The sequence below is a fragment of the Salvelinus sp. IW2-2015 genome, linkage group LG20, assembly GCF_002910315.2.
Source record: "Salvelinus sp. IW2-2015 linkage group LG20, ASM291031v2, whole genome shotgun sequence".
Taxonomy (NCBI): domain Eukaryota; kingdom Metazoa; phylum Chordata; class Actinopteri; order Salmoniformes; family Salmonidae; genus Salvelinus; species Salvelinus sp. IW2-2015.
The window spans coordinates 38,821,626-38,942,593 of record NC_036860.1 but is presented as its reverse complement, the minus strand read 5'-3'; the positions used below and the strand labels follow the sequence as shown (position 1 = coordinate 38,942,593).

The following is a 120,968-nucleotide window of genomic DNA, read 5'->3' as shown; positions in this document are numbered from 1 at the left end:
CAGGTAAAAAAATCGTATATTATTATACTTTAAAAAATGTTAAAAAGTTTATAAAGGATGATAWGAATAAAGGATCAGGTGACTGAGTTTATGTGTGAGGCCATATAAAGGACATTTAGGGGTCACAGTGAGAGAAGATTTGGCCTATCTTATTCTAGACTAAGTACAAATGTTAACATAAATGTCATTGGGACAACTATATAAGCAGAAAATATTGTATTCTAACATTTTTAACATAGAGGTTTGATTTTCAACATCTTATCAACTCTCTTTTTGTGCCTGATCGATGTGAAAACACCCAAAGCTAAACTCTCTACTGTTCATTCAGAGGCATCACTGTCCACGGTGCAGAACTGGAGCAAATTTTTCTGGCATAGCTCCTCGTCGTGCTTTGTGCTCTGGTTCTGGTTGTTTTGACTGGACTAGCACCATGCGGGCCAGCACCGGCACTCTCTCTGGGATCCTGAGAAGCAGGGTCCTGGGGGAACAACGTCTCCAGATACAGGCCCGACCATGCAGCCGTCAGCTGCCCAGTGGGGTTTGTTTGTGATCGGTACGAGTCGGCCGACAGCAAAGCTCCGGCACAATGTCCAGCCTGCTGGTTCGGGGGGCCAGCTGTAGGGGCCTCTCAGTTAGGGGCCCCCAGGGCCAGCACTGGGCACTCACCATCACAACGCAGGCAGCTGCAGTATCAAGCACTCTCATCTCAGCCTGCTTATTCTTTTAATTAGACACTCAGAGAATTAGCTCCCCCCCCGCCAGCCCCCCCATCCCCCCGCACCCCTGCCCTATGTAGGCTCCTTCAGCGAGGTGGCAGGCTGTGGCCCTATGAGACACAGCTCATATGCATAATCCAGCAGGCCCCCAGCTCTCTGAATGAGCTGTTCAAAAGGAGCCCGCACCTCCCGGTATTGGGGAGCCGTGGGCGCAGTGAGAAAATGAAGACCTCTGCTCCCCTCTAAATCCCCAGGAATTTCTCATTAAGCGCAGGTCTCGGGCTCCTGAAGACCCCGGCCCCCCCTTGAGGAGACTCAACCCGGGCAGAGAGAATGGCTACTCCAGTCCACTTTGTGTTAGCTGCTGTTTCCCAATGCTTGTTATTCACATCTTCCCTTTCTCCCGGCACAAGAGGCTTCTCCCAATCGTGCTTTTCAAAGCCCCTCAAGACTTCCTCTTCTTTTCACTTTATTTTCATGTGTGAGTGTATGTGTATGGGTGTGTGGAAGGGCCCAAGCTTTGGGTTAGAGAGAAAAGACTAATTGAAGTGACATTTTTTAATGGTCTCCTGAGATATTTGGTGTGGAAGCAGCGAGGGCGGATTCATCCGGACACTCACATCAAACAATGTGTTTTTTGGCGCCTTGACTCAAGTTAGCGATAGGCTCAATGCATGTGTATGGAAGAGAGTGAAGAGCTCTGAGAAGGGCAGAGAGGATGGCAGACTTTAAAATCATTTCTGGCTAGTTATTCAGCCGAGGGTGTTGTTACTGCTTCTAACTTTTTGCTGATATTTAAACATAAGAATGCAAAATCCAAAAGACGCTGATTTATATATTTCATTTAACGATTCTGAGAAAATAACAATGGAATATCAACACCCTTCTTGTTCTAATGCTTCATTACATAAGTGGGTTGATGTGCCCTGCCCATCCCAGTCTGTTGCCAATGTTTAAAATGCACATACAAAAAAGACGCTATGCTTTATGCATCTGCATTTTGAATATACAGTACTAATGGAATTTGATGGAGTGCTCAGATTCCCCTCTGTCATCCCCATAAATAGTGCTTGTCATTTTGTAAACACAGCTACTGTATGAGAGATGCCCTTACCTCCCCTTCATGGTGAATTCACGTACCTACAGGAGAAAGCTAAAAGCAATCTTGATAACATTAATTGATTGATCAGCATAACTCTTGAAGAATTCCAGCATGGCCTATCCGCATGTCTATTACAAATACAGACAGAGCTTACCCTAATTGGCTCACAAAGTTGGCCTATTGTAGAGAAGAGATTGGCACAACAAGCTGTCGTTCCACACATGACAGTTTATTTATCAGCTGTGCGTGCGTACTACTCTGCCTATTGGGATATGTTGGAATGAACGGAGCGGAGGTTCATTACTTGAGTCCTGTCAACAGATTTGATGGGAGAGGGTCCAGGGTTCCTTTCATTCACCATGTTCTCTATGAGTTCAACATGATGCACTCAAAACAGTCCCCAGGTCCAGAACAAATGCAAGGAAATCTACCGTTTTATACAGAGCCATGAGTGCATGGAACTCCCTTCAATCTTACATAGCACAAGTGAACAGCTAACCTGCTTTCAAAAAACTAATAAATCAACACCTCACAGCACAATGCCTCTCCCCATGTGACCTACGTGTTGTGTGTATGTACTGGAAGTCTGTGTAACTGATAGATGCACACACACACACACACACACACACACAACACACACACACACAACACACACACACACACACACACACACACACACCACACACAACACACACACACACAACACCACACACACACCACTACATGTTAATGTTTTTAAATGAATGTAAATTGTAAAGTATTTTGTCTGTAATGTATATTTCGTTATGTGTCGAACCCCAGGAAGACTAGCTGTCGCCATTGGCGTCGGGTAACGGGGTTCCTAATTACAGTTTTTATCAATTGCTAAAACACTAAAACCCATTGGCTGAACAAAGTTCCCAGCTGCCTGGACTCATTTAGCTAATTATGCAGTCTGTTGTCAATACCTTAAACCATTTCACATGGTAAAACACAATTTGCAGATCTCACTTAGACTTTTCAGCAAAACTTAAAACATTCTCATTCTCAAAACACATTCTGCACTCGAATGCACATGTCATCCATACTGGTAAACACAAGTGGCAACAATCAAATACAAATAGAGAACACATGTCATTGATTGAACACAACCAGTCAAAATTGATTTAACCTGTTTAAATGATGCGACACAACCAATATAAGCCAGTTCAGAGAGCAAACAGGTTGTTGAAGGTGGGAAGGAGAAAGTTGAGAATGGATATAAGAAACAATGTGAGAGGACGAGGACGAGTGCGTATGCGAGGTGGGCGACGAGGAGGAGGGCAAGAAAGAGGAAGAAGAGGACGAAGAGGAAGACAAAGATGGAAATATCTGATGAAATTCGAGCAACAGTTATAGACCATGTTCTTGTCCATGGACTGACAATGAGGGAAGCAGGACTTAGAGTGCAACCCAATTTGAGACGATTTTCTGTGTCCACCATAGTAAGTTCTTTCAGAGAAGAGAACAGGTACAGTATACTACTGTATTTTTGTAATTGCAAATTTACTGTACTACACTATATGCAGCTGTTTCAATAGACATTTGTAAAGTTAATCACTGTATGTATTGTACTGCATAATATGTTTTGTAACTGCAAACTACTTTTTGTAGAATTGCAAGGCTGCCACATGCAGGTGGAAGGACAGCTATATTCACTCAGGAGCAAGAGGCCGTTATAGTTGGCATGGTCCTTCAAATAATGCAATACGATCAGAGAAATCCTAGGAACGAGTGATACAACACAAACACACCACTTCCAGCGGAATCGACAGTACTGTGACTATTTCCACAATTTGACACGTGTCCGTCCATCGGTAACAGTGATGCGAAGAAACAAGTATACAGAGACTTTGAGCGCAACTCACAAGGGTGAAAGACTGCGAGCTAGTATGTGCGCAAGTAAGTGTACATTCAGAAACATTTACTGTAATCCAGATTGTCTACAGTACTAACACATACTATGTGAATGACATTACTCTTCAGTACATACAATGTATGTTGAATCAGAAGCCTTAATTGTACTCTACAGTATAGCACTGGTCTCTGTACGACTTAAAATCCTACATACAGTTATATTGTATTCTACACAGACAATATTTGACTTGGAATCCTTGGACAGACCCCATGAGTTCATCTTTGTCGATGAAGCAGGCTTCAATCTAACAAAGAGGAGAAGGAGAGGCCAAAACATGATTGGACAGCGGGCCATTGTTGAAGTCCCTGGTCAACGAGGTGGCAATGTCACAATCTGTGCTGCTATCAGCAACCATGGTGTTCTACATCACCATGTTACACTCGGGCCATATAACACCCAGCACCTTCTAAGATTTATTGCCAATCTAAGAGATATTTTATTTGAGCAGCAGGTTCAAGAGCAGCAGGGTCAAGAGCTAAATGAGAATCCCATTCCCACCTATATGATGGTGTGGTACAATGTCAGTTTCCACCGAGCTGCTCAGGTAAGGGAATGGTTTAACATCAATGGGCAGTTTATGAACTTGTACCTCCCTCCATACTCACCTTTCCTGAATCCGATTGAGGAGTTTTTCTCCTCTTGGAGATGGAAAGTTTATGATAGACAACCCTACACCAGAGTAAATCTGCTGCAAGCCATGGATTTAGCCTGTGGTGATATAGGTGAGGAATCATGTCAGGGCTGGATACGGCACACAAGAGGCTTCTTCCCCCGTTGCCTCAGGAGGGACAATATTGCTTGTGATGTCGACGAAGTGCTCTGGCCTGACCCAGCCCAAAGACAAGAAGAAGCACATTGATCACATGTTTACTCCTTTGATTTTTGTCCCTTTTAGTGTTGTATACTGTAGTACAGTGCATTGTAGGCTGTATACTGTACAATGGACAAATTGTATGGCCCTGAACATTGTGCTTTCCATTTATTAACAGTACTGACTGCTCAATAGATTTTGACTGGTTGCAGGTTCATATCAACAAAGAACAAGAATTACAATATCACAGAGGACAAGTTTGTGAGATGCAGGGTACAGTACTGTAAAAATAGGGGTACAAGGAGGAGGAAGAACAAAAAACAAAATTGCAAAGAGCAAAGCAGAGTAGTAATTTCTGATAAATTGAGCTACTATGATAGAACATGTTTTCGTTCATCAAAAGACAATGACGGAAAAATATGAATATTTTTTTAGATTTAAAAATGTACTTCTCCCTGAGAATTGTATGTTTTGAACAATGTGTTTTCTATTTTTCGGTGTATTGTTTACTGACTGCTTGAGAGTGTATATCATTTTGATCACTTTGTTTATGATTTGAGAGCAGTGTTTGAATTTGAAGACAGGTAAAACTGTTTTGAGGCGAATGTTTCATTTTGCGAGAGGCGTCAGAGGTTATGTAAATAGTGCTTGAAGATGAGGTTTTGTGTTTAATGTTTTCAGGAAATGGAGCAAGGTTTCAGAAATTGTTTTGGCAATTGAGAAAAACTGTAATCAAATCCAATCCCAGTTTACATGAAACTACCTTTGTAAATCAAGGTTCTCTATGTGGAGAGATGTGAAGGGTGAGAGAGGGAGGAAGAGAGAGAGAGAGAGAGATAGTTGGGTAGAAAGAGGAGAAGAGAGCTGTCAAAAGCACGGACAGCTGACAGCTGGGATTGGGGATGTGAATCATCGGGGTTGGAAGCAGTGGGGGAGTGGAGCGGAATTTAAAACAACAGGAAGAGTCTTCCACACAGTGGGTTCCGGGAGGGAGAGGAGGACAGCGTTGGCCTCCAGAAACGTTCCTTTGTGATATAGTGACAGAGAGACGCCTAAAACTTCATTCACGAGCGACCTCACCCCCCACACACACTCACTCACATGCACACATGCATGGATGCTTGCACACACATATGCACGCCTACACACCCAATCATCATCCCATTAGTGATTCAATGCTAAGCTTAATGCTATAGTTGCTATTCAGTGCTTAATGAAAGTTTAAACTCAGATGTTGTCGTGTTGGAAATAACGTTTCTGTTGTTTGTGAACTGATGTAGTCATTGGGGCCCTATTCAAATCATTCCTGGTATGAGATCAATAATTTATTTTTCTAATCAATCTACATGGCAAATACACAAGCGTTATTATTTTTTCCCATTTTTGTTACAATGGTATATATTGCATTAGTACACATTAGTACACCAACTACTTCTCTGATAGAGTGTCAAATCGGAGGGCCTGTTGTCCGGACCTCTGGTAGTCTCTATGGGGGTGCCACAGGGTTCAATCCTCGGGCCGACTCTCTTCTCTGTATACATCAATGATGTTGCTCTTGCTGCTGGTGATTCTCTGATACACCTCTACGCAGACGACACCATTCTGTATACTTCTGGCACCTCTATGGACACTGTGTTAACTAACCTCCAGACGAGCTTCAATGCCATACAACTCTCCTTCCGTGGCCTCCAACTGCTCTTAAACGCAAGTAAAACTAAATGCATGCTATTCAACCGATCACTGCCCGCACCTGCTCGCCCGTCCAGCATCACTACTCTGGACGGCTCTGACTTAGAATACGTGGACAACTACAAATACCTAGGTGTCTGGTTAGACTGTAAACTCTCCTTCCAGACTCACATTAAGCATCTCCAATCCAAAATTAAATGTCATCTATAAAATAGCGTCCAACACTCTACTCAACAAACTGGATGCAGTCTATCACAGTGCCATCCGTTTTGTCACCAAAGCTCCATACACTACCCACCATTGCGACCTGTACACTCTCGTTGGTTGGCCCTCGCTTCATACTCGTTGCCAAACCCACTGGCTACAGGTTATCTACAAGTCTCTGCTAGGTAAATCCCCGCCTTATCTCAGCTCATTGGTCACCATAGCAGCACCCACTCGTAGCACGCTCTCCAGCAGGTATATCTCACTGGTCACCCCCAAAGCCAATTCCTCCTTTGGCCGTCTTTCCTTCCAGTTCTCTGCTGCCAATTACTGGAACGAACTGCAAAAATCTCTGAAGCTGGAAACACTTATCTCCCTCACTAGCTTTAAGCACCAGCTGTCAGAGCAGCTCACAGATTACTGCACCTGTACATAGCCTGTCTATAATTTAGCCCAAACAACTACCGCTTCCCCTACTGTATTTATTTATTTATTTAGCTCCTTTGCTCCTTAGCACCCCATTATTTCTATTTCTACTTTGCACATTCTTCCACTGCAAATCTACCATTCCAGTGTTTTACTTGCTATATTGTATTTACCTCGCCACCATGGCCTTTTTTTTGCCTTTACCTCCCTTATCTCACCTCATTTGCTCACATTGTATATAGACTTATTTCTCTACTGTGTGTATGTTTTGTTTATTCCATGTGTAACTCTGTGTTGTTGTATGTGTCGAATTGCTATGCTTTATCTTGGCCAGGTCGCAGTTGCAAATGAGAACTTGTTCTCAACTAGCCTACCTGGTTAAATAAAGGTGAAATAAAATAAAAAATAAAACATAATACACGACACAGGTATTACACATATCTGATTTCAATATGGGGCCTTCAAATGAAAGGAATTTAAAATATGTATTTATTTAACCAGGTCAGTCATTGAGAACACATTCTGTTTTACAATATTGACCTGACATATATTTGTTAAACCAACTTCTGTGTTGTTACATGAGTAAACATATGGATTTATTGTTTTTCAGAATCAGAATCAGAATCACTTTATTTGCCAAGTACATTTACACATACCTGGAATTTGACTCAGTGAATTGGTGATGCCAGAAATAGACAATGTACAGACAGAATACAGGCATAAAGTCAACATAGTCAACATACAGAATACAATATGAATACAGTAAACATAAAACTCTGGAGTATAATGTGATTTACAGCAAGGATATAGAATTTACAGAGGGGATATCTAACCTGGCGGGTAGGAGCGTTGAGATTGAATCCACGAGCTGACAAGGTTAAAATGTGTCATTCTGCTCCTGAGCAAGGCAGTTAACCCACTGTTCCCCGGGCGCCGATAACGTGGATGTCGATTAAGGCAGCCCCCCGCACCTCTCTGATTCAGAGGGGTTGGGTTAAATGTGGAAGACACATTTCAGTTGAATGCTTTCAGTTTTACAACTGACTAGGTATCCCCCTTTCGCTTTCCCTATAGATGCAGAGGGAGGGAGGCTGCCATGATGAATATATACATGCATATGCTGTATACAGATGTTTTTATAGCAAAAGGGTCTAAAGGTTCAAGTATATATTATGTATATTTGCCAATGAGATCAATTCCAAGTGTAGATAGTTGAGGTTTGAAATAACTTGTGTTTATTTCATTCATGTTTCATCATAATGTCTTGTCCTTCATATCACTGGACTGGTATGAGCAAAACGCAGCAGATGGGACATTGTCCTCCACCTTTACCATGTGTTGTGCTGCCCCTTGGTGGTAGAATTATGCCACTACAGGTTGAATTAAAAGTTTTATTTGTACAATAGGCATATGTATGTATTGTATTCCTTTTTTATTAACATTGTTCAGCGAGGACCCAATATTCAAAATACTTCTGCTGTAGATCGACGATGTTGGAAATAACATTTTTAAATGTGTAAACATTTACTATTACCTCTAATTATCTTTACATTCCATATACTTATGTGATAATATCATATTGAATGTTTTTGTTTTTAGAGAACAAAGCCATATCTATTCATCCCTTATAGGGCATAATAGGGCCTACTGAAACAATAACGGTCGCTTTTGAGCTTTGGGTGGCAGAGGTCAAGCTTATATTTGACCACTAGGTGGAGTAAGGAGGGAGTAGTGCAGTGGAGCCTGTTGGCCGCAGGCCCAGTAGGCCTCATTAGATCAGATCTGAATGTCTTGGACATTTGGCCTCCAAACTTGAATTAAATACATTTTTAGTGACCTGATAGGCCATACAAACGCCATACAAGTACAGTATGTCCGCTCTTCTACTTCTTCTACTTCTAGTGTCTACTTCTTCTTTGAGGTGCATGAGAGAGGTTGTATTTTGTCAATATAGTAGAAATCTCACTATAATAGTGTCATTAAATAGATATATGTTATACAGAAAAGGTATAGTGCTTTCTATGTAACCAAACAACTTATGATTAAAGTGCAAAAACGTATTTAAAGGATCTTATCTAAAATGTATTCTATTGCGCTGGATGTTTAAATAATTAAGACTAGGAGTTATAGGGCCTTCGTGATTCTAATGTTTATAAGTACTGAAGTTCATAAGTACAGCTGCATGTCCTCTGAGCCAACGGGCTCATGTCTCATACATAATGCTGCAGGTGGAAGGGGGAAGAAATGGCGCGCCACTAACTAAGCGGCGGCCTAGTTCCTGTACCCAAGGCCGCAGGAAACAACCTCCATACGTCCTCCCTTCTTCCCTTTCTCTCTGGCTTCCACAGGAACGACGGAGCCTGGCACGAGCCTGTGAGTAAACCAATCAGGGCTGTAACAAACTGCTGCATCCACCGCACAAATAGACAACAATAATAACGCAATGCATGCACAGTTGTTTACACACAACAACATGTTACGGTACAGGTGGTTCTGCCCTCTTCCTTCCCCACCTGAATAAAAGTCTGCTTAAAGAACATTTTATTGTGTTACTCTCCAATGGCTCAGATGAAGCACTGATTCTTATGGAGGAGAAGGAGAGATTGTTTTGTTCAAAAACACTGGTAGCAATGTGACAGATGACAGAAATAGAAACTGTTACTCCTCTGAGGCATGTCATTTACTTGTAATAAGAACAGTTTCTGTTTTTTTGCCAGATGAGTCATAACTCATAAGCAGGTTGGGAAGGTGATGGAGAGCAGGGAGGAGTGTGGCATCATCATTAAGGTGACAGTGTCACAGCGGATTTTAAGAGGTGACTGTCACCATCCTCAGAGCACAAAACCTAAATTAACCAGTAACTGCTGTAAAAAGCTCTAATTTGCAGTTACACTATTACACTCACGCAATCATGAGGTCGTATTATGTATAATCAATGCATCATGACTTAGTTGTTTACTTTTCAGGGTTTTGTATTCACCACCACCAATAGCTGTGGGATTAGATGACATGTAGGGTTAGATCTGATTGACCCACTGACCTCGAATTATCAATGGGCCAATTACAGTTTTCAATACGTTTAGTAGTGTATTGAACAAAGAGTTACACTTTATACTACATATAACACTGTTATAAAAATGACATTACATATGTCATTAACAGTCATGACTGTTGGTGTGCGCTTGTGACAGCAGACTTTGCACTGTCATCATGACACTGTTAATTCAATCAAATGTATTTATAAAGCCCTTCTTACATCAGCTGATGTCACAAAGTGCTGTACAGAAACCCAGCCTAAAACCCCAATCAAAAAGCAATGTAGGTGTAGAAGCACGGTGGCTAGGAAAAACTCCCTAGAAAGGCCAGAACCTAGGAAGAAACCTAGAGAGGAACCAGGCTATGAGGGGTGGCCAGTCCTTTTCTGGCTGTGTCTGGCTGCTATTTTAAACCTAGCCAATTACTTCATTGTGGCATATGTCATCATAAGTCATACAAGCTAAACTAATGTAGCAGGCGTAGAAATACGCCGGAGCGGAGTCCCCACTTCCCTTTTTCAGGGGAAACGGTGGTTAGGTTTGTAATACTGTATCCCTGAAAACCGGTAACTTCCGCTTTCTTACAACACTGCTAAGGGTGGTTATAAACTGACTTCAAAAGCTTACTGTTAATAACATACGGCAGTGTTAAAAGTTTTATAGGCCTAACAGTGTTATGTAGCCCTTATGACAGAGAGTTTTAGTAAAGGGTTACCAAATAAAGCATGAGTATGAAGACTGACATATGACTGAATTACATTATAGTCGTGTCATGGACTCAAAGAGGACAGTTCATTAACATAAGTGACAACTTCGAGCTGTGAGTAAGTAGGCTAATGGGCAGTGACAGACTTTAGAATAGGCCTGTCAATCACTCTCCCACAAAAAGGCATGATGGACTCGTTTACAGATAAGATACTTGTAAGAGTCCACATTGTACAGGTGAAGAGTGAAAACAGCTTGGGTAGAGGTGGAGGAGCACAGGTGTATAAATCAGTTATGGCAGCATGTGGTGTAAAATAAGATAAGAATAGAGTGGTACATAAAAAGGCTTACTTAAACCTGACTAACTTCATCAGAAACTCATGTGCTCCTGTCTCAAACCACCATTGTCTTCTGCTATGACTGACTTTGCCGACATTACGAACTGCACAGACACAGAGACAGAGACAGCACGGCACAGAGGAACACACGGCTCACAACGAGATGATGATGTAAGAGTTTACTTTAAGTCGATTTCTTGACGGATATGTAAATAGATAGGCTTTACATCATGTTATATATTTTTATCTCGTTACAGTGCAGTCTAAAAAGGAAAGAAAGACGCGTTTAGTAGGGCTTGTAGACGCATGAACGTGTTTGATCTGTCGGGGCGCTATTTTGACTGTGTGTGTGCCCATCGCCGTACACTGCAGGCCCTCTCTCCCACCAGGCTCATGCGAGCGAGGCTGAGCAGACAGCGCAGTTCTTCCGTAGGCTTTAGATTTTCCCCTCGATCAAAAATACCGCATATTAATTTTATGGAGAGTGTGAAGACATAGCTTGCCTTCTCGAAATACAGAACTGTTATTTGATTAACATCTTTGCATATTTAATGGTTGTGCATTTATCTAGGACGACTCCACTCCACCCCCTATCCACGGTCTCTACCAATATAATTTCCTTTGCAACAATCCACACAAATAAGACAATACGAGATTCAAACTCTCTTTTGATGTTCAGGGCATGATGTAGTCTATGGAAATGCCTGCGAATTATGCCACACTGTCCCCCTACTACACACACCAGTTACATTTTCCCGTCGTGAACCTTTCTTCTGTAACCTGACATGTGATATACACTAAATATTATTGTGAAAGTGGTTTATTCAATGGTGTTTAATGAATGAATGCAGCTTTGCATTGGGGCTTTGGAATGTTTTGGATGGATTGGAAATGTGTGCGTAATTGCGGTTCAATCTTTTTCGCTTTGATGTGAACTTCATATCGAGCATATTAACACTTTGTGGCCTGTTTTTTGTGAACCGACTCCATTTTGAAGGACCGGGTGAGCAGAGAAAAGGTTTTGCAACTCGTCCAAAGACAAGGAAGCCATCTGTTTTCTGGGTAGCCTATATTAGAATGAAAACATGAAAACAGTCATGAAAACATTCTAATCCCATAATTTAAAAGCGCATGGGATGTCCATATGGGGTATGATATGATGCCATTGTTGGTACAGATTGAGCAAATGACAGACATGTCATAGTGATTAATGTGAATGACAGTCATTGAAAATGTATGTAATAATTAAAAACCAGTAGAGCGGAATATGCCCGTATTTTTTCAACCCTACATATTTTTTGATTTTTGGTGGAACTCAAAGCCTCAGCAATACTCCAAACTGGGGGTTGGGAGGCAGTGCCGATTGGTCCGCTCTCACACAGACACGGGCAGGCAGGGGCTGCAAGGGGCAGGTCGACAGCTAGGAATTAGTCATAATTTAATAATGCATTGAATATGAGGTAACAAGGAATTAGAAACTTATAGCATATGTCGCTGTAAATGGGTGGTTCTCTCAGTAAGTGAAATGCATGCATATATTTATCGTTTGAAGGGGCCGCTGGTGGTGTAAGAGCTATCGCAAGTAGACTATATGTCCACAGGATCCTGGCCTAGTATTGCTGCTGCTGGGATTCTCCTCATCCGCTTTCACAAAATTCGAAAATAGCATATTTAATGATAGAAATGAAAGGGTTGACAGTTGTTTTTGCGGTGACCGACATTTAAATGGTAAGATTCTTGCGGCATATCATTGTCATACGCGTTTTTATTTGTTTAAACATTCCGTCATTGTGTACAGTATACATCTGTCGGTGGAAGTCTGTACGTATGTGTGGCAGTGTGAACTTGTGTGTCGATACTGTATGTTCGCGTGCCAGCTATGCACTGAACCTATATCTCTGTGGTGCCTCGTGAGCCATGGCACACAGAGTTGATGCACAGGCGCTGTCAAGAGCTGTCCATTTTATTCTTGGTTTCGCGATTTCTTCATCAGCCTTTTGAAATCAACTTAACCCTTCGTTGTCGCTGGGCAGGACAGCGTGTCATTACAGGTACTCTGGTCTAATTTTAACATGACCAGCGGCCTGCCAAACGCGCAATAGGTTGCCACAATTCACGTTCTTGGCGGTGTAGCGAGGAGTGGAATGATGATGACACTGTTGCTTAATACTTTATTTTCAATTTTTTTTTAGGTGGAGCAAGATAACCATCTCACACTTTTATATATAACGAAACTCAGTAATTTAAAACTTTCCTAATTTTACAACACTATTGTTTTTTTAATAACTTTTTTAATAACTTTTCAATAATATACCATTACCATCCCCATTTTTGCCACTTTCTATAATAGCTAACAACGAACAGTAAAACAAATTGTATGTGATCAATAATTGCAAATCCATGCAATTAAAGTTGTTATCACTTTTTTTTTTAATATTGTTTTTTGCCAATTTCTGTTATTTATGTTTAGGATGGAGCCTTGCCAGGATGAGTCGGCCCTATGAACTGCCTATCAGCAATGCTCAGGCCTGTCACACTGACCCAACATTGACCTCTGCCCCCAATGACCCCTTCTCTCCCTCCTCAAAGCACAATAACCCCAATTCTAGACTAGACCCTCCACGTGCCATGCAGATGTCCACCGCCCCTGCCCTCAAACCTCCATCCACCTATGGGTTCATGCCCAAGGACCTATCCTCTTCCTACAGTCCTCTGAGAAGGCTACAGCACCTGACCACCATGGTCAGCCACCCGGACCTGGTACAGCTTGGAGAGGGGGAGAGGGAGGTCTCGCACACCCGGAATGCTGTTGGGAAAACTGACTTTGGGAATTCCTTGGCCCTCACAGCTCCCCAGCCAGGCAGGAGAGACACAGACACCAGTAAGACTAATCCTAGTGTGGAGAAGAAGAGTGACTGTTGCATCTCTGACCCACCTAGTCCAGACTTTTCACTGGATAGCAATAGCCCTTTTGCGAATGGCTGCCTGCACTTTGAGTCCACTTTGTTTGATGATGATGATGAAGAGGATGATGAGGATACAGCTTTACCTCTGACAGACAGACAGAGAAAAGTTGGAAAGTCACCTGAACCACTTCCTGAATTTTTAAACTTGAAGGTAAAGCAATTACTGAAGCCAGGGCTATCTGTGGGTAAAGGCTTGCAGTCCCCTAGTGTCCCCCCATTAACGGCACATGAAGGTTCAGACAAGGACTGGGGGAGTAACTGTGAGCCGCTCTCTCTTGGGAATAGCCCCTCTGGGCCTTCAATGGCAAGTCCTACTACTGTTATGAACCTTTTACATAACATGGCTATTGACAGCAACATCATGCAGTACCCAACAGCCCTCATATTTAATCCTGTAATATGTCACAGTTCTGGCCTGGGTACTTCCTTTTCAGTCCAGATCACCTGTTTTACTGTGCAACATAAATTGTCAAGCTTATTGGTTTTGATTATATGTGAAATGTCAATGAAAAGTAGTGAGAGGCCTAAATCCTAACTAATTAGCAAGAAAGGTCAAGGGAGGTCACTTCCTCTATAATAGATAAGATCCTCTTAGCTGGAGATGATCCATGTAATTACAGCATATCATATGGTGAATTACAATCAATAGTTGTACCGTTTGAAATTAATAAAACACCTGCACAGAGAAAAGTCATTAGTCAGGCCATATCCAGAGCTTTGTTTAGTGGCTGGGATGTTATGCATGATCCGTTGATACAAGTTTAGTAAGGTTGACTGACATCTAGGCCAGAGAGTGTGCACAGAGCTGATATATTAATTTTAGTGTTTAAAAGATAGTTGGTAATATAATGTGGATTTGCACTATCTTGCATCTGGTGAAAATTAGAATAGAGTTGCAGGGATTTAACTTTACCTAACCTAATTTACCAGGACCTTGGTCCTGGCAACTCAGCAACCGTATAGTCTTGGAAAATATTGGAATGCTTGTATATGTTTACATTTGCGTATTTAAATTGGCATGTAAATTCTGATATAATACTTTTTTTTAGTTCCATTACCAGTCAAAAGTTTAGACACGCCTACTCATTCAAGGGTTTTTCTGTATTTTTTAAAACTATTTTCTACATTGTAGAATAATAGTGAAGACATGAAAAATATGAAATAACACAAATGGAATAATGTAGTAACAAAAAAAGTGTTAAACAAATCAAAATATACTTTATATTTTAGATTCCTCAAAGTAGCCATCTTTTGCCTTGATGACAGCCTTGCATGCTCTTGGCATTTTCTCAACCAGCTTCATGAGGTAGTCACCTGGAATACTTTTCCAACAGTCTTGAAGGAGTTCCCACATATGCTGAGCACTTGCTTTTCCTTCACTCTGTAGTCCAACTCATCCCAAACCATCTCAATTGGGTTGAAGTCGGGTGATTGTGGAGGCCAGGTCATCTGATGCAGCACTCCATCAATCTCCTTCTTGGTCAAATAGCCCTTACACAGCCTGGAGGTGTGTTGGGTCATTGTCCTGTTGAAAAACAAATGATAGTCCCACTAAGCTCAAACCAGATGGGATGGCATATCGCTGCAGAATGCTGTGGTAGCCATGCTGGTTAAGTGTGCCTTGAATTCTAAATATATCACTGACAGTGTCACCAGAAATGCACCCCCACACCATGCTTCACGGTTGGAACCACACATGCAGAGATCATCCGTTCACCTACTCTGCATCTCACAAAGACAGAGCGGTTGGAAACAAAAATCTGAAATTTAGACGTTGGACAGATATCCAACGGTCTAATGTCCATTGCTCGTGTTTCTTGGCCCAAGCAAGTCTCTTCTTCTAATTGGTGTCCTTTAGTAGTGGTTTCTTTGCAGCAATTCAACCACGAAGGCCTGATTCACGTAGTCTCCTCTGAACAGTTGATGTTGAGATGTGTCTGTTACTTGAACTCTGTAAAGCATTTATTTGGGCTGCTATTTCTGAGGCTGGTAACTATAATTAACTTATCCTCTGCAGCAGAGGTAACTCTGGGTCTTCCTTTCCTGTGGCGGTGTTCATGAGAGCCAGTTTCATCATAGCGCTTGATGGTTTTTGCGACTGCACTTGAAGGAACTTTCAAAGTTCTTGAAATGTTCCGTATTGACTGACCTTCATGTCTTAAAGTAATGTTGGACTGTTGTTTCTCTTTGCTTATTTGAGCTGTTCTTGCCATAATATGGACTTGGTCTTTTACCAAATATGGCTATCTTCTGTATACCCCCTACCTTGTCACATCACAACTGATTGGCTCTAAAGCATTAAGATGGAAAGAAATTGCACAAATTAACGTTTAACAAGGCACACCTGTTAATTGAAATGCATTCAAGGTGACTATCTCATGAAGCTGGTTGAGAGAATGCCAAGAGTGTGCAAAGCTGTCATCAAGTCAAAGGGTGGCTACTTTGAAGAATCTTAAATATAAAATACATTTTCATTTGTTTAACACTTTTTTGTTTGCTACACGATTCCATATGTGTTATTTCATAATTTTGATGTCTTCACTATTCTAAAAAATAGTAAAATAAAGAAAAACCCTTGAATGAGTAGGTGTGTCCAAACATTTGACTGGTACTGCATATAACATGAATTTAAACCTATTTAAACATGTCTTGAAGTAATTTAAATATTGATTTATTTGGTGTCTATCAACAGATGGACAGCCCAAAGAAGAAGTCCCTTCCACCAGTAAAGTTTTTAGAGGGAGAAGTTATATGGGCAAAGTTCAACCGAAGACCGTGGTGGCCTTGTGAGATGACAGTTGACCCAGTACAGGGAACCTACCACAAAATGAAAGGTAGGCTCTGGTCCTGGGTATTATTTTAACAACTCATTGTTTTGTTTGAACTAATCTTGTAGAAAAGATTTGTACTAGCTTGGAAGTGTTATATTTCACAATCCACTTTACATTGAAATGGACACATCTCTCTTGCAAAATGTATTTTATACCTGTGATAAAGGTTAAATGAATATGAAACCTACGAACACTAATACCTAGTGGCCCGGATCCTTTGCTCCTGTGTGGTGATGTTTCAGAGCCCAGTGATAGGCCTTGTCGGCAGTACCACATCAGGACCTTTGGAGAGCCGGTGGAACTGGCCTGGGTCGCAGGAAAAGCTACACATACTTTTCATGGAGGCTTTGAGTTTGAACAGCTCCCCTTGATACGCAGGAGAGGAAGGCAAAGAGACAAAGACTACAAATACACTGTAATTATTAATGTGAATCAAACATGTGGCACAGCTTTTTTGTATGTTGGACAATAATCAATCATGTTTTACCTGAATGTATCTAAAATACAAATATTTGTGATTACAAAAACACTTTATTTTCCTCCATAGATACCCAAGCGTTTTAAAGCATCGTGGAAAAACAGTGTGACTGAGGCAGAAGCTGTCCTCCCAGAGCGGCCCAAAATGGTGGCCTCTATACCTGACTCCATAGATACAACCCTCCATGATGGGTCCACATCAGAGAATGAGGACCTTCCAATTCCCCCTTCCTCCATTCCATCTGCCTCTATATCCCCTGCACCAAGTCACATAACAAACGGAACTGTGTCGCCACAAAGTAAACCTTCCCCAATGAAAGGAAGCATTTTCAAGAAGCCTCAGAGGAAGAAGAATCCAACTAAAGCATCAAAAGCTAAAAATGAGTTCTTCAACACCGAAACATTTGGAAGCACTGACAAGCCAGAAGAATGTCCGTATTTGGACCTTGACTCTATCCCCAATATTTTGTGTCCTAAAGCACTTGAGCGTCATTCCAAGCCCTCTCAGACTCATTCCTCAGTTCCAGTAGTAGAAAAAGTGAAGAAGCAGCCGGAAGTCCAAACTGGCCTGTGGTTCAGCAAACCAGGAAAAGACAGGCGACTCATCACTGCCACCTCCATATCTAAACACAGTTCCTTTAGCAAGGGCCCCTGCAAGAAAAATACTCAAATTGCAGCTGCTGTCAACAGAAAGACACAAGTGTCCAGTGTGGCAATCAAGGAATGCTCTAGTCATCAGTTGAAGACTCCAGTGTCCAGTGTAATAGTCAAAGAACGCCCTGCTGATCAGTCGAAGACTCCAGTGTCCAATGCAACAGTCAAAGAAATGACTGCTGATCAGTTTAAGACCCCAGTCTTAAGTTTACCCAAGCTCTCGGATCAGTCGAAGGACCTGGGCAAGCAGCCTGCGCATCTGCCCGCTAGCAACCGCCTCATGACCAGAGCCCTTAAAGCTATGGAGGAAGCTGAGCGGAAGGTATCATCTTCCACAAACACGTCCTCTGATAAACCAGAGACCAAAACAAACTGTTATACAGAGGACAAACCTTCAAAGGTTGACAACGATAATCAGATCATAGCTTTGCCAAATTGCTCTTCATCAAAGTTCACTAGGTCGAAGGACTTTGTGGCAGAGGTTAAGACAGAAAATGAGAGCTTCTTTGTATGCCAGATGCCTGCAGACTTCATACCTCTAACTTCTGGGAAGGAAAAGAAAGAGAAGTGTGTGTCTCACATCTCCTCCTGTTCCTCTCCCTCGCCATGCTTCTCTCCCATGGATGTCTTCAAAGACATCAAAGAGTTATCCTTCAAGTCCCTGGAATCAAGTGATGGTGATGGAACACATGTGTCTTTTAAACCAGACACTAACTACAAATTCAGTACTTTCCTCATGCTGCTGAAGGACGAGCACGATACCAGGGAGAAACATGGTACACCCTTGGAGCTGGAAATCGGACCACCCAGTGCCCATGTAAAAGAGGAGCCTTCAGTGGTTCCACCCATACTGGGAGAAGAGTCACTCAGTCAAGGCCCTATTCTCAGTAAAAGTCAACAGTGCAAGGGCAAAACAAAGGCCAAACCCAAGCTCAAGTCAACTCTGAAAGTAGAAATCCCACAACTTGAAGGCAGCATAAACCAGGACTTGAAAAGGTCAGCCAAAAAGAGAGGCTTGTCTGGGACTAAAAATAAGCCTAATGGAAAAGAGCCTTGTGGTAAGAGGTCTTCTGGACCTGGCTACCTTGGGATGGAGGCCTCACACCATCTTTCGATCAATGCCTGGCAGAAGTTTGACCAGGATTCAGGGACATTGGGGGGTTTGGGGGAGGGCTGCAGTGGGCTAATGAATGAGAGACTACAGAACATGGTGCCTTTGGAGCAGGGTGGTGCAGACCCATCGGTGTCCTTTCAGACAAAGACAAGGTTGGACCAGCAGATTATCCCTGCCATCAATTCTGCAAACACTACACAAAGTACTGGGGAAGGCCAGGAGGCTTCCACAGGTAAGAAATCGTTTTTTTCCTTCTTGGTTTGACAGAAGGGTATCCCAAAGGAGATTATGACTGATCAATGCATTGACTTTGCTCCGGGAATTATACCATAATGAAAATATCAAAAGCTAAAATRTATAGCGTCCAATTCAGGGCCATGATGCCAAATTCTGTAGATCATAAAATGTTATGGTTTTTACATGTGTGGCATATTCATACTTTTTGCACACTTGTCCTTCATCAGCACATAAACGAATTAGAAAACCAAGCAAAAGACTCATAGAATGGACAGAAGAGTATGATCAGATATTCTCCACAAGGAAGAAACAGAAAAAGGCCCTCCAGTCTTTGAGAAAGGTAGCTCACTTAAACATACAGTATTACATCTCTTGGATTTTCAGGGTTTTGTATCATGATACCAGTTCTATACCCTCTTCATGTTTTTCCAGGTGGCACAATCCAACAGCAACAAACCAGATCCCCTACCATCAGAGAAAACCACACATGACCACGCCCCTCTGAACCCACTTCCTGAAATACAATCCCTGCCCCCAGGGGAACCATCCAAGACCCCAAATGGACAAGCCCCTCTCCGAATAGAGAACACTCCCCCTCAGGATGCGCCTATCCTGTCCATAGATACTCTAACCCTGCCTCCTGAAGCAGACCCTTCGCTGTTGTGTGACAGTCTTACAAAGAATGTTGGTGAGAAACCATTTACATATCAAATGTATACTTTGGTTTAATTGCAAAAAATTACAAAATGTTTTCGTAAGCAATATGCCCTGAAACCAAGGAATTACTGTTTTTATTACATTACTCCTCTGTAGTAGTGGTCTTAGATCCTAAACACCTCATTATCCCAGATTTGTGTAAAGATCCATAATAACACTGTCCTGTGGCAGGTGACGTTCCTTACTTGGAAACCATCCGTAAGAGACAGAGAAAACCCACTCTGAAGATTCTGGAATACTCAGAGGCTGCCACAATCCCAAAGAAAAAGGTATGGAGGGGTTAGGGAATGGTTGTGCTTTGTTCATTAACCTCTTGAGAATACAGGGGGTGCTATTTTCGCATTAGCATAATTTGCTCTACAGATTAAACTGCCTCTTATTCAATTATTGCTCTTACTATATGCATATGAATCATACCATTGGAAAGAAAACAATCCCTAGTTTCTAAATCCGTTTCAATTTTGTCTCTGAGTGATACAGAAGTCATTCAACAGCACTTTCCATGACCAAGAACATAAAATCAAGATGTTTATGCTGGCTTCAAAGCTCTGCCTATATATGGTCGTGCCTCCTATGACCCGAAACACAACTCACTGGCCTTCCTCTGGGTGTCTAGAGGAACGTCAGAGGAAAAATTTCTTGTCTTATCTGGGACTGACGTGAAATGAGAGCAAAATCTTTGGCATGACCGACAACTTCCGGTTCTTTGTTGCATGGAAATTGGAGCTACGTTTGTCTTCTGTTGTGCGGCCATTATTATCTCCGTGTCGAAGTTTGTTTGATACATGTGACCAGATCATCGTAATGTATGTTTTTTCAATATAGTTTAATCAGATTATTTGAATTTTTTAGGAGTTTTTCGGTGTTCCGTTGTTAGATTTTAGTATCGTTTGAGAAATCCGTGCCACTCGACCGGTACCTGTGCTTAATGGAGTGGGAAAGGAACGACTCTGAACGGAACAACAAACTCATCTTGACAAAGGACACTTTGATCAACATTCTGATGAAAGATCAGCCATAGTAAGACCCAATTTACGATGTTTATTCATATCTGTTGTGCATTGTGATCTTGCCGTGGGCGCCCAGCCGAATCTGCCTGGTATAGCTATGCTAATTTAGCGCTACATTTTGTTTTCGTTATAAAACATTTAAGAAATCTGAAATATTGTTTGGATTCACCAGCTGTTGGGCTTTCAATATCTGTACGCTGTGTATTTTTCTGAAATGTTTTAAAATGAGTAATTAGTTATATGACGTTGGTCTCTGTAATTGTTCTGGCTTGGTCGGCACCTTTTCAGATTGCAGCTGCAATGTAGAACTGTGATTTATACCTGAAAAATGCACATTTAAAAAAAAAAAACTATGGTATACCAAAATATGTTATCAGACTGTCATCTTATGAATTGTTTCTTGGTTAGTGGCTATATATATTTTTATTTAGTCGAATTAGTGATAGCTACTGACGCAGGGAAAAACTGTTGGGAGTGAAAAAATCCTCTCCTTTGCTAACGTGGTTAGCTAATAGATTTACATATTGTGTCTTCCCTGTAAAACATTTTAAAAATCTGAAATGGTGGCTTTATTCACAAGACCTGTATCTTTCATCTGGTGTCTTGGACTTGTGATTTAATGATATTTAGATGCTACAAGTTACTTGTGACGCTATGCTAGCTATTGCTATCACGTGGGGGGTGGGGGGGGGTGCTACCGGATCAGGGTTGGTGACTCGTGAGAAGTTAAACTTCTTATGGCTTGGGGGCAGTATTTCGACATCTGGATGAGAAGCGTGCCCAAAGTAAACTGCCTGTTACTCAGGCCCAGAAGCTAGGATATGCATATAATTGGTAGATGTGGATAGAAAACACTCTAAAGTTTCCAGAACTGTTAAGATAATGTCTGTGAGTATAACATAACTGATATGGTAGGTGAAAACCTGAGGAAAATCCATCCAGGAAATGGGATTCTTTTTATGTGGGTAGTTTTCAATTGAATGCCTATAGAGTATCTAATGTGTTAGGACCCAGATTGCAGTTCCTATGGCTTCCACTAGATGTCAACCGTCTTTAGACATTGTTTGAGGCTTGTTTTCTGAAAAAATGAAGAAGAATGAGACCTTTCTGTCAGTGGACTGTAGAATCATGCAGTGCTGGTTTGCGCGCGTGACCGAGTGCACGCCCTTCGTTGTTTTTCCTTTCTATTGAATACGCTTTTGTCCGGTTGAAATATTATCGATTATTTAGACAATTAACAACCTGAGGATTAATTATAAACATCGTTTGGCATGTTTCGACRAACTTTACCGGTACTATTAGGATGTATTCGTCTGCATGTTTTGACCGCCTTTGAGCCAGTGGATTACTGAACGAAACGCGCCAACAAAACTGAGTTTTTGGGATATAAAGAGGGACTTTATCGAACAAAACAAACATTTATTGTGTAGCTGGGACTGTTGTGACTGCAACCATATGAAGAACTTCAAAGGTAAGTGATTAATTTTAGCGCTATTTCTGACTTTTGTAATTCCTTTACTTGGCTGTAAAATGTTTGTATGCTTTTGTAAGCGGGGCGCTGTCCTCAGATAATCGCATGGTATGCTTTCGCCGTAAAGCCTTTTTGAAACCTGACAAAGTGGCTGGATTTACAAGAAGTTAATCTTTAAGCCGATGTATAACACTTGTATTTTTTATAAATGTTTATTATGAATATTTTTGTATTTTGAATTTGGCGCTCTGCAATTTCACCGGATGTTGTCGAGGTGGGTCGCTAGCGGAACGCCTGCGCCAGAAAGGTTAAAGGGACAATGTGCAGTTCAATCAATAACAAAGCATACACCCCACCACCTTTTTGGGTAAAGAGCTTAGGAATGGAGCTGGAGAAATGTAACCACCAAATTCATAGATGGGGCAATGGATGCAATGACTGATCATCTATGAGATCAAAATTATAGTTTTAACCATGTTTTTAAGCTATACAGTGTTTGTTTACAATGGCATTGTTTACAAACAGTGGAGGAAAAATATATATATTTTGGGTCTGATGGGGTTAGGCAGTTAAATTAAGCTCATGAGGCATTTATATGGTACATTCTTCAAGAAACAATTGCAATATATAATTAATTTTAAAGTAAAAAAAAAAATGTAACAATTACAGATTGCACCTTTAAAGATTTTTGTATCTTATGGGTCCATTGATTTTCACAGTAGTGAAGGCCTTACAGCAGGGGTTGACTGGTTAATTGTGTATTACAGGTCAAGTCCCTGAAGTCCAGCTCATCAAGCCATGCTGTTCATTCAGGTCAGTCTACACAGGAAGGACCTCCCTCAAACTGTCCGCATTACACAGTTCTTAAGCGTCTTTCCCACTGTTGTGTAAGATGAGTACGGGAAAAGCATTAAGAAATGTAAGGCTATACACTGTTTATCACAATGCTTTGTGATACTGCTTTCATTTAACTCATGATTGTCAATTCAGAGGGTTGATTGGTCTTGGGGTCAAAGTTGACTTGACTGTTTTTTTCCCCAGGCTCTGGACAACACTCCTTTAAATCAAAGATCAAGCAACCAATGACATCCACCACTGCATCCTCCACAATGTTGCCCTGCACCCCTGCACCCTGCCCCCAGACCCAGAGTTGCATGGAGAGGGGGTCAGACATCGACCTCACCACGCACCCCACTAAGGACACTAATCTCCATGACGATGGGAGGGACACCATAGACCCAGAGGTCAGACAAGAGGTTAAATCTGCAGCTTAATTTGATGGTCCATATGTTTTACCCGATAATAACATAGAAATTACATGGTAAAATTGTAATTACACAATAATGATCCAAAAAAGAAAAAAATAACACTAAAACATGCATCAATACATACCTGAATTTTTTTTTTCTGCATCGAATAGTGTTACGGCATGATTGCTTGCAATGTGGCTTTCGGTGCTTGAACTGTCCTGCTGATTTTCGTCTTCTTTGCTCCTCAGGGTTTTACATCCAGTTTCGATGACAGCTTTTCATCCATGAGGGAGGAGTCTTCACAGTGCGATGACACACTCTTCCCCAATAAGAAGATCATAGTGGACAGAGGGGGCGCGGCCTCATTGAAGGAGAATGTGTGTCAGGTGAGTAGGTCTAACATCACCAATATAAGAGTGGTAAGGGGTCTAAGGCACTGCATCGCAGTGCTAGCTGTGCCACTAGAGATCCTGGTTTGAGTCCAAGCTCTGTCGCAGCCGGCCGCGACCGGGAGACCATGGGGTGGCGCACAATTGGCCTAGCGTTGTCCGGGTTAAGGGAGGGCTTGGCCGGCAGGGATATTCCTGTTCCATCGTGCACTAGCGACTCCTGTGGCGGGCCGGGCGCAATGCACGCTGACACGTTAGTCAGGTGTATAGTGTTTCCTCCGACACATTGGTGCAGCTGGCTTCCGGGTTAAGCGGGCGTTGTGTCAAGAAGCAGTGCGGCTTGGCTGGGTTGTGTTTTGGAGGACGTATGGCTCGTGACCTTTGTCTCTCCCGAGTCCGTACGGGAGTTGCAGCGATGGGACAGGACTATAACTACCAATTGGATTCCACGAAATTGGGAAAAGAATCTATAAAAAGAGTGGTTACCTTATGTTTTTTAACCCTTTGACATGTACCAACAAACAGGTGTGATCATTCTACAGTGGTCCCTGCAGCATACGTTCAAACCGGTGTGATTAGAACGCTTATTTAGAACGTCCAGTTTCGATTGACGCAACAGTTAGCGTTTGAGCTGGCCACACTGTTTTTTCACAGAAACATTTTGCACAAACACAGTCCTTACAAAGTTATGTCCTGAATGTGAGCAGTTAATTTTTGGATGCAATGTTCAGACATTCACAGAAGTAGCGACGTCATAACAGAATCATCCAGACGGAAAATGTAGGCTACATTAGTCCTAGCGCTAACTCTCGGCTGACAGAAACCACAATATGAATTAGCTAATAGCAATTACTATTTATAATTCATCACATCATGGGGTGAGCTCACCATTGATCGAAATAATTGAGTATAACACTTTATAAAAATCTTCAGTAATCCGACGATATGTAGTCTGTGTGCGCCACCATGTTTGTTTTTTCCCTCCAACCAAAGATATGAAGAGGAGACAAGATGAGTTTGGTCTGTTTGCAGTATGCATGTTGAAGTGGTGTGTCGTCTACGATCAATCACTTCCTTTCAATTACGGAAGTTTACTCGAAAGATAAGTGAACCATTCCTTCATCTCATTATAACATCTTTGGTCTGACAGATGTTTACGTGACACCCAGAATGCATTGTATAATGTCAACAAACATGGTGCCACACATAGCTAGCAAATAGCTCAGCATTAGCTCATCATAATTAGTACAACCTTAAAAGAGTATTTTACACAAATCACAGGTGTCTATTACAATCTATGCAATAATCGGAATGCATTATTTGTCACAAGTACATGACAATGTGAATAAAACTCTAAATACATTATGCTCCACATATACTGTACATACAGTACCAGTCAAAAATGTGGACACACCTACTCATTCAAGGGTTTTTCTTTATTTTTTACTATTTTCTACATTGTAGAAACTATGAAATAACACATGGAATCATGTAGTAACCAAAAAAGTGTTAAACAAATCAAAATATATTTAATGTTTTAGATTCTTCGAAGTTGCCACCCTTTGCCTTGATGACAGCTTTGCACACTCTTGGCATTCTCTCAACCAGCTTCATGAGGTCACCTCGAATGCATTTGAATTAACATGTGTGCCTTGTTAAAAGTTAATTTGTGGAATTTATTTCCTTCTTAATGCATTTGAGCCAATCAGTTGTGTTGTGACAAGGTAGGGTTGGTATACAGAAGATAGCCCTATTTGGTAAAAGACCAAGTCCATATTATGGCAAGAACAGCTCAAATAAGCAAAGAGAAACTCCAATCCATCATTACTTTAAGACATGCAGCTCAGTCAATACGGAAAATTTCAAGAACTTCGAAAGTTTCTTCAAGTGCAGTCGCAGAAACCATCAAGCACTATGATGAAACTGGCTCTCATGAGGACCACCACAGGAAAGGAAGACCCAGATTTACCTCTGCTGCAGAGGATAAATTCAGTTACCAGCCTTAGAAATTGCAGCCCAAATAAATGCTTCACAGAGTTCAAGTAACAGACACATCTCAACATCAACTGTTCAGAGGAGACTGTGTGAATCAGGTCTCCCTGATCGAATTGCTGCAAAGAAACCACCACTAATAAGAAGAAGAGACTTGTATGGGCCAAGAAACACGAGCAATGGACATTAGACGGGTGGAAATCTGTCCTTTGGTCTGATGACCTGCATCAGATGACCTGGCCTCCACAATCACCCGACCTCAACCAAATTGAGATGGTTTGGAATGAGTTGGAGCGCAGAGTGAAGGAAAAGCAGCCAACAAGTGTTCAGCATATGTGGGAACTCCTTCAAGACTGTTGGAAAAGCATTCCAGGTGAAACTGGTTCCGAGAATGCCAAGAGTGTGCAAAGTTGTCATCAAGGCAAAGGGTGGCAACTTAGAAGAATCTCAAATATAACATAGATTTTGATTTGTTTATTACTTATTTGGTTACTACATGATTCCATACGTGCTATTTCATAGTTTTGATGTCTTCACTATTATTCTACAATGTCGATTTTTTTTTTTTTATTAAGAAAAACCCTTGAATGAGTAGGTGTGTCCAAACTTTTGGCTGGTACTGTACTGTGAAACGACAACACGTTATACAGAAAATAAGGCACTTACTTTGATAGGAACACACACATGTCCAAAGTTATAATTTTTTGGGAAAACAAGAATAGTGGCATTGCGAGCGCCAGACAAAAAATTTGTCAGAGGGAAAAAGTTTGTGCAAGACTGGGCAAATGTCTGCGTACTTGATCTGCGTAAACACTGGGGAAGTGCTTGGGCTCTCCTTGAAGAAATCCAGCTCAGTAAAGCCTCAAACATAAATTGTCTGCAACAGTGAAACGGGCTACTTCTGTGTGAATTAATGAGGAGGAACACACCTCAATTCAAACTGTTGAAAGAGAATAAAACTTGATAGAAAATCATTTGAAATTGACAAGTTGAAACATAACCTACAGATAATTATCAGGCAGTGAGTGATAACTATCGCGTTGCGAAACAATCACATTTTGGAATGTGCATAAAACAACTCACGCTGGGGTGACCGTTAGAGATATTTGGAACTCACACGTGAAAAGGTTAAAGTGCTATAAGTGATTGTGGAGTCWATTTGCTCTTTGCCCATTAGAAAGTTTCAGATAGCTGTGTACATTGTTCTAATGTTGTGTAAACCTTTATGGACTGTACGGTAGGTATGTGAGAAGACTGGGGAGCTTCTACTGTGTGAGGGCCAGTGTTGTGGGGCCTTCCACCTCCAGTGTAGCGGCCTCACAGAGCCTCCTAAAGGGAAGTTCGTCTGCCAGGAGTGCAAGTCTGGTGGGTCAAGCATATATTCTGTAAAAACACAACCACTGTATCCTCATTAACATGTTTTTTATGCCTCATTCCTACTCAGACAAAATTGTGGAAAGACTATTATTAGTTGCATATAGAGTTATCAGTGTGCTATCTGATCGTTTCACATATAATTTTGCTGATTCTCTCCCCTCAGTCATCCTCTCATCCTAACATTCTCTCTGGCTTGTAAAAGCAAATCAGTTTATTAAACTTGATGTGTTTGTTGCTAGGTGTCCATACCTGTTTTGTGTGTAAGAAGCCCGGGGAGAACGTGAGGCGCTGTATGATCCCAGTGTGTGGGAAGTTCTACCATGGAGAGTGTATCGCCAATCACGCTCCCGTTGCCCCCCTGCACGGGGGCTTCCGCTGCTCCCTCCACGTCTGTCTGTCCTGCTTCATCACTAACCCTGTCAACCCCTCCGTCCCCAAAGGTGTGTGCTGCTCTGCTCCACCCAGCACAGTTCAGTTTAATTAGATTTTATGCAAATCTTCTCAATTTAAATCACCTTACACTGGTAACTCTACAGGAGAAAGGGGTGAGGTTAGAGTTGGAAAACWGAATATTTTTGCTAAAATATTTTGCTATTTTTGCTTTTCATTTTGCACAAGAAATTCAGTTACTTCATTTCAACACCATGATAAAAAGACCCACTATTTGAAATGAGCTGTGGGAAGTAAATATACAATACCAGTCAAAAGTTTGGACACAACTACTCATTCATGGGTTTTTATTTATTATTACTATTTTCTACATTGTAGAATAAAGTGAAGATATCAAAACTAAGAAATAACACATATGGAGTCATGTAGGAACCAAAAAAGTGTTAAACAAATCCAAATATATTTTATATCTGAGATTCTTCAAAGTAGCTACCCTTTGCCTTGATGACAGCTTTGCAGACTCTTGGCATTCTCTCAACCAGCTTCACGAGGAATGCTTTTCCAACAGTTCCCACATCTGCTGAGCACTTGTTGGCTGCTTTTCCTTCACTCTATGGTCCAACTCATCCCAAACCATCTCAATTGGGTTGAGGTCGGGTGATTGTGGATTCCAGGTCATCTGATGCAGCACTCCATCACTCTCTTTGGTCAAATAGCCCTTACACAGCCTGGAGCTGTGTTTTGGGTCATTGTCCTGTTGAAAAACAAATGATAGTACCAGATGGGATGGAGTATCGCTGCAGAATGCTGTGGTAGCCATGCTGGTTAAGTGTACCTTGAATTCTAAATAAATCACTGACAGTGTCACCAGCAAAGCACCATCACACCTCCTCCGACATGCTACACTGTGGGAACCACACATGCAGAGATCATCCGTTCACATACTCTGTGTCTCAGAAAGACACGGCGGATGGAACAAAAATCGCAAATTTGGACTCATCAGACCAAAGGACAGATTTCCACCAGTCTAATGTCCATTGCTCGTGTTTCTTGGCCCAAGCAAGTCTCTTCTTATTATTGGTGTCCTTTAGTAGTGGTTTCTTTGCAGCAATTTGACCATGAAGGCCTGATTCACACATTCTCCTCTGAACAGTTGATGTTGAGATGTGTCTGTTAGTTGAACTATGTGAAGCATTTATTTGGGCTGCAATCTGAGGCCGGTAACTCTAATGAATTTATCCTCAGCAGCAGAGGTAACTCTGGGTCTTCCTTTCCTGTGGCGGTCCTCATGAGAGCCAGTTTCATCATTGATGGGTTTTGCGACTGCACTTGAAGAAACTTTCAAAGTTCTTGATATTTTCCGTATTGACTGACCTGCATGTCTTAACCTCTCTTGGGTAGGGGGCAGTATTGTAAGTGTCACTCCAGGTGGACTCTACTGTTTTGGTGCGCGTGAACTGGAGCGCGCTTCACGTTGTTTTTATCCGGTATTGGAAACAGTATATTCCGTCTTAAATTTTATCGATTATTTACGTTTTAGGGTACCTGAGGTTGGATTAGGAACATTGTTTGAAATGTTTGGACCAAGTTTACAGGTAACTTATTAGATACTTTGTAGGCATGTTGGGCGAGTTGAAACCGGTGTATTTCTGAATCAAATGCGCCAAATAAATTGACATTTTTGTGACATAAAGAAGGACATTATCGAACAAAAGGACCATTTGTGATGTTTCTGGGACATTTTGGAGTGCCAACAGAAGAAAATCTTCAAAGATAAGGCATCAATTATATTGCTATTTCTGACTTTTGTGTCGCACCTGCCTGGTTGAAATATGATTTTCAGGTGTTTGTATGCGGGGCGCTGTCCTCAGATAATCACATGGTTTGCTTTCGCCGTAAAGCCTCTTTGAAATCTGACACAGCGGCTGGATTAACAAGAAGTTACGCTTTATTTTGATGTATAACACATATATTTTCAAGAATGTTAAATATTTGAATTTGGTATTTTTGAATTTCGCGCTCTGCAATTTCACCGGATGTTGGCCAGGTGTGACGCTACCTGCCCATAAGAAGTTAAAGTAATGATGGACTGTCGTTTCTGTTTGCTTATTTGAGCTGTTCTTGCCATAATATGGACTTGGTCTTTTACCAAATAGGGCTATCTTCTGTATACCAATCCTACCTTGTCCCAACACAACTGATTGGCTCAAATGCATAAAGAAGGAAACAAATTCCACAAATTAACTTTTAACAAGGCACACCTGTTAATTGAAATGCATTCCAGGTAATTACCTCATGAAGCTGGTTGAGAGAATGCCAAGAGTGTGCAAATCTGTCGTCAAGGCAAAGGGTGGCAACTTTGAAGAATCTGAAATATAAAATAGATTTTGATTTGATTAACGTCTTATGGCTGAGATTCCGTTCACGGGATCGACTTGACAACAGCCAGTGAAAGTGCAGGGCGCCAAATTCAAACAACAGAAATCTCATAATTAAAATTCCTCAAACATACAAGTATTTTACACCATTTTAAAGATAAACTTGTTGTTAATCCCACCACAGTGTCCGATTTCAAAATGGCTTTACGACGAAAGCACACCATCTGATTATGTTAGGTCAGTACCTAGTCACAGAAAAACACAGCCATTTTTCCAGCCAAAGAGAGGAGTCACAAAAAGCAGAAATAGAGATAGAATTAATCACTAACCTTTGATGATCTTCATCAGATGACACTCATAGGACTTCATGTTACACAATACATGGATGTTTGTTCGATAAAGTTCATATTTATCTCCAAAAATCTTAGTTTACATTGGGGCGTTATGTTCAGTAATGTTTTGCCTCCAAAACATCCGGTAATTTTGCAGAGAGCCACATCAATTTACAGAAATACTCATAATAAACATTGATAAAAGATACAAGTGTTTTACATGGAACTTTAGATAAACTTCTCCTTATTGCAACCGCTGTGTCAGATTTCAAAAAAACTTTACGGAAAAAGCACACCATGCAATAATCTGAGTACGGCGCTCAGACACAAAAACAAGCCATACAGGTACCCGCCATGTTGTGAAGTCAACAGAAGTCAGAAATAGCATTATAAATATTCACTTACCTTTGATGATCTTCACCAGAATGTACTCCCAGGAATGTTCGATAACGTCCATAATTTATGTCCCAAACCTCCTTTTTGTTCGCGCGTTTAGTTCCAAAATCCAAATTGATGACGCGCAGCCAGATGAAAAGTCCAAAAATTCCATTACAGTTCGTAGAAACATGTCAAACGATGTGTAGAATCAATCTTTTAGGATGTTTTTAATATAAATCTTCAATAATGTTTCAACCTGAGAATTCCTTTGTCTGTAGAAATGCAATAGAACGCAGCTAACTCTCACGGGGGCGCGCCTGAGTGAGCTCGTGGCACTCTGCCAGACCCCTGACTCAATCTTGTTATGCTGGTGAATGAGGACCCAAAAGCGACTAATAGAAACAGAGTCTTTATTCCAGTCTTAAACAAACAAAGAAACTCCTGGATAATATCATAGGTTAATCCAAAACAGGAGACTGAAATCCTCTCGTCAGTAGAGAGGAACGACTGGAGACGCGACCACAGACTGCAGGTCGCTTCAGGAAGGCACAGGCCGTAGCTGACATAGACACCTGCTCACACGCAGCATCTGAAGAAGGCAAAAACACGACAGGCGGAACAAGGACACAGGACAGCAAACATCAAACAAGAATCGACAAGGACAGAAGCGGAAAACAGAGGAGAAATAGGACTCTAATCAGAGGCAAATAGAGGACAGGTGTGAAAGAGTAAATGAGGTAGTTTAGGAGAATGAGAAACAGCTGGGAGCAGGAACGGAACGATAGAGAGAGAGAGCGAGAGAGGAGAGAGGGAGGGGGAGAGAGAGGGATAGAAAGAGGGAAAGAACCTAATAAGACCAGCAGAGGGAAGCACAGGGACAAGACATGATGATCAATGACAAAACATGACGATACCCCCCCACTCACGAGCGCCTCCTGGCGCACTCGAGGAGGAACCCTGGCCGGCATCATATCAACGACGGTCCAGCACGTCCCGAGATGGAACCCAACTCCTCTCCTCAGGACCGTAACCCTCCCAACTACTAAGTACTGGTGACCACGTCCCCGAGAACGCATGTCCATGATCTTCCGTACCTTGTAAATAGGTGCGCCCTCGACAAGGACGGGGGGGGGGAGGAAGACGAACGGGGGCGCGAAGAAAAGCTTGACACAGGAGACATGGAAGACAGGGTGGACGCGACGAAGATGTCGCGGAAGAAGCAGTCGCACAGCGACAGGATTGACGACCTGAGAGACACGGAACGGACCAATGAACCGCGGAGTCAACTTGCGAGAAGCTGTCGTAAGGGGAAGGTTACGAGTGGAAAGCCACACTCTCTGACCGCGACAATACCTAGGACTCTTAATCCTACGTTTATTGGCGGCTCTCACAGTCTGCGCCCTGTAACGGCAAAGTGCAGACCTGACCCTCCTCCAGGTGCGCTCACAACGTTGGACAAAAGCCTGAGCGGAGGGAACGCTGGACTCGGCGAGCTGGGACGAGAACAGAGGAGGCTGGTACCCAAGACTACTCTGAAACGGAGATAGCCCCACGGTAGCAGACGAAGGAAGCGAGTTGTGAGCGTACTCTCTGCCAGGAGACTTCCCAAGCAGCGGGTTTCGAAACGAAAGGCTGCGTAATATGCGACCAATCGACTGATTGGCCCTTTCTGCTTGACCGTTAGACTGGGATGAAACCCGGAAAGAGACTGACAGAAGCACCAATCAAACGACAGAACTCCCTCCAAAAACTGTGATGAATTGCGGGCCTCTGTCTGAAACGGCGTCTAACGGGAGACCATGAATTCTGAACACATTCTCAATGATGATTTGTGCCGTCTCCTTAGCGGAAGGAAGCTTAGCGAGGGGAATGAAATGTGCCGCCTTAGAGAACCTATCGATAACCGTAAGAATCACAGTCTTCCCCGCAGACGAAGGCAGACCGGTAATAAAGTCTAAGGCGATGTGAGACCATGGTCGAGAAGGAATGGGAAGCGGTCTGAGAGACCGGCAGGAGGAGAATTACCTGACTTAGTCTGCGCGCAGTCCGAACAAGCAGCCACGAAACGGCGCGTGTCCAGCCTGAGTAGGCCACCAAAACCGCTGGCGAATAGAAGCAAGCGTACCCCGAACGCCGGGGTGGCCAGCTAACTTGGCAGAGTGAGCCCACTGAAGAACAGCCAGACGAGTAGAGACAGGCGAACAGAAGGTTACTAGGACAAGCGCGCGGCGACGCAGTGTGAGTGATGCTTGCTTTCCTGTCTCTCAATTCCCCAGACAGTCAACCCGACAACACGCCCTTCAGGGAGAATCCCCTCGGGTCGTTGAAGCCACAGAAGAACTAAAGAGACGGGATAAGGCATAGGCTTGGTGTTCTTATTTTCCGGGCGATAAGAAATCACGAAACTCGAAACGAGCGAAAAACAACGCCCAACGAGCTTGACGTGCATTAAGTCGTTTGGCAGAACGGATGTACTCAAGGTTCTTATGGTCAGTCCAAACGACAAAGGGACGGTCGCCCCCTCCAACCACTGTCGCCATTCGCCTATGGCTAAGCGGATGGCGAGCAGTTCGCGGTTACCCACATCATAGTTGCGTTCTGATGGCGACAGGCGATGAGAAAAGTAAGCGCAAGGATGGACCTTATCGTCAGAATGGAAGCGCTGAGACAGAATGGCTCCCACGCCCACCTCTGAAGCGTCAACCTCGACAATGAATTGTTTAGTGAACGCGAGATAACAAGGATAGGAGCGGAAGTAAAACGCTTCTGTTAGGAGATCAAAAGCTCCCTGGGCGGAACCGGACCACTTAAAGCAAGTCTTGACAGAAGTCAGAGCTGTGAGAGGGGCAGCCCTTTGACCGAAATTACGAATGAAACGCCGATAGAAATTAGCGAAACCGAGAAAGCGCTGCAACTCGACACGTGACTTAGGGACGGACCAATCGCTGACAGCCTGGACCTTAGCGGGATCCATCTGAATGCCTTCAGCGGAAATAACAGAACCGAGAAATGTGGACAGGGAACATGAAAGGCGCACTTCTCAGCCTTCACTAGAGACAATTCTCTAAAAGGCGCTGGGGTACACGTCGAACGTGCTGAACATGAATCTCGAGTGACGGTGAAAAAATCAGGATATCGTCAAGGTAAACGAAAACAAAGATGTTCAGCATGTCTCTCAGTACGTCATTAACTAATGGCTGAAAGACAGCTGGAGCATTAGCAGACCGAACGGCAACCCGGTATTCAAAATGCCCTAACGGAGTGTTAAACGCCGTTTTCCACTCGTCCCCCTCTCTGATGCGCACGAGATGGTAAGCGTTACGAAGGTCCAACTTAGTAAAGAACCTGGCTCCCTGCAGAATCTCGAAGGCTGACGACATAAAGGGAGGCGGATAACGATTCTTAACCGTTATGTCATTCAGCCCTCGATAATCCACGCAGGGGCGCAGAGTACCGTCCTTCTTCTTAACAAAAAAACCCCGCTCCGGCGGGAGAGAAGAAGGCACCACGGTACCGGCGTCGAGAGAAACAGACAGATAATCCTCGAGAGCCTTACGTTCGGAGCCGACAGAGAGTATAGTCTACCCCGAGGGGGAGTGGTCCCCGGAAGGAGATCAATACAACAATCATACGACCGGTGAGGAGGAAGAGAGTTGGCTCTGGACCGACTGAAGACCGTGCGCAGATCATGATATTCCTCCGGCACTCCTGTCAAATCACCAGGTTCCTCCTGAGTAGAGGGACAGAAGTAGAGGGTAGAGGGAGTAGAGGGAGTAGAGGGGACAGAAGAAACAGGAGGGATAGCAGACATTAAACACTTCACATGACAAGAAACGTTCCAGGATAGGATAGAATTACTAGACCAATTAATAGAAGGATTATGAAATACTAGCCAGGGATGACCCAAAACAACAGGTGTAAAAGGTGAACGAAAAATCAAAAAGGAAATGGTCTCACTGTGGTTACCAGATACTGTGAGGGTAAAGGTAGTGTCTCACATCTGATACTGGGGAGAAGACTACCATCTAAGGCGAACATGGGCGTGGGCTTCCCTAACTGTCTGAGAGGAATGTAGTGTTCGACCCATGCTTCGTCCATAAAACAACCCTCAGCCCCAGAGTCTATCAAGGCACTGCAGGAAGCAGCCGAACCGGTCCAGCGTAGATGGACCGACAAGGTAGTACAGGATCTTGATGGAGAGACCTGAGTAGTAGCGCTCACCAGTAGCCCTCCGCTTACTGATGAGCTCTGGCTTTTACTGGACATGACATGACAAAATGTCCAGCAGAACCGCAATAGAGGCAAAGGCGGTGGTGATTCTCCGTTCCCTCTCCTTAGTCGAGATCGGAATACCTCCCAGCTGCATGGGCTCAGTCTCTGAGCCGGTGGGAGGAGATGGTTGAGATGCGGAGAGGGGAAACCGTTAACGCGAGCTCTCTTCCACGAGCTCGTGACGAAGATCTACCCGTCGTTCTATGCGGATGGCGAGTGCAATCAAAGAGTCCACGCTGGAAGGAAACTCCCGGAGAGAATACTTCATCCTTAACCTCAGCGTGGAGTCCCTCCAGAAAACGAACGGCGAGCAACGCCGGCTCGTTCCAGTCACTGGATGCAGCAAGAGTGCGAAACTCTATGAGAGTAATCCGTTATGGATCGATCCCTTGACATAGAAGCAGGGCCCTGGAAGCCTCCTTCCCAAAACTGAACGATCAAAAACCCGTATCATCTCCTCTTTAAAGTTCTGATAAACGTTAGAACACTCAGCCCTTGCCTCCCAGATAGCTGTGCCCCACTCCCAGCGAGCCCGACCAGTAAGGATATATGAGTAAGCGATTCCGAGCTCTCTCTCTTATGTATGTGTGTGGCTGGGAGAGAGAACACAATATCACACTGGAGTGCAAGGAGCACTCAGTGGGCTGCCCAGAGTAACATGGTGGGTTATTAACCCTAGGTTCCGGAGACTCGGAAGACCAGGAAGAAGCTGGGTGGCACGAGACGAAGACTCTGAAACTGTCCTGGAGAGTCGGGAGACGTGGCGCCAGGGTCTCAACGGCATGACGAGCGCCAATCCTGCTCGTGTCTGCCGAGCATTGCTCCCTGGATCTCGCACGGCAGTGTTGCGAGAATCCGTAGTCGCTGGGTCCATTCTTTGTCGGATTCTTCTGTTATGCTGGTGAATGAGGACCCAAAGCGACTTTAATAGAACAGGTCTTTATTCCAGTCTTAAACAAACAAAGAAACTCCTGGATAATATCATAGGTTAATCCAACAGGAGACTGAAATCCTCTCGTCAGGAGAGAGGAACGACTGGACGCGACCACAGACTGCAGGTCGCTTCAGGAAGGCACAGGCCGTAGCTGACATAGACACCTGCTCACACCAGCATCTGAAGAAGGCAAAAACAGACAGGGCGAACAAGATGGACAACAGTATCGGCCACCATCCAACTAAGTAATCCGACCTTTAAGTCACAGAAGCTGAAAGAGCTGAGATGTGAGTGAATTCAGGGACTCTAATCAGAGGGCAAAATAGGGGACAGGTGTGAAAGAGTAAATGAGGTAGTTTAGGAGAATGAGAAACAGCTGGGAGCAGGAACGGAACGATAGAGAGAGAGAGCGAGAGAGGGAGAGAGGGAGGGGGAGAGAGAGGGATAGAAAGAGGGAAAGAACCTAATAAGACCAGCAGAGGGAAGCACAGGGACAAGACATGATGATCAATGACAAAACATGACACAATCAGCTCTCATTCCCCCCTCCTTCACAGTAGAAGCATCAAACAAGGTTATAAAGACTGTTGACATCTAGTGGAAGMCTTAGGAAGTGCAATATAACCCCATAGACACTGTATATTGGATAGGCAAACCTCAGATTTTTCCCTTCCTGGTTGGATTTTTCTCAGGTTTTTGCCTGCCATATGAGTTCTGTTATACTCACAGACATCATTCAAACAGTTTTAGAAACGTCAGTGTTTTCTATCCAAATCTACTAATAATATGCATATCTTAGCTTCTGGGCCTGAGTAGCAGGCAGTTTACTCTGGGCACCTTATTCATCCAAGCTACACTTTGTTGGTTACTACATGATTCCATATTTGTTATTTCAAAGTTTTGATGTCTTCACTATTATTCTACAATGTAGAAAATAGTAAAAAATAAATAAAAACTCTTGAATGAGTAGGTGTGTCCAAACTTTCGACGGGTACTGTATGTGTACTAGATATTCTAACTAACAGCTCATTCTGCCTCTGTCTCCCCTGTGTTGTGTGTCCTGTAGGTCGTCTGACACGCTGTGTGCGTTGCCCTGTGGCGTACCATGCCAACAATTACTGCATGGCAGCGGGCAGTGTGGTTCTGGCCAACAACAGCTTCCTGTGTCCCAACCACTTCACCCCCCGCAGGGGAATCCGCAACCATGAACACGTCAACGTCAGCTGGTGCTTTGTCTGCTCTGAAGGTACGCCGGCCTCCACATATGTTGGGTTGTTAGAGTCCGATATGCATAGATACACTCAGTAAATACTTACCTACATATGTAATGTGTATTACATGATCAGGGTACAATTTTTGCAGAACACATGATCAGAGTTCATATGTACTACAGACCAGTTACATCTCTGTTTGCTCATCTGAGTTTTCAATCTCATAGACCAGTCCAGTAGACAAACTGTTATTCCTCTCCCATGCTCCAGGGGGCAGTCTGTTGTGCTGTGAGTCGTGTCCTGCTGCCTTCCACCGGGAGTGTCTGAACATCGACATGCCCGAGGGCAGCTGGTTCTGTAACGACTGCCAGGCTGGGAAGAAGCCCCACTATAAGGACATCCTGTGGGTCAAAGTGGGCCGGTACAGGTCAGTATAGCCGCCTGGGTACCAACCTCACTGGCTAACCATTGGTTTGGCAAAACAACAACAAGTTGCCTAAAGAAGAAACAGATGGCATCCAGGATATTAGTAAAAGTCCTCCCCTGCCTGAACCACATTCCTCATGATAAAGTATCCTTTAGGTGTTCTGACATTACAAAACCACCAAGGTACTGAGAACTGAAATGCACCTGTATTCTCTTCACAATATGGCAGAGGTTGCAAATGGTAGTGGTTTTTCTGCCATGGCACATTTCCTTTTCTCATTCATATCGTCTTTTCCCTTCCTATCTTCTGTCTAGGTGGTGGCCTGCGGAGGTCAACCATCCCAAGAACATTCCGGAGAACATCCTACGTATGAGGCACGACGTAGGAGAGTTCCCTGTGCACTTCTTTGGCTCCAACGACTACCTGTGGACCTACCAAGCCAGAGTCTTCCCCTACATGGACGTAGACACCAACAACAAGGAGAAGATGGGGAAGGGTGTAGACGTCATCTACAAGAAAGGTATTCACACCAATTTTGATTGGCAGTAGAGGACATTTGAAGGGGAGGCTTGAGCTGTGTAAGTGTGTGTAGCATGGGTGTGTGCATAGAGTAAGAGTGTTTTGTCGAAGTGAATTGTGACAAGGTTGTCGTTGACTTAATGTTAATCTTTCCCCAGCTTTGGAGGAAGCTGCTCGCAGGTTTCTGAAACTGCAGGCGGAGAAAGAACTGAGACAGCTTCAGGAGGACAGGAGGAATGACAAGAAACCCCCTCCATACAGACACATCAAGGTACCATAACTGCCACACCTCTTGCCGCACAAAATGTATACATTAAAGGCCCATTGCAGTCAAAAACATGACTTTTCTGTGTTTTATATACACTGAGTGTACAAAATATTAGGAACACCTTCCTAATATTGAGTTGTACCCGCTTTTGCCCTCAGAACAGCCTCAATTCATCGGGGCATGGACTCTACAAGGTGTCGAAAGTGTTCCACAGGGATGCTGGCCCATGTTGACTCCAATGCTTCCCACAGTTGTGTCAAGTTGGCTGGATATCCTTTGGGTGGTGGAACATTCTTGATACACACAGGAAACTGTTGAGTGTGAAAAATCCAGCAGCGTTGCAGTTCTTGACACAAACCAGTGCGCCTGGCACCTACTACCATACCCCGTTCAAAGGCACATAAATATTTTGTCTTGCCCATTCACCCTCTGAATGACACACATACACAATCCATGTCTCAAGACTTACAAATCCTTCTTTAACCTGTCTCCTCCCCTTCATCTACACTGATTGAAATGGATTTAACAGGTGACATCCATAAAGTATCATTTGATTCACCTGGATTCACTTGGTCTGTCTATATCATGGAAACAGCAGGTGTTCCTAATGTTTTGTACACTCAGTGTGTATTTCCACTATGAAGTTGCAATAATACTCTAAAATTGTGAAAATAATGGCTTTTTAGTGTAAGAGCTGTTTGATAAGACTGCCTGAAATGTCAGCCTGTTTTGGTGGGATGAAGTTTTGGACTGTCTGGTGACATCACCAGGTGGTAAATTAGTTAATAGAACAATAAGAAGGAGAGTTACAAACCTTTCTGCCAATAACAGCTAGTTTTCAGTTTTCCCTTCCCCACTCAGACAACTCCCAGACAGTCCTAACAGAAGTCTTGCTTGAGAAATTGCTCTTTGCTAACAAGCTATTTTTGTACATTTTTGACCATTTTTATTGAAAACAGTAAGGTTAGGTACTTAATTGTTACCCAGAAATGATTTGATATTGAGATTTTTAAAAGTCTGCGTTGGACCTTTAAGTTTTAGTTTCGAGTTGTAGAAGTATTACTACACCCCCTTTGCAACTTCATTCCTCTGAAGTCACTCGCCTAACCCCTCAGGTGAATCGGCCAATCGGGAAGGTGCAGTTCATCATGGCCGACCTATCAGAGATCCCACGCTGTAACTGCAAGGCGTCAGACGAGAACCCGTGTGGCATTGACTCTGAGTGTATTAACCGCATGCTGATGTACGAGTGCCACCCCCAGGTGTGCCCGGCGGGCAATGGCTGCCTGAACCAGGCCTTCACCAAACGCCAGTACAGCCAGGTAGAGATCTTCAGGACGCTGGCACGAGGCTGGGGCCTCCGCTGTGCCCATGACATCAAGAAGGTAATGGTGGAGGTTTTACCATTAATCATGTAAAGTAGAGATCAATGTGCCACCATGAAACTGTATCCCCTGGGGCTTAAACTATTTTCAAAAAGCTATGGATTTGAAACGAGCTTTGATTCTTCTTCAATCCAGACAGATTTCAATTCCAGCAGACTTTTTTCTAGAAAGTGTAAGCAATATTTTGGATGTTAAATTAAAGGAATCATCTCCATGTTAAGATGAAGTATAATGACTTTTGAAATGGTAATCAGTGATATGTTAATCTAATCATCAAACCATAAAGTCGACGAAGCCCTGTCATCAATGGCCATCATGGCTTTGAAACATTGATTTGCACAAGTCTATCTGCTATGATCTTTACATGTAAATGACCCTTTCAAGAGTCAGTTAAAACCAAGCGAGCTCTCAGATGAATCCAAGAGTTCAATCCAAGAGTAATTCTTTGAGTAGAATGATTGGTAGTAGAATGAGTGTTCCACTGTATCTCTCATGCTGACGGTCATGGTTGTGTCCTCAGGGGGAGTTTGTGAATGAGTACATAGGAGAAGTGATCGATGAGGATGAGTGTCGGGTCAGGATCAAACATGCCCAGGATAACGACATCTGTAACTTCTACATGCTGACTCTGGACAAGGTGGGGCTCAGGAGTCAGGATTTCAGAGCTCTTGTGGGACTATCTCTTGGCCTGACGTTACCTCTGTAATCTTATGACCTTAAACCACGATTTCTGTAACTAGCTACAGGAAGTTGTCATGGGTTATTAATGCTATTGGCTATGTTATTGGTTATTATCACTACTATTGACAATTGTTGGTTACTTGTTCACCTAGATGTTAAGTCCCCGATTCCGAACGATATTTCTGTGAACAACCCGCTCTGTGAACGGCGTTACGTACGCTCCATGAAAGCGCTGGTTGTCCTGATTCATATGCGCTATTGCAAGCGCAGCTGTGAGTTTCACGGACACAGGAAATCTGGTATTTGCATAGGGAGCGACGCGTCACATTTTCTTTGCCTGTGGATCTCACAGCAGTGCTTGCAATAGCTCATGTAAAAAGTCAAGCGGATGCAACAACAGTGGTTTCATCTCGCTGTGATATTCTCAGGTGGATTTATAGCTCTGAAGTTGTAACGAGTCTGCACACATTTGAATGGTATCTCAACGCCGCTCAGAGGACGTTTGGCAGCAAGTCTCTGTCGTCAGCAATATGAAACAGTGCCAATATTGTACTGTCACTAAATATGATCATATTTATTTTACAGTTATAAGAAAGGTGAAATCTTATAGTAAGTCATTTATAATTTGATGTTTTACTGTATTTAGAAAGCATTTCAGTCCTTTCAAGCCCTATTGCCCCATTTTTTTTGAATAGGGGGAAAAATCATAATACAGAGCTGCCAACTCTAACGCAGTGGCCGTGAGACACGCAATTGACCCTCTTCTCACGTTCTCACGGCACACCTCTTATATTTCACGCATTGAAAAGTACTGCTTTTATGTAGTCCATTGAAAAGTACTGCTTTTATGTAGTCCATTGCATAGTCAGCGCGTTAACCTTTCATCTGTGCTCCAAATCGTTTTGAAATCGGAGCATCTGCACATTCAATTCACATCATCAGAGCGGAACCTCCATCATTGTCCTGTCTTGCCACAGCACTGTGAACCGCGGCACATTGAAGCATATGATTGGTCTAGTTATGTAAGGGATCAAGGGGGTTGGTTGCATGTTTTAAAGATACACCCCTCAAGATTAGAGTAAAAAGAGCTGCACTGTAGCGCTGTTTTATGTACAATGTTGTCAACAAAATTAGGTGGCTGTTACTCCCGTCCGTATTGCAGAATGCAGCCTTTTGACAGCATGTACTGAAGTCGATTTAATCCACACTTGCATTAGTCCCCTCGTTTGGTGATTGGCATTTAGGATAAAAGCTAATTTATGCTTGATCCAAAATGAGGTCGAAGGCTCCGTATGGATGGTGTGACGCAATCGCGGATCCTCTGGAGACATGCAGAGGCCACATTTAGCTCCATACCGCATCGCCGTACAACTCCCAAATTTGGTAACAATGCGGAGGGTTTCTTATAGCTCTGYAGAGCTCCGCATTGGCATGATTGGTTGACGGTAGGTGGGTGCGGGAGGTCCTGTTGAAACACAAACTCATTTCCTTGACAACTTCCTTCACAACAGCTCTGCTCAACAGCTCTGTGCTGTTTCGCGAAGCGCAAGAAGTATGAATGCCCTGACTTCTGCAGAGGCCGTATCGCCATAAATGCTGCACTGCCAATGCAGACGTCAGATTGACAATGCATTGCCTTTTAGGCTATTACAACGAAAAGGCAGCAGACAGACCTACAGTATGTTTTATCAGGGAAGTTTGGTAGGGTGACTTGATTTGTAACTATGAAAATAATTTTGTCAAACAGACTGTGAACCGAAAAGTGAAAGTTTGATTCTAGACTATAACTATACCAATAATTTGGTTAGTGTGTAGGGGCAGATTTATGTAATTTTGTCTTCAGGAGATTTTATTATCTACAGTATTTACTTGATCTAGTCTGATCAGTGGAACAATTCTCATTCTTAACAGTGGGCTAAAATATAGGGTAATTAGTGTGGCTTGTCAGCAAGAAAACTACTGTTATTCCCCACTTATTTTATTATTACACTTCTTCCCAATTTTGACACTGTAATCACATATTTGAAATCTGATATGATTACTTGTGTCTTTTGAAAATTAATTGTATGAGGCTATGTATTAATGCAGCCATTCATGGACAGTTTTGAATAAGTCATATTATTGGATATTAAATGCTCCAGAAATCAAATGTAATTTGTCACATGAGAACAGGGATCAATCTCTTTTTCCAACCTTCCCACTATTTGTAGAATTTGCCGGTCTCCCTATCTCATTTCATTACTGTCTGCGTCAAACCACCTACAAATATGTTAACAAAAAAATATCAGCATACTTTAAATTTTATTCCCCCCACCCCAAAAAATCTCAAAGAAACAAAGTCATCAAATTTTTAGTGTTCATTTAATGTTGAAAGCATCCTGAATATATCTGACCTGTGGTTTTTATTTTAAACTTTTCCACCCTGGTCATAGGCCTATGCCATGTCAAAATACGTAGAATTGCAGGAAGTTAGCATAAAATTAGGAACATTTTCCTGGGGGAGGACACCCAGTCTTCATCTGGGGGTTGTGCCAGGGGTAATGAAATTCACATAGCAAATCTCACTCCCAAGCTTTCTTCAAAAGTTGGCAGTCCTGTCATATTTATAATTTTTTATATTTCATAATATTTGTACTATGTCATCAAAAAGAAAGGAGGACCAAGGCACTCTTCGTATAATTAATTAAAATGCCTTTATTAGTTATGGCATGTTCAATAGAAACAAAGTTTTAAAAATCTGACGCGTTTCGGCTGCATGGCCTTCGTCAGGGAGTACAAAAAAATAATACAATGTCCTCTTTTGAACAGCTTTTCCAATTAGCCCTAATTAGAAGAGGGAGTGGTTACAAAATTGATTGGACACACCTAGTAAGCAATACTATACACATTAAAAAGTGAAATACTGTAGCTATGTTATCATAAAAATACAACTGTCTACCAAAATATACCTTAGTAGCGCTTCCCTTCCTCCTCTTTCTACTATTTGTACTATGTACTTGAGCTTAGGCCCTCAAAAGTGAGTACACCTCAGCTATTTATTGTTTAAAAAAGTACCAGAGGGGTGAGTTCTACACCTTTCTAAAATTATGCAGCATTACCATTTATGTTTATGGCCATCTTATGAAAAATTATTACTTTTGGGTATGTCTATTTAGGCAGAAAGCTACATTTTGCCCTATCATTCAAGAGAGGGGATTCTTTTGGTTTTCTGTATTTCATCTCAGAAAATTGCATCTGCTTTGCATGGTATCATAAAGACACCCAAAAGTAATGATGATTGAACAGTGTTGTCCATGTCGGTGTGTTGATTAGGATCGGATCATTGATGCTGGGCCAAAAGGGAACCAGGCCCGCTTCATGAACCACAGCTGCCGGCCCAACTGTGAGACACAGAAGTGGACGGTGAATGGAGACACACGTGTGGGGCTTTTCACTCTCATAGATGTCCCTGCAGGTGAGCGGAGCTTTGGCTTAAGGAGTTTGTGCTATATTACAGCTTTGGTTTTTGGCAACACTTTTCATTATATAGGCATTGGCAGGAGAACTACACTACATGACAAAAATTATGTAGACACTTGCTTGTCGAACATTCTCGTTCCAAAATCACTGGCTTTAATATGGAGTTGGTCCCCCCTTTGATGCTATAACAGCCTCCACTCTTCTGTGAAGTCTTTCCACAAGATGTTGGAATATTGCTGCAGGGACTTGCTTCCATTCAACCACAAGAGCATTAGTAAGGGCACTGATGTTGGGCGATTAGGCCTGGCTCGCAGTCGGGGTTCCAATTCATCCCAAAGGTGTTCGATGGAGTTGAGGTCAGGGCTCTGTGCAGGCCATTTCTTCCACACCAATCTCGACAAACCATTTCTGTATGGACCTCGCTTTGTGCATGGAGGCATTCAGGACAGGGCCTTCCCCAAACTGTTGCCACAAAGTTGGAAGCACAGAATCATCTAGAATGTCATTGTATGCTATAGCATTAAGATTTCCCTTCAATGGAACTAAGAGGCCTAGCCTGAACCATGGAAAAACAGCCCCAGACCTTTATTCTTCCTCCACCAATTTTTACAGTTGGCACTATGCATTCTGGCAGGTAGCGTTCCCCTGGCATCCGCCAAACCCAGATTCACCAGTCAGACTGCCAGATGGTGAAGCGTGATTCCACGGCGAGCTTTACACCACTTCAGTTGATGCTTGGCAATGCGCATGGTGATCTTAGGCTTGTGTGTGGCTGCTCGGTCATGGAAACCCATTTCATGAAGCTCCTGACGAACAGTTATTTTGCAGACGTCGCTTACAGAGGTAGTTTGAAACAGTGAGTGTTACAGACGAGTTTTAAGCGATTCGCGCTTCAGCACTCGGCAGTCCCGTTCTGTGAGCTTGTGTGGCCTACCACTTCGCGGCTGAGCCGTTGTTGCTCCTAGACGTTTCCACTTCACAATAACAGCACTTAGAGTTGACCGGGGCAGCTCTAGCAAGTCAGAAATTTGATGAACTGACTTGTTGGAAAGGTGGCATCCTATGACGGTGCCATGTTGAAAGTCACTGAGCTCTTCAGTAAAGCCATTCTACTGCCAATATTTGTCTATGGAGATTGCATGGCGGTGTGCTCAATTTTATACACCTGTCAGCAACGGGTGTGGTTGAAATAGCCGAATTCCCTCATTTGAAGGGGTGTCCACATACTTTTGTATATATAGTGTATAAGGGTAGCATTGTACCAGGTATATAAGAAAAGGAAGTTGCATAATATTTACCACTGTGAGGGCAAAGTAGGCCATAATTAGTGTATTTACAAAACACATTTTTTACACTGTAATTACAAAGGTTATTCCATCAGCAGTTCATGTTCATCTCTCCATCACTTGTTGTGGATACTGGTTTATATCGGTCCTCTATGGGTCGTTTTGTCTGTCTCCAGACACAGAGCTGACTTTCAACTACAACTTGGAGTGCCTTGGGAATGGGAAGACTGTGTGTAAATGTGAAGCTCCAAACTGCAGCGGCTTCCTAGGAGTTCGGCCAAAGGTGAGAGGAGACACTGGAACCAGATGTTGTTATTGATGACATTCATCCACAGGATGAATAAGATACATCAATAGTAGAAACAATCATGATAGCTATTTTAAATTCTCTTTCCACAAATCCAATCCTTGTGATACAGTAGTCAAAATAGTAGTCATGTCAACGGGAATGAGATATTTGAATGGGCCATCTTCAGTTTGGGTTTCTGTGTCTCTCTCAACATCCTGACGCGTCGTCCTTCCCCAGAACAACCCTCCAGCAGATGACAAGGGCCGCAAACTGAAGAAGAAGGTCCTGGCTAAACGGAAGAACAAGATGGAGGTGACCAAGGAGAGGGAGGATGAGTGCTTCAGTTGTGGGGATGGGGGACAGATTGTGTCCTGTAAGAGACCAGGCTGTCCCAAGGTCTACCACGCAGACTGTCTCAACCTCGCCAAGAGGCCTGCAGGTCAGTGGCACAGTTAGATTCCTGTCAGAGGAGATGATATCGTAGTATTATAGCTTGTAGTGGTTTGTTCTATTTCCCCTCTGTTACTGTAGGTTTGTGTGATTGAGAATGATATGCATGACATATTTCATGCATTTTCACTGTTTGAAGTCTGTCAGATTCCTGGTTAGCAGTCTCAGTGTGCTGATTACTTCTCTGTGTTACTGTTGATGCAGTTGTGTCTGACTGCCCTTGTCTGATTTACTGTATCAATCTCCCTGCTCTGTGCTGCAGGTCGGTGGGAGTGCCCGTGGCACCAGTGTGACCTGTGTGGTAAGGAGGCAGCCTCCTTTTGTGAGATGTGTCCCAGCTCTTACTGCACACTGCACCGCGACGGCATGCTCTTCATCTCCAAGCTGGACGGACGGCTGTCCTGCAGCGAACACGACCCCTGTGGACCAGACCCCCTGGAGCCAGGGGAGATCAGGGAGCACCTACCCGACATCTGTGCTCTCTCACCGGGCCTGGGGGCTGGCGTAGTTATCCCTGGTGCTGCTGTGGCTGGTGCTGCTGCTACAGTCACTACCACAGGGACAGGGGACCCCCAGCCGTGCCCTGGTCCTGAGTCTGAGTCTTTCCCCCCTCTCCCTAGCTCTAGCCCCATCTCTAGCCCAATCTCTGGCCCCTCCTTTGGCCCCATCTCTGGTCACTTTTCTGGCCCAATCTCTGGCTCCTTTTCTGTCCCAATATCTGGCCCCATATCTGGTCCCTTCTCTGGCCCCATCAGCACCCCTCTACCCAGCTCTGAGGCCCCCGATAGCGCTCACCTATTCCTTCCCCAGTACTCACCCATCTCTTCCTACGAAGATGAGAAAGAAGAAATTGAGGATCCTTTGGGTGAAGAGGGGGATGGAGAGGGGATGGAGGGAGAGTTGGAGGATGGTGAGATGGAGGGTCTTGAGTTGAAAGATGAAGAGGATGAGGAGGAGGAAGAAGAAGTAGAAGAACAAGAGGAGGAGGAGGAGGAAGAAGAAGAAGAAGAGGAGTAAAGACATCATTTTTCAACAACTCTGCATGGTGGCTTATCATTCCACACAGTCCATACAGGGGGAGGGGACATGTACACTGATCAGCCAAACTACAGAATAGCCCTGTCAATCACTGTTCTTATTGTCCAGTGAGCATGTGATTGTCCTGAAGGTCTACCATGTGGGAGAAGGGCTACCTGCTTGTTCTTGAGGGTGGGCCTGAGCTCAGCATCATGTAGATTCACTCATCTTTGTATATAAGGATATGTTCTTGTCCAGAGGATTTATAGATCTGTGTATTCACACACCGCCTTGTTCAGTCAGACCCCCGAGAAATAGCAGGATGTTACAATGGGGTCTGGAGCTGGTGTGTCGAAACGGAGTAGGATGGAGTTGCCCCTGGACACTGATTTGTGGTCACGTCTAGCATTTTCCCCCTAATAGTCAAGGTTACGGTTTGGGGTGGGTACACTAATCCTGGATCTGTGCTTAAGGGCACAATGAGGTATGATGGGAACTGTATTCATATAGCTAGGCCCATTTGGATCTCTTCATGGTTCATTGTCGAAGCTGCTGGTTTTTGTTTTAGAACATGTTTACACTTCTGCACCTACTCTTGGAGGACACAGCAACTAACTTATCTGCAGGGTCATCTTTTTCAAAGGGGAGACTGAAGAGAAGCGGTACAGTGCTGTCAAAGGCACGGATATCCCCTCATGAGCAAGTAGCCTATAGTGTGTTAGATGAGCCTGTCTCTGTTTCTCTCTGAAGCAACTCTCCTGCATGGCACAAATGAGTAATGCTGTGAAATGAGTACGTCAGCCATGAAAATTATTAGTCACACTATCAACCAGTCCTTTCATCCTTGTCATTGTTGTGCAGTGCACAGTCTATATCCGTATCTGTTGATGATCATTAATCTACTGTCTCTGCTGCCCTCTGCCTTACCACACCAAATGATACAGACACCTAGACAATACACATACAGTCAAATTGCTTAGTTAGTACATGTGGGTAGTACATCAAGGAGATGGCTTGATATTGAACATGCCCAAATCCTAATCCATGACAGCACTTTGCGTTCCCCCCTAACCCTGGCATTGCATCGCCATTAGCTCTTCTGTACTGATATCTGTTTGAGTGCAGTTGGCTGTACTGTAGGTCTTTGAACACAAGCTTCCTCACATGGTGGAGCTTTGTCTAGAAACTGAACTGAACCTTCAATGTGAAAGTGCCATTGTACTCAGCTGTTGAGTAAGCTGCTTGACGTAACCTTATCACTAAGATAGCTAGCTCTTGTGTGTGAATTATACTCTCTATGACGTATTTATGTAGAACTTTATAACGCACAAATTAAGACGGGACTGATTTATAGTAGTGGCATTGCTGTGTCTCTTTATATCATCCATACTTCCTATTTGAAAGGCTATACTCCTGCCTTTGGTTTAGCACTAAAAATGACAGATCTGGTGTGTTCCCCTGCTAAAATGCTTTCACTACAGTATGTTTGTCTCTGCTATGTGTTTTGTCCCTCTTGAAGCTTGTCTCTGTCTCGCTGTCTTTGTTGTGTCCGTTTTTCATCTTTACTTATGCCTTTTCAATTGAGTCAATCAGTTTTGGGGTTTCTGTGAAAGAAGGGAGGTGAAGTTGATTCCCGGAGGGCCATAGAACAGAATGAAGTGGATTTGCCATTTCCCTGTTATGGGAATGTTGTGTTTCCATTTCTGAAGCTTGTATATCATGCCTTTACAATAAGCAATATTTGTAGTGCTTAATATCGCCCAATTTTGTAACTTTAGTCATGTCGAAGTATCTCTAGCAGCCTTTATGTATTAAAACTTAACTGGCTTAGTTTTAATTCATCGTGCAAAGATGTGCAATTTCTTACATTTGAATAGAAATTCAACCAGTTTTTTTAATGATTTGAAAAATGTAGGAAACAGTTCGGTCCCTTCTTATCCATATACTGTACTGTGAAGGTCGCCATGGTGCCCACTGCTGTTGCTCCAATATAGAGATACAGGCACCATCGTCATGGCCTGACTTGAACATCTTCACCCAGAGGTTATACAGTAACTCATAATTGTATTTTAATAGCACTAAAACAAATACGATTTTTAACAACACAGATATAAGATCCTAACTGATTAATACATCTGTTGGAAGAATATTTGTGCCTGTCCTTCCAAAATCGTATGTAATATGTATATACATAACATTTGTATATAAAAGCTAAATATGATTAATGAAAAAAACATGACCTTCAAATAAGTCTAGAGCCAGAAGATATGCGTTCTCTGGTCTCAGCTCTGTCATCAACCTGTCTAACAAACAAGATCACTTCAACTTTAATACATATTGGTTGTTGGTTGAGCTGCTGTCAACAGATGTGTTAAATAACACTTTATATTGCTGTAACAATATCACAGTCATCAAGCAGATAATAGTAGGCTATGATAGCACAGTATGAGGAGGTCGAGGGTCATTTCTGGTCACATCACATGAGTCAGAAATCGGAAGAGTAGGGAGATGAAACTCCCAACTATCACCACAGTACTTTGGAACTTGTGATACGATAATGAGCTGTATATCTTTTTCTACATTGTCAGTTACCCCTCCGTCCTCTTTGAAGGGTTGTCTGATAATGCACAAAGAGTTGGGAGGCTGTATCACTGTTTATATACATTCATACACATGTAACAAAGGTTGTTGTTTTTTTTGCTTTCTTGCTTCTTAGCTTCGGACTCCCTTCCCTCTCTGCCTTATTCAGACATGTGTAATTCATCTGTTCAAAATGTAACTGTTGAGAGTTCAATAATATCCTTCTGCCTTGTGAGGAGATTGAAAGGTGTTGTATTTCTTTGTACATAATAAAGAAAAAGCTAAGTTGCAATTACATGATCTGAACGTTTTTCTCCAACTGTTTTTGGCATTATGATTTTGGCCCGAGTTTGTATTGTTATTTTTCAGAAGGTACATTTAAGTTAAACGCAATCTTACTGTAATAACAATTAACAAATGATTGCATTGGGCTGGGGTAGATAATAATCCACATTAGAGGTGCTTATGTTATAGCAACTGGCTTTAGCAGTTGCTCAGTGTACTGTTAGCCTTGTTAATAAAACTGACCGCTGTGCTCACACCTGTTTCACCTCACATACAGTTAAAGTCGGAAGTTTACATAGACCTCAGCCAAATACATTTAAACTCAGTTTTTCACAATTCCTGACATTTAATCCTAGTAAAAATTCCCTGTTTTAGGTCAGTTAGGATCACCACTTTATTTTAAGAATGTGAAATGTCTGAATAATAGAGAGAATGATTTATTTCAGATTTTATTTCTTTCATCACATTCCCAGTGGGTCAGAAGTTTACATACACTCAATTAGTATTTGGTAGCATTGCCTTTAAATTGTTTAACTTGGGTCAAACGTTTCAGGTAGCCTTCCACAAGCTTCCCACAATAAGTTAGGTACATTTTGGTCCATTCCTCCTGACAGAGCTGGTGTAACTGAGTCAGGTTTGTAGGCCTCATTGCTCGCACACGCTTTATCAGTTCTGCCCACAATTTTTCTATAGGATTGAGGTCAGGGCTTTGTGAATGGCCACTCCAATACCTTGACTTTTGTCCTTAAGCCATTTTGCCACAACTTTGGAAGTATGCTTGGGGTCAATGTCCATTTGGAAGACCCATTTGCGACCAAGCTTTAACTTCCTGACTGATGTCTTGAGATGTTGCTTCAATATATCCACATAATTTTCCTGCCTCATGATGCCATCTATTTTGTGAAGTGCACCAGTCCCTCCTGCAGCAAAGCACCCCCACAACATGATGCTACCACCCCTGTGCTTCATGGTTTGGATGGTTTTCTTCGGCTTGCATGCCTCCCCATTTTCCTCCAAACATATCGATGGTCATTATGGCCAAACAGTTCTATTTTTGTTTCATCAGACCAGAGGACATTTCTCCAAAAAGTACAATCTTTGTCCCCATGTGCAGTTGCAAACCGTAGTCTGGCTTTATTATAGCAGTTTTATAGCAGTGGCTTCTTCCTTGCTGAGCGGCCTTTCAGGTTATGTCGATATAAGACTTGTTTTACTGTGGATATAGATACTTTTATACCTGTTCCCTCCAGCATCTTCACAAGGTCCTTTGCTGTTGTTCTGGGTTTGATGCGCACTTTTTGCACCAAAGTACGTTCATCTGTAGGAGACAGAACGCGTCTCCTTCCTGAGCGGTATGACGGCTGCGTGGTCCCATGGTGTTTATACTTGTGTACTATTGTTTGTACAGATGAACGTGGTACCTTCAGGCATTTGAAAATTGCTCCCAAGGATGAACCAGACTTGTGGAGGTCTACAATTATTTTCTGAGGTCTTGGCTGATTTCTTTTGATTTTCCCATGATGTCAAGCAAAGAGGCACTGAGTTTGAAGGTAGGCCTTGAAATACATCCACAGGTACACCTCCAATTTACTCAAATGATTAGCCTATCAGAAGCTTATAAAGCCATAACATAATTTTCGGGAATTTTCCAAGCTGTTTAAAGGCACAGTCAACTTAGTGTATGTAAACTTCTGACCCACTGGAATTGTGATACAGTGAAATAATCTGTCTGTAAACAATTGTTTGGAAAAATTACTTGTGTCATGCACAAAGTAGATGTCCTAACCGACTTGCCAAAACTATAGTTTGTTAACAAGACATTTCTGGAGTGGTTAAAAAACGAGTTTTAATGACTCCAACCTAAGTGTATGTAAACGTCCGACTTCAACTGTATATGATATACTGAAGTTAAACAATATTGTGTCCAGCGGTCAGTCTGGTTGACGAGGCTAATGTACTGTAAGTGTCACACAGACACACTAACAAAGAGACTTGCAGAAATGGAATCTTTATTTGTCCAATTTACAACATGCTAGAAAACACAGTCACTGGAGTCCACACAATGAATGATCATATCAGCAGACTCTGTGGACCTGTAGTGTTGGAAATATATGCATGTTATCTACAAGGCCTCAGACAGATGTGGGACTGCAAACAAACTCTGGCTTCGTGCTTGTACACATTGCACCTTCTAATAACAAGAGTGCTGTAAACCATTCAGAAAATGAAATGTGAACTATCCCTCTTTCTCAGGCACCAGGTCTGCGTCCTTGGGGAGTGACAACATAGAAGATGCTGCGTGTGTAAACTATAATGGAGCCTGCTATGCACCGCTAATGATGGATATGTGATTCATTACTCAAGGGAAAACCAGCCTGTGGGCCCATTGCTGCTGCTTACTACTAGTCTCTTACATGCACAACTTCAGTGGGACTGAGAAAAAACCTCAGTGAGGTTTCAGTATTTCCTCTCATTTATCTTTGCACTCAAATTCAATAGTAGGTCTAACTAAGCTAATTTGAACACACATTGGTAAAATCAAGTAAAAATCAGCCATTAGCTAGACTGTCTCAAAAGGTCAAAGGTGTCTCAAAGTGTAAACATTAACAATACATTCACAGACAGTTTAAACTTCCCATTGTGTGTGAAGTAACGACAATGGTCAGCCACGGTTTGATAAGGTGTCCGTAAAACATTAAGTTAGTGACTTGCTGGATATTAAATTGTACATTAGCTACACATAGCTGTCTGTATATAGGGTTTCTTATTGCAATGGCATTATCTAGTACTTTTAGCCATGGCGACGTAACTCTCTTATAACATTTACCCATAAACTTGTTCCTGTGTTGGTGCATTCTATATACGTTCAACTGTATCAGAGCTTATGACAAAAGAAAAATATATGTTACATGACAATAAATGTGCAGGTACATAGAATGGCAAGTCCATTGCAACCTAGAGTAGACAATGAAAATAGTCTATAGTTTAAAGCCCCAAAACCCACAGAATGATCATTGAAATCAAGTACTTAAAAAGAAGCACAATCACTCAAGGCATTTGATTATGGGATAAAAGCTATACATGTCATTGGCATAATTCATTTATATAAGGGAAAGTTMGAGATTTACTGGGGAGTGTCGTCTAACGTTTTTTATTTATTTTTGCTTTTGGGAGGGTTGTTTTTATTGGGCACAGGGTAGTGCGTTTTTTCCCGGGTTTACATTCGTCCCTTTGCAGGTTTTACTATATAATTTCTTCCATCCTAGACAAATGTCCTCATCTGCTTGCATGCGCCTCCCTTATATCAAGTTGCTTTGGTACTTCTCTTATGCACTACGCTTTTCCGTGAGCTAACTTTTACTATACCACAGGTCAGTATAGTATACCAGTCTATCCTGCCTTCTATCCACCATTCATAGTGACAATAGCACTAGGTGGATCATTTTTCCAGATCTACAATAGGCTAACTAGCATCATACCACAGATAAAATCATTCAAAGTTGCACCAATTTTCACTATCAGCAAAGAGGCCAGGTGGGTCATTGTGCATGAAAGAACTGTGAAGAAATGAGACACGCAACTCAAAAAGCTCCCCTAGTCATCTGGTTCAGGGACAATTATGTTTCAATTATCCTACATAGACTAGCCTATAACACCACAATGCAATGAGATATTGCATTATTGTTTTCAAGTACAAAATTCTACTCTAGGCTATAAACTGCAGTGAAAATGTTATTTAAATAATGGTGCAAAAGCCCTGTGATTTGAATGTTTCATTCCATTTGGATCACTTGTGGGTCTACTCGCCTGTTTATTAGGTATAGAACGGCAGAGTAGCAGGCCAGTCTGGCTGTATTTTAAGTTCTGATACTGACATGCATTGTCTGTCGCAGATCATCATCCTCCCAAGTCGTAAAAATGTGGCCACATATGCTCCCAGCAGGCCCAGTTATTAGGGAAAGCTTAACACGTGCTCTGCCTCAAGAGATTCCTCACGCACCTAGAACCTAACGCTTCAATGTAGCCTAAATATTTGTCATTTAACTTTTAAAAATGTATTGAATTTTATGTGTGGCATAAACACAACCAGTCACAATGTTTTAATCAAAAGTATCCTGTAGGCTACCTGCGCACGTTCATCCTAAATGTAATTCCAGCATCCAAACTGTGCAGCAGCCATTTGATGAATGGAAAGAGACATCTGTTTAACACCAAAAAGTGTAATGACATTTGGAGACTGTCAAGCCAAGCCTTCGATACTGGGTAGGCCTGCAAGGTAGGGCAGGATCTAGGCCTATGTTCTGTTTGTCGAGATTGACAGTATATTTCATTGTGGTGTTGAAAACACAAACCATGAACTTGAAGCGTCTGAAATGGGTATGCTTCGCTTATGGGTTGTGTGGTGCATTGGCACAGAAACCTATTGGTGGAAAATGTGTTGCATATATTGTATATAATTATAGTGTCAAACTGTTTGAAATTAGATTTCTAGCTAGCTGAGCATTGTCTGCAGCCGGCTCTGATCGTAGTGCATCGACTGTGCCACAAAACCATGCTGAAGTGGCAAAGTCAATATCCACATTTTTAAACACAGTTATTTGTGGTCGTACATTTTTTTTTCTGACACCTCGAGTTGGACAAACTAACCCCACCCCAGTAAACTTTGAACTGTCCCTAAATGGCCCTATACACTTCTATCCAACTACATAAACGCAGCGACAGAGTAGTTGTCACACATAGTTCTACATATTTTTGTTTGGCAAAAATTGGGGAATGGATCGTATGCGATGCTCCGTTGCTCTGTTTGCATGAAGTGTGTAGTGGCATTAAGGTGAGTTGATAGACACTAAGGAAAACAAGGCTTTTTTAAAAGTGGGGTTGAAGTGCCATTTCCCTGTCTGCTTCATTCCGATATCCCCCTTGGCAGGTATTTTGTCCTGAGAGAGGGGAAGTCCAATCATTATGAGCACTCCTTTAAATGCAGTGAGCATTTAGCCTTCTATGGCACAACTGAAAAAAGCAACCAAAAAAACACAGTACTGCTTGGACTCCTCTCTTTCTTTCTCTGATTTTAAATGAACAGGCTCCAGGTGGACTGTCTAGCATCCATCCAACATTTCCAGGTTGGTTTTAGGGCAAGTGACCGCTGTCTACCAGTAAAGGCTTAATTGTGGCAGCAGGAATAGAAATAAGAGTCCTTCTTCTGACCCAAGTCAATACCTGTCTCTTCTGTAAAGCGAGAGCAGAGAAGTGTCAACCAGACCTATTCAGGAGAGCAATAATTCACCACAGTAGAGATTGAGAATGACAATTCATGACAGTAATACTACCATTGCAGACTAAATGTACACAGACAGCTAAACTATAGATGCAATATCTAAGAAGAGAGCCAAAGTCTCACCGGTCATGAATTGGAAGGAGATGCTATTAAAGTCCTCTGCAACTTTTTGGAACAGCTCATCTGGAATGTGGTTAAAAGAGAAGATGAGTCTACTGCTGCACTGATGCATTTTTGGGAAATGTAGTTTTATGAGACTATACACTAGATTTGAAATGAACTGACCATATGAGGTGTCACTTACCCACGTAGTTGCCTGTTTTACTGGATGTTTCAAAATGCTGAGCCCCAATTTCTGTAGATGAGAATGTTGAAAGAATAAACATAAACTACTCTAAAACAGCCAGTCCTTATACTAATCTGCCAGTGTAAAAAGGGTTTTATAAGTAGATTTGATTGATTGATTGATTGATTGATGTCTGGTAAGACACTCAGACTCCGTGATTAAGTGGGAGTTAGTCATGATGATTATCATAGCAATTTACCATCAGCAAAGTCCTGAACATCATGGTAGTCTACTTGCCGCAGGCCCCGGTCACTCTCAATCAGGTCAACCTTTGTGCCACACAGGTATATCTTGCAGTGCTTCAATGGAGGTCATAGAAGAAATTGTGAGCAGTTACATAAGATAATATACAGGGCAATACCCATCATGGAAAGTGAGTTGTGTTTTATTAAAAGGGTCTCTAACCTCTTCACAGTTTTGCACCTCCTTCACCCAGAATTTAGCTCGCTGGAAACTGCTGGTGTCTGTCAAATCTACAGGAGCGAAAGTCACACAAATAAAGATCAATGACAACACAAAACTTGACTAAAACATGATATGTTTTCATAGTTATAAAAGTATATTCAACCTAGAATATTCTCTATTACTATTACTAGATAGTATTATTGCAATGTAAATCAGCCCATAAAAACCACACTAAAAACAGAACCAGCTACAACTAAAAAAGAAACAGAACAAATTGAGTCATCAACTGTGGTAAATGCCTCATCAGATATTTTCCAAACYATGAAAATTCCCCCAATGAGGGAAATATGAGTGCATGACACGTGAGCACAATTCACAACATGCAGAAACGTTAATTGCTCTCAACAAGAATTTCCTCAATGAAACATTTCGGATATAAGAACTCCATAGAAGCAAAATAAAAAATAAAACGTAGACAATGACAAAAATGTAAACAATAATAAGCCTAGACAGAGTGCTACTGACAGTGTCATTCCATGGGGATTAGGATTTACCATAGCAGACAATGGCAGCCCTGGCTCCTCTGTAGTAGATTCTACTCATAGCCTCGTAGCGCTCTGATCCAGCCGTGTCCTGGGTTTCAGAGAAGGAATCACTTATAGTCTATCCACACATAGCCAGTAGCTACCCCATATCAGGCTACGATGGATTCATTAATTTATTTTCCAGGGATTATAATTCACCAGACAGTGCCATAAAGCATATAGAGACTCATGCAAATGTATTTGCCATTGTATTTTATGTAGGATGACATCAGTCATCGTCACTCACCCATATTCCCAGGGTAACCACCTTGTCTCCCACCTGGATTGGTTTGGCAACGAATGCAGCCCCAATAGTCTATCGAAGAAAAAAAATGTAGCAAGTCAAATATTGAGAAAGAATCTTCACACACAAGCAGAGAGAGCACCCCACACATCCAGTTGGAATCACACACTGCCCTAGGAAATTAACTGATACTCACGTTCTGGTAGGGGCCAACGAGAAAGCGATGGTGGACATATCTCTCTACAAGGCTGGTCTTGCCTACACTCTCCTTCCCAAGCATAACTACTTTGGCATCCACACGCATTGTCATACTGCACAGGACCAAGATGAGATAGGAGAGGAGGAGCAGGAGCAGGAGCAGGAGAGGGGTAGACCAGGATGCTGAAAGGCTGTGCAACAGAAAGAGAGACAATACGATTCGTATTTTATTCAGCAGCAAGTAGCTAGTAAAATGGGCCTGTAAACCCATGCTGCGTGAAGAAACAAAACTGTTGTAAGATGTGGTATCAAACTGTCTGTTCAAGCTTGGTCCCTAATGTAATCTCCAATTGAAAAAATATATATTTTTAATTTGAAGTGACACTCAATTTAATGGGTGGCAGCCACCCACAGCACCAACAGAATGACGGGTTAATCTGGTAGTCGGGAACTAGGAAACTGACATTTCCGATTTACTAACAGGTCGTAGTTATACACGTGCTGCATTGAACCAGTTAGCAAGTCGGACATTTCCGAGTTTCTTAGTTCAGACTAGTATGTGAACACGGCAACTGTATCATAAATTGCGACAGCAGAATTTGTTCCAAGAGAGCAGCATACATTTCATGGCATTACATTTGTGGCTCCTGTCAACAATTTCCAAGAAGTTCAAATGGGCATGGGTGTGTAACTAGGTAGTTAAAATACACGTAATGTTACCAATACGATAACGTTAGAGAGCTCAACAATCAACAAAATGGTACACACAATTAGCAGACCTGAAAGATTACACAAAATGCGAATTAACTGTTCGCTAGCTAGGTTGACAGTGGCAATAGTATTTGCTAGCTAGCCAACGTTTGCCATCAAACGTTACATTAGCTAATGATGACTTGCTAGGTAACGTTTTCTAAAACCAAAACACTTACCTGCTTGGCAAACTCAGCTAAATGTGTTCAAATTGAAGAATGAGAACCGAGTCGGATTATACTAAGMTAAATTTAAGCTAAATCTTATGTGAACATTTCGTTAAAGTGAGCTATCTAACTAGCTGGCTAGCCAGTGTTTGAGCCACTCGAGGTTGCTCTTGTTGTTGTCAGCTTACGCAACGTCAATTGTACTACAAACTAAAATTACAAGCTACAGAAAGATCCCTAACATGTACTGTATATTGTCTATGCCATTGTTATATCGTATGGCAAATCTTACTCGACATGCATTTCTGGCAGGCACAGCCTCATTCGTTAGCTTGCAAGAGGCTTTGTTATGGGGAACTACTTAGAGGAGAGACATTGTACAGAATAAATAAAGGTTAAATAAATAAATAAATATACAGGATGTGATGTCATTAATCACCATTACGATGACGTCGTATTTAAAGTTCCCCTTTTTAACACAAAATGTTTCAAATAATTTTAATTACAGTTAAATGTTGTTTGATTTTTTTTTTWAAGATGCCCTACTCACCAGGCAAGATGATCATTCTTCAATGAATTACGGTCATATGAGTTGCTCCCAAAATTCAGATTTTAATGTATTTATGCTTTGAACATTTTATATAAAATAGATGAATATGTGAAATATGCATCAAATTGATGTAGTACATTTCTCAAAACTACAGTTCCAACACAAAGCCCATTGATCATTATTTATTGTAGTTCTTGTCTCTCATCATCATTGAACCTCTGCTAGCTAGCTACATGTCAATTATTTGTTTAGAATAGCGACGTCGAATGAATATAATGATTAGAATTGAGGACTGGCTCAAAACATGAGAAAATAACTAACGACCAGCACTCTTAAAATAGTGCAGGCTTAGTTTACTACCATCCTTACGAAAAAAGACTGCAGCCAGAGAGCAGTATAACTGCAGTACAATGCAGTATAACTGCAGTTAAAGTGCAGTCTAACTGCATTATGTTGCAAATACTGCGTCCAAAATTACACCGTTTTTTTACTACAGTGTTTTTTTACTACAGTAATTTTTCAGTATAACGGCAGTTACAGTGAAGTATTTTGGACGCAGTAATTGCAGAATAATTAGGATTAGTCCAATTAGTCCAAAATATCACAGTCGACTGCAGATACTGCACTTTTACTGCAGTTTCAAACCTGCAATCTTTTTTTTGTAATGGCAAAAACGGTGTATAAATGCAAGAATGCCCCCGAACATAGGTATTATCTATCGTGTGACAACTCCTCCCAAGGGCTGTGTCCTGCCAGGAATCAGAACATCCATTGTCGCAACGTTCGATGTGCAATGAGTTTCTGCTATTAGTAGGCCTACATAAAAAACATTCTGCTTATTTGTCCATATAGTACATAGTTAATGAGATCATGGTTTATGTTGGGACTCGTGAGTTGTCACACGATAATTCTCAGGTATTATTTCTTAAGTAATACATTTCTCAAAACTACAGTTCCAACACGAAGCCCATTGGTTAAAACTGCATAACAGTGTCTTTTTGGTCTCTGTGATTGGTGCATTGATCCCACCCTCGAAAAGCCTCATGTCCCAGTACAGTCCCAACCAAGCATTGTGAAACAAACATGGCTGATACAGAGGGAGCCGAGGAAATTTATCCAGGAATTTTGCAAGAAATTTTTACTTCCCCGTTGAATTTGAGTCTGCTTGGCCTCTGTATATTTCTTTTGTACAAAATCTTCCGCGGAGACAAACCTGCAGATATGGGCGAGGTCGAGGAACCTCTGCCTAAACTCAAGAAAAGAGATTTCACGTTAACGGAGCTGCAACCGTACGATGGGCTGCAAAATCCAAGAATTCTCATGGCTGTCAATTTTAAGGTGTTCGATGTAACCAGAGGAAAGAAATTCTACGGGCCAGGTAAATACGTTTGTTTTCATGTGCTGTCCGTCGAGCAAGGACTTGGCTATTTCCGCCTAAAAGAATGGTTGGCGCAACTGTAGCCAAGTGGCTTGCTGGTCTTTCGACTTTATTTTTAAATTTGTTAATTATATGTATGTGTGTATATTACTAAGTTGTTACATTGTAACTGCGACCATTCTAAAACGCCACTCCCCCTCTCTCTTATTCATGAATCATTTGCCCAGGTTTGAATTTCACAACACGCGAACTGCTAGTGACGTTGTCAGCCTAGTTGGCATGTAACCTCTCACCGAGTTGATTGATCCTGCACTGTCACGCAACCCCTCCTGAGGAACGCCCTCCCTGAAAATATATATAAATTGCAATATTTTCAGTCTATTATAGTCTATGTCCCTCATTGCTGCTCCTCGTTTATGATGTTGTGTTTCAGTTGCCTTCATTCCATTTTAAAATAAATAGTTTGACACAGGTGAATGCCTTGCACAAAGGTTTAAAATTAAATTCAGCCAGACCAGATGGTTGCACAAAGTTAGGCTTGTTGAGGCCTATTGGAGCGCAATGCTAGTTCTCAATTCACAGATTCAGGCTGACCCTTCTGTCAGCCTCAACATCTATAAAAAAAATAAAAAAAGGGGTTGCTGTTGGGGCTATCGCTGAAGCTGTCATAGAATACAGCTATGTCTGTTGGAGAGCTTGTGGAATTTAATTTACACAATAAAAACTGCATACTTTCAGAAAATGGTAGTCATCAGCCAATGTATACACGCTGATAGTTTATTAGAACCTGTCTATTCACAATCACATTTTAGTTCATAAAATACTTGGCTGAATTTCAAATCAAACTTTATGTCTGTGTGATGGTTTCCAGAGGGTCCCTATGGAGTGTTTGCTGGTAAAGATGCCTCCAGGGGCCTGGCCACGTTTTGTCTGGAGAAGGAGGCCCTGAAAGACACCCACGACGACCTCTCGGACCTCAACGCCATGCAGCAAGAGAGCCTCAACGAATGGGAGACCCAGTTCACTCGTGAGTTGATGCAGGAGTTGATAGAAGTTGCTACAAAACACTGGTTTAAATTCTGATACTGTATTTTCTACTTCTACCTCAAGCGGAATGAACCTCTTGCAGTGAACATCACATACACCACTCAATAGTCTTTGAAAACAAAATGTTTTTATTTAACTAGGCAAGTCAGTTAAGAACAAATTCTTATTTACATTGATGGCCCAGTGCAAGTTTTTCATGCCCCCGAACAGTTTTGATGGCTTAGAATGATTGGTGTTTAAAATCCATTTCTGTATTGCGCCTCGGGGCATAGCTAGTGTTGATGTGATCCAGTCTTTTTGTGCTTTAGTCAACTCCTCTGTGTTCTTCAGTTGTATGGCTTGGCAACAATAGAAGAGTTTGCTATATCACAAGCAATAGCATAGTGCCATGCCAGGGCATAATGTAATAGTACTTTGCATCAAAATGAATCTTTTTGATACATTTTCATCTACATTCCATTGAGTAGTGCTGTGAATTTAAACCCACACATGGGAGTCTTTCTGGGCCAAGGCTGTTCTCCACCCAGTGATTACCATGTCCTTGATAATGGCTCTGATGTTGTGTCTGGCGAAGGTCTCTGAGGGACTCGATGTAATTTTCTTCTTCTTCCTGCCTTTCACAGAAAAGTATGACTATGTCGGCAAACTTCTGAAAGCTGGAGAAGAACCTACTGAGTACACAGATGACGAGGAGGTCAAGGACAAAAAGAAGGACTAGAACTCAAGTACACAAGGGAAATTCAGATGCCTTAATTTTTTCTGGATAATGTGATGGATATTGCCTTGTGTTGCTGCATTTGAACAAAATGCTTTCTCCTGTATGGTTTTTGTATTATCACATTTTCATGGACCATCACCTCTTATGCTAATTTCAAATGCCACAGACCTTAATTTACAAAAATCTAGTGGATTTTTGGTTAAGGTTTGAATAATTCTTGAATTCTGTGGTGTCTTTGTAAAGTTATATAGGTAGTATTAGTCATTATCATGTAGATGCTGATGGAAGATCTATTACTGTAGCTTGAGATGAATGTATTTCATTTTTGTAATCATGAGATGACCACAGATTTTCAACACAGAAGCAGATAACATTCCATCAGAAATATTTTTGTTTGTTTTTTGGCTCTGGTGTTAGAGTATCTATAAAAATTTCTGACTTGGCCATTCTGAGTTATCCATCACTAAGCTTAGCTAAAAATCACATACTCGGTCTGACTGAACTGCAGTTAGTTTCTCATATGCGTTAGAGAAGATCATGCTTGATATACTCACTCTAGCATTCACTATCAGCATAACTTTGTAATAATAACACAATTGGTCTGTTAATTCCACACACTACTAGTGTAGGGCTTGCACTGGATGAAGTAGGTTTTAGGATGTTCATACTGTAGCACAAAATATAAAAAATGTCAAGTGAACTAAGGTGCTTCCTGTACCAATTATGTATGCCATGGCAAATACTCCCTGGAATTGGCCAGAATCTGGACTCAAATACTGGTAAACACAGGAAGGGAACTACAAAATGCATTACAAAGGAATGTCCTAGTTTGTGTGATCATGACACTGATATTTTGATATGATAAATAAATCTACCCTAATGTTTAATCAACCTGTGTATGGTGTTTGTCAGTGTTTTTCGTTGTTGTGTGTTTATGAATGTTGGGCCTGAGCATGATATATTCAGCACACACTAGTGACAAAGCTCTGGATTGATGATGGGCATGATTGTGTGCATGGAGCTCATCTGAAATAATAGCTGTTTTTTTTGTCTATAATTCTGAACAGTATTTACTCAGTGGTGGAAAARGTATTTTCTAATTGTCATACTTGAGTAAAAGTGAAGATACCTTTAATAGAAAATTACTAAAGTAAAAGTGAACATCACCCAGTAAAATACTACTTGAGTAAAAGTCTAAAAGTGTTTGGTTTTAAATATATTTACAGTGCATTCGGAAACTATTCAGACCCCTTGACTTTTTCCACATTTTGTTACATTACAGCCTTGTTCTAAAGTTGATTTGTTTTTTCCCCCTCAATATGCACACAATATCCCATAATGACAAAGAAAAAACACATTTTGACATTTAAGCAAATGTATAAAAAAATATCTTGACTAAGTACTTTGTTGAAGCACCTTTTGCAGCGATTACAGCCTCAAGTCTTCTTGGGTATGACGCTACAAGCCTGACACACCTGTATTTGGGGAGCTTCTCCCATTATTCTCTGCAAATCCTGCAAATGCACAACTATTTTCAGGTTTCCAGAGATGTTCGATCATGTTCGCGCCCAGTCTGAGGTCCTGAGTGCTCTGGAGCAGGTTTTCATCACGGATCTCTCTGTACTTTGCTGCGTTCATCTTTCCCTCGATCCTAACTAATCTCCCAGTCCCTGCGGCTGAAAAACATCCACACAGCATGACGCTGCCACCACCATGCTTCACCGTAAGGAGTTCCATCTTGGTTTCATCAGACCAGACAATCTTATTTCTAATGTTCTGAGAGTCTTTAGGTGCCCTTTGGCAAACTCCAAGGGGGCTGTCATGTGCCTTTTAATTAGGAGAGGCTTCCGTCTGGCCACTACCATAAAGGCCTGATTGATGGAGTGCTGCAGAGATAGTTGTCCTGGAAGTTTATCCCATCTCCACAGAGGAACTCTGGAGCTCTGTCAGAGTGACCATTGGGTTCTTGGTCACCTCCCCGACTAAGGCCCTTCTCCCCCAATTGCTCAGTTTGGCCGGGCGGCCAGCTCTAGGAAGAGTCTTGGTGGTTCCAAACTTTGTCCATTTAAGAACGATAGAGGACACTGTGTTCTTGGGGACCTTCAAAGCTGCAGAAATTTTTGGGTACCCTTCCCCAGATCTGTGCCTCGACACAATTCCTTCAACCTCATGGCTTGGTTTTTGCTCTAACATGCACTTCTTGTTCTTCTGTGGATTTTATACAGCGGTTGGCAACCAACGTTAAGGTGCATTACCGCCACCAACTGGACTGGAGTGTGGACCAGAGACAGTGAAGGTCTCCATAATTAAATACTACATCCACTGAAGATTTCTCCAGCAGTTCACGTAATCCTGGCTCTTCAACCCAATTACTCCTCAAATCTAATAACAATCGCTCCCTTTCTCTCACATAGTTCTGGCACTGAAGTAGAACATCCTCCACTGTCAGACTCCTGACAATGATCACAGATCACACCTCACATGAGGTTTCCCCACCACTTTCAATGTACTATTTAGCCTTGTGTGTCCCAGTCTCAGCCTTGTGAATACCCTTTCCTCCCTTCTCTCTCGGCCTGAGGACCTCCCTGCCCCCACCTTTTCCTGAATCTTATACAGGTATCTTCCCTTTCTCTCCCTGTTCCACAACTCTTGCCACTTATTTTGAACCACTGTTCTTATTAATCCCTTGGCCTCTGGTTTACTGATTGACAATTCCATCTCAACATTAGGATGTTTAAGAGCCTGCTTGGCAATAACATCCACCYCCTCATTCCCCTCTACTCCCACATGAGCTGGTGCACAGAGGGACATCACAAATACCCCCATCTTTTTCATCCTATACAAGCACTGCAAAACCTCATACAATACATCCTGTCTGCTCTGAGACACACATGAATTTAAGCTCATTAGCGCTGCACAGGAGTCAGAACAGATGATACCCTGTCTGCCCTCACCTCCTCCACCCACTCTGCAGCCAATATTATGTCCAACAACTTCATTCTGTCAACAGATAAATGGTCCGTAGCTCTTTTCGTCACTGCCACCTTAAACTCAGGAACACTAAAAGCTGCTCCTGTCCTCCCAGTTTTAGGGTCCTTAGTTCCATCTGTGAATATATTTAAGAAAGCATAGTATTGTGTTCTTAAATGTTCACTTACAACTGAATCTACTCCTTCCAAAACAGTTCTTACCCTCTCAAGCAACCCTAGATCTATCACTGGCTGAGGGAGAAACCAAGGTGGGATAGCAGGAAGAACCATAGAGGGACTAAACTGCCTCCCAAACAACCCCATCTCTCTCGCCACGCAAATGCCTGTCCACCCAAAGCTTGTACTCAGATTTTGTTCATGTTCCCAGCACTCTAGGAGTACCTTTTTTGTAGTATGTGTAACCTTATGTCTACCTGCATCACTGCCACCGGGGAGGCCATGAGTGCTCCAAAACATATTCTTAGGGCTTGGGACTGGATAACATCRAGCTTTTTAAAGATGTCTGAGCGGCTGATCCATCTGCTATACTTCCAGAATCCATTGATGACCTTAACAGCGCTAATATATATATATATATACACTGCTCAAAAAAAGAAAGGGAACACTAAAATAACACATCCTAGATCTGAATGAATGAAATATTCTTATTATAATTACTTTTTCTTTACATAGTTGAATGTGCTGACAACAAAATCACACAAAAATGATCAATGTAAATCAAATTTATCAACCCATGGAGGTCTGGATTTGGAGTCACACTCAAAATTAAAGTGGAAAACCACACTACAGGCTGATCCAACTTTGAATGTAATGCCTTAAAACAAGTCAAAATGAGTCTCAGTAGTGTGTGTGCCTCCACGTCCTGTATGACCTCCCACAACGCCTGGGCATGCTCCTGATGAGGTGGCGGATGGTCTCCTGAGGATCTCCTCCCAGACCTGGACTAAAGCATCCGCCAACTCCTGGACAGTCTGTTGGTGCAACGTGGCGTTGGTGGATGGAGCGAGACATGATGTCCCAGATGTGCTCAATTGGATTCAGGTCTGGGAACGGGCGGCCAGTCCATAGATCAATCCTTCCTCTTGCAGAAACTGCTGACACACTCCAGCCACATGAGGTCTAGCATTGTCTTGCATTAGGAGGAACCCAGGGCCAACCGCACCAGGATATGGTCTCACAAGGGGTCTGAGGATCTCATCTCGTACCTAATGGCAGTCAGGCTACCTCTGGCGAGCACATGAGGCTGTGCGGCCCCCAAAGAAATGCCACCCACACCATGACTGACCCACCGCCAAACCGTCATGCTGGAGGATGTTGCAGGCAGCAGAACGTTCTCCACGGCGTCTCCAGACTCTGTCACGTCTGTCACATGTGCTCATGTGCTCAGTGTGAACCTGCTTTCATCTGTGAAAAGCACAGGGCGCCAGTGGCGAATTGCCAATCTTGGTGTTCTCTTGCAAATGCCAAACGTCCTGCACGGTGTTGGGCTGTAAGCACAACCCCACCTGTGGACGTCGGGCCCTCATACCACCCTCATGGAGTCTGTTTCTGACCGTTTGAGCAGACACATGCACATTTGTGGGCCTGCTGGAGGGCATTTTGCAGGGCTCTGGCAGTGCTCCACCTGCTCCTCCTTGCATAAGGGAGGGTAGCGGTCCTGCTGCTGGGTTGTTGCCCTCCTACGGCTCCTCCACGTCTCCTGATGTACTGGCCTGTCTCCTTGTAGCGCTCCATGCTCTGGACACTACGCTGACAGACCGAAGCAAACCTTCTTGCCACAGCTCGCATTGATGTGCCATCCTGGATGAGCTGCACTACCTGAGCCACTGTGTGGGTTTGTAGACTCCGTCTCATGCTACACTAGAGTGAAAGCACCGCCAGCATTCCAAAAGTGACCAAAACATCAGCCAGGAAGGCATAGGAACTGAGAAGTGGTCTGTGGTCACCACCTGCAGAACCACTCCTTTACTGGGGGGTGTCTTGCTATTGCCTATAATTTCCACCTTTTGTCTATTCCATTTGCACACCAGCATGTGAATTTATTGTCAATCAGTGTTGCTTCCTAAGTGGACAGTTTGATTTCACAGAAGTGTGATTGACTTGGAGTTACATTGTGTGTTTAAGTGTTCCCTTAGTTTTTTGAGCAGTGTATATATATATATATATATATATACAGACAGATTTTCAACACAGAAGCAGATATAGGGAGCATTCCATCAGAAATAATTTGGTAGATACAGAGTGTGTGTATTTTGTTTGGCTACATCTGGCCTGATTTTGCAAGGATTATCTAGTTAAATTATTTCTTGCGCCCATTTCTGCGTTGTTCCTTACCAACTAAGCTTAGCTAACAAATCACTATACTCGTCTGACTGATACTGCAGTTTAGTTGTCTCATAAGCGTTTGAGAGAAGATGCATGCTTGACATAAACTCCACTCTAGCATTCACTTGTCATAGCTATAACTTTTTGTATATAATTAACACAATTGGTCTGTTTAATTCCACACACTACTTATGCATAGGAGCTGCCAGCTGGATGAAGTAGGTGATTAGGAATCTCCATATCTGCGTAGCACAACAATATTAAAAAATTTCAAGTGAACTAGGTGCTCCTGTACCAATTATGTATGCCATGGCAAATACTCCCTGGAATTGTCTATAGAAGTCTAGAGCACACGGATTACTGTTGAAAACACAGGAAGGGAACTTACAAAATGCATTACAAAGGAACGTCCGATTTATAGTGTGACTCATGATCTATATATATTGAACTAATAGAAAAATTCCAGATATCTAACACCCTTCATGATTTAAATCACACACTTGTGTGTATGGTGTGTTTGTCAGTGTTTTCGTTGTTGATTGTTGTCAATTGAGAATAGTTTTGGTGGCCTGAGCTTAAATGATTATATTCAGCAAGTACACAACTTAGTGACTAAAAAGATTCCTAGTATTGATTTATGGCATATTGTGATGCATGAGGCTTCATCTTGAACATAATAGCTGTTTTTATTTGTCTATATGATATATATCTGAAAGCAGTTAATTTTACTCATGTGGTGATCAAAAGGATTTTCTAATCCTTCATACTTGAGAGTCACAAAACAGCTCATATGACTCTTGAAAATTAAAATATTACTCTTCGAGCGTTACCTCACAAAGAACGCTTAACATCACCCCAGTTATAAAGATTTTACTATTCTTTTTTAGATAAGAAGTCTAAAAGTGTTTGGTATTAAAGAGTATATTTACAGTCATTCGCGCTACAACTATCTCTACCCCTTGATTTTTTCTCACTATTTTGTTATCAATTTCAGCCTTGTGCTAAAGTTATTTGTTTTTTCCCTCAATAGTCACACCAATAACCTGTTATCCCAATATATGAAACAAAGCGAATGCAAAACCACATTTTTGACATTAAGGCAAAATGCGTATGTAAATTGAAACAATATTTCTTGACTAAGTACTTTTGTTGAAGCAACCTTTTGCAGCGATTACAGCCTCAAGTCTTCTTGGGTATGACGCTACAGCCTGACACACCTGTATTTGGGGAGCTTCTCCCATTAATTCTCTGCAAATCCTGCAAATGCACAACTATTTTCAGGTTTCCAGAATTTCGATCATGTTACGCGCCAGTGAGGTCACTGAGTGCTCTGGAGCAGGTTTTCTCACGGATCTCTCTTACTTTGCTCGTTTCATCTTTCCCTCGATTCCAACTAATTCTCCCAGTCCCCGCGGCCTGAAAAACATCCACACCCAGGCAATGTACCGTACCCACCACTGGCCTTCACCGTAGGAGTTCCCATCCTTGTTTCCATATCCAGAACCATAGAACCAATCCTAATCTTAATTCTGAAATCTAGGCCTTTTGAGAATCCACAACAATCGGAAGGCTGTCCATGTGCACTTAATAACAGAAGTATCCCGTCCTCAGCACCATTTCTACTTTAACACGCCTATGATGATGATGCTGAGAAGATAGTTGTCCTGGAAGTTATTAATTTCCCATCGTCGCACAGAGGGAACTATTGAAGCTCTGTGCAGAGCGACACTGACCATTGGGTTCTTGTTCACCTCCCCAGACTAAGGGGCACCTTCTCCCCAAATTCTCATTTTGGGCGGGGGCCAGCTCTAGGAAGAGTCCCCCTTGATAAGACATCCCAGGGATACAATTGTAGACCTGCCACCTCTCCTAAGGCTGGGCTCGGCCATGGGCATATCACACCAGCGTCACCAACCCTTCTTAGCGCCAAGCAGTCCCCCTGGTTGAGGACACCCCCTTTTCTGGCAACAACGTTTCCTTTGGCGCAATAATATAGAAAACCTGGCCCCTAAGAAGTTCCAATTCTTGATGCTCACCCCGGTTCTTCACACCTCACCCCCCTCCGGCTCTTGTCGTGGGCTCCATGTCTCAAGAATCTTGCACCCTCGTGTTCACAGCTTCCGCACTTCCCTGATTTTCTCATGTAGGAAGGGCAGGGATCAGCCCAGAACTACACGCAGAACTGGTCAATGACTTGAAGAGAGCTGCGGACCACAGTCTCAAAGAAAACCATGTAGTAACACACCATGCCGTCATGGATTAAAGTCCTGCAGCGCACGCCAAGCTCACCCTGCTCAAGCCAGCGCATGTCCAGGCCCGTCTGAAGTTTGCCAATATCCATCTGGATGATCCAGAGGAGGAATGGGAGAAGGTCAGTGGTCTGATGAGACAAAAAATAGAGCTTTTCGCGTTCTAAACTCCACTCGCCGTGTTTCGAGGAAGAAGAAGGATGAGTACAACCCCAAGAACACCATCCCAACGTGAAGCATGGAGGTGGAAACATTCATTCTTTGGATGCTTTTCTGCAAAGGGGACAGGACGGACTGCCACCGTATGAGGGAGGATGGATGGGGCCATGTATCGCGAGATCTTGGCCAACAACCTCCTTCCTTCAGTAAGCATTGAAGATGGGTCGTGGCTGGTTCTTCCAGCATGACAACGACCCGAAAACACACAGCCAGGGCAACTAAGGAGTGGCTCCCGTAAGAAGCATCTCAAGGTCCTTGGAGTGGCCTAGCCAGTCTCCAGACCTGAACCCAATAGAAAATCTTTGGAGGAAGCTGAAAGTCCGTATTGCCCACGACAGCCCGAAACCTGAAGGATCTGGAAAGGTCTGTATGGGAGGAGTGGGCCAAAATCCCTGCTGCAGTGTGTGACAAACCTGGTCAAGAACTACAGGAAACGTATGATCTTCTGTATATGCCACACAAAGGTTTCTGTACCAAATATAAGTTCTGCTTTCTGATGTATGCAAACAATGACCTCCCAATATCAGGTCTCACCTGAGGAGAATACATTGTCACTCATAATGGAGAACAACAAAGGACTAATGACACTTCCTTGGGGGGTACCATTATCTACCTCATAGCTTTCTAACATAGAGCTCCCCACCCTCTCTTGTATTGATCGACTAAAAAGAAAATCCTTTATCCAGTTAAAAACCCTTCCTCTAACCCCGATGTTATCCAGCTTGATAAGGAGGCCTTCCTTCCACATCATATCATAAGCCTTCTCTACATGAAAGAAAACGGCTACCACCACCTTATTTGCCTGTGCCTTCCGTATGACTGACTCAAGTCACAGTACAGGATCCATCATTCCCCTGCCTTTCCTGAACCCACTTTGATCTGGTGACATTAGTCCTCTACTCTCCAGAAAGTACGTCAGCCTTTCCGTTATCATCCTTTCCATAAGTTTACATACGTGAGATGTTAACGCTAACGGCCTATAGCTTGAAGGACTATTAGGGTTTTTCCCAGGTTTATGTATTGGCATCTCTACCGCCTGCTTCCAACTTCCAGGCAGTTTCCCTTCCTGCCACCCCTTATTGAAAATGCCCAATACTTTCCCCATTGCATTGACACTGAGATGAGCCATCATGATGTAACACATCTCATCCTTCTCAGGAGATGTTACCCCAGCTTTAGCTAATGCTCTCTTCATCTCAGCCAACGTAAAAGGGCCATTCAATGTATCCCCGACCATCTTTCTCTGATCCACGACCCCCGGCTGTTCTCCTCTGACCCTCTCTCTCCCACGTTGCCCCTCTTCGGTCAGGTTATTTGAGCTGTGCACCTTCACAAATGCCTGGGCTAACATGTCTGCCTTCTCAGTATCTCTCACTGCAACAATTTCCCCACTTTTCAGCACAGAGAAATCCCAATCTCGTCTGACCCCACTCATCCTCTTAATAATCCCCCATACTTCTCCCACAGGATCCTGCCTATGTTTCCACAGAACCGGTGCCAATACTCCCTCTTAGCTGTCCTAATGATCCTCCTTACTACTGATTGTGCTTGTTTATACTGAATCAGGTGCTGGTAATTATGGGACCTTTTCAACATTCTGAAAGCGCTGTTCCTACACTCTTCACCATGGGACTGCGTTACTCTTTCTCCCCTGTACCCATAGGAATCACCTGCCTTGAGGCCCCTACTATTGCTCCTCTTATTCCATCATTGACCTGAGACAGCTCCTGTTCACTCAACTACTGAAACTGACGCCACTCCGCTTTCCCAAATATCCATCTCCACAATCCATTTCCTACTGAAACTTCCACCCTCATTCCTACAGTACACATGATAGGATAGTGATCACTACCCACTGTAGTTGGGAGGTATTGGAGGAATCTACATCTGCCTGCCTGTAACGGTCTTCGTCGGGCGAAAGAGAGGAGGACCAAAATGCAGCGTGATGATTATCCATTTTCAATAGAATCCTTAAACAACGAACAAAAACAATAAACCGACAAAATGAACGAAGACGAAACAGTCCCGTAACGTAAACACAAGAACACAGYAACAGGAACAATCACCCACAACCCACAATACAAAACAGGCTACCTAAATATGGTTCCCAATCAGAGACAACGACTAACACCTGCCTCTGATTGAGAACCATATCAGGCCAAACACATAGAAACAGACAAACTAGACATACAACATAGAATGCCCACTCATATTACACCCTGACCAAACAAAACATAGAAACATACAACGCAAACTATGGTCAGGGCGTGACACTGCCATTGAACTTGAGATCAGAGTAAGATCCAGAGCAGATTCATTTCATGTTATTGGGTCAATCCTGGTTCCCCGGCCATCATTAAGACTCACAAGCCCTTTCTCATCCAGTAGTTCCTCCAACACTTGTCCGTTTACATCAGTCCGTGACCCTCCCCATAGTGTACTATGAGCATTAAAATCCCCACACCACATTACCTGTCTCCTATCCTGACCTTCTACATTCCCAAGGGCCAGCAACTCTAGTCTCTTACACGAGTTGTAAAGCTTCACTATTATCATATTCCCCCCTGCCAACCACACCTCTACCACTACATACTCCTGCTCCACTCCCTCTCCCACACACCTATATGGGATCGCCCGCTTTATAAAGGTAGCACACCCTCCTCCTCACGCTGCCACCCTATCTCTACGGACTTCAACATAACCTTATAATACAAAATCTAGAGTAGGTTTTAGCCATGTCTCCTGGAGACATATCACATCAGGTTTGGCTGGTAACTCCTCAAGAAACTGCTTGAACTCTTGCCCATTAGCCATCAAATGCCTGGCATTCCATTAGAGGATTAACACCATAATGCAAATTAACCAATACATGTTTCCTGGCTGTGTCATAGTTCCACCTGTCACCAGAGGGCGTCAGAGACCGTACTAGAGACATTAACGACACTCAGGTGTGTCCTATTTACTCATTATGATTTCCCTGTTAAAAGTGGTGTGTTTTCTGTTGCTCTTTGCAGAAGCTTGAATTGTTTACCATGTGTGGTCAGTTCCTGAGTATGGTGGCAATACTTAGTGTTTGTTGTTTTTCCAGTGCACTGTGATCCTGCGGCTACCGTTTCTCAGTAAAGTATTATGTTAATCCTTAACCACTGATTCCTCATCTGGTCTCTTMTCTGCACCTGCGTCCAACCTCACCAMGTCACAGGTTGGACTGATTCTCAATCTTATTGAGGTCATCCTGTACATTTACTCATGTCAGTCCTGTAATCCCAAGATATCTTTATCGTCTTAGTCCTCGATTGTAATTTCGGTGCAATTGATTGCTGATGTCACAAATGTAACAACCTTCCTCATGTCTCCTACCAGTCTTGTGTTCTCCCCCATTCTGCTCCCTCCATCACGCCCAACCTGCATCTCAATCTGCCCTGGAATACCTGCTCTTCTAGGTTCCTCGATTGTTTCTGAGTGAACTACCTTCACTGCTTCTGCATATGAGATGTTACGCTCACTCCTCACCTGCTGCACTTCAACCTGTCTTTTCATCACTGAACAACCCCCATACACTACACTGTGGGTGCCGTTACAGTACTTAAACTGAACCCCATCTCCACATACATGTTCTCCCCCACACTTCGTACATCTCCTTTTGTCTTCACATGCCCAAACCTTTGGGCAAACATTTATAGCAATTCAATGGTTTCGGAACATATGCTCGCACAGACTCAGCAACAAAAACAAAAAATCCCTTTTCAGGACCCTGTCTTTAAAAGATAATTAGTAAAAATTCAAATAATTAGACAGATCTTCATTGTAAAGGGTTTAAATAGTCATTAAGACACTAAAAGCTTACAGACACTAGGCAATTAAGGTCACAGTTATTAATACTTCGGACACTAAAGAGGCCTTTCTACTGACTCTGAAAACCCCCAAAAGAAAGATGCCTAGGATCCCTGCTCATCTGCGTGAAGGAACGCTCAACGCACCAGGAACGCTCAATCCCTCCATCAGTGCTCAGACTGTCCGCAATAGGCTGAGAGAGGCTGGACTGAGGGCTTGTAGGCCTGTTGTAAGGCAGGTCCTCACCAGACATCACCGGCAACAACGTYGCCTATGGGCACAAACCCACCATCGTTGGACCAGACAGGACTGGCAAAAAGTGCTCTTCACTGACGAGTTGCGGTTTTGTCTCACCGGGGGTGATGGTCGGATTCGCATTTATTGTCGAAGGAATGAGCGTTACACCGAGGCCTGTACTCTGGACCGGGATCGATTTTGGAGGTGGAGGGTCCGTCATGGTCTGGGGCGGTGTGTCACAGCATCATCGGCCTGAGCTTGTTATTTGCAGGCAAATCTCAACGCTGTGCGTTACAGGGAAGACATCCTCCTCCCTCATGTGGTACCTTCCTGCAGGCCTTCATCGACATGACCCTCCAGCATGACAATACCACCAGCCATACTGCTCGTTCTGTGCGTGATTTCCTGCAAGACAGGAATGTCAGTGTTCTGCTATGGACAGCGAAGAGCCCGGGTTCAATCCCATAGAGCACGTCTGGGACTTGTTGAATCGGAGGGTGGGGCTAGGGCCATTCCCACAAGAAATGTCCGGGAACTCTCAGGTGGAAGAGTGGGGTAACATCTCACAGCAAGAACTGGTGTAACGGCTGTCGTCTGGAGAAGGAGAAGAGGACCAAGGTGCAGTTGGGTAAGTGTCCATGTTTATTAATACAACAGAACACTAAACAAAATAATAAAGAGAATGAACGAAACGAAACAGTCTGTCAGGTGTGAACACACAAAACAGAAAACAACCACCCACAACTCAAAGTGGGAAAACAGGCTACCTGAGTATGGTTCTCCAATCAGAGACACGATTGACAGCTGCCTCTGATTGGGAACCATACCAGGCACACACAATAGAAATGAAAACATAGACATACAAACATAGAATGCCCACCCACATCACACCTGACCAAACAAAAAATAGAAACATGCAAAGCAATCTATGGTCTGTCGTGACAACTGGCAAATCTGGTGCAGTCCATGATGAGGAGATGCACTACTTAATGCAGCTGGTGGCCACACCAGATACTGACTGTTACTTTTGATTTTGACTACCCCTTTGTTCAGGGACACATTATTCCATTTCTGTTAGTCACATGTCTGTGGAACTTGTTCAGTTTATGTCTCAGTTGTTTAATCCAAGATGGCGTAGCAGTCGGATGTGTCTTTGTCCTGTCTGTCCCGTGTAAATAGTATTCGTATTTTTCGTATACATTTCGTATATATTTTAATTTCGCTTTCCATCTAGGAACTGAATATACATTCCTACATTCCGCCTCACCCAATGTGGTACGGACTTGCTATTTTTTTTATACTTTAGAACCGTAACCCCAATCAGAAGCTAGCCAGATAACTAGCTAGTAGTCAGTTAGCCATGCTGCGGTCTTCGCCCTTAAGTCGGACACAGCCAGCTTCAATACCGGGCCAATACCTGCCAGTCTGCAAGCGCGATATCAACCCAGAGCATATAGGACTGCTTTTTCTCTACCACATCACCGGATTCCTGACACAGAGCTCTGGACAATTACACCGTATTATCACACGCTAGCTAGCTGCAACCGAGTGGCTACTACTGGCTAACCCTCTGTCCCGAAGCAAGCACCAGTTAGCCTTGAGCTAGCCTCGAGCTAGGCCATCTGCGGCTAGCCGAAGAGGTTTACCAGCGATTCTTGGGCTACAATACCTCTTTTGCCAATTGGACTGGCCTTTTTTTTTTTTTTTTTTTTTGCCGACACAGAGTCCTGCCAATCCATCACAACTGGTCTAAATCAGCTACAAGCTAATTTAGCAATTTTTTTTTGCCGCTGCTAGTAGCTTTTACCTTCTGCACAGACACCAGCCCTGTTATTAGCCTGGATATTACTCACCAATTTACCAGCATCGGACTGTCTCTCGACAACAACGCCGGATTCCTGCCGTAATCCCTGAGCCACTACTTCTGATCCTCACAGCTAGCTTGCAGCTAGCGCAGTTAGCACCACTGCCACGAAGCTAGCACCAGTTAGCAAACACAATTCTACAATTCACAATCTCTCTTCGCCATTCGGCTTGGATTCTCTGGATTCTCTGTCGACACGACCACGTCTGAGCAGACCCCTCCGTCCTGAGCAGACCACCCCCCGGGCTACTAACTTTAAACGCCGCGGTGCTAGCTAAGTGGAGGCCTCCCTGCTCCATCTACGGCTGCCCCCTGGACACTATGATCACTTGGCTACATAGCTGATGCATGCTTGACTGTCCATTAATTCACGGTACTCCATTCTGTTTATTTGTGTTTTATCTGCCGGCTCTGTGCTTTAACTCAGGATCTGTGTGTAGTTATCCGACCCTCTCTGCCTAGTCGTCGCCATTTTTACCTGTTGTTGCTGTGTTAGACTAGCACCCTGTTATTGCTGCTGTTATCTTACCTGTTGTTTTTAGCTAGCTCTCCCAATCAAGACCTGCAATCACTTTATGCCTTATTGTATGTCTCTCTCAAATATCAATATGCCTTGCATACTGTTGTTCAGGCTAGTTTTCATTATCCATTGTTTTGGTTTGCAATGGACCTGTAGTTCCACTCTCCGTACCTCTGATACCCCCTTTGTCCCACCCCCACACATGCGGTGACCTCACCCATTGAGACCAGCATGTCCAGCGATACAACCTCTCTTATCATCACCAGTGCCTGGGCTTGCCTCCGCTGTACCCGCGCCCCCTACCCCTGTCTGCACATTATGCCCAGAATCTATTCTACCACGCCCATAAATCTGCTCCTTTTATTCTTTGTCGCCAACGCTCTAGGCGACCAGTTTTGATAGCCTTTAGCCGCACCCTCATCCTACTACTCCTCTGTTCCTCGGGTGATGTGGAGGTAAACCCAGGCCCTGCATGTCCCCAGTCCACCCTCATTTGTTGACTTCTGTGATCGAAAAAGCCTTGGCCTCATGCATGTCAACATCAGAAGCCTCCTCCCTAAGTTTGCCTTACTCACCGCTTTAGCACACTCTGCCAATCCTGATGTCCTTGCCGTGTCCGAATCCTGGCTTAGGAGGGCACCAAAAATTCTGAGATTTCCATACCCAACTATAACACTTTCCGTCAAGATAGAACTGCCAAAGGGGGAGAAGTTGCAATCTACTGCAGAGATAGCCTGCAAAGTTCTGTCATACTTTCCAGGTCTATGCCCAAACAGTTCGCACTTCTAATTTTAAAAATTAATCTCTCCAGAAATAAGTCTCTCACTGTTGCCGCCTGCTACCGACCCCCCTCAGCTCCCAGCTGTGCCCTGGACACCATCTGTGAATTGATCGCTCCCCATCTAGCTTCAGAGTTTGTTCTGTTAGGTGACCTAAACTGGGATATGCTTAACACCCCGGCAGTCCTACAATCCAAGCTTGATGCCCTCAATCTCACACAACTCATCAAGGAACCACCAGGTAAACGCCTAAATCCGTAAACATGGGCACCCTAATAGACCATTATCCTGACACCTGCCCTCCAAATACACCTCTGCTTGTCTTCAATCAAGATCTCAGCGATCACTGCCTCATTGCCTGTAATCCGCCACGGTCCGCGGTCAAATGACCACCCCTCATCACTGTCAAACGCTCCCTAAAACACTTCTGGCGAGCAGGCCTTTCTAATCGACCTGGCCCGGGTTACCCTGGAAGATATTGACCTCACCCGTCAGTTGAGGATGCCTGGTCATTCTTTAAATGTTTACTTTCTCTCACCCTTAAATTCAGACAAGCATGCTCCCGCTGTTACAAATTGCAGAACCCAAGAACAGATATAGCCCTTGTCCTCAGGCTGGTTCAATTCACACCACAATGTTTTTTGTGCTGGTCGATCGGGCAGTCAGACGGTCTGACGTGACTCCTGCGACACGCCCAACAAGAGAACTATCCTGTGCGCGACTTGTCATCATTGGATGCTCTGCATCGAGAAGAGTTTTGTTTTGAAGCGGAGCAACTCGCCTTGCGATATAGCAACCTGATTGGTGAGGAGTCAGTAAGACGCAATATCATCGCAGTAGAGTCACATCGGAAAGCCACAGGCAAGCTCTTTTTCTCTCAAGCACGCAAATTTGCGCATCCGCTGTCAGACTTGCATAGACGTCCTAAAAATGCTTCTGGGATATCTCGTCTAAAGTCCATGGAGACACAGAGGATACCGCACGACTCGCTAGCGCCTAGCCGTAGTCTCCAGTGAAACTGAGGCCTATGGTCAACGACCGGTACAGACCACGCCGTGGGATAAATTCCTGGGTAGTGTGTGTGTGTGGGAATGCACATTAGAATCTAAGACTTCAACGAGCGATGTCAAGGCTGTGATCCAGTATGAGCCGTCGGCATCCTGGCGACTCCAACGCTTTGGGCGGATCCACAGGCAGTGAGCCGCCAAGTGGATGCTGAGATCTTGATTGAAGACGCAGGGTGGTAATTTGGAGGGCAAGGTTGGTCAGGATAATGTCTATTAAGGGTGCCCATGTTTAGGATTTAAGGGTTGTACTGGGTGGGTTCCTTGATGATTTGGTGTGAGATTGAGGCATCAAAGCTTGGATTGTAGGACTGCCGGGGTGTTAAGCATATCCAGTTTAGCGTCGTAACAGAACAGACTGAAGCTAGAATTGGGGAGCGATGCAATTTCACAGATGGTGTCCAGGGCACAGCTGGGAGCTGAGGGGGTCGGTAGCGGGAGGCGGCAAACAGTGAGAGACTTTATTTCTGGAGAGTATTAACATTTTTAAAATTAGAAGTTCGAACTGTTTGGGCATAGACCTGAAGTATGACAGAACTTTGCAGGCTATCTCTGCAGTAGATTGCCACTTTCTGCCCTTTGGGGCAGTTCTATCTGTGACCGCCGGACAGTGCCTTATGATGTCTAGAGCGTCGCCACAGAGGCATACCCACAGCTATCCTCACTGTTAACTTCTTCTGGTATGGCTCTCTAGATCCATAGAACAGAGTGCCAGGATTCGTGAACTGCACGAGGCAAGAGAGCTCATGAGGATTAGATGCCACTGGACACCGCTATAGCTATCAATAGGGCTGGGTGAAAGACCACCCTATTTGGAACTGTCAGCTGGCGCCATTGTCGCAATCGCCAGCGTAAGGCATTCCTGTCAGCGCTGTATCAATTACCTACAAATACTTTCGTGAGTGCTTGATCATTGAGACCGGAAAAGGTTTGGACACGCATGCGCCGCGGTTTTCATTCCCCTATACAAGGGGAGGACAGACCCTGGGAACCCAGAACTGATTAACTTAGACACTCATGACTATCCATCCTGCACCCCTGTGCGTATCTGAAGGTCTTTCGGAGGAATGCTCGCGAGTCAACAAAGGCACCACATGAATCACTCGACGCCAGTCTCGTCGGTAGTACCGCACATAGTACCTTTCTTCCGTCGTGTGCTCGCGGAGACTCTCAAGGTTTCCGTAGGCCTGGGCTGCACCGGGGTGCAGCGCGGTAAGGGCAGCGCGTCGAGGGGGTTCTCACTAAGACGGGGATATGGACAAGCCACGAGCAGCTCAGATTGAAAGAAGTGTATTCGCTGCGTGACAAGGCGGTCTTTCAGTCGTATCGGCTGCGCAAGGGTCTTGGACACTTCGTCAATGGGGACGCATATTCTTAGCGGCAGAGCGTCATATGGCCTCGCGTTTTTCGTAATGGATGTCCTGCCTGTTCACCCTACGTTTGCAGACAGGATGTGCATGTGTAGTCAAGGTCCGTACCTGGCTCCTCGCGGCCCAGTATTGAGGCCTTATGGATTTTGAGAGGACCATACCAATAGGCAATAAAGTGATGGCGGTCTTGGAATTGGGAGAGCCTTTGCTAAAACACGGTAAGATAGGCAGTGAGTATAGTATAACCGGTGTCCTTACGCTCTTGGCAGATCCTCTATGGGTCAAACACAGGTTAAGGTTAAATCTCGAGAGTCCGAGCTCGATCGATTCTCTGTAAGCGATCAGAGAGGGTGAGTGTATTGCTACTATCTACGCGACTAGCGAGAGCTGCATTCCTCTGATCGCCTTCACTCATAAGACGAGCACGACACCAGGATACCCTGAGCTAAGAACTTTACCGGACCCCAATATATTAACTAGACTATTGGACTACCGGTCTAGTAACTTAAATCGTGCACACAGATCGAGCTATGCATGACTATGAACTAACACTCCTTCCGTGGCCTCCAACTGCTCTTAAACGCTAGTAAAAACCAAATGCATGCTTTTCAACCGTTCGCTGCTGCACCCGCACGCCCGACTAGCATCACCACCCTGGACGGTTCCGACCTAGATATGTGGACATCTATAAGTACCTAGGTGTCTGGCTAGACTGCAAACTCTCCTTCCAGACTCATATCAAACATCTCCAATCCAAAATCAAAGCAAGAATCGGCTTTCTATTCCGCAACAAAGCCTCCTTCACTCACGCCGCCAAACTTACCCTATAAAACTGACTATCCTACCGATCCTCGACTTCGGCGATGTCATCTACAAAATAGCTTCCAACACTCTACTCAGCAAACTGGATGCAGTTTATCACAGTGCCATTCGTTTTGTTACTAAAGCACCTTATACGACCCACCACTGCGACCTGTATGCCCTAGTCGGCTGGCCCTCGCTACATGTTCGTCGTCAGACCCACTGGCTCCAGGTCATCTACAGGCTATGCTAGGTAAAGTGCCGCCTTATCTCAGTTCACTGGTCACGATTGCTACACCCACCCGCAGCACGCGCTCCAGCAGGTGTATCTCACTGATCATCCCTAAAGCTAAACCTCATTTGGACGCCTTTCCTTCCAGTTCTCTGCTGCCTGCGACTGGAACGAATTGCAAAAATCTCTGAAGTTGGAGACTTTTATCTCCCTCAACAATTTTAAAAATCTGCTATCCGAGCAGCTAACCGATCGCTGCAGCTGTACATAGTCCATCTGTAAACTACCCACCCAATTTACCTACCTCACCCCCCATACTGCTTTTTATTATTTACTTTTCTGCTCTTTTGCACACCAGTATCTCTTCTTGCACATGATCATCTGATGATTTATCACTCCAGTGTTAATCTGCTAAATTGTAATTATTCGATTTATTGCCTACCTCATGCCTTTTGCACACATTGTATATAGATTCTCTTTTTTCTACCATGTTATTGACTTGTTTATTGTTTACTCCATGTGTAACTCTGTGTTGTCTGTTCACACTGCTATGCTTTATCTTGGCCAGGTCGCAGTTGCAAATGAGAACTTGTTCTCAACTAGCCTACCTGGTTAAATAAAGGTGAATAAAAAAATAAATAAATAAATAATCTTATGTTCATACAAATTTTTACACATGTTAAGTTTGCTGAAAATAAACGCAGTTGACAGTGAGAGGACGTTTCTTTTTTTGCTGAGTTTGGTAACTCATATACACATATATATAAACCCCACCTCTTTAAGGAATACCTAGGATAGGATAAAGTATCCTTCTAACCCCCGCCCCCTTAAAAGAGTTAGATGCACTATTGTAAAATGGTTGTTCCACTGGATATCATAAGGTGAATGCACCAATTTGTAAGTCGCTCTGGATAAGAGCGTCTGCTAAATGACTTAAATGTAAATGTAAATATACCCAATCCTAACTTTTCTTGGCAATAACAGATTCTCAAAGTTTAGCAGCACTGACAAGCTATCCACTTTCTTCCTATCTCGTGTCATCTGGAGGCGCTTTGCCTCAAGAGAGCCTCCCTTTAAATGGTCCTTTATTTCTTGCATGTTAACAATTTCTGGAACTCCAGTAATAACTGCCTTCACCTACTTCTGTCCAGATTGATCCGGCATGCTATTATCAACCATACATTTCATACCCGCTTGAGTTTGAGTGCCTTATACTATTTAGCATTGATACACACCACCACCACTAAACTTCCATCATGAAGAACTTTAGCAATCAACCTCTCCAACTTTGCTCTCCAAATCCCTAGCCAACGCAATCAGACTCACCGCCGTGACTCCACCATGATTCTCAAATTTCACCAACACCTTGAACTCAACTTCTCTCAGTAAAACACTGCAACCCGAACCTCCATCACTGCTCTCCTCTGACAAGACCTGAAAAGGCTCCTCAGGCTTCCTCTTCTTAACCTTTACTCTTACTGTACCTCCACCTTTTTCCACTCCACCACTACACTCCATCCTCCTCAACTCCTAACCTCCCTACCTTTCCTTCCATCTCTGCTCCAGTCACAGCCCAGTGTTGCTCAACCACCTCCACCAGATTTCCTCTCCGTTTCGTTTATCTTTGTTCAAATCTATTAACTTTGCTATATTGAATAATCGTCGTTTATCTATCCTAATTTACCAAACGTGGACAGCTTCTCAGCCATCGTTTCTCCAAACGTCTGCCCTCTGACATGCACTGTCAACTGTGGGACCTTATATAGGCAGGTGTGTGCCTTTCCAAATCATGTCCAATCAATTGAATTTACCACAGGTGGACTCAAATCAAGTTGTCATCTCAAGGATGATCAATGGAAACAGGATGCACCTGAGCTCAATTTCAAGTCTCATAGTAAAAGGTCTGAATACTTCTGTTTTTTTATTTTTAATACATTTGCAAAAAAAATAAACGTTCACTTTGTCATTATGGGGTATTGTGTGTAAATTGATGATTATTTATTTATTTAATCCATTTTAGAATAAGGCTGAAAAGTAACAAAATGTGGAAAAAGTCATGGGGTCTGAATACTTTCCGAATGCACTATAAGTATCAAAAGTAAATGCAATTGATAAAATATACCTAAGTATTCAAAGTAAAAGTCATTTCAAATTACTTATATTAAGCAAACCAAACATAATTTTTTATTTATTTACAGATAGCAAGGGGCACACTCCAACACTCAGACATAATTTACAAGTGAAGCATGTGTGTTTAGTGAGTCCGCCAGATCAGAGGCAGTAGGGATGACCAGGGATGTTCTCTTGACATGTGCCTGGATTGGACCATTTTCCTGTCCTGCTATAACATTCCAAATGTAAAGATACATTTTGGGTGTCAAGAAAAATGTTTTGAGTAAAAGGTACATTACTTTCTTTAGGAATGTAGTGAAGTAAAAGTAAAAGTTGTCAAAAATATAAATAGTAAAGTACAGATTCCCCAAAAAGCTGCTTAAAGTAGTACTTTAAAGTATTTTTACTTAAGTATTTTAAACCACTTTACTCATCACATGTCCGAGTTCTCTACAGTGTGTAAAACATTTTATCACGTAATTACAGAACCTGTAAAACGTGACAAAACATATGTCAGAAGTGGGATTTGAACCCACGCCTCCATTCGGAGACCAGAATTCCCGTTCATACGGAAGGAGATGATCCTTGAGTCTGGCGCCTTAGACCACTCGGCCATCCTGACACTGATATTAAACGTGGGAAAATAATGGTATTTCAAAATTAGAGCCAGCAATAATTTGAGTTAATTATTATTTTGTGCATTATTAACTACATAGATTGTTGTTTATTTACAACATAGTGCATTACGCACCACAATCGACAGTAAAACAAAAAAACGCTCRTCACAGTTAGCGTTAGTTATGCGCATGAGCGTAGGAGTGCTTTTTAAATAGTTTCCGGTATTTTGTCGCAAACGTTCTTCCATTTTGTTCTTCAAGGGTATCCACGAACCTCCAGTCGAGCCAACATGTTTCGGTTTGTTAAAGCAGCGCTGAACGTCTCCGGTAAGACATCGTTTCAAGTTATAGAAATCTGATCCTTCATCTTGTGTTCGTTTGAACATTTCTGTAAACGAGCAATTATTGTGTGACTGTGCTTAGCAGCATGGCTACCAGTAGCTGTCTGAAGCTAGCTCGCTAGCCTACCTAACGTTACCAAGTCTTTAGCGCTTGTAATTTTGACTGAGTGAATGTAGCAGCCAAGCTAGCGCTACTAGTTGGCTAGCTGCTTACTTTTTTTCATTTTTTAACTTTACCTTGATCTGTCATGTCTGTTTTTATTCTGTAACTTTGTCATTGTTAGCTTAACTTGCAGGCAGTGAGTGGAACAAKCAGACGGTCATTTCCAATGTCAACTTCCCTCCTAGCTAGTTAGCTAGACTCACGTCACCTCATCCCCAAAGCCAGGCGTTAGGTTGGGTATTGCACCAGTTTAGCATACAAATCTAACAAATGCATAAGTGAAAGTCAGATACTAAAGATCCAMCATGACAATGTGATAGTCAGTGGAGAAGTCACATTGACATTCCATCCCACGACTCTTTGGAGAAGATGAGAAGTGCTGGGTGCTAACAAGTTTGCGTTCCATAACCCTGTTAATTGTTTTACGCCTGTGTTAAACAGTATAACCAAGGGCTCATAACCTCCGAATCAATGATAATCACTCACTGTGTGGATGTTGTGCCCTGCGCAAACAATGCAGCTATATTTTGTTTTATGTATTCAAAGCAGGACAAGGTGCCCGCCAAGTGAGGCTCAGTTCGACGCACTCCCCCGAATTCCATGCCAAGTATGGCACCGGCCTGATGATCGGAGGATTCGCGTTCTGTGTGTCTGTCTGGGGATTTGTACGTTTTAATCTCTTTGTGCACATCTCTTGTATAACACCTTGTGGTAAAGAACAATGTATACATTTGTATAGTCTTGTGTGTATTATTCCTTCCCCAAAAGCTATGCATCAACATCAAATGTATTTATAAAGCCCTTTTTACATCAGCAGTTGTCACAAAGTGCTTATACAGAAATCCTCACTTGAGTATTCATTCACTTGCTATGTACACACATCAGTTGTGTTTTGTGATGCTCAGTCTCCTCGTTTTCAGGTACTGACACAAACCGGCATCACATGGAATCTGTCTCCAGTCGGCAAGGTCCAGCCTAAACCATGGAGGGAGGTAGAAGAATAATGGACTGAGGCTGCTCCCTTTTCCCCTGTGGAGATAGACCACAGTCAACCACACAACCCTTAGCCCAGATATCCATATAAACATTCTGGTTGTACAGATGGATACACACATTTTCAGCTTGTTACTGTGCTGGCATTACCTATATATACATTAAATTTAAACTAAAAACGTTGACTGATTATTTTACTTAAGCACACTGTCACCTTTTCATGTACCTTTTCAAATGGAAGGGTCTACACTTGTCAAATGGAATCAGGAAAGTAAGAGTCAAGAACTTTATGGACAATACCTGCTCAATGTTTAGACGTGTATCTGAAAATATTTTCACATGTTATTTGTCAATGTTCAGTGTATTTAAGGATGTCATTCTATGTGATTCTAAGGAGGTTCAGGCTTAGATGCATGTCCTGTCACTACTGACTTTTTTTCACCMCTTTTTCTCCAATTGGTAGTTACAGTCTTGTCCCATCGCTGCAACTCCCGTAAGGACTCGGGAGAGGCGAAGGTCGAGAGCCGTGCGTCCTCCGAAACACAACCCGGCCACACTGCTTCTTGACACAACTTAACCCGGAAGCCAGCCGCACTAATGTGTCGGAGGAAACACTTCTGACATGCCGTAATTGCCTGACCTATATGTAACAGAGGGTGCTGTTGCTTGGGTGTTTGGAGGATATTGGCACARACACTGGCTTCGAGGGTATATACAACGGGTTAGCAACATATTTAAATAATGTTTGACATGTTGTCATTAACGCTTTGATGAATTTATTCATTATTTAATCCTTCCACAAGATGGTTCCAAAACAAATCTAGGGTTGCTACCCAACGTGGCTGGTCGCTCATTCTATTGGTTCGGTGGCCAGTCGTTCAGTCTATTTGTTCTGTATCTATGGACACGACCCTGTTCGTTTTAAATGTTCCATTGTACAGTTAATTATCATATAGCAAAAACTGTATGGTGAAAATTGTGGGCATGCATTGGTGGCCAGAGTGCATCTGCTGCCAATACATCGGCTGCCACCTTCCCTCCATCGCGGTACTGCACGACTCCGGGGCATGGAAGCATGCAGGAAAGATTTATGCTGAACCCTCTTCCAAAAACTCCTCTGGCAGGCGGTTCAGGTCAATCATGACCAAAACCATCTGCCACCTGAACAGTGTCCGTGCTGTGGCCCTCAAACAGCAATGTGGCACAGACTAGGACTATGCATTCTTTTGCACATCAAGCCATCTCTGAACTGTACACAAAATAACTGCACTTGCACTCTGTTCATCTTTCTGCATTTAGATCTATTTATTCTGATACTGTAAATTTCTACATCCACTGTAGGCTATATCAACTGTATAGCCATTGCTCAGTCCAGTATAGCTCTATGCTCACTACCTAACTGTATAAAATGTACAGTATGTAAACTTTGTTTATACAACGGGTGGGTCTAATCCTGAATGCTGATTGGTTAAAACCGCATCCCAGCCGGTGTCTACCCCACAAATTACCACCYGCTAAATCTGACGGTAAAATGCCTATTTACTCTGTTCTATCCGATTGCGCAATCCACTGTCTCAACCCAGGCAGGGAAGTTAACTTCATCTCCACTATAAAAAGCATCTAGACATTCTCACATTGCTTGTAGACTAACATTTAGTTTTAACAGCGGAGATTTGTATAAACCTTACCGTCTGTCTCTGACATCTGCAACATTGTTTTAATATTCAAATTCAATCTCCAACTGTCCCACAGGTCATGTGGTTTGGTAAGAAGAATGCCTCTCCCCACAGGTGTGATTACTACCTCCTGAGGGGTTTAGAGCTTGAGGTAGTCACCTCATACAGGTACTTGGGAGTATGGCTAGACGGTACACTGTCTTTCTCTCAGCACATATCAAAGCTGCAGGCTTTAAGGTTAAATCTAGACTTGGTTTCCTCTATCGTAATCACTCTTCTTTCAAACCCTGATTCAGATGACCAGCCTACCCATGCTAGATTACGACAATGTAATTTACAGGTCGGCAGGTAAGGGTGCTCTCCAGCAGCTAGATGTTCTTTTCCATTCAGCCATCAAATTTGCCACCAATGCTCTGTATAGGACACATCACTGCACTCTATACTACTCTGTAAACTGGTCATCTCTATACCTGTCGCAAGACCCACTGCTTAATGCTTATTTATAAAACCCTCTTAGGCCTCATTCCCCCCTGAGATATCTTCTGCAGCCCTCATCCTCCACATACAACACCTGTTCTGCCAGTCACATTCTGTTAAATGTCCCGAAAGCACACACATCCCTGGGTCGCTCATCTTTTCAGTTCGCTGCAGCTAGCGACTGGAACGAGCTGTAACAAACACTCAAACTGGACAGTTTTATCTCCATCTCTTCATTCAAAGACTCAATCATGGACCCTCTTACTGACAGTTGTGGCTGCTTTGTGTGATGTATTGTTGTCTCTACCTTCGTGCCCTTTGTGCTGTTGTCTCTCCCCAATAATATTTGTACCCGGTTTTGGTCTGCTACCATGTGCTGTTGCCATGTGTTGCTGCCATGTTGTATTGGTGGGAGATAACTGGGTTTTGACCTTATTTAAAAWGCTCTTCAAGTTAAAATAGGATTCATTTTATCTGATGCCAATGGAGTTGACAATGGTATTCCCCAAGGCAGTGCTATCAGTTGTATTTTGTTCTATATTATGATTAACAATGTGTTTTCGAATGTAGGTAGGGCTATTGGGGGCTTCCCTATACAGTGGCTTGCAAAATAATTCACCCCCCCTTGGCATTTTTCCTATTTAGTTGCCTTACAACCAGGAATTAAAATATATATTTTTGGGAGGTTTGTATCATTTGATTTACACAACATGCCTACCACTTTGTTGATGCAAAATGTTTTTTTATTGTGAAACAAACAAGAAATAAGACACACAAAAAAACAGAACTTGAGCGTGCATAACTACCCCCCCCAATTAGATTGAGGTCTGGGCTTTGACTAGGCCATTCCAATACATTTTTCCTCAAATCTCTGGAAGACAAACAGGTTTCCTTCAATAATTTCCCTGTATTTAGCGCCATCCTTCAATTCTGACCAGTTTCCCAGTCCCTGCCGATGGAAAAACATCCCCACAGCATGATGCTGCCACCACCATGCTGGATGGTGTTCTCGGGGTGATRAGAGGTGTTGGGTTTTTGCCAGACATGGCGTTATCCTTGATGGCCAAAAATATAAATTTTAGTCTCATCTGACCAGAGTACCTTCTTACATATGTTTGGGGAGTCTCCCACATGCCTTTTGGCGAACACCAAACGTGCTTGATTTATTTTTTATTTTTATTATTGGCTTTTTTCTTAACACTCTTCCGTAAAGCCCAGCTCTGTGAAGTGTACGGCTTAAAGTGGTCCTATGGACAGATACTCCCAATCTCCGCTGTGGAGCTTTGCCTTCTCTGTACCTTCTCTGCTATGCAATCTGGTTTCCAAGCTGGTCATGGGTGCTCCTCAGCCACGCTCAAGGTCCTAAACGATATCATAACCGCCATCGATAAAAGACAATACTGTGCAGCCATATTCATCAACCTGGCCAAGGCTTTCTACTCTGTCAATCACCACATTCTTATCGGCAGACTCAACAGCCTTGGTTTCTCAAATGACTACCTCGCCTGGTTCACCAACTACTTCTGAGACAGAGTTCAGTGTGTCAAATCAGAGGGCCCGTTTGTCTGGACCTCTGGCAGTCTCTATGGGGGTGCCACAGGGTTCCATCCTCTGGCCGACTTTTTTCTCTGTATACATCAATGATGTCGCTCTTGCTGCTGGTGATTCTCTGATCCACCTCTACGCAGATGACACCATTCTGTATACTTCTGGCCCTTCTTTGGACACTGTGTTAACTAACCTCCAGACAAGCTTCAATGCCATACAATTCTCCTTCCGTGGCCAACTGCTCTTAAATGCAAGTAAAACTAAATGCATGCTCTTCAACCGATCGCTGCCCGCATCACTACTCAATGGTTCTGACTTAGAATATGTGGACAACTACAAATACCTAGGTGTCTGGTTAGACTGTGAACTCTCCTTCCAGACTCACATTAAGCATCTCCAATCCAAAATTAAATCTAGAATCGGCTTCCTATTTCGCATCAAAGCATCCGTCACTCATGCTGCCAAACATACCCTCGTAAAACTGACTATCCTCCCGATCCTTGACTTCGGCTATGTCATTTACAAAATAGCCTCCGATACTCTACTCAGCAAATTGGATGCAGTCTATCACAGTGCCATTCGTTTTTGTCACCAAAGCTCCATATACAACCAACCACTGCGACCTGTATGCTCTCGTTGGCTGGCCCTCGCTTCGTATTCGTCGCCAAACCCACTGGCTCCAGGTCATCTATACGTCTTTGCTAGGTAAAGCCCCACCTTATCTCAGCTCACTGGTCACCATAGCAGCACCCACCCGTAGCACGCGCTCCAGCAGGTATATTTCACTGGTCACCCCAAAAGCCAATGTTCCTCCATGGTTACTCCCAGATCCTGTTGTTGATCTAACCTTGGTAAAGAAAAGGAAAGATTGGTCAGAAGTCCATGATATAGGGTAACTGGTTGACAATTCCGTTGGTAGAAGTTATGCTTCTATAAACAGCTTTTCACAGATGGATCCAAGGACCCAGATGGTGGGCGCACAGGAGCAGGTGTTTACGTTCCTGAATTTGATGTGCAGATATGTTGAAGACCAACAGATGAACTGTCAGTATACTCATTTGAACTGTTGGCGATAATAGTTGCCCTCAAGTAGGTGAGGATGTACAACCTGTTAGAATTATAGTATGCTCAGATTATCAGTCTGTGTGGAATAGTTATCATCTGGTAAATCTAATAGGAGTGACCTACTATTGGAGGTATTAATGTTATCAAGAATTGAGAGAATGGGTGTATTAGTGAGATTCTGCTGGATCCCAGATCATTCGGGTGTGGAAGGGAATGAAATTGTAGACCAATTAGCCAAAAGAGCTTTGAAACTAGATGTAATTGATATCAGTGTTCCACTGGTTAGAGGTAAGATCAAAGCCATTTTGATAGATGTGTGGCAGAAGAAATGGGACTTTGAGCACAAGGGCTGGCATGTAAACTCAGCAAAAAAAGAAACATCCTCTCACTGTCAACTGCATTTATTTTCAGCAAACTTAAAATGTGTAAGTATTTGTATGAACATAACAAGATTCAACAACAGACAAACTGAACAAGTTCCACAGACATGTGACTAACAGAATAGGAATAATGGGTCAAAATCACAAGTAACAGTCAGTATCTGGTGTGGCCACCAGCTGCATTAAGTACTGCAGTGCATCCTCCTCATGGACTGCACCAGATTTGCCAGTTCTTGCTGTGAGATGTTACCCCACTCTTTCACCAAGGCACCTGCGAGTTCCCAGACATTTCTGGGGGGGAATGGTCCTAGCCCTCACCCTCTGATTCAACAGGTCCCAGACGTGCTCAATGGGATTGAGATCCGGGTTCTTTGCTGGCCATGGCAGAACACTGACATTCCTGTCTTGCGGGAAATCCCGCACAGAACGAGCCATATGGCTGGTGGCATTGACATGCTGGAGGGTCATGTCAGGATGAGCCTGCAGGAAAGGTACCACATGAGGKAGGAGGATGTCTTCCCTATAACGCACAGCGTTGAGATTGCCTGTAATGACAACAAGGTCAGTCCGATGATGCTGTGACCCTCCACCTCCAAATCGATCCAGCTCCAGAGTACAGGCCTCGGTGTAACGCTTATTCCTTCGATGATAGGCGCGAATCCGACCATCAACCCTGGTGAGACAAAACCGCGACTCGTCAGTGAAGAGTACTTTTTACCAGTCCTGTCTGGTCCAGCGACGGTGAGTTTGTGCCCATACGCGACGTTGTTGCCGGTGATGTCTGGTGAGGACCTGCCTTACAATCGGCCTACAGGCCCTCAGTCCAGCCTCTCTCAGCCTATTGCGGACAGTCTGAGCACTGATGGAGGGATTGTGCATTCCTGGTGTAACTCGGGCAGTTGTTGTTGCCATCCTGTACCTTTCCTGCAGGTGTGATGTTCGGATGTACCGATCCTGTGCAGGTGTTGTTACACGTGGTCTGCCACTGCGAGGACGATCAGCTGGTCGCCCTGTAGCGCTGTCTTAGGCGTCTCACAGTACGGACATTGCAATTTATTGCCCTGGCCACATCTGCAGTCCTCATGCCTCCTTGCAGCATGCCTAAGGCACGTTCACGCAGATGAGCAGGGACCCTGGGCATCTTTCTTTTGGTGTTTTTCAGAGTCAGTATAAAGGCCTTTGTGTCCTAAGTCTTCATAACTGTGACCTTAATTGCCTACCGTCTGTAAGCTGTTAGTGTCTTAACGACCGTTCCACAGGTGCATGTTCATTAATTGTTTCTGGTTCATTGAACAAGCATGGGAAACGGTGTTTAAACCCTTTACAATGAAGATCTGTGAAGTTATTTGGATTTTTACAAATTATCTTTGAAAGACAGGGTCCTGAAAATATTTTTTTTGCTGAGTTTATATGCTCTCCAAAGAAAGATCGGTGGACAAAGATTCAAAGGTCAGATTAGGAAGGAAGAGGTGATGTTTGCCCGATTGCGCTTAGGACATTGAACTCGTCATTACATCTGGTTGGCAAGCATGTGACTGGTTTGTGTATGGTCGATGAAACGGTGGAGCATGTGCTGTTTTATTGTTGAAGAGAGGGAAAGATTGAAGTGTAGGGTCATTGAGATTGGATGGGTTTGGAAGGGATTTGGGGAAGGGTGTATTAGAAGTTAGTAGGGCTGTTTTTTTTATTTTCTCAGAAGGACTGAGTTAGGGTAGGAGGGTTTAGAAATGTTGTAAATAGTGATTGACCACACACTCCAGCACAGTAGGTGGCGGCATGCACCTTTAACGTTGGTTTGCGGACAGCCATTATATCATAGAAGTAGTGTCTGACTTTATTAGTTATTATAAGTTTAAAAAAGCCATGGGGCTACTTTAAGCTAAGAGTAAGTACTAACAACGTAACAAGAAGCAGACCCCTTAACAGTAAGATGAAACTAACGCCAGCTTGTGATGACTTGTGACTTAGAAAGTTAGCACTTACCTGGTAGATAGTTTCCTTCAGCAGATGTTCCCATGTTCTGTTTGGAGATGCATATTTGTTCAAGACGGCTGTCAATCGAAAAACTAGAGCCAAGTCTTTGCAATCGCAAAACATCTTACATCAACCCACTGATGCGCGAGTCCGTATTGGCAGATGTAGCAAATGCACGCGCTCACAGAACTGTTTTTAGGGAGAGAGAGACATCTGCACGAGCTCAGCCATTAAATAGACGCGCGTGCAATTATTTAACTGGGAAAATCTTCACGCTGTGAGAAATTTCACAACATGACGTCACAACCAGGACGATTGGGAAAGATTTTACATGACACCCTGTGCTGCGTTTAGTACATTCTGGAACGGAACCGGTGCWGTACAGAACGACCAGTTAGGGAACGCTGTTAGCATGGGCGCTACCCTTTAAACACGTCACTCGTTGCGTCAAGCCACACCAACCAAACTGGAGCAAACGTACCTAAAAAAAAACGTACCTCAACTCAGTTGTCTGGAAAGCGCCACTTCGAGCAGAATGCCTTATTTCAATGCGATGTTGTTTAAAGTGCCATATGTCATATCTTTCTGGAATGACATTTTAATAAATATTAATTTGAAAAATGTCTGGTCTCTTTCTCAGAAGTTTCTTTGAACTAATACGATTAAATAACTTTCATATAAATTAATCCACAAGTGGATCTTTTTCAAACGTTTTAAGATATAGGGTATCCTACTGAACATTATCTTAAAACGTTTGAAAAAKATATTGTTTCTCGTACAATCTGTAATGAACAACCGGACGCTGTTTCACATTTATTTTGGTATTTCTCTTATCATAGAAGTAGTGTCTGACTTTATTAGCTATTATAAGTAAAAAASYCATAGGCTACTTTGAGCTACGAGTAAGTACTAACAAAGTAACAAGAAGCTGTGACAAGATATCTGTTGATCATATACATGCTAATTTGCCCTTCTACTTGAAAATGTGATATTTGGTTTTACAAAATATAGCAAAGACTATGCAAAGCCTTTCTTCTTATTAAACTTCATTGTTATTTTTGCTAAATTCCATATTCATAAGTTACATTTTAGTAATAAACCTCTTTATTATTTGTGAGAATGAAATTCAACAATATATAAAWAAAAAAAWWWTCATAAMAAAAAGCAATACAAAATGTAAATGTTTGTACTTTTTACAAGGTCTTCATATAATGTATTGTTTGTATTCCCCTGGCTGTTTGCAATGTTTGCATACTCTTTGTTTTTCTATATTGTATATTTTTAATTGCTTTACAATTATTTGTATTGTATTTTATTTTTAAATAATAAAAATAGTCTTCGAGGAAAACGTTACGTGACTTTCGTCACACGCCGTTTCCCGTTAAATTGAGCTTGAAATGGAGGACATAGCTCATATGACTGGCACTGGCATAACCCAATGGCAGTGCTGATGCAGCAGTTCCGTACTAGCTTTGGACCAATACACCGTGGATGGGCGTGTAACGTCCCGCCCACCCGAAGTGCTTCCTCGCTGCGCAAATGTGATTTCATTCGGGAACTACCCATCAGCAGAGTGAGGTAAAGGCAGAAAAGCAGGTGCAACTAAAATATCCAAAATGTCGCTGTCAAATAAACTCACCCTGGACAAGGTGGACGTGAAGGGGAAGCGCGTGATCATGAGGTGAGTTCGAATTGAGCCATCGGAAAGGGGGTTATTGGTGCTTTCAAGACAACTGGGGAAACGAAGACAACTGAAAAAACGAGGTCAAATCAGTGATCTTCAGGTCTGAGTTCTAGAAATATGCCCGAGTTTCCGACTTGTAATTCTGAGTTGGATGACTGTTAACGAATTCCGACTAAGGAAATCGTTTTTTCCCAAGTTCGCAGTTGTCATGAACGCAGCATTGGACATCGCACTGTGATTCGTAACAAGACAGGAACTGAGAGACGCTTGATACTTTAGCTTTGGAAATATTCACGATACATTGTTATCGAAAAGCTACATTGAACTTCATTGCAGTTAAAATATACATTTGGTTGGCTTTTAAAAATATCGCCTAGTCAGACCGTTATTAGTGTTTCTTCGTGGTGATACGGGTGCTCACTAGTTTCCATAGCCACAAAGTCAGAAATTCCGCTTATTTCAAATCTTATTTTAGACCTAACCTTAACCACACTGCTAACCTTCTGCCAAACCCTAACCTTAAATATATAACAAAGGACATTTTTGTTTTAATGAATTCTTATCATATAGCCAATTTTGACCTTGTGGCTGTTGTAACTACTGAAAACCGGCGATGCATGTGCAGTCAGCATGTAGGCCACAATGTGACATCACCTAGCTTGCCACTAGCTAGCTATACTGAACAAAAATATAAACGCAACAATTTCAAAGATTATACTGAGTTACCGTTTTATAAGGAAATCGGTCAATTTAAATAAATTCATTAGGCCCTAATCTTTGGATTTCACTTTACTGGGAATACAGATATGCATCTGTTGGTCAGGGACATGGATCAGAACCAGTTAGTATCTGATGTGACCACCATTTGCCTCATGCAGTGCGACACATATCCTTTTGCATAGAGTTGATCAGACTGTTGAATATGCCCTGTGGAATGTTGTCCCATTCCTTTTCAATGGCCGTGCAAAGTTGCTGGATATTGGTGGGAACTGGAACACGCTGTGTTACATGTTGTTCCAGAGCATCCCAAACATGCCATGAAAAAAAACAGGGACATTTTCAGCTTCCAGGAATTGTGTACAGAGCCCTGCGACATGGGACCGTGCATTATCATGCCGAAACATGAGGTGATGGCGGCAGATGAATGGCACGACAATGAACCTCAGGATCTTGTTACAGTACCTCTGTGCATTCAAATTTCCATCAATAAAATCAATTGTGTTCATGCTCCATAGCTTATGCCTGCCCATACCAAAACCATACCGCCACCATTGGGCACTCTGTTCACAACGTTGACATCAGCAAACCGCTTGCCCACATGACGGCTTATGGTAGAGAAATTAATATTACATTATCTGACAACAGCTCTGGTGGGGTGGACATTCCTTTAGTCAGCATGCCAATTGCACACTTCCTCAACTGGAGACCTCTGTGGCATTGTGTTGTGACAAAACAGCACATTTTAGTGGCCTTTTATTGTCCCCAGCACAAGATGCACTTGTGTAATGATCATGCTGTTTAATCAGCTTCTTGATATGCCACACCTTTCAGGTGGCTGGATTATCTGGGARAAGTAGAAATGCTCACTAACAGGGATGTAAACATTTGTGCACAAAATTGGAGCGAAACAAGCTTTTTGTGACTGGAACGTTTCTGGGATCTTTTATTTTAGCTCATGAAAGATGCAACACTTTATATGTTGCATTTAATATTTTTGTTTAGTATAGTTAGCTGGCTAACATTATAGGTTTACAGAGTCACGTCTAACAATACAAATCATTGTTTTCTATCTCCGTGGTAATATTTGTTTAAACTCTTGAATTGTGTTCTGTGGGTGTCACTGAGTAAGCTGTTAGTCTATTTAATGGGGTGCATTGTCCATAGGTTAGGCTGTACAGTGCAATTTGAATATTCAATATGCACAATAGGCTGACTGGGAAGGTGATTTCCCACAGTCAAAGTCCTGCAATAAGAGCTAAGACAATATGTGTGTAAACTCTTCATCCCCGTGTGTGTCACTGAATATGCTGATACCCCATTTCATGGGTGCACATTCCATATAAGGCTGTACAGTGCATATAAGTATACCCCCAGTTAAATTATGCAGTCTAATACATCCATTGGGATTTCAAGTTTTTTGTTTATGTATTATTTATAAACTAATTACATGTGACCAATTCCAAGCTTGCCACTCTAGCTAGGTAGTTAGCTGGCTAACATTATAGATTTACAGTCATGTCTAACAATGCTAATTATTTATTTCTGAACTATTTTTGGGTTAATAATTTCTATTGATTGTAAATACGTTTTATACATGCTTATGGTGTTATTGTACAGAGTTTCTAAACCCAGAGGCGCAACATTGCAAGACTTCCGCAAACGCTTGCGAAACAGACCAGGCCGGGGTTTGAGAAGACAATGAGAGAATTGAAAAAATCTTCCTTAGTTTTACATTATCTAGAAATCTAAAGGCACAACCTAGATTCGAGCCAGTCTTAAATAGTTGGACATGTTATTACTCCAACCTCGTGAAAGTGACAAACGGACACATTTTCGTCAAACTACTCCATATTGAAGGAGTGCCTTTGATTTGATGGCCCGCACATGGGCAGTTCGGCGCGAGAYGACTGTTAGACCTGATGACGTGCATGCGCTTAGCTAGCCAACAATGCCATGACATCGCCTAAAGGTGTGATCTCGGATTTCTATTGAATAAGCCGTTTTAGCCTGTCTTCCTACTGTACTTTTTGTGGTTATAGTTCACTTTTCACACGTTAATTATATATATWTTTTTTTTACTCTGTTGCTATGGTCACTGGCAGCTGTCATCCTCCATGTGTGGAATTTGTGGTTCGCCCTCAAAATAAGTCCCTAATTGAAAGTGATGCAAACGGATACAAATAGTGAAATCATTACATATTTGGATTAGATAATGCTAAACAATGTTGGAATGTTACATAATTTGTTWAAAAAAAATKAATCCCACTGGATGTATTARACTGCATAATTGAATTGGGGGCAACCTATAGATTGTGCACCCATGAAACGGGGAATCGGCCTAATCGGTGACACCAACAGAACACAATTCTCAAGAGTTAACACATATTAGCTTCTTAGCTCTTATTGCAGGACTTTGACTGTGGGAAATCATAGGTAAGGCTATACAGTGCATACAAGTATTCCCCCAATGCAATTATGCAGTCTAATACATCCAGTGGGATTTTGTTTCTTCTGTTTATTATCAAACTATTGTGTTTAATTTTAAATTATGTAGCAGCATTCCAATCAGCGTTATCTAGTCCAAATATGGCATGATTCCATTATTTGTATCACTTTCAATAAGGGCCTTTTTTGAAGGTGAACTGCAAATTCCACTATTGTGGCTAATTTGTTATCATGGCTAGCTTCACATCGGTAGGGACAAAATCGAATCACATTTTATTTGTCACGTGCCAAATACACAATACACTTTTCGCTGAAATGCTTACTTACGAGCCCTTTCCCAACAATGCAAAGTGAAAATTAGCACAAGAAAAGGAAAGGGTAACACAATAAAATAACATTAACAAGGCTATATAAAAGGACTACCGGTACCRAGTCAATGTGCTGGGGGTACGAGGTGATTGAGGTAACATGTAGGTAGGGGTAAAAGTGACTAGGCAATCAGGATAGATAATAAACGGAGTAGCAGCAGTGTGTGTGTGGCGCCAATATGTATGTCTTTGTTAGAGTGTCAGTGTAGTATGTGTGGGTTGAGTCCAGTGAGTGTGCATAGAGCCAGTGCAAGAGAGTCAGTACAAAAAGGAGAAGGATGGGGTACAACGACCAAGAGCCAACATTTAGGCAGGCTGCTACTAAATATTTTAATGAAGTTATTTGTAACTGTAGGCTACACTGCAGCCTCAGTTAGCCTAGCTAGCTAACATTAGCTAGCTTAACTTGCTTCTCCTGGTTCATAGCAGTCCAAGACGGGTATTACGTAATCATAGTTGATGATGATAAATAACCTAGCTATGGCAGCTATGACACTAGGCTACCTTAAATAAAGGTGAAAAAAAAGTCAACTAGAGTGTGAGTCGGCTTGGTTGGTTTCTGTCTCTCCCTCCCTCCCTCTTCCCTGCTCCCATGTCACTCGCTCACAGTACAGCCCCTCCCCTACTTGCTAGAGCGGCACCCCTCTCCCTCCTCTGCTTCATCAGCTCCGGTTAATAAAGTGACAAAAAAAAATGATGCTGCTTCCCTCACTCGGACTGGTTCTGGATCCAACCAGGCTCATACGGAACGGGTCTAGTTGTCCTCGGGTCTGTTTGGAACGTGTCTCTATATTATTTTTATTTTTTATGCATGTCCGGGTGGGGAAGCCCCAGGGCCATTTCGGAACGGGTCCAACTTTTTGGATGGGTAAAGACCTAGAGTGTGGATCTTATAGGTCTTCAGTGATGTGGATGCTGAGGAACTTGAAGCTCTCTGCCTGGTCCACTACATCCCTGTTGATGTGAATGGGGGCGTGCTCGCACCTCCCCTGCAGTCTCATCGTCGTCGGTGATCAGGCCTACCACCGTTATGTCGTTGGCAAATTTAATGATTGTGTTGGAGTCGTGCACGTCCACCCAATCGTGGGTGAACAGGGAGTACAGGAGGGGACTAAGCATGCGCCCCTGTGTTGAGGGTTAGCGTGGCGGATGTGTTGTTGCCTACCCTCACCGCCTTGTGGCGGCCCATCAGGAAGTCCAGTTGTAGAGGCAGGTGTTTAATCCAAGGGCCTTTACTTTAGTGATGAGCTTGGAGGGAACTATGGTGTTGAATGCTGAGCTGTAGTCAATGAACAGCATTCTCACATAGGTTTTTCTTTTGTCTAGGTGGGAAAGGGAAGTGTGGCGTGCAATAGAGATTGCGGTGTTCAAATGGTGCTGTGTTGAAGACACCTCCATCTTGACCTCCCCCACTGTGGGAAAAAATATATATTTTGGAAGCTATAGAAATGATTTGTCTACATAAAAAAAAAGACACGTTTGGTCTATTATAGACACATTAATGCGTACTTTTTAAATTTATATTATGTGAACATAAAATACAAATAAAAAAATAAGTAATGAATTTTGATTACTTATGTTACTGTCTGAACAACAACAAAACACACTTAAATAAAATTGTTTTTATAATGTCCTTTAAACATTTAATTGAAATACGGAATTCCATTCATTCCTATGGAGGACTGTGAATATGTCCGACCGTGTCTTCAAAGCYTCTGAATGGCCAATATATAGCATCAGCAATCCAGGGTTTATATTCATTATTGGTTTCCACCCCAAAGTCGAAAGTGCGTACACATCGTTGGATTACGTCTTGGCGCAAATGTATTTAATAAAAAAATTCAAACGAACCCCCTGCAACTAGACATGGGAGTTTAGAAGACGTGTTCTCTTCCAAGTTGGGAATTGAGGACGTATCGCCAAGTAAAGCTTGGTCTAAAATTTCTGTGTCACACTTAACATTACCTACCTAATAACGCATATCAGCCAGCTGGAACAGTAATAATGGTCTTACTAGTTGACATTTTTAATAGGTATATTTTGGGTACTTCAGCAGGTGATGCCACTCGTGACAGAACACAGGCAGTTGTCGTCTCACGTTTTCCCTAYTCAAACCAATTACGTGCCATAGGAGTGATGCAGAATGGATGCAAGCATCCCTAAAATGTTAATTGCAACCATTTTTAACTGTTTTTATTATTCATTAAGATGATATCCGAGTAAGTACAAATCTCTAAGCTGAGGATACACTACTGTATTTATATTCAATTAGCTAGTTAATCTTATAAACACCATCCTATCCATTTTAGCTGATGGCATTTGCTCAGATATTGTTGTCCTGTGTGACTCCAAGGGGTGCTTCAGTACACTGAAAAACGACACCCACTTTTAAATGTCATAGGGCATCCTGGAGTCCCCAGCTCCATGTACCCATGATGACTGCAGGAGATGCATTAGGCCTTTTCAAGGTCAAATCCACACACCTATCAGCACAGATGACTAAAAGCGAGGGTAGACCAGGGTTTCCCAAACTCTGTCCTAAGACTCCCCCTTGAGTGCACTACACAGCTGATTCAAATAACCAACCCTTAATCAAACTGTGTAGTGCTAGAGTAAAAACCAAAACGTGGACCCAGCAGTGGCCCCAGGACTGAGTTTGGGAAACCCTGGGGTAGACAAACTAGTATGAAAATATCTCATCACATTCCATCCTGGGCTTGCCATAACATGCATATTTGTCTATGTACAGCCTACTTCTATGAAGCGGCATTACTTACTTGTGCAGAATAGGACAAACTGTGACTGACTGTCAGGACCTTGGGCTGTTATGGAGACTTTGCTGTGGTAGAGCGAACAGTCTGGCAGGCCTGTGCCAAGCCTGTCAAGCAGCCAGTGTGCTGGCCTTATTCTGCGTATATGCATATCCTTGCTCCACCTCCAGTCTTTTATCCCTCGTATAAAACACCTTCCTTTACGKCCCTGTAGTGTAAGGTGCGGGTTAAACAAATGGTAGCCTATTACAAGGGCATCACTAGTGTGGCTGTGAATTGTGTTCCCATTTACCCATTGAAGGGGTCATTGCTAACAAAGGCATTCCATAGCAGTGTCATTCTTCCCCTATGCTGACCGTAGGGTTCTAGTACAATAGAGTACGGTTGTGGCACACATTGCCTGATCCTGCACTTCACTGCATCAAGTGGGCCGGAGGAGAAACCGAGAGGGGGATGGAGTTAGGTAATGGGCWGGAGAATGAGGGATGCAGCATGTGCTCATGTCACTGTGTGTCATACAGGAAAGTGTTTGGCTGTTGAATAATTTCCTTTCAATACTAAGCCCAGTGTCATGGACACGTTTTATAACGGTTGCAAAGCCACCGGTAATTTACCAAAGTTACCAGAATTTTCAGTAATTTTGGTTCTTATAAGAAAATCTATCGTAAGTTTGGTCATTTATACTTGAATAACTTTTTTTATTTTTTATATAGTGTTCTATTATACAGTATGTGTCTTCRTGAGTTTCTAGTAGATAGACAATATGGTTTGAGGGAACATCTAATCAACAATGGCATTATTTTCAATTATCTCCAACTCTTTCAGCTATTTACTTTTTTTGACAACTGCCACCAGTTTGACACAAACATTGGCGACAAATACATATTGACACGGTTAAATAAATGTTAGTAAAAAATATATAAAGGATATTTCATTCTGAAACCCTCATTTAACGCCCATGGTATTTACTAAGCTTATTTATATTTAGGATAATGTTTTACAGCTTAGTCGGTCTATTTTTTTCATTTTAATGTATTCAATTATTTCATATTTTACATGTGATAAGGCCACACAGAGGGCCAGAGCTGATTAGACACCCAAAAGGGTGATAGGTTACCTTGTGATAGGTTACATAAAATCCTTAAAAGATACCAAAATTCTAGTAGTTTACTGGTAAACTTAAAGTTTCCAGTAATATACCCTTCCTTTTCAACCATACATTTTATAATGCTCAAAACACTTATTATTACTGTGCCCAAAGCTGAATGTTATAAATGTCTTTTGCAGGGTTGATTTCAATGTGCCAATGAAGGACCATAACATAACGAACAACCAGAGGTAATAATGAGCTTGTTTTCATTTTATCATCTTCAGTAAGTAATGCACATGATTAGACCAAGTGCTACTAATTCATTCTATAGGAGCCCGATTCCAGCCTTTGCTCATACTGTGTGCCTGTGTATTCCAGGATCAAGGCTGCTGTYCCCACCATCAAGCACTGTCTTGACCATGGGGCCAAGGCTGTGGTGCTGATGAGCCACTTGGGTCGTCCTGATGGGAACCCCATGCCTGACAAATTCTCCCTGAAGCCTGTGGCTGCCGAGCTCAAGAGCCTGCTGGGCAAGTGAGTGAGACCTCGTGGCATAGATGGCTATTACCATGCTGCGAGTCAAATATAACTCTTGTATGTGTGTTACTGTGCCATTGACTGAGTTGTACCAATGAATGAATTGGTATGATCTCTATTGACACACTTTGGTTCTCTCAACTGACTGTTTCAGTGAGGTATCTGAATAAAGTACTCAATCGTGCATGTGTTGCACCCATTCTCAGGGACGTGCACTTCATGAAGGACTGCGTAGGTCCCGACGTAGAGAAGGCCTGTGCCGACCCTGCYGCCGGTTCAGTCATCCTCCTGGAGAACCTGCGGTTCCACGTTGCAGAGGAGGGCAAGGGCAAGGACGCCTCCGGAAACAAGGTTAGTCAACGACTGCAGTAGCCATTCCCAGAGGCCCTTTCTATTTACATAAAATGAGGGCTCCTACCCTGCAGAGGCCCAATCTGCAACTGTCACTCCTGTGGTGTTGGTGTCAGCAGAGCTGCTAAAGGCATCGCAGAGAAGAAAATAAAGCCAAGCTGCAAAATAATGAGACACCAGTCAGCCATCTGACCTGAAAAGCAGGGATTTTGTCATTTGGAGTCCAGGGTACAGAAAATGGCGTCTCATCTGTTTGAGGAGTACAGCCACAAATTACTGCGTCACTGAGTACATCCATACTAAAACTGTTAGCAGCTCTTAAGGTTCCACCACTGAGAGTATTATGTAAATGCATAGGTTTATAGGATGAGTTTCCTGTAGTATCTGTGCCTGCCTGTATCAATGGCCAGGATTCTACTTCTCCCTCTACTCCATCTCCTCTCCTTTACCCGAGATGCAGCCCTGACCTGCTGACATTTGAGTGAAGGGTAGTGGGTTGTCTCGGGTCTAGCGTTTTGCTTTTCTTGTCTTGTGAGCCCTGGCTGGTATGCAACCCTTAGAGGAGGGAGGAGATTGGGAAGGGGGGTAGCTGTCGACCTTTCACAAGATCCCTCGATGGCTAGGGGGTGGCAGGCGACAGAGTAGGTAAGTCTAGATGTTACCCCTAACCGCTGATTCGGGGTCAGATCTTTTTCATTCATCTAATGCTTGAGGATAGGATTGGGGGATGGTGTAATCCGATCCCAGGTCTGTGGTTAAGGGCAAGTTCTATGATGACCTGGTTGAACTGTACTAGTGCCACCGCCTGGCATTTGGATGGGACACCATAGATCAGCCATGACCTTTCTGTGACCTTTCTGTGAAAGAGTCAAGAACTTTGCTGTTAAAGGTCAGTAGGAACCTGATTATAAAGTACTTACAGTACCCTTGTCATGCAGTCCACTCCCCTGGCATCACTGCAGTATATTCACCACATGCTCTTATAGATACACTATTTAGAATTGGCTGTTCAAAGAAAACCGAACCATGGGTTTACAGTCTTCTGGCCCATAGACTACTTTCAGAGGGAGGGACCCTCTAACATTAATATTAGGTTGTAAAATACAGAACTTCCCCTTTGAGTTAATGTTCAGTTGTGCTGAGTGATTAGAGCTTTTTTTGAGGTTGGTTCGATTATTACCAAATTACGGTGTTCAATTATTATTTTTGACATTAAATGCACTATGCATTATTTGGGCTGAATGCTGTCACAGAATAAAACAATTAATATAMGTTTTAAAACATTTAATGAACGGTAGTGACGTCCCATAACCGCTTATCACTTAATAACCGTAATTTACTTAAGTCAAATAAAATTAATATTTTATTCATTCCAAGTCATCTCATATCTATAGAGCTGCTACCTATGTTGTCTAACAAAATAACCATTTTAGTAGTAATTCAAAGTACTGCTGAATACCAACTATCAATCACTGAAGATAATATATTTTCAGGGAGATGCCTCGCGAAGCAACTGCTTTCTATCCCTCTCGATCACACATTCTCTCTTCTCTCAATCTCTGTGCCTGCTCCACACCGTTGGTATTATAGCTCAGTGCTCCACAAGTAGGCGCGTGTGMAATGGATTATGGTCATTGTAAATAATTACCACTTTTTTTGTTGTGCTAAACTGTAGAATATTGGCCTGTTGGAAAGTACAACATCCTACTACATGCACAGTTCAGGCTTGATCTGATTTATCTCTACAGAAAATAACACATTTCGGTTAATCGCTCAGCGCTAATGTTCACTAATGCTCTAAGTGGAGCCCAGCGTTTGACCATTTGTGTAAACCACCTTKTATTTGGTACCTTTATTCTGTGGCGTGTGTGAGCTTCTGAATTGTCTTGCATCACTACTTTTCTATGTCACACTAGGGTTGCACATTTTGGGGAATATTCAGAGGTGGAAACTTTCCGTGGGAGTTAACGGGAATATATGGGAATTRACGAAAATATWTKCAAATTMATATTAATACCATTTCAATGTAGATGTTTTTTACATTGGATATATTTACCATATCATATGGAGACCGAAACATAAACATTTKACCTTATCATAAGTAGACATAATTGCAAATGATTAAATCCTTCCAATAGAAATTAAAAAACAATTTAGTTATGAATTGAACTTTAATCAAATGAGTTGACTCTTCACATGKGATGATTTCACTGAACAACAAAAGAAAGGGAATATTGAATAATCCCCARTGATCCATCGCATCTCCCAAAAATGTTTTCAACATACATCTGTAAATTGAAAGCCTAGAAACTAAAGCTTTGGTTGTCTTCCTCTCAGGCGTCCATGTCTTCTCCCCGGACCTCAATGTCCACCTCTTGAACATCAGACTGAGGCCTCATCTTCACTGTCACTTTCCAACCTTGTTGAGGATGGCTCGTTGTCAGGCTCAAAAAGCCTCACATTTGCCCGGATGGACACCAATTTTTCAACTCTTGTATTGGTCAACCTGTTGTGTTTCCAAACAAGGACCAGTTGCGCTCTGAGGGGGCTGATGTTGGTGGGATTTGGAGGATGATGGCGGCAACAGGGGAAAGAGCCTCAGATCCACAAAGTCCCTTCCACCAGGTGGTTGATGAGATATGTTGGCACGACTGCCTTATTGCATCTCCTTATTGCATCCATCCCAAAGCCTGTGCTTGGAAGTGTACTTCGCCAGACTGCCAAGAATCTTGCCCTCATCCAGGCAAAGGTGGCGAGATACTGTAGTGATGACACCATGGGCCTTGTTGATCTCTGCACCAGACAGGATGCTCTTGCTAGCATRCTTGGGGTCCAACATGTACGCTGCGGCGTGTATGGGCTTCAGGCAGAAGTCTTCACACTTTTTGATGTATTTCAGAACTGCAGTTTCCTCTGCTTGGAGCAACAGTGAAGTGGGCAGGGCAGTATGGATTTCTTCTCTTACATCTGCAAGCAGACAGGATGGCATTGTCTCCCTCAATCCATGCTATAGATTTCAGGCTGCTTACCACTCTCTCCCAAAATACATCATCCAGGAGGATCCTCTTGATKGGGCTGKCCATATCGGCAGACTGATATGGCCATTTCTTGGAGAGACTCCTTCCCMTCCAGGAGACTGTCAAACATGATGACAATACCACCCCAACGGGTGTTGCTGGGCAGCTTCAAGGCGGTGCTCTTATTCTTCTCACTTTGTTTGGTGAGGTAGATTGCTGCTTTAACATGATGACCCTTCGCATACCTAATCATTTCCTTGGCTCTCTTGTAGAGTGTATCCATTGTTTTCAGTGCCATGATGTCCTTGAGGAGCAGATTCCATGTATGAACAGCACAGCCAATGGGTGTGATGTGAGGGCAGGATGTCTCCACTTCAGACCAAGCAGCCTTCATGTTCGCAGCATTGTCTGTCACCAGTGCAAATACCTTCTGTGGTCCAAGGTCATTCATGACTGCCTTCAGCTTATCTGCAATGTAGAGACCGGTGTGTCTGTTGTCCCTTGTCTGTGCTCTTGTAGAATACTGGTTGAGGAGGGGAGATGTAGTTAATTATTCCTTGCCCACGAACATTTGACCACCCATCAGAGATGATTGCAATACAGTCTGCTTTCTCCATGATTTGCTTGACCTGCAATTGAACTCTGGATCCAGCAAATGAGTAGATAAMGCATGTCTGGTTGGAGGGGTGTATGCTGGGCGAAGAACATTCAGAAATCTCTTCCAATACACATTGCCAGTGAGCATCAGAGGTGAACCAGTTCCATTCACAACTCGAGCAAGACATTCATCAGCATTTCTCTGACTACGTTCCCCCATCGAGTCAAAAACTTATTCCAGGAGGACCATGAGCTGTTGCTATCGATAAGGTGTCTGATTAATCAATTTCACCTTAAATAGAAGTAGACGGACTTTTGTCAGAGGTTGMTTGTTACATTAGCTGCAGTGAAATGTCTCCACACATCAATCAGATAGTGCCTGTGGCATTTTCCTGTAAATATTAGATAATAAAAAAATACAATTCCATGTACAGATAAATGATTAAGCAGTTAGATTAAACAACTCCTTTGTAAGATAAATATTTTAAAATAAAACATGTATGGAAACAGGTGAATTAACCCTCCTCAGTTAGCAGGCTCAAGCAAGCTAAAACCCACATGGTAGCAAAAACTAACAAGTTAGGAATGATTTAAACACATTTTGCTGTAGGCTACTATTTACTAGTTAACAAAAAATGATGTATGTCATAAAATATATTCACCCCACCCATTATTGTAATCAAAACTTACCAGAAAGCATGTAGTCCTTGGCTCAGACAGTGTAGTAGTGTGGGCTCAGCATCTTATTAGTGTGCAAGATCTTGAGAATCAGCTGTACATGTGATGGAAGAGTGCACTGTGCATGCAGAGGGTTGCAATTCCATTGAATTGGGGATAGTTTAACGAAAATATGCCACAATACCTAGAATTACCTTATGTGCATCCTACAAAAAAAGGTTCCCTCTTTTACGCTAACTCTTATGATGAATTTAAGCTGAACTTCCCATGGAAAATTTTCGGACATTTACCGGAAAGTTTCCGACCCTTTGCAACCCTATGTCACACCCAGTGTTCTGCCACACTGGTGGAGGTAATGCAGGCACAGCTTTATCTGGTGGCCTAGAGGTGTAGTGCATGAGAGAATTCGGAGCGCTCACACATTTGCACCAAAATAATCGCAGACATTCATGGATGGATGACAGATCCCCTCACTGTTCCATGGCTGCAGGGAGAAGGCATAGAAGTACTGCCAGAAGCTCAAAGGGAGCTCCTCCTAAACATCCTGAAGAAACCACCAGGTGTCCAGAGATGTGAGATGGATAAAGGGTCAAAGGAGCTATGGAAAGCTCTAAATAACATGATGGATGTGGCGCTAGATGTGCACCAAAAGGCCTGGCAAGCAGAACCGGATGCATTGGCCAATAGTGGTACTCTACAGTGTATCGTCAGCATGGAGAATGGACAGTTAATCATCCAATCCCCTGAGGAAGAAGGGGCTGGGTTTGGGCAAGAAGACCAAGTTTCTGTCAGCAAGCCAGATAATGGGGCAAATGAGCTGAAGGCTCAGCTAACTGCCGAAGCTGAGAAAAGGAAGAAGGCTGAAGAAAGCCTGCTGAAACAAGGAGTCGCTCTACAGAAAGAGCAACAGCGAGCCGCCAAGTTGAAGAAATATTGGAGCGAGACTTTGCAGGAGCTGCAAACTTTGAAATGGGTAACTATAAGAAAATGTGCTCCACATGATGAAGCTGAAGAGTTGAAGAGGAGGCTAAAGATTTTTCAAGATCTCCTCTGCAAAACTGAAGAGGAGAAAAGGTGTCTTCGAGAAGAGATTGAAGACCTCAATGAAGAATGCACAGTCCAGAGAGAGCGCATTGAGAACCTGAAGCGGGAGAAGGGTGAGCTACAAGCCAAAGTGGTAGAACTGGTGCAGGTAACTGAGAGTCAAGAAGAACAAACCCAGACTGGGGAGTCTTCAGCTGTTTCTCAAGATGTAAGCTGCCAAACCAGCACATCAATAGATGGTCACAGCCAGACGGACACCCAAGCATATTTGATCTCTGTGATTAATCAGACAGACGTTCTTGGTAAATCTCACAAGAATAAAGTATCTCAGACCTGCCCATCACATGTTGGTGTTAACCATGATGCCTCCGAGTATGACCCCAGTGCACTGCAGAAGGCCCAGTGCACTGCAGAAGAAGAGTGGTGGTGGGATTCTGAGCGGGAGATGGATGAGTGCTATGCGCTCAACTACCAGGAACCCACAAACTCGGTGAGTGAATCCATTTTCATATGGGGACGATTATGGGAAAGATTCAGAACCAGAGAGGAAGAAGGATGTATGACTAACAACCGTGGAAGGTAGTCTCGCCTCCCAAAAGGTTGCAGCTGCCAGCACCCAATTCGCCACAACAAAGACCGCTCAAATGATTGGACCACGTTTGGACCATTTCTATAACTCACCTTTTGATTTAAGAAATACACCAGCTTCTGCCTGGTTTTGAATTGTGCCTTGTGTGTTGAGCCTCTGAATTGTCTCATATCACTACGCTCCTAGGTGCCACACCATKTGTTCTGACATGTATTATAAACCCTTAATACAGTTGCTGAACATGGATAGATGATATGGGCTATATTGATGAATGTGGAAAATGGCTTGTTTTATATCTTCCCATGTAGTATTTATTAATTGATGTCATCAATATGAATAAATTAGGCCTCTGTTTGCTGCACAATAGGCCATACAGTTCTGTCTGCTAGGTGTGTAAACCGCTCCTGCTGGTAGTAACCTGTCTATTCTGTCCTTTATCTTCTAGACCAAAGCCACCCAGGAGCAAATTGATTCCTTCAGAGCCTCTCTGTCCAAACTGGGAGACGTCTACGTCAACGATGCTTTCGGCACAGCACACAGAGCCCACAGGTAGGGGTCACCACACATTCTGTGGAGGAGTCAAGCATAAACTCTGATCTTTTGGTATCTGCTGTTTTAATGAAAAATAGAAGCCATCACTTATTGCCAATCCCTTTCTCCTATACTTTCATTTTTTAAATACTTTGTCTCTTCCTGTCATCTCCTAGAAATATATATATTTTTAAATTAAATAATATAAAGTTATTTCTTTCTCTTCCCCCAGCTCCATGGTTGGAGTGAACCTGTCCCAGAAGGCCGCAGGCTTCCTGATGAAGAAGGAGCTTGACTACTTTGCCATGGCTCTGGAGAAACCAGCCAGGCCCTTCCTGGCCATCCTCGGAGGGTAAGTAACTGGTCAAAGGACCGTTTTATGCTTTAGTTTACCATGTCACTGATTGTCAACGGGGCAAGGATAGCTCTGTGATGAGTTAAGAATAAAGTACCCAGAGACCTGCATCTGCTTCTATGGTATCACTACTGGGGACTGGCTCTTCAACTGGTTGATCCAGCTAAAATAGACTGGTCTGGTAATATTATATGCACAATGAAAGCCATGCAACCTCACTTAAATATTTCTCACTGTTGCTCTCTTTCTATTCTCTCTACCACTCATTCACTCACTCTCTCTCTTTCTCTGTTGATACATCAGCCTTGTGCTGTTGTAGTATCATTCTCAAGTGCAGGATTATTATATATATTTTTTAAATACACAGAAGGCAGTCCAGGAATTAAGACCTTAAGCGTGTTGTGTAATACCTCAATCTGTGTGACAGTACTGTCTTTTCCCACTACTGAGCACAGTGGTGGCTGCTGAGGGGAGGACAGCTCTTAATAATGGCTGGAACGAAGTGAATGGTATCAAACTGGTTGATGTACTTGATACTATCCTACTCATTCTGCTCCAGCCAGTACCACGAGCCCATCCTCCCCAATTAAGGTGCCACCAACCTCCTGTGACTGAGCACTTTATAGCCAAGCACAGTGGGAAAACTAAAGAGTGCGCGTGCGCACACACAGCTAACTACCATTGCTCACATGTTGAAATTGGCTCAGTGTTGGAGCCCATTTCAGCTGGGCATTGTGCAACCGCCATGTCCAATCAGTGTCTCTGAGTGCAGCCAGTCGGGTTCTTTCACTGCCACAGTTCTGTATTTTCAAAGATTTTTACCCAGTTCAGCTTTTTGGACCTCTGCCAGTGACAAAGGACATTGATATGAATTGGCTAATGATAAACCCCTCAACAATGGATGACAAATGGTAGGATTTAGCACTAAATTCATTAGACAAAAGAAACAAGTGTCAACTACAACAAACATTTCTGTCCCAATATGACTATCTTCCTCAACTAGAAATATTTCCATAATGTTTTACCACGTATGCATTATAACTCCTATTAAGTGTTTTATAATGGATTCTAGATAAATGGGCTTCATATTATTGGGCTATCAATGTTTTACTATGTTTAACAGTTTTTATAGAGTTTGTCTGTTGTTGTGTGCAGAGCCAAGGTCAAGGACAAGATTCAGCTGATCAACAACATGTTGGACCAGGTCAATGAGATGATCATTGGTGGTGGCATGGCCTTCACCTTCCTCAAGGTCCTCAACAACATGGAGGTGAGGACAGAGAGAGGGAGGAAGATGGGGAGAAGGCGGTAGGGAGGGTGGGAGAAATGGAGAGATGTTACACCCTTTTTCTGCAAATTATATTTAAATCAGGATTTTAACCTAATTTATTTAAATGAATATAACTCAGAACTCACTTGTGCCTCTGCACAACGTAGTTACATTTGTTTAATGTTCGACTATGGTGTATATCACGGTTATAGTTTACATCTTACAATGAGTGATCCTCTCCTCTCTGCCAGATCGGCACCTCCCTGTACGATGATGAGGGTGCCAAGATCGTCAAGGAGCTGATGGCCAAGGCTGAGAAGAACAAGGTCAAGATCAACCTCCCCGTCGACTTCATCACCGCCGAGAAGTTTGACGAGCATGCCCAGACTGGCACCGCAACCGTGGCTGCTGGCATCCCTGCAGGCTGGATGGTGAGGAGAGCAACCTAGGTCATGTTCATTGGGGCACGCAACGTAAAACGTTTTTAAACATTTTGTTACAGAATACAAAAATAAGTGCTTCCTATTGGGAAAATCCAGTTTGATCCCAACCTGATTAGTTTTTTCCCCCTCCGTTTGATGCCTAATTAACATAACACTGCTCGGGTTTTATAGTCTTCTTGAAGGGTTTTTATGGGAATTTTTCTGATAGTTCTTGTGCTAGCTAGAAATTTGATATACTGTATAACTTTGAGAGCCAAATTAATTATAGGATTTTTTCAACGTAAATATTGGAGATGAATACCCTCAACAACAACACACAAAACTGTGGTTGAGCTCTGTGTCACTCTCTGTTCTCTCCAGGGTCTGGACTGTGGACCAGAGAGCAACAAGCACTTCGCTGAGGCTGTAGGCAGAGCCAAGCAGATCGTGTGGAATGGCCCCGTGGGTGTGTTTGAGTTTGAGAACTTCGCCAAAGGAACCAAGAGCCTGATGGACAAAGTGGTGGAGGTCACCAAGTCAGGCTGCGTCACAATCATCGGTAAGACCCTCGACCATTGTGTTTATATACAATGACCAAAAAACATACATTTGACCCTGCACCTAATCCCAACTTTTGCAAATAAATACACATAAGATTGAGATCATTCGTTAAACAACGCCTGCTCTTCCACATCATGTTAAAATAATTTATTCAAGTTTCTACTTGCACTGCCATTTTGATTGGAAGCTTTGGTTCATCCACTCTTGATATCATTCTCACTGCCAGATGGTGCCAAACACCTTTTCTTCCTCACATCTGTAGTAGTGAAGGATCACTATGATTTGAATGCTACCCACCTGTTGTCTTGGTGATTCCCAGGTGGAGGCGACACCGCTACATGCTGCGCCAAATGGGGCACAGAGGACAAGGTCAGCCACGTCAGCACAGGAGGCGGAGCCAGCCTGGAGCTTCTGGAGGGTGAGTGATCACGGTCTAATCCTTACTGGCGTCACGCTGACCTTTGACCTATGCCCAGTTCAAAATCAGTGTCTAAGGGGATGCAGGCTAGAAAGAAGTAATGCTGAAGAGTTTTTCCAAAGCAGTGACCATATTGCATGTCGTTCCTTTCTGCCCACAGGTAAAGTGTTGCCCGGTGTGGATGCCCTCAGCAGCGCCTAAGCCCTATCACCGAGGAGAGGGGAGTGAAGACAAATTCAACCGCCAGAGTTTGGGCTCCCAAGTGAAAAAGCTCTGTCTCCCGCCCTGCATTAGCACCTCTACCACCATCCAGTGACCCAGACGTCAAATCACCTGCTCTCTAGTCTACTACTGTACAGACGGCTGGCTCAAATGGGAATGAGCTCTCCCTCACTCCTGCACCTGCCCCATATCTACATCACTGAGGAAGTGGAGGCGTCCGTAGCTGAAGCCACCCTCACATGCACTTATGTTCCTTCCTGCTGTGTTTCTCTAGGAGACGAGGGCCAGAGACCAGTCAGCTGCAGCTACAGTCGTTATCACCATACAGGAATTTGGGAATGTGCCATGTGTTAAAGAGCGCCTGCGTGTGCATCACTCTTGTTTAGCCAGCCAGCCCTGGGAGTATTACAACCCTTCTAGCGTAAAATTGTGTGTTGTAACTCTATCTAGACCTTTATATTTGTCCTCAGCCTTCACAAAAAATGTTGGCTCTGTCAGTTGCCCCCCTTGTCTCAACCATGTCCTCCCACCTGTTAAGTCATCCTTCTTATGACCCTGTGGCTTGTAAGATAGTCGTTCCCCAGTGGGGGTTTCAGAGGGGTCGAGCTACTGTAAGTCATGTGACCTGAGCAGATGCTCACGGAATAAAACACTTGGTGTAAAATATAATATATTTGACTGTATTTATTTGTACGTAAGTGTCATTTTCACTGCTAATTATAAGTGTGTATGCTGAACACTGCTACATTTTATTTTTACATTTAACCTTTATTTGACTTGCCTAGTTAAATAAAGAACATTCTTATTTACAATGACGGCCTACAGGGGAACAGTGGGTTAACTGCCTTGTTCAGGGGCAGAATGACAGATTTTTACCTTGTCAGCCGGTTGATTCGATCCAGCAACCTTTCGGTTACTGGCCCAACGCTCTAAACAATAGGGTACCTGCCGCCCCAAAACATGTTGTATGCTTATGCTGAATAGTGACTATTATGCTGAATACCATGGCATTACTACACAGGGTTGGGGAGTAACTGATTACATGTAATCAAATCAAATGTTATTTGTCCCATACGCTGAATACAACAGGTGTAGACMTTACAATGCTTACAAGTCCTTAACCAAAGCTGTTTAGAATCCTCTTGGGCCTAGACCTGGCGCTCCGGTAGCAGAGAGAACAGTCTATGACTAGGGTGGCTAGAGTCTTAGACAATTTTTAGGTCCTTCCTCTGACACCCCCTGGTATAGAGGTCCTGGATGAAAGGAAGCTTRGCCCCGGTGATGTACTGGGCCGTATGCACTACCCTCTAGTGCCTTGCGTTCAGAGACCGAGCAGTTGCCATACTAGGCAGTAATCCAACCAGTCAGGATGCTCTCGATGGTGCMGCTGTAGTACCTTTTTGAGGATCTGAGGACCCATGCCAAATCTCCTGAAGGGGAATAGGTTTTGTCGTGCCCTCTTCACGACTGTCTTGGTGYGCTTGGACCAGGTTAGTTTGTTGGTGATGTGAACACCAAGAAACTTAACTTTCAACCTGCTCCACTACATCCCTGTCGATGAGAATGGGTGGCGTGCTCAGTCCTCCTTTTCCTGTCCACAATCATCTCCTTAGTCTTGATCACGTTGAGGGAGAAGTTGCACCACACGGCCAGGTCCCTGACCTCCCCTAAATGCTGTCTCGTCGTTGTCGGTGATCAGGCCTACCACTSTTGTGTCATCGGCAAACTTAATGATGGTGTTGGAGTCGTGCCTGGCAGTGCAGTCATGAGTGAACAGGGAGTACAGGAGTGGACTGAGCACGCACACCTGAGGGGCCCCCGTGTTGTGGATCAGCGTGATGGATGTGTTACYTACCCTTACCACCTGGGGTGGCCTGTCAGGAAGTCCATGATCCAGTTGCAGAGGGAGGTGTTTAGTCCCAGGGTCCTTAGCTTAGTGATGAGCTTTGAGGGCACTATGGTGTTGAATGCTGAGCTRTAAGTCAATGAATAGCATTCTCACATAGGTGTTATTTTTGTCCAGGTGTGGAGAGCAACAGAGATTGCATCATCTGTGGATCTGTTGGGGTGGTATGCAAATTGGAGTGGGTCTAGGGTTTCTGGGATAATGGTGTTGATGTGAGCCAGACTACGGGTCTGTAGTCATTTAGGCAGGTTACCTTCGTGTTCTTGGGCACAGGGACTATGGTGGTCTGCTTGAAACATGACACTTGCCAGTTGGTCAGTGCATGCACGGAGTACACGTCCTGGCAATCCGTCGGGCCCTGCGGCCTTGTGAATGATGACCTGTTTAAAGGTCTTACTCACATCGGCTGCGGAGAGCATGATCACACAGTCGTCCGAACTGACCTTGGTTAATTAGTTGTTTAAAAACCCCAAAATTACCAACATTTCCGTTAATCGCTTAGCACTACTGTTTTCTCAATTACATTTGATTCAGCATTGAAAAAAGTTGCAAGTTTAAGTTTGTTCAACATGAGTAAGTCTGACCACCATGATGACACAGCAAATGCTTTTGATGGATCTTTTTTTTTTTAATTTTATTTATTTAACCTTTATTTAACTAGGCAAGTCAGTTAAGAACAAGTTCTTATTTATTGCCTCTTAAAGGGAAAGTAATCCAAAAGTAACAAAGTAAAGGTACTGATTACAATTTGACAGGTAACTAGTAACTGATTACATTTAGAAAGTAACCTTCCTGACCCTGCTGCRGCAGCTTAGCCTAGTGGTTAGAGCGTTGGACTAGTAACCGAAAGGTTGCAAGATCAAATCCTCGAGCTGACAAGGTACAAAATTTGTCGTTCTGCCCCTGAACAAGGCAGTTAACCCATTGTTCCTAGGCCGTCATTGAAAATAAGAATTTGTTCTTAACTGATTTGCCTAGTAAAATAAAATACTACAGGTACTATGTCTACATAACTTTAAAGTGAGAATGAACAGAAATTAACATGAGGTTTGATTTACACAGTTTTTCTCCCATGACGTTAACATTGAGGCCAGGGGCTCCAGATTAAGTCATGAACTTCAAGAAAGGCAACATACTGGTAGCCTTTTTGTATGAATTGATGTGTATATATGAATGGTTCCATATATCATACATTTCAAAGTACTGAGATGCATGCATGATGCATGGTATGAATACATTTTTATAATGTCAGGGGCTATGAAAGGGTTGGCAAATACAGTAGGTCTGTAAAACTACACTATCTACAATGCACCGAGCTGTTAGCGTTCTYTCAGGCTCCACCCCTCTACCTGGCGAGGTGTGCATTGTGCAGCAATCACAGCTCTTGACAATGCTAGGAAAAATGTTTTACAAAGGTGTGCACGCACTAGGCGTATTTATGTGGTCACGAAATACAATTGTTGCAAATAGTTTTACACCGGGGCGTTCTTTTGTAAGACTAAAAGTAGCCTAGGGAGGGAGGGCTTCTATCGTTGACTTACATGCCCATTCCCCATTGTAATTTGCGTGACCTTTGAATAATGGGAGATACACGGTAATTGACTGCACTACCGTAGTGACATGTGACAGCTTACGCCATTTCAATGGCGATTTAAAACGTTGCATCTGAGCTGGCAACATTTTTGTCAACCTTATCTGTAGCCTAGTTTATCGGTATTGCTCAACAAGGGAACCGGACCGTAGGCCTATGACGTTATGTAACATTTTGTTCGTTTGTTCCTTTGAAGGGAGGAATGGCGGTGAGATCTGAAGAAAACAATTTACAATGATCTCAGTCGAACACTGGAGTCCGGAGGAGGTAGCGGAATGGATCCATCTCATTGGGCTTACAGAATGCGCACAGAGCTTTCTCGGTGAGTTCAATAATACGCAGSTTGCATCCACATTCATAACCACTATGAATAGATGGTTGAACATGRTAAATCCCGGGTTTACATAGCTCTCCAAAMTTTGAAGGAGGACACAACATTCTTTCCAGGCCCCATTACAGTTCATATTTCCACCACACAGTGGTGCACATCATACGCCAAACAGCATCCCCAGGACCAGCCCGCTCATTCGTCAATTAGATTGACGAGGGCGGCATTTTCCAACACCTCCAACCTCACATAATTCTGCCCAAAAACAATGATAATTTCAATCAACCAGTGGCATATGGGTTTTTGTAGCGCTGATGTCGCCKTGTGATAAGCAGTGCCCACTTTGTCAATGGCAGGGGCGCTTGTCCATTCCCAAGCACGACTTTCCAGGGTGCTGATGGAGAGACTCGTTGTGGCGCTCTACCAACGTTCCGTCCAAAGAATAATCTAATGAATTATTCACTAATCAGGACTAATAAAACCAATGCAACTGCCTGTTTTCCAAACGGTAGACCTACCACATGGATGAGCATTCATAAAATKCCATTGTGGCTGATATTGTAGGCTACACCCCAGTAAGCACAGACCAATGCAGAAGTATTTTGTTAGTCTTTTTTTGTGTTTTACAAACTGTAGGCCAACCACAGATGGGGCATTCATAAAATAACATTTCATTCCACACTGTAGGCTACACCTCCAGTAAGCACAGACCGACTTCTTATTTCCACGGACGTTGGATTCTGGTCCGGACCAAATCTGAACCAATCATAGATGTCTGTTTGGTTCCAAATTTAGTCCGGTCTGGACCAGCCTTGGTTTGGCCCAAACATAGATGTCTGTTTGGTTCAGATTTGGTGCGGTCCGGACCAAAGACCAACATCTGTGGATGTGGAAATAAGATGTCGATGTCAGTCTGTGCCACATACTACTTCTACTATATAGTGCATTCAAACCCCTTGACTTTTTCCACATTTGGTTACATTACAGCCTTATTCTAAAATGGATGAAATAAATAATTTTCCTCATCAACCTACACACAATAACCCACAATGACAAAGCAAAAACAGGTCTTTAGAAATTTTTGCAAATGTATTAAGTTAAAAAAAKATATATAGATAAACCTTATTCACAACCTTTTCTATGAGACTTGAAATTGAGCTCAGGTGCATCCTGTTTCCATTGATCATCCTTCAGATGTTTGTACAACTTGATTGGAGTCCACCTGTGGTAAATYCAATTGTTMGGACATGATTTGGAAAGGCACACRCCTGTCTATATAAAGTCCCACACATGACAGCGCATGTCAGAGCAAAAACCAAGCCATGAGGTCGATAGAATTGTCCGTAGAGCTCCGAGACAGGATTGTGTCGAGGCACAGATCTGGAGAAGGGTACCACAACATTTCTGCAGCATTGAAGGTCCCAAAGAACACTGTGGCCTTCATCATTCCTAATTGAAAGAAGTTTGGAACCACCAAGACTCTTCCTAGAGCTGGCCGCCTAGCCAAACTGAGCAATCGGTGGAGAAGGGTCTTGGTCAGGGAGGTGACCAAGAACTTGATGGTCACTCTGACAGAGTTCCTTTGTGGAGATGGGAGTTCCTTCCAGAAGGACAACCATCTGCAGCACTCCCCCAATCAGGCTCACATCACTCTCCATACTGTTTTTTGTATTTTCCTTTGCACCCCAGTATCTCTACTTGCACACTCATCTTCTGCACATCTATCACTCCAGTGTTTAATTGCTGAATTGTAATTATTTCGCCCCTATGGCCTATTTATTGCCTTACCTCATTTGCACACACTGTATATAGACTTTTTCTATGTGTTATTGACTGTATGTTTGTTTGTTCCATGTGTAACTCTGTTGTTTGTGTCGCATTGCTTTGCTTTCTTGGCCAGGTCGCAGTTGTAAATGAGAACTTGTTCTCAACTAGCCTACCTGGTTAAATAAAGGTGAAATATATATATATTTTAAAAGCCTTTATGGTAGAGTGGCCAGTAAAAGGCACATGACAGCCCGCATGGATTTTGTCAAAAGCCACCTAAAGGACTTTCAGCCCATGAGAAACAGGATTCTCTTGTCTGATGAAATCAAAATTGAACTCTTTGGCCTGAATGTCAAGCGTCACATCTGGAGGAAACCAGTCACCGCTCATCACCTGGCCAATACCATCTTTACGGAGAAGCATAGTGGTGACAGCATCATGCTATGGGGATCTTTTTCAGCTGTAGGGACTGGGAGACTAGTCAGGATTGAGGGAAAGATCAATAGAGCAAAGTACAGAGAGATCCTTGATGAAAACCTGCTCCCGAGCACTCTGGACCTCAGACTGGGGCGAAGGTACATCTYCCAACAGGACAACGACCCTAAGCACACAGCGAAGACAACGCAGGAGTGGCTTCGGGACAAGTCTCTGAATGTCCTTGGGTGGCCCAGCCAGAGCCCGGACTTGAACCCAATCGAACATGTCTGGAGAGACCTGAAAATAGCTGTGCAGCGACACTCCCCATCCAACCTGATGGAGCTTGAAAGGATCTGCAGAGAATGGGAGAATCTCCCAAAATACAGGTATGCCAAGCTTGTAGCGTCATACCCCAAAATACTTGATGCTGTAATCACTGCCAAACGGGCATCAACAAAGTACTGAGTAAAAGGTCTGAATACTTATGTAAATGTGATTTTTCTTTTTTTAAAATTTTTAAATACATTTGCAAAAATGTCATCTGTTTTTGCTTTGTCATTTTGGGGTATTGTGTGTAGATTGCTGAGGGGGGGGGGACTATTTAACTATTTAATCMATTTTAGAATAAGGCTGCAATATAACAATGTGGAAAACGTCAAGTGGTCTGAATACTTTCCGAATTCACTGTGAGCTGTATCTGCTACAGGATTTATGTTGGAATTTTTTACGGAACGTTGGACACAGCGATGCGCCTCTCCAACAGCACCATGGAGAGGCGTACTGAGAATGGACAAGAAAAAATGTTGCAACCCTGCTTTTGACGAAGTGGGCGCTGCTCGCCTCCTGAGAGGTGCAGTGGTCTAAGGCACTGCATCGCTGTGCCACTAGAGATTCTGGGTTCGAGTCCAGCCAGGCCGAGACTGTGAGACCCATGGGGCGGCGCACAATTGGTCCAGCGTCGTCCGGGTTAGGGGAGGGTTTGGCCGGCAGGGATGTCCTTGTCTCATCGCGCACTAGCGACTCCTGTGGCGGGCCGTGCGCAGTGCACACTGACACAGTTGCCAGGTATACAGTGTTTCCTCTGACACATTGGTGCGGCTGGCTTCTGGGTTAAGTGGGCATTGTGTCAAGAAGCAGTCCGGTTGGGTTGTGTTTCGGAGGATGCACGGCTCTCGACCTTCACCACTCCCGAGTCCATACAGCAGCGATGGGACAAGACTGTAACTACCAATTGGAATAGAAATTACGTATTTTCAACTTTCATTCAGAACTGAAAAGGAAACCGATTTCAACGTTCGGAAAATAAACTCAGCAAAAAAAGAAACGTCCTCTCACTGTCAACTGCATTTATTTTCAGCAAACTTAACATGTTTATATATATGTATGAACATAACAAGATTCAACAACTGAAACAATAACTGAACAAGTTCCACAGACAAGTGACTAACAGTAATGGATTAATGTGTCCCTGAACAAAGGGGGATCAAAAATAACAGTCAGTATCTGGTGTGGCCACCAGCTGCATTAAGTACTGCAGTGCATCTCCTCCTCACGGACTGCACCAGATTTGCCAGTTCTTGCTGTAAGATGTTACCCCACTCTTCCACCAAGGCACCTGCAAGTTCCCRGACATTTCTTGGGGGAATGGCTCTAGCCCTCACCCTCCGATCCAACAGGTCCCAGACGTGCTCAATGGGATTGAGATCCGGGCTCTTCGCTGGCCATGACAGAACACTGACATTCCTGTCTTGCAGGAAATCATGCACAGAATGAGCAGTRTGGCATTGTCATGCGGGAGGGTCATGTCAGGATGAGCCTGCAGGAGGRGTACCACATGAGGGAGGAGGWTGTCTTCCCTGTAACGCACAGCGTTGGGATTGCCTGCAATGACAACAAGCTCAGTCCGATGATGCTGTGACACACCGCCCCCAGACCATGACGGACCCTACACCTCCAAATCGATCCCGCTCCAGAGTACAGGCCTCGGTGTAACGCTCATTCCTTTGACGATAAATGCGAATCCGACCATCACCCCTGGCGAGACAAAACCGCSACTCTTCAGGGAAGAGCACTTTTTGCCAGTCCTGTCTGGTCCARCGACGGTGAGTTTGTGCCCATASGYRACGTTGTTGCCGGTSATRTCTGGTGAGGACCTGCCTTACAAYMGGCCTACAAGCCCTCAGTCCAGCCTCTCTCAGCCTATTGCGGACAGTCTGAGCACTGATGGAGGGATTGTGCATTCCTGGTGTAACTCGGGCAGTTGTTGTTGCCATCCTGTACCTTTCCTGCAAGTGTGATGTTCGGATGTACCGATCCTGTGCAGGTGTTGTTACACGTGGTCTGCCACTGCGAGGACGATCAGCTGTCTCCCTGTAGTGCTGTCTTAGGCGTCTCACAGTACGGACATTGCAATTTATTGCCCTGGCCACATCTGCAGTCCTCATGCSTCCTTGCAGCATGCCTAAGGCGTGTTCACGTGGCTGATCAGGGACTCTGGGAATCTTTCTTTTGGTGTTTTTCAGAGTCAGTAGAAAGGCCTCTTTAGTGTCCTAMATTTTTGATAATTGCCTACCGTCTGTAAGCTGTTAGTGTTTTAATGACCGTTCCACAGGTGCATGTTCATTAATTGTTTATGGTTCATTGAACAAGCATGGGAAACGGTGTTTAAACCCTTTACAATGAAGATCTGTGAAGTTAATTTGTAAAAATCCAATTATCTTTGAAAGACAGGGTCCTGAAAAAGGGAYGTTTCTTTTTTTTGCTGAGTTTATGTATTTTCAGCATTCTTTTGAGAACAGAAAATAAACCTGATTTCGACGTCTGTTTTAAATGCTTATTTTTCATTGTCTGGAAAATATGCTTTTTCAACATCCGGAAATGCCTATTTTAAYCGTCTGGAAAATATGTATTTTCACCTTTCATTCAGAACCTAAATTTAACCTAACTTCAACTCCTGAAATGTTTAAGATGTCATTTTGCTTACTGGACTATTCCATTTTTGCAGGGGGCAGCAAATTTGTTTTGTTTGACTGAGGGCGGCAGAATGGCCAGGACTGGGCCTATCATCCCTGCTCTCTAGCTTACATTTTAGCAATAATGTAGTCTACAGGAGATCACACAGTGCTGTGTTCAGCATTGTCCTCAAACAATTTGTGACACTTTGATAAACGTTTCTTTTTTTCTCTCACAGAAAATGCAATAACTGGCGTGGATCTCTTGGAAATCAGTGATTCAGTGTTAGGTGAGTTAAGTTATAGCCTACATTMTATCTTTTCAGACATCACACCCTTTTTAAAAACATTGTGGTTTTAATGATTTATTATTCATATTGAAAGCACACAAGGAATAGTAAAGGTCTGCCATCCTTTGGTGAGCTTGAATGGGAAACCTGACTAAATTCAGTGAGTGGGATTTTTGTCAAATCATTCATACTATTGTGGGTAGGAGAATATTGTTCAATGGGGGACAAAAACACTACCTTGGCCTACTTATCACATGATGAGTGAGGTGTCTTATGTCCTTTGTTGAATGGTGTAATGAGTCTTGTCAGTGATGTTTTTGCAGTTAATTTGTCTGGGATGTGCACATTCCTCCACGTTTCTGTCTAATCATGCGTTGTTCCTCGGTTCACCTGTAGTGTACACAAAGGTGATGATGCATCATATACCACTTCCCAGATAATACACTCTTGACTGAACATTTTATTAACATTATTAAAACGCTTGAGATTTTAAGTAGTTTAGGCTATGCATATTAATAGCCTAGGCTACAGTTGCGTGTTGGTAACTGCAATTAATTTGGTCTGA

The 120,968-nt window shown here is 43.1% G+C and overlaps 4 protein-coding genes and 1 non-coding gene across 5 annotated transcripts; 3 read left to right on the top strand and 2 right to left on the bottom strand.

The window, feature by feature from the left end:
• Window positions 1–13,407: 13,407 nt before the first annotated feature.
• On the top strand, window positions 13,408–50,003 carry LOC111981370 (histone-lysine N-methyltransferase, H3 lysine-36 specific-like). Its single transcript, XM_024012601.2, has 22 exons — window positions 13,408–14,079; window positions 16,621–16,762; window positions 17,002–17,174; window positions 17,307–19,236; window positions 19,469–19,581; window positions 19,674–19,929; window positions 20,130–20,227; window positions 23,207–23,252; window positions 23,481–23,683; window positions 23,938–24,075; window positions 27,312–27,435; window positions 27,687–27,887; window positions 37,198–37,377; window positions 37,613–37,769; window positions 38,084–38,289; window positions 38,447–38,559; window positions 39,672–39,941; window positions 40,462–40,578; window positions 43,935–44,076; window positions 45,544–45,650; window positions 45,894–46,095; window positions 46,369–50,003. Exons 1-22 carry the CDS (start codon window positions 13,450–13,452, stop codon window positions 47,121–47,123), a joined length of 6,303 nt encoding a protein of 2,100 aa, XP_023868369.1. The 5' UTR covers window positions 13,408–13,449; the 3' UTR covers window positions 47,124–50,003.
• A 5,034-nt stretch (window positions 50,004–55,037) lies between these two features.
• Window positions 55,038–58,360, bottom strand: LOC111980170 (ras-related protein Rab-24). Its single transcript, XM_024010836.2, has 9 exons — window positions 57,973–58,360; window positions 57,042–57,234; window positions 56,849–56,917; window positions 56,572–56,650; window positions 56,018–56,085; window positions 55,812–55,911; window positions 55,571–55,621; window positions 55,390–55,449; window positions 55,038–55,217 (listed from the first exon to the last, which is right to left on the bottom strand). The coding sequence occupies exons 2-9, from the start codon at window positions 57,153–57,155 to the stop codon at window positions 55,153–55,155; spliced, it is 606 nt and encodes a 201-aa protein (XP_023866604.1). The 5' UTR covers window positions 57,156–57,234; window positions 57,973–58,360; the 3' UTR covers window positions 55,038–55,152.
• Window positions 58,361–59,555: 1,195 nt separating this feature from the next.
• On the top strand, window positions 59,556–62,186 carry LOC111980171 (membrane-associated progesterone receptor component 1). The gene is made up of 3 exons (XM_024010837.2): window positions 59,556–59,888; window positions 60,760–60,915; window positions 61,559–62,186. Exons 1-3 carry the CDS (start codon window positions 59,594–59,596, stop codon window positions 61,651–61,653), a joined length of 546 nt encoding a protein of 181 aa, XP_023866605.1. The 5' UTR covers window positions 59,556–59,593; the 3' UTR covers window positions 61,654–62,186.
• A 20,574-nt stretch (window positions 62,187–82,760) lies between these two features.
• On the bottom strand, window positions 82,761–82,871 carry trnal-caa (transfer RNA leucine (anticodon CAA)). Its single transcript has 2 exons — window positions 82,834–82,871; window positions 82,761–82,806 (listed from the first exon to the last, which is right to left on the bottom strand). It is a non-coding gene; the product is annotated as a tRNA-Leu (tRNA).
• A 10,147-nt stretch (window positions 82,872–93,018) lies between these two features.
• Window positions 93,019–111,822, top strand: LOC111980258 (phosphoglycerate kinase). Its single transcript, XM_024010955.2, has 11 exons — window positions 93,019–93,164; window positions 100,759–100,809; window positions 100,940–101,095; window positions 101,305–101,449; window positions 107,820–107,923; window positions 108,138–108,257; window positions 109,416–109,530; window positions 109,782–109,961; window positions 110,334–110,511; window positions 110,833–110,931; window positions 111,092–111,822. Exons 1-11 carry the CDS (start codon window positions 93,100–93,102, stop codon window positions 111,130–111,132), a joined length of 1,254 nt encoding a protein of 417 aa, XP_023866723.1. The 5' UTR covers window positions 93,019–93,099; the 3' UTR covers window positions 111,133–111,822.
• Window positions 111,823–120,968: the final 9,146 nt, after the last annotated feature.

Excerpts from the sequence above, each read along its gene's own strand:
- LOC111980171 (XM_024010837.2), top strand. The coding sequence starts at position 59,594 with ATGGCTGATACAGAGGGAGCCGAGGAAATTTATCCAGGAATTTTGCAA. Across the intron at positions 59,889-60,759 it reads AAAGAAATTCTACGGGCCAG|AGGGTCCCTATGGAGTGTTT; the intron begins GTAAATACGTTT and ends GATGGTTTCCAG. Across the intron at positions 60,916-61,558 it reads ATGGGAGACCCAGTTCACTC|AAAAGTATGACTATGTCGGC; the intron begins GTGAGTTGATGC and ends TGCCTTTCACAG.
- LOC111981370 (XM_024012601.2), top strand. The coding sequence starts at position 13,450 with ATGAGTCGGCCCTATGAACTGCCTATCAGCAATGCTCAGGCCTGTCAC. Across the intron at positions 20,228-23,206 it reads CCACAATCCCAAAGAAAAAG|GTCAAGTCCCTGAAGTCCAG; the intron begins GTATGGAGGGGT and ends TGTGTATTACAG. Across the intron at positions 23,684-23,937 it reads GGGACACCATAGACCCAGAG|GGTTTTACATCCAGTTTCGA; the intron begins GTCAGACAAGAG and ends TTTGCTCCTCAG.
- LOC111980170 (XM_024010836.2), bottom strand. The coding sequence starts at position 57,155 with ATGACAATGCGTGTGGATGCCAAAGTAGTTATGCTTGGGAAGGAGAGT. Across the intron at positions 55,450-55,570 it reads TAAAACAGGCAACTACGTGG|ATGAGCTGTTCCAAAAAGTT; the intron begins GTAAGTGACACC and ends ACCACATTCCAG. Across the intron at positions 55,218-55,389 it reads CTCCTTCCAATTCATGACCG|AAGAGACAGGTATTGACTTG; the intron begins GTGAGACTTTGG and ends CTCGCTTTACAG.